At 42.1% G+C, this 144,179-nt stretch overlaps 1 protein-coding gene across 1 annotated transcript; it reads left to right on the top strand.

Annotated features, from left to right (window-relative positions):
• The first annotated feature begins 33,502 nt into the window (after positions 1 to 33,502).
• Positions 33,503 to 85,439, top strand: TMPRSS13 (transmembrane serine protease 13). The gene is made up of 16 exons (XM_036744059.1): positions 33,503 to 33,540; positions 36,382 to 36,503; positions 56,581 to 56,633; positions 58,362 to 58,438; positions 58,619 to 58,782; positions 59,864 to 59,968; positions 63,079 to 63,201; positions 64,604 to 64,733; positions 67,555 to 67,650; positions 70,132 to 70,175; positions 72,750 to 72,912; positions 74,542 to 74,714; positions 79,788 to 79,886; positions 81,172 to 81,314; positions 81,488 to 81,640; positions 85,413 to 85,439. Exons 1-16 carry the CDS (start codon positions 33,503 to 33,505, stop codon positions 85,437 to 85,439), a joined length of 1,710 nt encoding a protein of 569 aa, XP_036599954.1.
• The last annotated feature ends 58,740 nt before the right edge of the window (positions 85,440 to 144,179 follow it).

Consider the following 144,179-nt stretch of genomic DNA (forward strand, 5'->3'; position numbering starts at 1 on the left):
ATCATGTCTGCTCCCATGGATTATATCACCATCTCTCTCCAGGATGAATCTTTTAAAATTCAAATCCTATAGCCTGCTGGAGATCTCCACCTGGAAGTTTAGTTGGCATTTCAAACTCAACATGAACAAAATTGTACTCATTATCTTTTACCACGAGCCCATCCCCCTTCCAATCTTTTCTATTTCTCTTAAAATGACCATGATCCTTCCAGTTATCCAAGTTAGCAACGGTTGAGTCATCCTTGACTCCACCCTCTTCTACACAGCTGCCAAAGTGATTTACTAAAACACCAGTGTGATGTAACTCTCGTGCTCAAGAAGCTTCACTTTACCTTTCCAGCCTTATTCTCTAATACTTTTCTTCACACACGTTCCCTGAACTCAACATTCTATCACCTCACCTCTATGCATCTACATGAGTTGTGCCCTATGCCTAGAATGCGCTCCTTCCTCATCTCTCCTCATCCTCTCCAGAATCCATATAATCCTTAAAGTCTCTGCTCAGGTTCCGTTCTTCTGGTAAGCTTCCCCTGATCACCCCACGTGGTAGTGGTCTCTACCTCTCCAAAGGGTCATGGGCTTACTTATCTGCATGCAAATTGCATTTCTCCAGTAGAGTATAAACTCTTGGCTGGCAGAGACAGCCACAATACCTTATACATACTATAGTTAATACATTTATTTAACAAATAAATTTATTTAATAAATGTTTGTTGAATTAAATCAAATGGAGGGCATTGAGGGATTGTCTCAAGATACCTGAAAGAATGGGAGATATCAAACACTCAGAAAAAAATCAGAACTTATTGTTATCATTACCTTATTATTATGTTCAGCTATTCCCCAAATGATGGGTATTTTGTCTGCAATTCTTTGCTATCACAACCCCTCCCCCCAACCCAAAAAACCAAAACTTATGACTATGGACCAGGGAAATAAAGGAAAACTTTTTGTAGGATGTGGCAAATGAGCTGAGCTGTGGATTATCAGGGTTAATCCCTTCTAGTTGATGAGATTAGGACAGGCTTCCTAGGGAAAGCAGCATTGAACTAGGTTTGGATATCATCCCATCATGTTCAATTCACATCCATTCTCTCTGTCTGTGTATACTCCTAAATGCCCTAAAAATGAGTTGTTAGGAGTTACAAGTATTATCTTCCTGTATAGGAATATAAACAGTTTAACCTTATTGTATCCCTTATGAGTTCTCTTTCTTCTTTACCTTTTTTACGTTTCTCTTATCTTATATTTGAAAGTCAAATTTTCTATTCAGCTCTGGTCATTTCATTAGGAGTGCTTGAAAGTCCTCTATTTCATTTAATATCCATTTTTCCCCTGAAGGAATATACTCAGTTTTGATGGGTAGGAAATTCTGGGTTGCACTCTAGCTCCTTTGCCCTCTGCAACATCATATTCCAAGCCCTCTCATCTTTAATGTAGAATCTGCTAAATCTTGTGTTATCCTGAGTATATGGCTCCATAATATTTGAATTTTTTCTTTCTGGCTGCTTGTAATATTTTCTCCTTGACCTGGGAACTCTGGAATTTGGCTATAATATTCTTGGGAATTTTCATTTTGGGATCTCTTTCAGGAGGTGATTGGTGGATTCTTACAATTTCTATTTTACACTCTGGTTCTGGACTATTCTTGATAATTCTTTGAAAGATGATGTATATGATATTTCTTTTTGATCATGACTTTCATGTAATCCAAATAATTCTTAAATTCTCTCGTCTCAATCTCTTTTACAAATCCCTTTCTCCCTTGTGACTGGCCATAAGCACTCTTCTTCACCCTGGAACTGTGATCCAGAACTGTACATTGGCAATGTAGCTGCAACTTCTGATTCTGTTCCCAATGTAAGCTCTGAGTGCCTTGTAATCTTTTTCTGGACAATTTTTCTTTTTTTCTTTTGTTTTTCTCTTAACAATTATTTTATTATTTAATATTTTAGTTTTCAACACTGATTTCCACAAGATTTTGAGTTACAAATTTTCTCCCCATTTCTACCCTCCCCACACTCTAAGATGGTATATATTCTGATTCCCCCATTCCCCAGTCAGCCCTCTCTTCTGTCACCTCACTCACCCCCGCCATCCCGTTTCCTCTTACTTTCTTGTAGGGCAGGATAGATTTCTATGCCCTATGCCCTATATATCTTATTTCTCAGTTGCATGCAAAACCAACTTTTTTTTTGAGCATCTGCTTTTAAAACTTTGAGTTCCAAATTCTCTCCCCTCTTCCCTTCCCACCCACCCTCCATAAGAAGGCAAGTAATTCAACATAGGCCACACATGTATCATTATGTAAAGACTAACTATATTTCCCTCCATCCTATCCTGTCCCCCTTTATTAAATTTTCTCCCTTGACCCTGTTCCTTTTCAAAAGTGTTTGTTTTTCATTACCTCCTCCCCCTATCTGCCCTCTCTTCTATCATCCCCCCCTTTTTATCTCCTTCCCCCTACTTTCCTGTGGGGTAAGATGCCCAATTCAGTGTGTATGTTATTCCCTCCTCAGGTCAAATCTGATCAGAGAGCAAGATTCACTCATTCCCCCTCACCTGCCCCCTCTTCCGTTCCAATGGAACTACTTTTTCTTGCCACTTCTTTGTGAGACAATTTACCCCACTCTATCTCTCCCCCTCTACCTCTCTCAATATATTCCTCTCTCATCCCTTAATTTTATTTTATTCTTTTAGGTATTGCCCCTTCATATTCAACTCACCCTGGGCCCTCTGTCCACACATATGTATATTCCCTTTAACTACCCCAATACTGAGAAAGGTCTCATGAATTACACACATCATCTTTTCATGTAGAAATGTAAACAAAACAGTTCAACTTTAGTAAGTCCCCCATGATTTCTCTTTCTTGTTTACCTTTTCATGCTTCTCTTGATTCTTGTGTTTGGAAGTCAAACTTTCTATTCAGCTCTGGTCCCTTCACTGACAAAGCTTGAAAGTCCTCCACTTTATTGAAAGTCCATATTTTGCCTTGGAGCATTATACTCAGTTTTGCTGGGTAGGTGATTCTTGGTTTCAATCCTAGCTCCATCGATCTCCAGAATATCATATTCCAAGCCCTTTGATCCCTTAATGTAGAAGCCGCTAGATCTTGTGTTATCCTGACTGTGCTTCCACAATACCCAAATTGTTTCTTTATGGCTGCTTGCAGTATTTTCTCCTTGACCTGGGAACTCTGGAATTTAGTGACAATATTCCTAGGAGTTTTCTTTTTGGGATCCCTTTCAAGAGGTGATAGGTAGATTCTTTCAATTTCTATTTCACCCTCTGTCTCTAGAATATCAGGGCAGCTTTCCTTGACAACTTCTCAAAAGATGATGTCTAGGCTCTTTTCTTGATCATGGCTTTCAGGCAGTCCAATAATTTTTAAATTGTCTCTCCTGTTTCTCCAGGTCAGTGCATTTGCCAATGAGACATTTAGATTGTCTTCCATTTTTTCATTCCTTTGGTTCTGTTTTATAATATCTTGATTTCTTATAAAGTCACTAGCTTCCACTTGCTCCAGTCTAATTTTTAAGGTAGTATTTTCTTCAGTAATCTTTTGGACCTTCTTTTCCATTTGGCTAATTCTGCCTTTTAAAGCATTCTTCTCCTCATTGGCTTTTTGGAGCTCTTTTGCCATTTGGGTTTGTCTATTTTTTAAGGTGTCATTTTCTTCAGTATTTTTGGTTCTCCTTTAGCAAGTCATTGACTTGTTTTTCATGGTTTTCTTGCATCACTCTCATTTCTCTTCCCAATTTTTTCCTACTTCTCTTACTTGCTTTTCCAAATGCTTTTTGAGCTCTTCCATGGCCTGAGACCAGTTCATGTTTTTCTTGGAGGCTTTTGATGTAGGCTCTTTGATTTTGTTGACTTCTTCTGGCTGTATGTTTTGATCTCCTTTGTCACCAAAAAAAAGTTTTTAGAGTCTGAGTCTGCATCCTTTTTCACTGCCTGGCCATGTTTCTAGCCAACTACTTGACCTTTGAGCTTTTTGTCAGGGTATGACTGGTTGTGGAGTAGAGAGTGCTTTGTCCTAAGCTTTAGGGGCTGCGCTGCTGTTTTCAGAGCTACTTCTACTCCACTGTCACCACAAGCTCTGCCACAGCAGTGCTTCTCCTCTTCCAAGAACCACCAACCAGGATTGCAACCCAGATTCAAGTAGGGCAAAGCAAGCCGTGCACTCCCACTCTGGTCTGCTGCTTGATTCCTCCCACTGTGTGAGCCAGGGACTTTGGAAGCAGCTGATGCTGGAGCTCCACCACTGTACCACCCCTAGGGCTGGTGGCCAGACCACTCTCTAACCTGATCTAGCAATATACCCACTAACCTGCTCCCTGGTCTTTCGTGTTTGTGGGTTGAGAAGTCTGGTAACTACCACAGCTCAATGATTCATGGACCTAAGGCCTACTCTGGGCTGACTCCTGGTCTGGTCTGTCCTGGCATGACCAATGCTGGGCTGTGCTCTGCTCCCAGCACCATGCGATAGACTCTTCCCAGTGACCATCTGGGCCATCCTGGGCTGCAGACCTGCTTCCTTCTGCTATTTCGTGGGTTCTGCATTTGGGTTTATTTATTTGGATGGATTTGGGGGAGAACTTAAGCAAGTCCCTGCTTTCCAGCCTCCATCTTGGCTCCACCCCCCATGGACAATTTTTCAATCCCCTCATTGTCTCTGGGCTGAGAGCTTCTTAAGCTGCCACCATCCCTGTCATAGCTGCCTCTAAGGCCCTTCACTGATATTGCTGCCATGTGCTTTCTGGGTTAGCCCCCACTTATGTCACAGACCTCTCCTACCAATCTCCTAAATTGTCTTAGGCTGGAAAAAATATTGTTGAATCCCCCACCCTTATGTTACAGACTTCTCCTACCAATCTCCTAAATTGTCTTAGGCTGGAAAAAATATTGTTGCATTCCTCCCTGCCCCCCACTTTTCTTAGCTATTCCACTCCAGAATTAGATGTTATGTGTGTTTTTTAAAGTTGTTTGGAGGCGAATGTTGAGAGAGTTTGGCAGGGTAGCTGCCTCTACTCTGCCATCTTGGCTTCACCCTTTAAGATTTTTTGAATATGATACCTGGGTTTTTTTTTAAAGTCATGAAATTCAGATGGTCCAATGATTTTTAAATATCTTAAATATTTGCCTCCTCTGTCTATTATTGAGGCCAGTTGTTTTGCTGTGAGATACTTTATATTTTCTTCTATTCTTTCACTATTTTGACTTTGTTTTACTATTTCTTTTTTAAAAATTTTATTTTGAGGGGGGAAGGCAGGGCAATTGGGGTTAAGTGACTTGCCCAAGGTCACACAGCTAGTAACAGTGTCAAATGTCTGAGGCTGGATTTGAACTCAGGTCCTCCTGACTCCAGGGCCAGTGCTCTACTCACTGCGCCACCTAGCTGCCCCTGTTTACTATTTCTTGTTGTCTTACAGATTCATTGGCTTCTGTTTGGTTCATTCAAGTTTTCAGGGAGTATGTTATTTAGGCAATGTCTTGTAACTCTTGTTAATTCACTTTTTAATTCTTTTTTTCCATAGCTTTCATTTCTTTGCCTACTTTTTCCCTCTAACATTCTCATTTCATTGATAAAACCTTTTTTCTTTACTCTTTTTAAAAGTCTCTTTCTTCTTCTTTTCTAGGAATTCTAGTTGAGTTTGTGTCAAAGCTATGGTTTTCTCAGAGACTTGTAGATACTTTAAAGTCATTCTGACTTTCAGTATTGAACATCTCTGCCACTACAATACTTCATTAATTTTTTTGTTTGTTCATTCTTCTAGCCTACTTCCTGACTTCAGAATCGATGTTAAGTCCAGGTTCTGTGCATTTCTGCAGGGAAGGTCTGGACTTGTTTTATTGCTGCTTTTTGTTTTATTGTTTATTTATTGTATTTTTTTTTGTTTTGTTTTATTGCTATTGTCCCAGGACCTCAGGGACAGATCAGGCTGGGACCTTGCAAGCCTTCAGTGCTCCTAAAGTAGTCTGATCCAGGACAAAGTCTGAATGCTGCCTCCTTGGTCTGGATTCTGTAAGTTCTTGTCCTGGGTTTGGGTCTGAGCAACAGTAGATTGTTGCTGGAGTCTGCTTCTTTCAGCAAATTGGAAAGCTTTCCTTGTCCAGACTGACAGAATTGGAAGCTCCCTTTTCGTCTGGGTTTCCTGCCTTGGTTATTTCTCTGGAGGCTTCAGATTGGGCTTGGGATGCGAGTCATACTGCTGCTCCTTGCTTTTGAACTTTCTCTTCTCTCAATACATTGCCTATGGCCTACAACCTTCCTTTACCCCTCCTCAGTCCACTCTTCATCTGTGACCGATCACTAGCATTGAGGACAATGCCCAGCTGCTGGTTGGCACCTGTTTCCATATCTTACACAAGGTCTTAGTGCCCTAATATGAGTCTGGGACCTCCCCTTGCTCTGATGCACAGCCTTTGCCTGGGTGCTAGAGTCCTCTACCTGGCCATTCTTGGCCAGACTCTATTCCTAGCATTTCCAGATCTCTCTGTCTTCCTACGCCAACCCGGATTGGGAAAAATGATTTGCTATGACTTTTTCAGGGATTTTCCTATCAAGTTTTGGTCTGACACCTTTTCTAGGTTAGTTTTAGAAGGGTTTAGGGGTTATGGAGTTCACTGCCCAGCTTAGTGCTAATCTGCCATGTTGACTCTGCCTCAGCACATAGACTTAAGAAGATATGTCAACTGTTTAGATACGAGAGTGAAGAGTTGAGGGTGATTCCGAGGTTCTAAACCTGGGTGCCTGGAAGTTTACCCTTAACAGAAATAAGTTTGACCTCTGAAGGTGGTATACATTTTCAGTCCTGGATGATATATGTTAATTTATTTTACTTGACTGAATTTATTACAAAAGGAGTTCTCCTGGGTTGGGAGGGGGAGTCATTGAAGGTGATCATCAATAAAACATTATTATTATTATTAACAACAATAACAATTATAACCCGTTCTTGATGAATCTGTGTTGACTTTTAGGAATCACTACATTTCTCGTTTAATAATAAATTTTGGATTTATTTTTCCAGGCATTGGTGTCAATCTTTTTAGGTTGTGGTTTGAAAAATCTGCCTTCAGTCTGTCTGTCTCTCAAAATTAGCACCCTGGCGGTACACCATTAAAACACTATCTCTGTTCCTGTAGCATTTATTCTGTTTACTGAGGTTCCTAAAAGTTCACCCACAGTAGTTTTGAAATCTCACATGTCAATTCTTTCACAACTCTTGAATGTAAGTCGTCCCGGCCTGATGACCTTAACTTGTTGAGGGGACCTTGGTGCTTCCTAATTATCTCTTTTATTTCAGGTTTCAATTCCTTATTAGCCATTTTTCTTCTGTCCTTCCCTATCTGAAGACCATTTTACTTTGGTAGGAAAAGAAAGACCATAAGCAGAATGAACTTGCTAATTCCACTTTTTCTCTGTCATCCATTGTCATCATTTCAGCCATACTGAATAATGGTCTTAAGCCTTCTTTTGTTTTCCTCTTGCCTGAACTACAGTACAGGCCCCCAAATTCCATTCTGGATGTCTTGGGTAAGATGGTTCGGCTAATATATTTTTAAAAAACCCCAACAAGCACAAGTTCTGAGGGCTGGGGTATGGGGTGTGTGTTGGGAAAGGAGGATGACATTTGAGAAGGCTACTTAGGAATCCTCATGTCTACTGTTGGGCATCTGTCCTCCGGGAATCATTCCAGTCGTCACTATCAGCAATCATTGTTAAGTACTTTCTATGTGCTTAGGAACTGTGCAAAATGCTGGGGATACAAAGAAAGATAAAAACGTGGTCTCTGCCTTTAAGGAGCTCACATTCTAATGGGAAGACAACTTGCAAACAGTTATGAGTAAGTAAGATATATACAGTGAAAGTGGGAAGTAATCTCAGAGGGAAGGTACTAACCAGTGGGGCTGGGGAATGGGATTTGAGCTGAGTCTTACAGGACGCAGCAGTGAGTGAGGAGAGGATTTCAGGCATGTGAGATAGTCAGTGAGAAGATAGAGAATTGGGAAATGGAGTGTTGTGTGTGGTGGCAGGCCAGTATCTCTGGATCATAGAATGCATAGGGAGGAGTAAAATGTAAGATGACTGGAACGAAAGAATGGACTAGGTTATGAAAGTAAAATAGAGAGTTTTTTTGTTTTTTGTTTTCTTGCTTATCCTGGAGGTAACAGGAAGCCATTGAAATTTGTTGTGTTTGTGTGTGACATGGCCAGACTTAGGCCTTTGGAAGATTACTTTGGCAGCTGAGTGGAAGATGAAGTGGGGAGAGGCAAAGCAGGAAGAGCAACCAGTAGGCTATTGTGGCATGAGGTGATGAGGGCCTGTGCTAGGGTGGTAGCAGTTTCAGAGGAGAGAAGGAGATGTATGCGAGAGATGTTGTGTAATAGAAATAACGGGACTTAGCGACATCCTGGTTATGTGCAGTTGAGTGAGTCTGAGTAAGGAACTGAGGAGGACTCTGAGGTTGTGAGCTGGGGTAACTAGGAGAATTATGGTGCCCTTGACAGTAATAAGGAAGTTTAGGGTGTGGGGGCAAAAATAATGAGTTCTGCTTTGGACATACTGAGTTTGAGAGGTCCATTTTGAAATGCCTAATAGGTAGTTGGTGATATGAGACTGGAACTCAGGAAGGAGGTTAGGGCTGGAGATAGATCTGAGAATCTTCTCCTTAAAGATGATAATCAAATCAATTAGAGCTGATGAAATGATCATATGAGAAGCTATAGAGCAGGGGTGGGGAACCTGTGGCCTCGAGGTCACATGTGGCCCTCTAGATCCTCGAGGGTGGCCCTTTTGACTGAATCCAAACTTCACAGAACAAATCCTCTTTTCTGTTAAGTTTGGATTCAGTCAAAGGGGCTGCCCTTGAGGACCTAGAGGCCACTTATGACCTTGAGGCCACAGATTCCCCACCCCTGGTATAGAAGAATAAGAGAAGAGGATCAAGGACAGGCCCTCGGGGGACATCTACTTTTGTTGTGTATAACTAAGATGAGGACTCAGTGAAGGAAGCTGAGAAAGAGCAGTCAGACAAGTAGGAGAACAGAGAGGAGAGAAGTTCGTTGACCGGGAATGTGTTTAGTCTGTTTCCCGTGATGTCCAGTCTTGCGGCCAGTAAAGATGTATTGTGTGAGGCCCATGAAGCCTGACTTACAGGAGGCAGCAGCCAGGCAATGTGTGGCCTGGGAGGAGCTGGCAATTTGAATTTAGTCCCATCTTGGTATGGAGAAGTCAGTGGGACAGAGACAGAGGTTAGAGGCAGGTGGCCTGAAACAGGGCTAGGATAGGCGCTCTCTGGGAAGTCTCAGAGATAAATACAAAAGCTATAGGCATGAGGGGAGAATTAGAGTGTGCTTGGCTGGTACAATTCAGAGAGGCCTATATTGGCTGGATCTGAAGTACGACTGCATCCTTGTTTACTCCTCAATGTGTGACCTGTAGAGCGGAACATGGGGCTAGATGTGTACAATCATCTATGGACATCCTGCAATCACCACAAATGAAGATACAAGACTAGGAAGTTACCCAGGCCCTTAATTACAATGACTGATGTGGATATAGTGCTATACATACATCATGACAGTTCATCATACCCATTTTACACAGGTGGAAACTGAGGATCAGACTTGCCTGTAGCCACAGAGTTAGTGAGCGTCAGAGTTATTTTTAAACATAGGGCTCTCTGGTCTTTGAATCCAATATTCTAGACACCATGACAAGTTTCCTTCCCAAATCATGGAGAGTTTTCCTAACTTCAAATGTCCTTTAATACTTGTGCTGCCACTCCTTTTAACTACCTGAGTAGCCTGGGTATCTCTTCAAACACTCCACATTCCTCCTTGCCAGAAAGAACCCTGTCCACACAGAGACCACCACTGGAACACCAGAAGGTCCCATCTGAACTGGCTTAGGAGCCTCCCCCCAAGGAAGGCCTCCCTTCCTGAGCCCTGCCCACCCAAGTGATGCAGTGAATAGATTATAGGGCAGTGAGGAAGACCTGAGCTTGAATCCTGTCTCATACATTTACTAGCTCTGTGATCCTGAACCAATCACTTAACAGCTCTGTGCCTCAGTTTCCCAATCTATAGGAATGTGAATGACAGCAGCACCTACCTCATAGGGTCACTGTGAGAATCATATGAGTTAACGTGTGTTAAAGAGTTTTACAAACCTTAAAGGGTTATATAAACGCTGGTGATGATGATGGTGGTGGAGGTGGTAGTGATGATTTATCCTTCCCCACGGTGTACCCAAAGGACACCTTGACCTCGTCACCAGCTCTATCACTACACCCTGAAGACTACTGGGCTGTTTCGTTCTCCCTTTTTAACTCTCCTGTGTGTGTGGTCTCCCTCAATTCATGTGAATTCTCTGAGAGCAGGGACTGTCTGGCTTTCTATCTACATTTCTAGCACCTAGAAAAGTGCTTGGCAATTCTCTTCTACTCCACGTATTCTGCTCAACAACATATATAGGTTAGTCTGACTAAGGTTATGCTAGCTTCACTTCTATCATCTGGATTCCCTTAGCACTCTGGTGGAAGTCCTGGTTCAGGCAGCTGACTGTTTGAAGAAACAGATTAGGAGTTCAGGAAACACATTGTAAGTTTGGTTCAGAGGCATGATATCACAGTGATAGGTTACCCACTTTTCCAGATATCATCTGCTGGAGCGCTCCCTCCACCCCCTCCCTCTCTCTCTTTCTCTCTCCCTCTCCCTATCTCTTTCTCTATCTCTCTCTTCCCTCCCTCTCTCCCCTTCCCTCTCCTCCTTTCCCCTTCATTCCCCTTCCCTCTCTCTCCTCCCTCTCCTTTCCTCTCCCACTTTCTCTTCTGTCTCTCTCTTCCCTCTATGTCTTTCTCTCTTTTCTTCTCCCTCTCTCCCTTCCTCTCTCTTCTTTTCCCCCTCACCATCTCTTTTTGTCTATGTCTTCCCCTTCCCCTTCCAAAAGCAGAATAGCTAACAAACTTTTGATTTACCTTAAGGATAATTTCATCTTTCAGAAGGCGGAGGAACTAACAAGGGGGTAATTCTATGCTGAATCTGGTTACTGGGATGGAAATGATGAGAACCTCGGTAGAAAGTGATCACTATCTCCTAGAGTTTGTGACAGAAGAGAAAGAAAGCTGGTAATAGCATGATATTCATGCTGTATTTGGGGAAAGAATATTCAGAGGGTTTAAAGGAGTAATAGGAAGATACTATAGACTAAATTTCTAGATTATAAGTCAACCCAGGATAGAAATTCTCAAGAAGGAGATTCTGAAGACACTAAGAGAAACCATTCCAGGGAGGAGGAAAAAGATGAGCTGTTTAAAGTGACTGATATGGATGCACAGGGTACTCATCAACCAACTTATTAGATTTTAATATTAAAAACCCAGCAGATGGATGTGAAGGTCAGCAACAGAGGATGATTATGGGCCTGGGTCACAGTCCTATAAAAAGTTAGATGTGATAAAGCTTAAAATGATGGGAAGTTAGCAAGGACAGTTAAAGTTAACAAAGGTTTTAAAAACTCTATTGGGGGAAAAAAGATGATAAAAGTAGGGGTGGAACCCTTGGTTAAGGGGATGATGATAATTGAAAACAGAGTGAAGATAAAACCACCGCATTTTTCACCTGTTTTTTCCACCCGCCAAGGAAAATTACCTTTATACTGGAAATGATAGAACAAAGATCACTATCAGGGAATTCATAAGAAAGACAGGTAAAAAGATAGAAAGAGAGCATTTACTGCTCTTGGTGAATTCAAGTTATCTGACTCAGATGAATTTGAAAGAGGAAAGAAGGGTTGACAGCTGGCGGCGTTGCACAGTGGAAAGGGAACTTCCCGAGGAATCATAAAACCTGGGTTCAAGTCTCACCTTTGACTCTTACCAGTCTGACCATGGACAAATCACTTCATCTCTCTGGGCCTCACTTATAAATTGAGAAAGTCAGACTAGGTTGCTTGTATAGTCCCTTCCAGCTCTATCTGTATGATCCCAAGTGATTGCCATGCCCCTGACAGTGATGTACAGAAAATTGAAAAAGGATAAATGTTTTGCTTTTCAGGTAAGGGAACGGGAATGCTATCTGTAATCCATGAGCCAGTAATCTAGACTTCAGGTTCTGAGAAGTTCTAGAATGATTGTTAAGGGAGTGATCGAATGAACTGAATAAAGGAAGTGATGGTTTCGAAGAGCCAGTTGGCTTCATCAAGGCCTGGTCATGCAAGGCTAATGTTTTTTTCTTTTGTTTCTTTTCCTTTTTTTTGACAAGGTTACTAAATTGGTAGCCCAGGGGAATGCTATAGACAGAATTTTCCCAGATTTCAGCAAAGTATAAGGCATCTCGTCTTTGACTTGCGGAAAAGATGAAGAGATGTGAATTTGATGCCATTACACTTAGATGAACTCAGAGAAAGTAATCATCAATGTTTCAACATGACCTTGGCCAAAGATCTCCACCAGAGCAGGCCAGGGATCTATGCTTAGCCCTGCAAGATTAAACATTTTTAGCAATGACTTAGAAAAGACATATATGGCATGCTCAACAAATTTGTTGATGACATAAAGCTGGGAAATATACCTGGGAGGGAGTCAGAATCCAAAAAAGATCTTGACAGGCTGGAACATTGGAACGAATCTAGTAATAATAATAGCTAACATGTATATAGCCCTTACTATGTGCCAGGAACTGTGCTAAATGTTTTAAAATTGTTACATCACTGATGCTGACAACAACCCTGGGAAGTAGGTGCTATTTTTATCCCCATTTTACAGATGGAGAAACTGAAGCAAATAGAGAGTGAGTGACTTGTCCAGGGTCACACAGCTAGTAAGTGTCTGAGGCTAGATTTAATAGCTAACATTTATATAGTGTTTATTATGTGCAAGGCACTGTACTAAATATTTTACAAATATTCTCTCATTTGATCCTCACAACAATCCTGGGAGGTAGGTATTATTATTATTATTAATTATCCCTACTGGTTAGTTCACATAGATATTAAGTGTCTGAGACCATGTTGGAACTCAGGTCTTCCTGACTCCAAGTCTGACACTCTATCCACTGCACTGCCTTGCTGTCCAATTATTTTAAAAATAAGACGATACTCAGTAGAGATAAGTTCAGTGTCTTACACTTATTAGAAAACATTTTTCCTGAAAAAGATCTGGGGGCTTTAGTGGGCTGCAAGTTCATTAGGAGCCGGTAGTGTGATGTGGCAGCCAAAGAATCTAACGTGACCTTGGACTGAATTAAGAGAATTTGAATTGGTTTCCGGGAATGAGGAAGTGAGAGTCCCTCTGAACTTGGCTCTGGTTAGGCCCCACTGGGGACATTGGATTCAGTTTTGGGTGCCACAGTTTAAGAAGGGCTTAAGATGCTGGGGAGTATCCAGAGGAGGAAAATTAGGATAGTGAAAGCCCTTGAGTCCATTTCATATGAGGTTAATGGAGAAAGGCATGTTTAGCCCAGAGAATGGAAGACTTTGGTGGAAGTGGGGTGGGGGGAATGAGGGACATGATAGCTATCTCCAAGTAGTCGAAGAGTTATCCTTCAGAAGAGAGATTAGAATTGTTCTATCTGACCCTAGTGGGCAGAAGTAGGAAGTTTGGGGGTAGAAATTGCAAAGAGGCACACTTAAGTTTGATGTCAGGAAAAGAAATTTGTAACAATGAGAGTTGCCCAAGAGTGGAATGGGCATCCTTGGGGACATGGTGGGTTTCCCATCACTGCAGATCTTCAAGCTAAGTTAATAGACTCAGAAACTTTTTTTTTTTTTTGCTATGAGTTAGACTAGATGGCTGCTCAGGTCCCTTTCAATGTTCAAATTTAATGCTTTTGAGATTCTATTCATCTGTTCTTTGTGGATCTGTGTAGCTAGAAGCATCTCTCATGCTGCTTCCAGTGAAGCAGCTAAGTGGCACAGTGGCTAGAGCTCTGAGCCTGGAGTCAGGAAGATGTGAACTGAAATCCATCTTCAGATACTTACTAACTATGTGATTCTGGGCAGATCACTGTCTCTGTCTGCCTCAGTTTCCCTATCTATAAAACAAGGATAATAATAGCACCTACCTCCTAGGGTTGTTGTGAGGATCAAATAAAATATTTGTAAAGTACCTGGCACATGTTGTTCAGTCATTTCAGACTCTTTGTGACCCCCTTTGGGGTTTTCTTGACAAAGGTACTAGGGTGGTTTGCCATTTTCTTCTCCAGCTCATTTCACAGATGAGGAAACTGAGACAATCAGGGTTAAGTGATTTGGCCAGGGTCACACAGCTAGGAAGTGTCTGAGGCTGGCTTCGAACTCAGGAAGATGAGTCTTCCTGCCTTTTTGCCTCTATCCACTATGCCACCTAGCTGCTCATACCTGGCACATCATACATGCTTACTACATGCTTGTTCCCTTCCCCTGTCAAGGGAACTCCCATATCACATCCTCTTTTCTTTGTGCATCCCATTGTCTCTATGCCTCCCCCACCTCGTCCCCCCCAGCCTATAACATGCTAATATTTCTCCAGGCTGCTTCTCTGGATGGAAACCTTAGAATTTTTTTTAAGTTTTAGAGGAGTAATTTCTCAAAGTTTCGCTAGATGGCAGTCCAAGCTGCACTTAGAGCACTCCCAGGTCCCTAAGATGGGAGTTTCTGGGCTCCTTCCCAGGAAATGACTCATGATCAGCATGATGTTTTTTTTCATTGTTGTTTAGTTCGATTGTCTGAGCCCTAGGTGGCCTGTGCCATTTTGTCGTTCCCTAGGTCTTCTTGGGGGTGCCTGGGCCCCATTGGAAGGTGCTGTAACTTCATTCACTCAACAAATATTCCCCAATTCATTCAGTAACTATTAAGTGTGCACTGCATACAAGGCAATCTTCCAGGTTTTCTGGGCACACACATCTCAGTCTTTCTCCCAAAGATTTTAGGCTTCTGAAACCTTGAATGACAAGGCACTTCAGAGTAAATACAGGAGGGCTCAGGAGACTAGAAGGATCACTGGCCAGATTTGGGATCTAATGACAATCACTGTGTGACTGTGAGTTTGAGCAAAGGGATTCCTCTCTAGTGGCCTCTGTCAGTAAAAAGAGGAGCTTAGACTGGGTCACTTGTGAAGTCTGTTCGAGTTCTAAGATTCTTAGACTGATCCGGTGGCTATCAGGGCTGTTCTTTTGACTTAGTTATTCACATCACTCGCCTTAGTGCCACATGTGTTCTAATCAAACTGGCTTATATACTGTCCCCAAACTAGCCATTCCATCTTCCAGATTCTGCACAGCCTAGAATGCCCTCCTTTTCCCCCTCAACCTCTTAGAATCCTTAGCTTCCTTCAAGATTCAGCTCATTCTAGCCCTCCTCTAGGAAACCTTTCCTGACACTCCCTTCCCCCTCCAGCTCTTTCCCTCCTGTGAAAATTATCATTTGTTATTAAACACCTGCTATGTTCCAGACCTATGAAAAGCAGCATGGTGTAGTGACCAGAAAGACCTGGGTTCAAGTTTCACCTCTGATACCTACTGATTGGCCCTGGGTGAATCACTTAAGCCCTCAGTGTTCTGGGCACTTCTTTAAGAGAGGAGTTCTTAACCATTTTTTTTTTTTTAATGTCATGAACTCCTTGGGAAGTCTGGTGAAACTTAATAGTACTGTTGTCCACATTAATCACCGAAGGAAATGTTAAATTTAAATAAGAAGTTAGTGAAATGGAGGACATCATTTTTTCCCACCCAAGTTCTCGTATCCCCTGAAATCTATTCACAGACTCGTTGGAGGTCCTTGGACCCCCACCTTAAGACTCTGCTCTAAGACCATAAGTTGCAGAGAAGATTCTGCTTTGCATGTTTTCCTCTCCTGGTAGTTCCCTATACTAATGCAATCACATTTCCAGTCCCTACAGAGACAGTCGGTGGAGCAGTAGACCCTGGAATCAGGAAGGCCTGAGTTCAAATTCAACCTCAGATGCTTAATAGCTGTGTGATCCTGGGCAAGTCACTTAACCTCTGCCTGCTTGTTTCCTCACTGTAAAATGGAGATAATAATAGCACCTACCTCTCAGGGTTGTTGTGAGAATCAAATGAGGTAGTATTTATAAAAAGCTCTTAGTACAGGGCCTGGCACATAGTAGGTGCTATATAAATGCTTATTCCTTTATTCCCTTCCCTCCCTCCTTACACCCCTCCCCCACTCCTACTCACCAGGCATGATGTGGTTTATACTTGTTTGTCCTTCATTTTTGAAGAGGACCAATGATGTCATGAGGTGATATCTTGTGCATCAATTGGATTTAAGTGAGGTAGAATTGCACAAAGTCATCAGCCAGAGTCATCAAAGTCCAGTTGCAGGACAAAAGTCAAGACGGCCGGCAGTGACTCAGGACACAGGGGATGACCTTGCTGTCTTCAGTGTCTGACCAAGCTCTAAGAGCTCCCCAGCACCTGCTTCAGCTGCCTTCGTGGCCATTGGAACAAACTGTTCTCATTCACCCATTCCACTGGGGAAAGTCTTCCCATGCTTGGGGTGATCATCCCCCTAACTCTCTGATGGGCTTGAGGCCTCTTGCTTACCCTCAGCCTAGTTTATCCCATCTGCTGAGATGGTTTTACTGGAGTGTGGCCGCTGTGCATGCAATAGCTTCTTGGAACCACAGGTGAGAGTTGGGGGAAGGTGGACACCAAAGGTAGAGATGGTCAGGCCTGGAAAGACTGCTCCCTGAATACCCTATAAACTCTGGTCTATACTATGTATATATCAAATACATATCATATTTATGCATATGCATGCATAGGTTGTTTCCTCTCTTTCTCCTTCCTCAGTATATATAATGATGTAAATAGAGATTATTTCCTTTTATCTTTGTAACCCCAGTACATGACACATTGCCTCGCATATAGTACAACGTACTTTACATTGGGAGGGATTAAAGTAGGTAGAGGTGAGGAGGGAGAATATTTCAGGCACAGGATAGCTTGTGCAGAGGTACAAGAAGCACAATGATATAGTGAAAAGAGGAAAGGGTGTGGTGTCAGAGGATCTACTTAAAATCCCACCTCTGATGATTGCTACTCATGTGACCTTGGGTGAGTCTGCCTTCCTGCACTTCAGTTTCTTCATCAGTAAAATGAAAGACATTCCTAGGATGGTGATGATAACTATACCCACAGCTCTGGTCCCTTTTCCCCAGGGCATGAAGTATGTGGCTAAGGCTTATTCTAGCAGTGTTGTGGGGAGGCCAGAGCGTGGGGCACTGGACATAACCTTCTCTGCCTCCACGAGATAGTTCTAGTGATAATAAATAACAGTCCCACTTACAGAGGCACTTTAAGATTTACAAAGCAGTTTTCTCATGTGTCAGGTAGACAGCATATTGTGTATTTTCATCTTCATTTTATAAATGATCTAATTTTATAAATTGAGTCTCAGAGAAGTAAAACGATTTGCTTGTGGTCTCACAGTAGTATTGTTTATATTTACTTTAGAAATATTTCTCATTTACTGATCTGTGTACATGCTGTTTCCCCAGTAGAATGTCAGCTTCTTAAGGGTAGAGCCAATCGCATTTTTTGTCTTCGGGTCTCTAGTATCTGCCAAGATGTCTGTCCTGCAGCTGAGCTCTGCTGACCAGCGAATGAGTGTGAACTCACCTAACCCACTCCAGATTCTGCTTCAAATTCCAGCAGTCATTCATGGGGAATCTAAGGGCCTGCCCAGCATGGGTATTTTACCACACATTTGTATCTCCTTACCCCCACTTTCTTTTTTATTATGAAGTTTAAAAACTTTAACAAATATAGATGTTTAAACATACAAAGAAAAACAAAGAAGGGGATTATATATGAAACAGTTGTTGTTCAGTTGTGTCCAACTCTCCCTGGCCCCGTTTAGGGTTTTCTTGGCAAAAATACTGGAGTGGTTTGCCATTTCCTTCTCCAGTTCATTTTACAGATGAGGAAATAGAAGCAAACAGGGTTAAGTGGTTTGCCCAGGGTCACATAGCTATGTAAGTGTGTGAGGCCAGATTTGAACTCAGGAAGATGAATCTTCCTGATTCCAGGCCCAGCACTCTAACCATTGTGCCAAAAAGCTACCACATGTGAAACAGTATATTTCTATTATGTCCCAATTTTTTCTATGCCTACAGAATTTGTTTTTTATAATTTGAATTTAACATGGTAGTTTCACCACTGTCCTGCCTGTCTGTGTCTCCTGATTTTCCTTTCATTTTCTTGTTTTTTCAAATGACTAATTGATACTTTTGTCTCTCTTTTCTGTTCTTTTTTTTTTTTTAGTGTCACTGTCACTAGCCTCCTGTTAAAGAAAGCCTCCCATAAAAAAAAGAAAAATAAAATCCAGCCTTTGTAACATATAAGTACAGTCACGTAAAACCAGATTGGCTGTGTTTGAAAATGTGTGTCTCATTCTGCACCTCTAGTCCATGACCTATAGGACTAACTTTTCCAACAGGTAGGAAACATGATTCATTATCAACCTTCTAGAGTCATAAATGATTATTGCTTTGATCAGGGTCATTAAGTCTTTCTTTCACAGTTGTTTTCTGTAGTCATTCTGTATAAATTGTTTTCCTGGTACTGCTTAATTCATTCTCCTCCCAGGTATTTCTGAACCTGTGCCTGTTATCCTTTCTTATGGTGCAACAGTATTCTGCTACATTAACATAGAATAATTTGTCCAGCCATTCCCCTGTTGATGTGCAGCTACTTTGTTTCAGTTTTTTGCTGAACTTATGGGTCTTTTTCCTCTTTCCTTGATCTGTTTGGGGGTATAAGTCCAGTATTTCTGAGCCAAAAGGTATGCACAGTTTAGTGACTTTTGTGACATAGTTCCAAATTACAGTAAATTTCACTGGTAGTGCATTAAGGTGTCTGTCCTTACACATCCCCTCCAGAAATCATTTTCCATTTTTTGGTCATCTTTGCCAATTTGAGTATGAGGTAGAACATAAGAGTAGTTTTAAATTACATTTCCCTTACTCTGAGTGATGTGGAGTATTTTCTCCATATGGTTGTTGAAAGCTTGCTTTTCCTCTTTTGAAAAATGTATTTAGAGCCTTTGATCACTGTCCCCCAAGGCTCTGTCCTGGGCCATTTTTTTTCTCCCTATACTTTGTCCCTTGGTGAACTCATCATATTCCATGGCTTCAGTTATCAATTCTGTGTAAATGATTCCTAGATCAATTTATCCAGTCCAAGTGTTTCTCCCGAGCACTACGTCTTCATTACCTATTGTGCATTTCAAACTGGATGTCCTGTATGCACCTCAAACTCAACATGTGCAGAATAGTACCCATTATCTTCCCCTTTGCCCCAAATCCTCCTCTGTTACTGTTAAGGGCATCACCATCCTCTCAAATCACTTTGACATCGTTCTCAGTTCTTTACCCTCACCCCTGTTTAGACACACTGACCTACATTCCTTTGCACTGACTGTTTCCCATGCTTGGAATGCTTTCCCTCCCATCCTCTGACTCTCAGCATCTGTTTTCCTTTAAGACTCAGTTCAAGGATCATTCTTCCAGGAGGCCTTTCTTGGTTGGCCTAGATGCTAGTGCCTTTCTCTCTAAGGCTGCTTTTCCATCTACTTACATTTATCTCTTGCATTCTGATTTATAAATGCTGTCTCCCCCATTAAAATGTGAGCTCCTTGAGGGTATGGAAGATTTTTTTCTTTGTATTCTCAGAGATAAGCAGAGTGCCTGACACAAAGCAAATGCTTTGTTGATTGATTTATGATTCTTGATGAATAGCTCATGTTCTCACATGTATAAGTTCTATCTTGGATAGTGGACTTTTATCAGAGAAATTTGATACAAAGATTTTCCCCAGTCAATTGTTTGTTTCTCTTTGAATTCTAACTCTATTGATTTCATTTGTGCAGAAACATTTCAATTTTATATAACTAAAATTGTCCACTTTATCTCTTATGGGTTTCTCTGTCCCTTTCAAGACCTTTCCCCCATACAGAGTTGTGAAAGGTATCTCCTTCACTGCTCCTCTAATTTGATTATGATATGACCTTTCATATTTGGGTCTTGGATTCATATGGAGCTTATTGTGGTATATAGTGTGAGGTGTTAGTCTAAATCTAATTTCTGCTTTCCTAGTAGGTTTTGTCAAATAGTGAATTGTTACCTTAGTTGTTGGCACCCTTGGCTATATCAAATATTATACTACTATGTTCAGCTGTTCCTGGGTCTTTTGCACCTCATTGGTTTCACTGATCAGCTTTTCTATTTTTTTAAACAAATACTACATAGTTTTGGTTACTGCTTTGTAGAATAGTTTGATATGTGGTACTGCTGGGCTCCTTTCCTTCCCACTTTTAAAATTATTTCTCTTGAGACTCTTGGCCTATTGTTCCTCCAAATGAATTTTAAAATTATTTCATCTAGTTTTATAAAGTAACCCTTTGGTAGCTTCATCAGTATACCATGGACTCTGTAGATTATCTAGGTAGTATTGTAATTTTTGTCATGCTGTCACAGTCCAACCAAGAGTAATTAATAGCTTTCTGATTATGTTTCTGTTAAGTATTTTTAGTTGTGGTCATATAATTCTTATGTGTCTTGATAGCTGGACTCCCAGCGTATTAAATGTCTTCTAGTTACTTTGAAAGGAATTTATTTTTCTTTCTTTTCTAGCAGACTTCTGTTCCTGAAAGTGAATAGGCATAATAGGTGCTTAATAAAAGCTAGTTTCATGATTAGTATTAATTTTTTATAGCACAGATAAATGTGGCTTTAACTGATTATTAATACCAAATTATAACAATATAGGCTTCACTGGCCTAGCCCATAACAATGAGAATTGTAACTGAACTCTGGCCAATAGAAGTCTTACTATAGAGGTCTTCCTTCTGCACCAGTGACAAAAGCCAGCAAGTCTGCTAGGTTGTATGAGGTGCAGGGAAGGGGGAGGGGTCAGCGTGTGGGAAGCCACCCTTGTCACTGAGTCCAGAACTGCTTTGGGTGGGGGCAGTCCTTTCTTTCCCCATTGACTTTTCTTCTGACATAATTCTCTTTCCCCCACTCCTGCATGAGTTCCTGTGATATTAAACAATAAATGAGGTGGCTGTGTCTATCAGCTATACTGTATTACAAATTTTAAGAATACTAGAGGATAGAGCCTTGAATAATTGTTCTGCTGCCACCTCTAACCTGTGTGCTCTAAATCATACTTAATCACTTAATCTCTCAGAGTCTCTACTTCTTCATCTGTCGAATGACCAACAGTCATATGATCATAGAGTGAAGAACTGGAAGGGACCTTGGAGTTCATCTAGACCAACCCCCTCATTTTATAGAGGAGGAAGATGAAGCACAGAGAAAATTAAGTCACTTGCTCAAAGTCACATTAGTAGTAAATGGCAGAGGGTGGGAGTTTCAATCTCAGTCCTTTGACTCTAAAGCTATGCTTTTGGAGTTGGGAAGAATTGAGGTCAAATCTAGCATCCGATACTAGCTGTGTGATTTTGGGCAAGTCACTTACTTGCTATCTTCCTCAGTTTCCTCATCTGTAAAATGGGAATGATAATAGTACCTACCTCTCAGGGTTGTTAGGGTGATAAAATGAGATAATATTTGCAAAGATCTTTGCAAACCTTAAAGCATTATATAAATGCTAGTTCTTCTTCTTCTTCTTCTTCTTCTTCTTCTTCTTCTTCTTCTTCTTCTTCTTCTTCTTCTTCTTCTTCTTCTTCTTCTTCTTCTTCTTCTTCTTCTTCTTCTTCTTCTTCTTCTTCTTCTTCTTCTTCTTCTCCACCTCCTCCTCCTCCTTCTCCTCCTTCTTTTCCTTCTTTCTTCTACTTCTCCTCCTCCTCCTCTTTCTTCTTCTTCTTCTCCTCCTTCTCCTACTTCTGTAATCCCCTTAATAAAAGGATTTGTCCTGTAAAACCTGGACTCAGTCAAAAGGCTGCACCCAAGGACCTAGAAGGCCACAGGTAGCCCTGAGGCTGCAGGTTCCTCAACCCTGCTCTAATGAAATCCGTGTCCTTGCCTGCACGCCTGATCAATGTTCTCTTAGCTATAAATCTACCTGGCCACCTTTGTAGGGCACAGATAAGACAATAGTTCCTGCCCCACTCTTTCTTTTCCCACCCCCTTTTCTCTACTTTACCCAGCTCCTCTTGCATGACTTCTCATTTTTATCCCCCCAGCCCTTGGAGGGCTCATGGGCACATACACATTTCACCAGAGACCCCTCTGGGGTTATGTTGCTTCTCTGCCCACCTATTATTTTTGAAGGGAACTTTCTGGGAAGAACACCTAGGTGGTGGGCCTCAGGAATTCCTTCCCTCTGCCTTTTTCTCAATGAGAGCATTTATTGGGGGTTTCTGTGGTCATGGCAGGGGTTGGGCCTGGCTCTGACATACCTCAGGACTGTGAGGATGATCAAAAATCCTGGTTACATTCTTGGCACTGGGGTAAGAGGTGGATGTGTCATACTGCCTCTTCTGCCAACATTGGGGGCTGGGGCGGCCCACACAATATCCCCACCCCACCTCATCAAGTGTGATATGGCTTTCTAATCATTCTTGTGCTGATAGCTAATGATCCAGGCATGTGGATACAACCTTTCTCAATGCCCTCATCTTGGGCATACCTCAAGCATCTAAGAACGTAGAGCAACCATTTTGTGCCTCCACTGAAGCCAAAGGGCCACACTATTCCCAGCTATATTGAACCACCTTTATATACCTACTGTCCCCTTGTGGAATGTCTCTTTGCTAACTAGGAATATAAGCAATTTAATGGCAGAGACTTTCATTTTTAGTCGATTGCTCAGTATAATACCTGGCACATAGTAGGCATTTACTAAATGCTCATTGATTTATTTTTTAGTTGATAGAAAGAAAGGGAAGCTGAATCACTAGACAATGATCATAGGCCTCTGCTCTCCCATAGAAAAGTACCAAATACAGATTCCCTTATAGGCCATTGGGCATACAAGTCTTAGGGAATCCAGCACTGAGAGAGTAGGTGTGTGTGTGTGTGTGTGTCTTTTGGGTGAGGTTGGAGTGTTTTAGAAGTTGTGACTCTGTTCCTTGGAATTTTAGGCAGACACTTGAGTCTTTGGAAAAGTCATGATGTATAGCTCAAAGAGGGGGACAAAATCCTCAACTGAAAGTGATGGACAATAGGCAATTTTACTTTCTAGCCTTCCTTCCTTCCTCCCTCCCTTCCTTCCTTCCTCCCTCCCTCCCTCTCTCTCTCTCTTTCCTTCCTTCCTTCCTTCTTTCCTTCCTTCTTTCTTTCTTTCTTTCTTTCTTCCTTCCTTCCTTCCTCCCTCCCTTTCCTCCTTCCTTCCTTCCTCCCTTCCTTCCTCCCTCCCTCCCTTCCTTCCTTCTTTCTTTCTTTCCTTCCTTCTTTCCATCTTTTCTCTCCTCCAGCAAGCAAAGCATCTAGTTAGTCAGCCCAGTGTGTATTGCCCCACCCTGAATAATTACTCCCTCCTTAGCCCCTCTGTATCATTTCTACATTGAGATAATTAAACTGAACATAAGGCTGATGAGGAGGCAGTGTTGCACTACCCCCTTGCATGTCAGTAAGTCCCAAACTAGAAGAACTAGCTTGGACAGGGTTGAAGGGTGAGAAGAGAGATCTGGAGAACCCCAGAGTTGGTTGGGATACAGGAGATGGCAGCAGCAGTTCTCAAGATAGAATGTTCTCTGCACAGCCTTTAATCACCACCCACCCCCAACAACAACAGCACCACACACACACACACACACACACACACACACACACACACATACACACACACTCTCCATATGCTTTAGAGCTCTGGTGTAGTTAAGATGAAGTGTGTGTAGAGTTAGTAAAGTGTGCATAGAATCCACAGAATCTTACATGTTCTCAGACATATGATTCAAGGGAAGGCAGTCTGGAGATGCCCCTAGTCATTGGCAAAGCTATAAGTAGAGTGGCACAGCTAAGATTTTGTCCCAGTGCATCAACCTCTAGGGAATGTGCTTTCTTGCTGCAGCTGCGGTCTGGCCAGTCACCCTTGTTTCATATTGGCCATCCCTGAGCGTCCCGCCTCACTTGATGGTCCTACCTGTATCCTTTACCTTCCCCAGCTTCCTCCTGGGACTTAGAAATTTGGGCTTTGTTAGCCATGCCACAGGGGCTAGCAAAGAAAAGGGCTGCTCTGTCTCAGATCATCTGTCCTGGGCCAGGTAGATTGCTTTCTGTTCCTCCCTATCTCTGATCAATTGACTTTAACCCCAGGTATCATAATTTTGAATTGTGTCTCTGGCCACTGAGATGTTAGAATCCGGTCTATAAGGAGAGGAATTCAGGAACCTGAGCTTACCAAAGGGTCTGAAACCAAAAGGTAAGGGCCTTTTCTAAAGTCAGGTGATTTAAATGAATAGGTAGATGCAGAAAGCCTCTTTCTGGCTACTTTGAAGAATTTAAGAAATGTCACATTGACTCAGATCTGTGCTCCATTCATTTGAGAGATATTTTGAAGTAATTATCCTCCATTAGAGTGGGTGCAATTTAGTCAATTAATTAAGTAATTATTGCACATATCATACTGGTGCCTGCCACTGTGCCAGATGATAAACATTGTAGGGGAACCACAAGAAGCATGCTTGAGCACCTGCTATAGACAAGACTTTATTTTCATTTATTCTACTTATACAAAGCATTGTGCTAAAAAGACAAAGAAGAAACCGTTCCCTCATGGAGCTTATAGCCTAGAGTTGTTATTGTTGAGTAGTTTCAGACATGTCCGACTCTTCATGACCTCATTGGGTTTTCTTAGCAAAGGTACTAGAGTGATTTGCCCTTTTCTTCTCCAGCTCATTTTACAGATGAGGAAACTGGGCAAGCAGGGTTAAGTGACTTGCCCAGGGTCACATAGCTAGAAAGCATCTGAGGCCAGATTTGAAGTCACAAAGAAGAGTCTTCCTGGCTTCGAACTCGGCACTCTGTGCTACTTAGCTGCCTTCTACAGCCTTGTAGGGGAAGACAAAACATGTTTACTGATGGATCCTGATTTTATCCATGTGGGTTCTCCCTCAGATTATAGTCCCTCCATTTCTTTCCATCCTGTGCAATTCTTCTCTGGTTCCTACTACCTACCCTTTACCCCTCCATAATTCCATCAAGGGGATCTACTAGGTACATTGGAAGCATATATAAAGATAAATACAATATAAATTATAATATGAAAATAATTATATAATATAATTATAAATATTATATTATAATATATTGTAGTATATATTATAATAGTACATGTTATTAAATAATAAAATATAATTATAATATAATATACAATATAATATAAAATTTTCCCTAAGAGATTATCAAGTGCTATGTGTCCATAGGAGGAAAGGCTTTATGAAGGAGGTAGCAAGCTGGGCCTTGAAGGATGGATCAGAAGTCAACAGACAGAGAAGGGGTTAGTACCAAGGCCAGATCTGGTGAAGATGCTGGACGTTTCTTCTTTTCTTCTACCACCTGGCTGCTACAGTGCATGGATTTCTCCAGTTCTCTTGGTCTAGGAATAGACAAATATCTTTCTTCTCTTTAATTCAAATAAAATACGAGGAGCTTAAATTGCTTTGGTTGAGAATCAAAGGGAAAAGGCAACACAAACCAAAGGAAGGCACAAAAGCTTATAGTGGCCACGTTTGCACCAGGTTAGGGGGACTCTATTGTTAAAGCCGTCAGTGGGCCATTTGATGTGAGGGCCTCATCTTAGAGAATCCTATGTGGGAATCTGTTGTCACAAAGTCAAGCCTTCCAGCAACTCTGCTGTGTCTGTTTTGGCCTCCAGTTAACCCCTTTCTGACCTGTTGGTTCTGCAGTGGACTCTGTTATGGGCTGCCCCCTAGTGAAAACTAGGCTTCAGAACATTCTCAGACAATGTTCTAGGTCATAATCCAACATTTTGTTGGTGGCCTCTTGTCTCAGTGTAGGTTACTTCTCTCCCTTTGGGTGGTGTCTGTATACCACAAATAACTTCCCAGTCATATAGCTGGGGAGATACTGTATCACCTCTGACTCTGGTATCTTCCTGATGTCTGCTACTCCCTTGAAGGGCCCCCAAAGTTCCCCAGGATCATTCACAGCTGCATATGTAGAGGGAGATCTTATATAGGAAATCTTTTTTTTTTTATGGTGACTCTGCCATATGGTTTCTCTCATCTCTTAAACTGTTTTCTTGTTCAAATTTCTTTACCCTCTTTGTGACTTGTTTCTCTTAGTCAAAGGAAATAGGGACTTACTGTATGCATAAGGCAGAAAGAATGCTGCGCTTGCAGTCCAAGGACCAGATTTCAAATTAAGTTCTGCTACTTAACAGAAATTAAGTTTGCCTTGAGTGTGAGCTACTTTACTCAATCTTGGCCTAATTTGTAAAATGAGTTGGTTGAATTAGATGGTCTCTAAAATTGCCTTCAGGACAACTAGGTGGCATAGTGGATAGAGCACCAGCCTTGAAGTCAGGAGGACCTGAGTTCAAATCCAACCTCAGACACTTGCTAGCTGTGTGACCCTGGGTAAGTCACTTAACCCTGTTTGCCTCGGTTTCCTTATCTGTGAAATAAACAGGAGAAGGAAACGGCAAACCACTCCTGTATCTTTGCCAAGGAAACCCCAAATGGAGTCACAAAAAATCAGACACAACTAAAACTACTCAATAATAACAACAAAAATCCCCTTCTACTCTAAAGTATATGATCTATCTTCTAGAAGAGCCCATCCCGCCATCCTCACTTGGATGGCTTTCAGGGTGTGGTCTAGCCTGTTTGCCAGGTGATCTCCCAGGGTACCTGTGGGTCCTGTTCTACTGCTCCATGCCACCCTCTCCTGGTTAGTGACTCAGTCAAGGTTTCACTTGGTTTTGTAGTCATTATATTGGCTTATTCTCTAAAAAGCAGCCACGTGGCTAAAGTGTGTTGGGTCTTCCCAGCTCTGCTGACTATAGCCAGACTATCTAGTCTGAGTTAGACTCCTGGCTCTCCCTCAGTTCATTCTGCTCCTTTTGTACCTGGTCTATCTGCTGGGCCTTTGCACTTATTGTGTTGCACTGAGTGTGAATGGTTTTGTTTTCTCATCTCAGAATCAGTTACACCTGGAACATCCCTGCGATATTTTGGGGTTCCACAGTTGCCTCTATAAGCTTTTCTCACTTCTTCATGGAATTAAAAAGTTCAATAACCCAATATAAACTTAACTTCCTGAAATTTTTTTGCTTATTTTGCCTTATGTTGCTTTTTACTTCGATTCCTCAGGAAAACTTAAAAAAAACCTTTCAGTTTCTTATCTGAATAAATTTGAAAAAGCAAAGTTTTAACTGGGGGGAACAATTGAGGCTTTGTTGGGGGTGCCCAAATTCTCAGGCTCCTTAGAGTGCTTGTACTTTTTCGGTAGGTAGAGATAATTGAAGTGACTAGTCAGTAAGAATAATTATCTAATATTTCTCTTCTTTGGGGTCATGCTTATTCACCGTGATTCTGCCACGTTCACTTCGGATTTTTGTGGCTGTTCTTTCCATGTACACTGTCATTTTGTATGTTTTAGTTTTTTTGGTTTTGCTCTGCTTCCTTTACTGTATATCAGATTATATGAATATTTCCATGCTTCTCTAAATTTATCATATTCACTGTTTCTTACAGTGCAGTTATATTCCATCACAGTCATGTGTCGCAATTTGTTCAGCCATTCCCCAAATCAATGGGCATCTGTTTTGTTTCTAGCTTTTTTATTTCTGTTTATATGGGGCTTGCTTCTTATTGCTGTGTTTATGCCTAGGAAGGGAATGCTGTATCAGTCAGTATGGGCACACTCTCATCCCATTTCCTTCCAGAGCTGGGAGGTTCACAAATTGAAAATATTTTCAGATTTTGGGGGTATATCGATTTGTTTTGCTGATCCCCCCTCTTCTTCCTCTTTTTTTCTTTAAAAATGTTTGTTTTATGGGATGACTATCTGGGAAAAGGAAAGGAGAAGGTATACTAAAAGAAGTTGTGGTGATATAAAAATTAAAAAATACGAATAACATTAAAAAAACCTCCTTCTCTGACTCTGTTTCTTCTCTTGGAAGTGGTCTCCCCAGCAATGGCTTCTTGAAGTCTTGTGATTTCTGCCTTTCCCCATGGATATATGTCCAGGGGTCTCTCCTCAAACAGGACCTTATATTCTGAAACCTACCGTGGAAATATTGCCCTCGCCACCAGTACCTTGCGTGCTACTTGCCCTGGGAGACAGAATTGTCAATTACAGCTGATATTTGTTCCCAACTAGGCCAGCAGAGTTGGGATGGGATAAGGTGAGATCCAGGTACCTCAGTTCCAGGCTGATACTTGTGGCAGGGAAGATGGAAGAGGTAGGAAGGATAGAAGATTTGAAGTATGGTTCTGTTAGAAAGTAAGGAAACCTGTGGAGCAGGGGTAGGGAACCTGTGGCCTTAAGGTGACATGTAGGCCCTGCCTCACTTGAGGACCTAGAGGGCCACATGTGGCCTCAAGGCTACAGGTTCCCCACACCTGCTTTAGAGAAAAAGGGATCAGGAATTTAGCTGAGAATTCTTTCCTGCCTAGAGTGTTTCTTCAGAGAGTGAACATAAACTTTAAGAAATAAAATAAAATAAAATTCTGCCATAATAGAACAAGAGGTGACTCTGTGAAACCTGAAAAGGGTATGATTTGAAAAAAAAATAATTAAAATGCTGCTAAGCACCATTCATTGTATATTTGTACAATTGATATAGTGGGATCTGACACAAGCAAGGAAGTGTGTGACTCACTTTGGGGCGAAGTAAATGTAACTGGCAGTTGAGAGTAGTTAGAGATGTTTGGGATATACTCCTAAGGTCTTGAGGTGGGTCAGCGCTGAACTGGGCTATGTCAAGAGACCAGGGCTCTAGTCCAGACACCAGCTATTAACTAGCTGTGGGAACTTTTGACAAGTCACTTGACCTAGCTGGGCCTCAGTTTACTCTTCCTAGAAAATGGGGAATAACAATACCTTCTAGGCCGAACTTCACAGGACTTCGTGAGGATCAAATACGTTAATGGATGTGAAAGTGTTTTGGAAAAAAAAGTGTTTTGCAAGTATAAGGTATAATTGCCATGGAGAATAACCATGCTTCACCAACTTTCTTGTGTGACTTTGGACAAATCACTTAACCTCATCAGACCTGTTTCCTTATTTGTAAAATGAGATGCTCTTCAAGATTCCTCCCAGCTCTAAGATTCCATGAGCCTATAATTCTGTGCTGTGCTAGCATAGAGTTGGCATAAAGTTTGCATAGGTTTGCATAAAGTCTCTCTACTATATCCCCAAAAGATCCCCATATTCTTATTCTTAATTCAAATCTTATCTCCTAGTTTGTCTCCTCTAGTCTTTTCCTTCCACCCTTGAATGTAGGTGCAACTGCCCACAACCCTAACTCCCACTTCTGAGCTTTTTCTAAAGCGTCACCTTCAACCTACAGTGTGGCTGCTCTGTCAATCTCAGTTGCCTAGGTTGTCTCATTCTCATCATTCATGCAACAAAATAGCTTCAAAGCTTTTGGAAAGATTGGAGACTATTAACTGAAAACTCTCTTTTTTCACCTCCTCCTTATTTCACGTCACTCCTTCACTCCTGTCTCACAAGAAGAATACTTGCCAAGACAGTCCTTTCTGCATGCAGGCTTGATCTCATCCCTTCTAATCTTCTCCAGCATGTACCTGAGTATAATCTTCAATCTCTTCCCATGTACCAGCCTCTTCCTTGTTGACTATAAATATACCTCTGTCTCCTCCATCCTTAGGAAAAAAATCCTTACTTGACCTGACCATTCCCAAAGGCTATCATCTTCTATCTCTCTTCCTCCTCTTGGCTAAACTTGAGAAAACAGTTTACAATAGATGCCCCTGTCTTCTGCCCTCATCCTTGAACTGAAACTGTTTTCTCCAAAATTACCAATGATATCTTCTTTGCTAAATCTAATGGTCTTTTTCCTTTGCCCTCTTCTCTTTTTCCTCTATATACTATCTTGCTCTGTGATCTCATTAGCTCCCATGGATCCAACTATTATGCCCATTTAGATGATTCTTAGATGTATATATCCAGTCCTCATCTCCCTCCTGAGCTCCAGATCTTCATCACCAACTGCCTATTAGACATCTCAAACTGTCCACATGTCTGAAATGGAGCTCACTATTCCCACCCCCAACTCTCCCCTATCTCTAACTTTCTTATTATTCTAGAGAACACCACCATGCTTCCAGTAGTTACCCAGACTCACAGCCTAAGTGTGATCCTTGGTTCCTCACTCTCTCTCACCCCACCAATCCAAACAGTTGTCCAATCTTCTCTCTTTTTTTTAACCATTATAACAGCTCTCCTATATGTCCTCCTCTCTCAAACAGCCACTGCTTTCATTAGGGGCCCTTAATATTTGTCATCTAGTCAGCACTTCTTTTGTTTTTGTTTTGTTTTTGAAGGGGAAAGGCAGGGCAATTGGGGTTAAGTGACTGGCTCAAGGTCACACCGCTAGTACGTGTGTCAAATGTCTGAGGCTGGATTTGAACTCAGGTTCTCCTGATTCCAGGGCTGGTGCTCTAGCTGGCCCTAGTCAGTACTTCTTAAACTGTGGGTTGAGACCCCACATAGGGTCTCAAAAAATTTGGCAACAGTAAAAGGTTTCTGAACACCCAATGACCAAAAATTAATTAAAAATCAAACGCGTAATGAATCTGAGGTGTTTCTGGCAGTGCTTGCCTAAGTTGTGTCGTGAAAATTCATTGAAGCCTTGGTTCTGAACACAGAGCATGTGCACTTTGCACCGACTATGCCCTCAGGCCATGCAATGCCAACTCAAGAGTGGAAAAAATTTAAGAAGCCCTGGTCTATTACAGTAGCTTTCTGATGGATCTCTTGGTCTTTCCTCTTTCATTCTCTCCTCCACTCAGCTGCCAAAGTGATTTCCCTAAAGCACAGGTCTGACCACATTATCTGAACCATAAAACTCCAGCAGCTGCACATTGCCCTCAGCATCAAAGACAAAATCTTCTATTTGCTATTAAATGCCTTTGCAACTTGATCCCTCCCTACATTTCTAGTCTTCTTACAATCAACTCCCCTCCATGTACTTTGAGATCCACCTGGCCTCCTAGCCTTTTTTTCACCCCTAGTGCTCCATCTGACTCCAGGAATTTTCACTGGTACTTCCCCAGACCTAGAATGCTCTCTCTCCTGACCTCCACTTCCTAGCTTACTCCAAGACTTGGTTCAAATCTCATCTTCTCCAGGAAGCCTTTCCCATTCCTTTCCTGCCCCTGCTCCTCTTGAGGTCATTCTCTGTCTCCTTCCTTATTTAACCTTAATCACTGAGTGGGTTTTGCCTGAATGAAACTGAGACCTTTTAAAGACCTTAGCCTAAAAAGGCCAAAGTCTCCCACTGCATCCTGGGCCACCTCCAGTTGTCCTGCTCTTTATCTTGCCACTGGACCCAGATGGCTCTGGAGGAGAAAGTGAGGCTGGTAACTTTGCACAGACTTCTCTCATTTAAATCCAACTCCCTGATGTCATGGTCCTCTCCGAGAACGAAGGACAAACAGCAATAACAACCTCTTGAGATGATCTTACATTTACTATATGTGTGCTCATGTATATGTAGAAAGTATGAATATAGCTATTTGCATATTGTCTCCCCCATTAGAATGTGAGTTCTGTGAGAGCAGGAATGATGTTTTTGCATTTCTTTGCATCTCCAGAGTTTGGCAAACAGTAAGCATTTAATAAATGCTTGTTGACTGACTGGCTGACCAATGGCCACTAAGAAGGGTTAAGGGAAGGTGGGTCAGCTACATGAAGCAGTTGTGGTATCTCAGTAGAAAGTATAGAAGACATAGGTTTGAATCCTAACCCTTCTACTCAATAGCTAGGTGATGTTAGAACCCTCTTTGAACCTCAGGACCTCATCTATAAAATGGGGGAGGGGAGGGGAGGATCAGATGGTCGTAAATTTAGAGCTGGAAGAGACCTCATGGTCCAACTTCCGTATTTAACTAATGGGAAAACTCTGGCCAAGGGAGATCAAGTGATTTGCCCAAGGTCACAGAAGTAGTAAGTGGTAGAGACAATGTTTGAACACAGATTTAGGGCTTTTCCCACAGCTCATCACTCCCCTTGCATGACCAAATGAGATAATGTATGAGAAATGTTTTAGAAACTATGAAGTACTGTCTCAGTCCACCGTGACAGTTTCACAAAAGAATCACATTGGCCAGTAAATGATGCAAGCATTGGGCCCTGATGGTGCCCTTTAATTCAGTAAGGTAAGGCTTTAGGTCAAACACAATACATTTGGAGGTGAGGATATGGGCCATCAGGGGAACTAGAGAAAGATACAAGCAGAGAGGCCCTGGGGTGATGGCCTTCAGGCTGCAGCAGATAGAAGAAGGGCTTGAATGAAGGATTCTCAGGTGGAGCATCTTGGGTTTGGTCCACCTGGTTTGGCTGCTTCTCTGGGCATTGAGGTATCACAATGGATGGAGTGCTGGGCTTGGAGTCAGTATGATCTGAGTTTATATAATGCCTCAGACACTGCTTGACTGTGTGATCCGAGGGCAGGTCACTTAACTTTTCTCAGACTCACTTTCCTCAACACCTACTTCCTAGGGTTTGCTGTGAGGATCAAACGGAATAAGATGTATAGTGCTTTGCAAATTTTAAAGTGCTATATAAATGCCAGCTAATTAATTGTATTATTTTCTATCCCTTCTCCTGGTTAATATATGAGACAGCTGGGGATTGGCCCTTCCATACCAAGGAGGCCCATTGACATCTCCAAACTAGATAATTGGCAACTTCTCACACTAGGGTAGTGAGCAAGCAGACACTCCATTGGGGCAGCCCTAAGGGAGATGAGAGCTCCTACCAGTTTCATAGGGGGCCTTAATCAGGTGTGTCTGATTGTTTTCCTATCTCTTATGTCTTTGAAAGGAGCCTCTAGATTAGGGGTGGGGAACCTGCAGCTTCGAGGCAAGACTGCAGGTTCCCCACCCCTGCTTTAGAGAATGGCTAAGGAAAATCCCTGTTGTAAAAGCATGAGGCATGGAAGTTTCCAAAAAAAATAAAAGGGAAGGCTAGAGAGGGTGTTATGTGGGAAACAGGGGGAATGTGAAGAGCAGAGACAGCCTGACATAAGAGAGGGTAGGTCCACAAAAGCAGAAAGGTTTTATATACTCACTGTATGGATGTCAACAATTGTGATGACAATCCTGAGGCTGTAGCCCCCAGGAAGGTAACTTTCTCCAAGACCTTGGGGAGTGGTAGCAGAAGTGCCTGAGAAGGCAGAATCTGCCATCTTGTCATTGGCCTACTGCCTGATTTCTTTTAAGCCTAATGCCTAGTTTATCTTAAGTAGAAGTTTATTTTCACAGTTCCTATGTTATAATTATAATAATTATTATTATTTAATGTGAAACTTTCCTGGACTCAACATGGAAAAATCCCAAAGTAGGAATGACCAGAGAGAACAAATGGGCATGGTTTTCAGGGTGGGGGCCTGTGTCTCTGCTGCCAGGTAAGGGCAGTCCTAAGCAGTTAGGGAATAAAAGGTGAGTGTTATTTTTAACCTGGGCCTTCCTGACGGAGTTCCCTCCTCCAGTAGGGCACAGGGTGTTGATTATGATTTATTTTTAATGGCCCAGTGTGGGGGAAGCTGGGGCCACAATGCTTGTTGCCCAACCAGGCTGATAGGTTCAGTTCTCTGGAGAAGGCCAGGGACCTTTCATGGGAGGCAGGTTGGGATGGGAGAGCAGAGAACCAATGAGTAAAGACTCTTGGTTCCACTCTCAGGAGGTGAGAAGGGAGGGAGACCAAGGGAGAGGTCAGAGGTGAGATGGGGCAGGATTGCAGGTGATGAAATCAGGCAGCGTGAAACCTACTGGAGAGAGTTAGGTGCAGAAAGAGGGAAGGTAGGGGGCTGAGGACAAAAACTCAAGGTACCAGGTCAGTAGAGTGGAATAATTGTATCTAGGCAAGTGGTACCATTGGCCAATAATGGTGGCTCCCTGTACAGTATGTCCATGGGCTCAGGCCATAGTGGATCTCCCTCCCCTACAGTCAAGAAGTAGGCAAAGTTAGGTTCTTTCAGAAGTCATTGGGCATGAGCCTTTGTCTTTTATCTCCCAAGGAGAGCCGCTGAAGCTTATTTAGAAATAGTCTTAAAACATAGAGATGGGTTTATTTTCATCATAGGCCCATTGATTCAGAGCTGGAAGGGACCTCAGAGGTCCCAACTTCTCCTTTTTAATAGAAGAGGAAACTCAGGCCTTTCTCTTTCAGAGGAGTTAAATGATTTGCCCAAGGTCAGAGGCAAAATTTGAACCCTGACTACAAATTCAGTGCTCTTTTCCCTCTCCCATGCTGCTATGATCAACCAAGAAGGCTGGGAACAGGGCTGCACAGGAGCTACAAGGGTAGGGCTTTGGGGAGTGTGTGTGTGTGTGTGTGTGTGTGTGCACGAGTACGTATGCACAGATGGGTGTGTATGATTCCTGTGTATGGGACATATATCCATTGGCCTTTGGGGTAACCTGTCCTTCTCCCACTCCCCTTTCCCCAGGGTGAATAGAGTTATTGGGTAGCCATGATCCCAGCCTCTCCTGGGATCAAAGAGATTTGCTTAATCTGTTTCAAGGAAGTTGTGTCGGTCTGCTCCTCCCTCCTCCTCCAATTCCCACATTGAGTGGTGTGTAGAAGAGAAGTCTCCAAGACAGCCAGAGTGGCTGTTCCTTTGTGTGAGGGTTAGCTTTCCCAGGTCCCACAGAGAGTGAGGAAGAGTGGGGAGAGGAAGAGGGGGAAGGGACTGACAAGGTGCTTCCATCTTGTCTCTGCCTGTTCAGTACTTAGGTCACATCTATAAATAGCTTGGTGAGATGAATAGGCCGTAAGTAGGGGGTATAAATTCCATTCTCTTAACAGTGATCATTCCTGATGGAAACAGGATATGGCACTTGGAAATAATCCCAAATTCTAAATTCCTATATTTAGCTGGACCCCCTACATGCCACCTTCTCTACTTCCCCACCCAGATTTCATAGAATGTGAACACTGAAAGAAGCCTTAGGGTTCATATAGTCTAATCCCCCGACCCTCCACAATTCTACAGATAAGGAAATAAACATATAGGGAGCAAGGACAGCTGCAACTAGAAGCCAGGTGTCTCCTAGTTTTCAGTATAGTGATTCTTCCATACCATACTGTCTCTCAAACTACCCTATACAGATGAGAATTGCTGAATTTCCAGGCTGTAATTTTGTTGTTGTTCAGTTGTTTTCAGTCACATCTGACTCTTGGGTGACCCCATTTGAGGTTTGTTTGGTAAAGGTACTGGAATGGTTTGCCATTTCTTTCTCCAGCTCATTTTACAGATGAGGAAACTGAGGCAAACAGGCTTAAATGACTTGTCCAGGGTCACCCAGCTAGTAAGTGTCTGAAGCCACATTTGAACTTAGAAGATGAGTCTTCCTAATTCCAGGCTTGGCACTCTATCCACTGTGGCACTTAGCTGCCCTGTACTACCTAGTTGTAATTAGCATGGGGTAAAAAGAATTTTGCCCCTGGCTGCTGACATTGAGGTGATGGTTATATTTCCTCTTTGCTGTCGTTCTTTCTCCCTGCTATGACCACTGTCCATGCACATTGCTTCCCCAAAACTCTGATAGCCCATACCAAAAACCATCCATGGGCTGGTACTGCCTCTATGGCCCTGTTGTTTGGGTCGCTTTTCCCAGAGCCTGCCTTTTCCCCAAATCCTAGCAGGCACAAGGGCCAGATTTTCTGAGGAATAGCACTGCCCTTTTCCCTGAATGACTGCACCCAGTTGGATGGTCCTGTGTACTATTAACACCCTCTGTCCTAAATGATAAAATAAAACAGACTAAGGTTCTGCTGAATTTCTTCAGGAGTATAAATTTTATTCCAGAGTCGTTCAACCCTCTGATCAATAGGAAAGTTCTTGGAAACTCAACTCTACCTTTCTTATTGCAGTTTTGGATAACTCTCTCTTTGATCTGTTGTAGTAGGAGGGCAGAGTTTATAATCTCAAAGAGGATCGTAAACATGTCTGAAAGGTTCGGAACCGCCGGATATAAGAAACTCTCAAAGTAGAAGGCAGAAGAATCAAAACATATATTTAGGCTCCACAGTAACCAACCCATGAACCAGCATCCCCATTTTGACATATTAATGAAAAGTTTCCAGGCCCAATAAGTACGCCTTACAAGAGTAACCAGGAGGCTACAGAGAAGCATGATTGCGTAAAGCAAAATCATGCTTCCCCCTCTATGGTAAAAAGATTACCCACTGGCCTGAAGTCTTTGTTCAGCTTCCTCCCGTAGGTCAGCTCTGCTACTGGCAGCTCCTGCTTCAGCTGTGGCTGCGGCTATGGCTATGGCTATGGCTATGGCTATGGCTATGGCTATGGCTATGGCTATGGCTATGGCTATGGCTATGGCTATGGCTATGGCTATGGCTATGGCTGTAGCTGTGGCTGTAGCAGCCTCTGGCTCCAACGGGAGCTGCTTTTAACCATCCAGCTTCTGCGGGGGTGTAAGGTACGCCGGGGAAAGCACAGGTTCTTTCAATCTGCTTAAGCAAGGTGAAGGGGTTGACCGGGAAAGCACAGGTTCTTTCCATCAGCTTAAGCAAGGGAAGCAAGGTGAAGGGGCCGACAAGCTTACTCCAGTCCAACATACAAACAGCATTCAGTTCAGGGGAAAAAGCCAAACTAGTCAAGGGCACTTGTTGACTAAGTGCTAAGGAGCCCATTTTTGGTTGCCAATACATCTGTCCTGAGGTGGAGAGCCATTCACTGGCCCCAGCATATTAATAATAATTCATCATTTTATAGTGCTTCGTAAAAGGCTTACAAAGCACTTTCCTCACAACTACTCTGAAAGGCAAATACTGTAAACTTATTCACAACCACCCTCTTCACCCAGGGCCTCCTTCATTTTATGGATGAAGAAATTGTGGCTGAGAGCTGGTATGAACCAAAGTAGGTTTTGAACTCTGATCTTCCTAAGTTCTCCCCTTGTTCTAGGGCTCTCTCTCTCATACCCCATGGCTTCTTTGTCCATTTCTTTGGATTCTGAGACTTGACATGGAACATGGGCAGTAATATAGGTTTCACCCTCTCCTGGCCTGGATCTCTTCTGATGCTCCCTCTGTGGATTAGGTTATATTAGAGAGGCTTTGGTGGGGGATCTTTTTTAAGTGCTGAGGGGGATACCACTATCTACATTCTTCTAAGGGTCCCTGCTCTTTCTCCTTAAGTACCAGGCCAACACCCCCACACAAAGCTTCACCCAAGGGTGCCACTAGGGTGATAGTTTCAGGCAAAGTCCCTAGTATTCGCTGAGTAACTGGGGATCCAGCTGGAGGAGGGGTGGAGGGACAGGTCCAGCTAGTTCTGCCGTGTTGTTTATATATCACATTACCTCACGCATCCCAACCACCTTGCTCCCCCGCCCCATTTCTGACGGTGGCCAGCCCTATAGGCCTTTGAGCCGGCCTCTTTTTTTCACCTCTTGTCCCTGGGACACCAGAGTCCAGTACAACATGGATCTGCCCATCAGCTGAGTTGGGGAAGTTTCATCCCATCAGAAATCATGGAGGGGGACAACCACCCGGTAAGCTAGCTCTGGGAAACCCTGTTCAGCTAGTCCCTCCCAGGAGGTGGTTAGGCTCCAGGGAGAATTTGGAAGGAAGGCTCAGAAGAGGGTGAATCATGTAGTTTCATCATTTGTCTTAGATTTCCTTTCCTCTCTCTCTCTTTCTTTTCCTTCCTTCTTTCCTTCCTTCCTTCCTTCCTTCCTTCCTTCCTTCCTTCCTTCCTTCCTTCTTTCCTTCCTTCCTTCCTTCCTTCTTTCCTCTCTCCCTCTCTCTCTCTATTCCTTCCTTCCTTCCTTTCTTCCTCCATCCATCATTCTTTCCTTCCTTCTTTCCTCCCTCCCTCCTTCTCTCCCTCTCTCTTTCTCTTTCTTTCTCTTTTCGTTTCTCTCCCCCCATTAAATGTAGCTTTTTACCTTTAATGGCTACTTTGGATCAGAGATCTCCATCTCCTTTTGTTCAGGAAATAGTTGATGGGGGAGAGAAGCCAATGGAGGTTTGGGGTCTGGAGTAGCCAGGCTGGGGTGAGGAGAGGGTCAAGACTCCTGAATTTTCTGTAAGTGCCACATACTGTACTTTGTACCCTGTGAGTGCTCGGTCATTTCCAATTACTTGTCAATATGTCTTGATCATAACCTTTCTGAGGTTTAGAGACTCATGGAAGGAAAACGGACCTTTAGTGATTATGTTAGTCATCTCTGCTTCCAGACGTTTAACGCATTTCAGATAGAGGTGAATCTTTCATAGCTTTTATAATTTTAAAAGAGGTTTTGCAGTCTTCTTTGGGCACCCATTCTCTCACTTGCTAATCTCTGCTATCATAATGTTGTGAAGTTTTTCTTATTTTGTTGTTGTTTAGTAGTTTTCAGTCATATCTGATTCTGTGATCCTTTTTGTGATTTTCTTGACAAAGATTCTGGAGTGTTTTGCCGTTTCCTTCTCCAGCTCATTTTACAGATGAGGAAACTGAGGCAAACTGGGTTAATTGACTTGTCAAAGGTCACACAGGTAGTAAATATCTGAGGCTGGATTTGAACTCAGAAAGTTGAGTTTTCCTGATTCTAATCCCTGTGTTCTATCCACTGTGCCACTTAGCTGCCCTGTTCTTTCTTATACCTAACCCTAATCCCCGCTGCTGTACTGTAAGCTTCTTTCCTCTGTTCTGCCCTTGGTCATTCTCTCCTCTATGTAAGAACTTCTCATAGACTTCAGAGGATCTTAGATCTTGAGCTGCAAGGAACCTCAGAAGTCATCTAGTACAAACCCTCATTTTACGGATTGAAGAAACTGAGGTCCAGGGAGGTTCAATGATTTGCCCAAGGTCTCACAGTTGGTAATCAGGATTTGAACCCAGGTCCTCTGCCTTCAGTACTTCTTTTACCAAACCACTCTGCCCTAGGTAGTTGAGGTAGTTTTTCAGACTTCAAAATATCTGTGATATCCTTGTGCTTACTCTCTATAAAACCCTCTTTGAGCTTTAGGAGATGATCTTTGAGAATTGTTGTAGGAAAAAAAAAACTACTTTACCACCTGGTGAGCTACAAACCAGTGACAAAGCTTGCTGGATTTAGGTAGGTAGTAAGCATTTGTTAAGCACCTACTATGTACCAGGTACTTTACAAATGATCTCATTTGATCTTTATAACAACCTTGTGAAGTATCATCTCTATTTTGTAGCTGAGGAAACCGAAGGGCAGACAGAAGTTAAGTGACATGACCAGGGTCACACAGCTTTAAGTGTCTGAGGCTAGATTTGAACTCAGGTCTTTCTCACTCCAGGCCCAGCACTTAGTCTTAGTACCACCTAGGCCAACAAGCAACCCATTGGGCCTGGTCTTTTAGGATTGATGGGACCTGCCAGAACCTTTGAAAGCACTGGATCACCTCCATTCTATAATGATGCAGTTGAGAAGGTAGAGGTGAACTTAGAGGCCTTTGGTAAATTCTACCTCAGCCTTCTCTTCTTCAGGTGAAATCATTCCAATTCCTTGGAACTTCTCTGAGGTATACTTCCCAACTTGTTTTCCCATCCCCATAGCCCTCCTTTGGGGGCTTCTCACATTTCTCTCATACCTCTTCACCTATATAGCAGGGCCTGGGACTCTAAGCAAGCCCAGCCGATGCTGATTTTAAAGGGAAGGTCTATTCTATGCTTTACTCCTCCTTATGCGTGTGGGATGTGCTAGTGCTAGCTCAGACCAGCCTGAGAAAGTCCATTGCTGAATTTTCAGTGTGAACATTTACACCTCAGAAATGGTCAATCTCTATAAATCGAGACCTGATTTATTGTTTTGTTGATTGTCTAGATTTAAGAAAGTGTTAATAATAAAGGTTAAACTTAAAAGGCTGTGTTCATATATTCCCTTCCTTCTCCAAGCCTGGGTCTTAAACATTTACCAGAACAGAGCACCGCTGTATTGTTCCATAAGCCTTGCTTGAGCACAACAGGAGTTCAGTAGAAGGCTCAGAGAATGAAGTCATCAACAGACTAGAGGACTGGTGACCATAGGCTAATAATAATAATAATGATAATGATAAGCATTTATGTACCACTTTAAGTTTTGTAAAGTGCTTTACATCCATTATCTCATTTGAGCCTCACAACACCCCGATTCCAGAGGTACAAAGCTGATTTGGAATTGCCTTGCTATCAACTCTGACTCCTAGATCATTTTCTACCATCCTTGTCACTCTTCTGTCTTTCCCTTTAGTTTTCCTGGCTACATTCCTCCTCCCTTCCCCTACAAACCCCACCCCCCACTCTGGGTAGGTATCTCCTGGTCCATAAGGAATCGTGTTTTGTTTACTTTTGTCCACTCCTCCAATTTGCTAAGTTCACCTTGGAGTCCCATGCCTTCAGTGCTTGTTCAGTTGGATGGGTGGAACTTGCCAATCACTTGCCAATAGATGCCTAAAGGGTGAGAAATGGGCAGGTCTGGGATGTAGGAGAGCTGGATGTGGAGGCTTCATGACACATGGTTGCTTGGTGAGGGCGATCTTGGGTAACATTTGCTAAGGACATTCATTTCCAACATGGAAGACCTGAGAGTGGGATTGTTCTTGTTGGTAGAAGAATGGTGACTAATGAACTAATGCCTAGGTGTCTTATGGGGTGGCAGGGGCCATATAGGCCCCTGAGTGGCAAACTTTCACTCTTGAGGTGAGCAATTTTAAACCATCATTTCCTCCTCTGTGGTCTCTGAGTCCTTTGTTTGGTGTGGCACCTGGATAGTATTCCAGGGCATTCAGAGGCAAGGCTCTTTAAATTCTTTGAAAGGCACAGTCCGGAGGCTCATGCTGCTGAGGTAGGGGTTGGGGCAGAACAGAGATGAATAGTCATCTCTAAGCTTTACATGCTCCATTGTGTCCTACTAGAAACACAAGGACAGTCTTAGGCACTGACTCTGGTAGTATGGGAGCTGGTGGCTTAAAAAGATTGTTGGCTTAATGATGGCCATTCATTATATTTCTTCTGGAGCCTCCAGCTATAATATGGAAGAGGACATGGGATACTACCTTCCCTTCTGTATCCAAAGAAGGAAAATGGGATCTTTTAAATGTCAAAGAATTGGATTGGCCAGTGGGGTTAAGTCACTTGCTCAAGGCCGCACAGATAGTGAGTGACAGAACCAGGCTATGAATGCATCTCTTCTGACTCCAAACCCTTTCCACTATACAGTAGACACTTTCACTCACAGGGTAGATTTTCTTTTAATGCCGTCCAGTCTAACTCTTTCATTTTACTGATGACAAAACTGAGGCCTAGCGAGACCTTAAGGGGTCTGTCAAAGGTCAGGCAGGTAGTAAGGGAAAACTAAAAATAGCCTGTAGATTGAATTTTTGCGAGTAAAATATAATTTAATACATGCAGGGAACTTGATATTCAAACAAACTGCTGCAAACCATTTTATTGAGCAAAGAATTCCTTTGTAAAGTGAGCATTTGGACTCCTTGATGTACTCGTAGTCAATAGATGTGTATTAAGCACCTACTCTGGACCAGGCCCTGTTCTAAATGTTGACAGTACAAATATGAAAAAAAAAAAAGACAGTCCCAGCCTTCAAGGAGTTTGCAATCTAATGAGTAAAGATTATACACAAAAGGAATCTGAAAAGGTGGAGGAGAAGGTACCTTCTGAGGGGGCATGGTGGGGAAATCCGAGAAGTCCTCATGTGGTGCAGTCAGGTAAGAAATAAGTTGTTTGTCCTGAGCCCCCTACTTAAATAGAGGTTTTGGTGTTCATGGCTCCACCCTCCAATCAGAGGGCAGGCAGAAGGTAGTGATGAATTAGGAGGACCAAGGCTGATCTGATCTTGCAGGATGATTAGGTTTCCCAATGTTGACATCCCCGGGGCATGGCAGAGAAGTGGGTCAGAAGAGTCACAAAGTAATACGGCTAGGTGGGTAGGAAATGGTCCATGAATTGGGTTTTGGCTCCATCACTTCAGGTTACAACCTACCTACATTTCTCATCCTGTATAGTCCTTGATTCTTATTCACATCCTTCCCTAAGTCTACTTTGTGAGGTATACCCAAGGTGTTGGTGCTCTTCCTCTGGTTCTTCCAATATTGAGGAGGGCAGTGCAAGACCGGGGATGTCTGCCTGCTCTTTCTCACTCATCTTCATGGCTGGCTAGCCGCCATTTCCCAATATATGTGACCTTGGTGATAAATTTGATGTCTCTTCTCATGCCCTGCTACACAGCATCCTTAGTTTTGCCATTCATCTTTATACTGCTTTTGGGGCCATCTTCAGGTTTCATTTCTCTTTAAAGAATAAGCACTCCTGAATTCATCTGTTTTTGAAAATTAGTTTTTCTCATATCAAACATTCTTAAAACAAGACATTCCTAAAATATCACCTTAAAGCACTGCTCTAATAACACTATATATATATATATATATATATATATATATATATATATAGCCACTATATATATACTGGCTAGAGACACCCTCCCAAGAGCAGGTCTGCCACACTACCAAGATGTCAGACCATCAAATAGATAACGCTTGGTGTAAGCCTGTTGCTATGGCTCCCTCCCTATTCTCCACTTCCCCTAGAGTAATACTTAATGTTTATAGAGTGCTTCAAGGTTTACAAAGAGCTTTACATACATAATCTCTGTTGATCCTCAAGTCAAGCCTATGAAGTGGAAGTCTAGACTTGATGTCAGGGAAAAACCTTCCTATCAATGACAGCTTTTGGAGCTATCCAAAATGGCTTTTCTTGGGAGGTAGTGGCTTCTTTGTCTCATGGGGGATGTCTTCTTGGGGGTGTAGGTTATATTAGATAACTTTTGAGGATCCTTCCAACTCTGAAATTCTGTGATTCTAAGTGGATGTTATTACTTTTATTCCCATTTTGTAAATGAGAGACTAGATGATCTGACCAGCATCGCATAGTGAGTACATATCTCAGACGGGATTCAAACCCAGAACTGCTTGACTACCAGTCCAGTGGTCTATTAGATATTCCATGCTGCCTCTCTCCCAAAGTATACAAAATATAAATTCTTCCCAGGCTGTTGGTCACATATTTGGGAGAACTGGACCTGGGGTTAGCTTGATGGAAGATCCCTGGGTTTGATGCTGTCAATCATATGCAGGTATCTACCTTAGGTTGCAGGCTCCCCTTTTCCCCAATGGATTCATCCTTTTGTACTGAAGAGCCAACATAGGGTGTGTGTGTGTATGTGTATGTGTGTGTGTGTGTGTGTGTGTGTGTTTGTGTGTGTGTGTGTGTGTGTGTGTGTGTGTAGGTATATGGCTCCTAGGGTGACGTCTGGCAATTCCGATTTGTGTAACAATTAAATGCCTTGTTGTCTTGAAATGTAGCTTCCTCTTTGTGCAGCAATATTGGGGGTGGAGGTGACAATCCAAGACATGCAGGAAGCTGTTGGGGTGGGTGGGGGGAGGATGAGTACCAGGGCCAGAGAATAGGGGCGGTCTGATTCCCTGGGGCTTGGAGGGCTTAATCCCATTCTATTTAGCTTTATGGGTGATAGTGACAGCACTGGGGGCATCCTTGACTCCACTCTGGGAGTGGGGGATGGGAGGAGATGGAAACAATAGCAAAGGACTGACATTTGAATCCCCATTTGCATCTATACCAGTCCTGGGTCTGTGGGGGAGCAGGCACTATGCTCTTTCTGAAGGGTAGGAGAAGAGAGGGCACTCTGTCCAGCACTGTGAAAGCATGGGGATGTTCCTGGCCTGGGCTAGAAAGACTCAGCTGGCTGTGAGTCAGGTGTCTTGGGGGTTTTGTATGTTTCTGGTAGTGAGCACCAACAAGAGAGAAACTGTAATTCAATCCAGCCTGGTCCAGTCCAATCCAGTCCCACCCAGCCCAATCCAACCCAAGCCTGATCTAATTTTGCTTGTCTTTCCATAGACAAAGGGCTCCATCCCCTCACTATGAATGTCAGGTCTTTCTGAAGCCCTTAGGGCTTCCAGGAGAGTAGAAAGTTCTCTTCACCACCCCCACCCCCCACACCCCACCCCTGCAGAAACTATCCATGGTTTTAGAGAGGTCAAGGAAGGTCCTGATGTCCCTTATGTCCTTTTATCTCTTTAGGGAGTCAGTAGGAGACAACAGGACCTTCAGCAAAGCCCTAGTGGCTGGTCCTGGAACCTGGCCTCTGGGCGTTATGTTTCTGTGTGTGAGTGCTGGGGGGAAAGGGACAATACAGCCTGCTTTGTGGCCGTGTCTCTCTTGAAGCACAGATACCAAGTCCCAGGAGGTACACTGGCAGGTCCTCTCCAGCCCTGGCATCTGTCCTGAGGCTTCTTGACCCTCAGACCACTCATCCCAGAGAGGAGTCTTACTATGAGAACGATCTGGCTGGCTGATTATCAGAATATGCACTCCGAGTTATTCTAGGCAACGTGTTGTAACACGTACCCCCAGAGGAATTCACCTCTGTGCAGTTGTTTCTCCCCTCAACCAGCCTCCATGATAGCAAGCAGGAGTTTCACCAGAGGAAGGGCAACGGCCATACTCAGTAGTCTCAGAACCCTAGGAGTGACAATTGTGGGTGTTACTAACACTGTAGTTCAGGAACTCCTCCTTTCTACCCCTACCAGAGTATTTCCCACTAGTGTATCAGCCCCTAAGACTCCATTAACTTTAACCAAAACATTTCCTAAATGTCTAAAACAAACACATAATAGTTACATAACATCCCACTCATCAATCTGAATCACACTCTCCCACCAAGGCACTTAGTGCCCATTGGGAAGAGTGGGCACGCATTTAAGGCACCAGGGTAGTGAGGCACACATCTAGGGAATTCCTATAGCCATGGTGGTACAGAATTCTAGAACTAAAGATTTTGATAGCACCATGCTCTCTTAGGGACTGTCCATCCAAGTTACCTGATGAGTGTAGTTTCTGGGCTGATCCTTGCTGGGCTAACAAACACCTGTCTAGGCACAGTCTCTGCTGGATGACTCCAGCTGTCAGGATGCTTCTCTGATGATATGTCCCACTGTTTAGCTAGGACTAATCCTTGGCAAGGTATCTGTTGCCGGCAGCTGAAGTAGTGTTACATTCCTTTTGGAAAAAGCGGTGACATTTATCTTAATATCGACAAAAGCCTCTCCACAATTCTGTTGGCAGGGTTCTTCTTCTCCACTTTGCAACAATAATTCTCACGCAATGCAGAGAAATCTCTTCTGTCTTCTCTTCTTATTTTTGTCAGCTGCTGTAGTTAGTAGGAAGCAGGGTATCCTTTTTACTCCTTCTTTTCCTCAGCATCAAGTGGCAAATGAGAGAGTAAAGTGTATCCTTTCAAACCTGACAGATGCAGTTCAGCACCTACTACCTCAGAACAGAGGCAGCTAGGTGGTGCAGTGGATAAAGTGCTGGGCCTGGAGTCAGGATGACCTGAGTTCAGATCCAGCCTCAGACACTTACTACCTATGTGACCCTGGGCAAGTCACTTAACCTCTGCTTGCCTTAATCCACTGGAAAAGGAAATGGCAAACCACTCCAGTATCCTTGCCAAGAAAACCCTATAGCCAGTAATGGCGTGCTATGGTTCCCAGGGTCACGAAGAGTTAGAGATGACCGAACAACAAAAGCAACAACATCTCAGAACATGCAGATATAGAATAGTACAGTGAAATAAATATTAGATAGGGAGTCAGAGGACCTGGGTTCAAATTCTACCTTGAATGCTTACTTCAGTAGCTGCTTTTCTTCCAGACAAGGAGGAAGAAGACTGATGTCCCAGATAAGTAAAGAAGAGTCACCCCCTCCCCATTCCTTACATTTAATCATTCACGTTCTCTCACCCCACTCCTGTGAAGTGACTCAGGAGCAAAGTATTTCTCTATTCGAAGCTAACAAGTCTGCAGGGAACTGAGCCTACAACCTCAACTTCATTAGCCACATGGTCTAACCAATTATCTAATAAGACACAAATGCAGACACAGAGAACCTTGGCTTAAATTTCACCTTGCCCTACCTTTGTGATTTTGTAATTATATGAAGTGTAGTTATCAATTTTTTTACAGTTCAGATACCCCAGGTTAAGACCTCTTACACTAGATGACGGCTAAAGTTCCTCTCTGTGCTAACACTGTTATTCAATAGATGTTTGAGCTTCCTTCTTCCATCCCTACATGGGGACCGTCCAAGTGGCCAGGGCTGGGGATGGAGGGTGTCCCCATAAGAGAGGAGGTATGTTCTACTTTCACCCATCTAGCACTGCCCCCACTGTCAGGAAAGGATTAGAGAATTTAGAGGCAGAAGGAAACTTTGGGATAGTATAATATGGTCCCCTCAATTTTATAGAAAAGGAAACTGAGATGCCAAAAGACAAAGCAATACCCATGTTTACACAAGTAGGAAATAGTAGAGTCAGCATCCAAACCCCGCTCCAAATCTGCTACATGGGTGGTGTCAAACTCAAATAGAAACGGATCCCTGCGGACCACATATTGACTTAGAAAATCACAAACTAACATTATCTATGTTGTATTTTTATTTATATTGTATTTCCCAGTTACATCCTTATCTGGTCCAGGCTACACTAGGGAGTGTTGTGGGTCATATCTGACACCATTGCAGGCCTCTCCCATGCCATAGCCTCTTCTTCTTCTTCCTTATGAGCAGAAAGTATGAGGCAACTCCCTGTACACAGTGCAAAAAGTGTTACACAAAGTCCTTGCCTCTTTTGTTTAGAGACAATCTGGAGAAAGAAATGATATCAAGTTAGAAGACCTGGGTTGGAATCCTGGCTATGTGACTTTATTATTTGTGTGACTTTGAGCAAAGTCACTTAACCTCCCCAGGTCTCAGTTTCCTCACCTGTGAAATAATAATAAAAGCATTTATGTAGCGCTTTAAGATTTACAAAGCACTTCACAAGTATCTCATTTTATCCTCACAGCAATCATGGAAGGTACGTGCTATTATTATCCCAATTGTAGAGATGAGGAAACTGAGGCAAACAGGGGTTAAGTGACCTGCCCAGATTCACACAGCTAGTAAGTACGAGGTGAGGAGGTTGAACTAGATGGCCTCTGAGGTTCCTTCTAGTTCCAAAGTCACAGAACAAATTTATTGCACATTTATTAAGTGCCTACTGCATACAAAACGACGTGTCTATAACAATTGAGAGAAGTTATCCAAGCATTGTTTTTGTTGTTCAGTCATTTTAGTTGTGCCTGACTCTTTGTGACCCCATTTGGGGTTTTCTCAGCAAAGACACTGGAGAAATTTGCCATTGCCTTCTCCAGCTCATTTGACTGATTAGGAAACTGAGGCAAACAGGGTTAAGTGACTTGCCCAGGGTCACACAGCTAGGAAGTATGTGAGGCCTGATTTGAACTGAGGAAGATCAGTCTTCCTGACTCCATCCACTGCACAACCTAGCTGCCCACAGTCCAAGCATTGGTATCTCCATCTGGGGCCTTGCCCTTAGTTGTGCAGCTACTAAGTCTCATGGCTAGGACTGAATCCTGGTTCCTATGACTCCAAGACCAGAGATCTTTCAACTTTAGCGCAGTTGCCTACTTGGGTAAGATAGGGGGCCTTGTTGGGCTTATAGTCTAATAAGGAGTTAGGACACATGCACAGATAAGTATATTCACAATGTAACATAATTGGTCAGTTATCAAGGCCCCAAATAAGTGTTTGGGAAGGTTCCAGGGGGAAAAGGTAATTAGGAATTTTGGAAGTTTCTGGGAAATTCTGTTGGTGGTCTGGCCCCAGGACTAAGAGAATGAAGTCTTCACCTCTTTCCTCAGAAGGCACAAGAGCAGGTGACTATGGGGGGACTTCAAGTCCCCAGGAAGTACAGAGAGACCAGGGATCCATTTGCTCCTTTTTCCCTTGTAAAAGCAGAAAAGCTCCAGGTTACCAGGATAATGGACAAAAGGCAAATTACCTCTTAAAGGAAAATCTTCCCTCAAGGATGCGCTGGGTTGAAAATGAAGAATTTTAATCCTGGTTGGGCTACTAAATAATGGCTTTGGCAAATCTCTCTATGCCTTCATTTCTTTATGGGTAAAATGAGTATGATATTCTCTATTTATCTTACAGGGTTGTGAAGGATAAAATGCAATCATTTTATTGTGAGCGCTAGTGCTTTGAAAAGTGCCAAGCCCTATGGGCATGGAAGAGATTTCTCTGTTTTCTTTTAGAGCTTCATCTCTCTTTCCTCTTCTCTGGGTGGGAGTGGGGGGCCTAATGGGAAGGCAGGAATCAGGCAAGTCTGTGGCCATTGTCTGTTTCATTAAGATATTAAGTCTCTGGTCTCCTCGGGTCTAGAAGGGATTGGATACCAGCAAGAGGAAGGCAGAAAGTTGAAGGGGTCACTGCCTCAGGGGGGAGGAGGGGAGAGAGTAATTCCTCAGATAGGAGCTCTGTTTTAGGGAATAGTAGTAGTGGAAATGGGGATGGTGGGTGGGTGGGTGGGTAGGCCCATACAGGCTAGGGAAGGGAGGTCCTCTATATCCCCGAGGCTTGTAAGGATCCAGACCACACATGCCAATTCTCCCCCTTCATTCTTTCTAGTTCATATTCCTTCTGCTGTCATGGTTCTGAGGGAGCTCAGTGGAATCAAATCCCAGGCCTGAGATTTACTAGTAGTGTGTTCATTTAGTCTCTCTGAACTTCAGTTGCTTCATTTGTAAAATGGGAATAATAAACCTTGCGTTATGTACCCACAAAGGTTTGCTGTGAGGAAGCACTATGGAAAAGTGAATGGATGTCATTATTGTGAGTAATGCTAATCATTAATCATATTATCATTAATAATATTATCATATTATCAGACATGCTAATTAGTATTAGTAATAATAAAAAACAACAGTTAAATTATTAATAATAATAATCAAATGTTCTCATCTTTTTCCATGGGATTCAAATAGAAATGGTTTTAGGGCAAGTCATTATCTTGTTATTATTTTCTATTTAACATTCTGAGGATGACTGCACAAGTGGCTAAAATAACTGCTTTTTTTGTAATTTTAATAAAAAGTTATTTTTATCTTTCGTAGGCTCACTAAAAATATCTAGAACTATATAATAATAATTAGGAGTAGTGGTGGTGGTGATGGTGGTAGTAGCAAGGTGGCAATGTTGGAAAATGGTAATGGTGGCAGTGGTGGTGGTGGTGGAAATGGAAATGGTGGATGGTGGTAGTGGCCATAGTGGTGGTAGTTCAGGTGCTGTTCATGGAAGTAGTGGTAGTCCAGATTTGGAGGTTGAGTAGGAAGAACCCTGGCCTGAAATATGAATTATAGCTTGAGGACATTCTCACCTTAGAGATATTTTTTAGCCTTCACGTCAACAAACTGAGGCACAGAGAAGGCATAGATGCGACAAAGCTGGGAAGGATAGCAAACACATTGGATGACAGAATCAATAGCCAAAAGCATCCCAACAGGCTGGAATAATACCCTTAATTCTGTCTTTTGGCTGAGACCTCCTATATATGTTGTCTCCTCCATTAGAATGTGAACTCCTTGAGAGCAGAGACTATCTTGCTTTTTTATTTATGTATTCAACTCTTTGCACAGTGCTTTTCACTTAATAAGTTCTCAGTAAATACTTTTTTCATTCACTCGTTTTTTAAAAATGAGCTCTAGTGGGGATAAATGTAAAGTTCTAAAAAGGTTCAAAAAATCAACCTCAGAAATACAGGATGTGGCCAGTAAGGCTAGCCTGGAATAGATCTGGGGGTTTTAGTAGACTGCCACCCCAATATGAAACAGTGGTATCATATGGCAGCCAAGAAGTAAGTGCAATCTTAGGCTGAACTAAGAGCATCCCAGGGCTTAGAAAGAGGCCAGTGATGGTCTCCTGGTCCTCTACACTGCTCAGACCACATCTGGGATATGGTTTTCCGAGGAAAGGTCACAGACAAATTTAAGGCATTACAGAGAGGATGACCAGAATAATTAGGGATCTTGAGATCCTGCCAAACAAGAATTGGAGTGGTTTTAGGAATGAAAGATAGTTAACTTTTAGAAAAGACCACTAAGAAGGGACATGATAACTATCTAAGTAATATCATGGAGAATAGGGATTAGATTCATTGACGTAAGAGGGTAGAACCAGGAACAATGGGGAGAAGTTTCAGAGAAGTCAATTAGTAGACTTCGGCTTGACTTAAATAAAACATTCTAATAATTAGCACTGCCCAAAGTAGTGGGAAGTAATGGGTTTCCTTAGCACTAGAGGTCTTTAAGTAGATGTTGAATGGCTGGTCAGGGGTGCTCTAGAGGGCATTAGGCTAAATGACCTCTGAGGTCCCTTCCAACCTGGAAATCCGCTGTGTTTGTGAACTCTGATTATTTACATGCGGTAGAGCTGGGACTTCAACCCAGGCCTTCAGACTCCAAACCCACCACTCCACAGATATCTTGTTTGCTGTGTGACTTTGGGCAATCTGTTTACTCTCTTGAAGCCTGAAAAAAAAGAAAAAGAATCAACAGGCCTTCCTTTTGACTCCTAATTCTATCTCCCTACTATTGACCATCATGACATCTGTTTGGACTGTGTCAACAGCCTCTCTGCCTCCAGTCTTTTTGTTTTTGTTTCTGGTTTTTTGTTTTGTTTTGTTTTTTGGTTGTTAAATGAATGGATGACTCATTGTAGCTCATATTTATAGAACATTCTAAGAGCAACAAAGCTCTTTCTGAGTGTAGGGGATACAATACCGGATTTGAATATAGGAGATTTGGGCCTTAAATCCTAGTTCTAACACTAGAACTAAGGTCACTGTGTGATCATAGGCAAATCACTTGATTGCTCTGGGTCTTAGTTTCCTTGTTCACAAAAGGGGAATACTACTACTCCTACTCCTACTCCTACTACTTTGACATGACCTGCCTCACAAGGTTGTTGTAAAAAACAATTTTGTAAATTGTAAAATGCTGTGAAAGGGTGAATGTGTTATAGTAGAAAGAGCCATGGATTTGAAGTCAGAAACCTAGTTGCTATTTAGTGGCTGTGTGATCCTGGGCAAGGCACTTGAAGACTTTGTGCCTTAGTTTCCTTTTCTGTAAAATAAAGGGGGGGATGGTGTTGGTTGGATTAGACAACCTCTAAGGTATCTTCCAGCTTTAAATGCTATGAGTGTCATCAGCCTGGATCTCCAGGGTGGCGTTCTCTTGATCCTTGTGGTTTTCATCTGGAAAGAGTCATTTTAACAGTCCCATCAGGCTCAACTTAGGACCCATTAGAAGTGTCTTCCCTTGGAAGACACCAGCCTCACCCTCAAGTCTGCTTTCCAGGCAAATTGTCCGACTTGTTGTTCCTCACACATAGCGTTCTGTCTCCATGCCTTTGCTCGGGCTGTCACCGCTCCCTGGAAGGCTCTCCCTTCCCACCTCCACCTCTTAGGACACCCCCAAGGCCCAGCTCAAGGGGCCCCTTCTGCGTGACACCTCTCCTCTGCTCTCCTTCCTTCAAATTCCTTTGGGTTTTCTTTGAGGGGTGGGGGATGGGAAGGATGAGTCTGAACTTGGCATTTCATAAATGGAGGGAATTACCAGTAAGGAAACTTCCTCTACCAATGCAGATTGGCAACTTCTCTGCAACTCCAAGTCTGAGAGTTGCCTGGGACACACTGGGGATTTAATGATTTGCTCAACATCATATAGCCAATATTTGTCAGAAGCAGGATTTGAACCCAGGACTTCCTGATTCTTTTTACATTTACTTTGTACATGTTTTGCATGCATACAAAGAGAGGTGACATGGAATAGTGGTTGAAAAGTTGGCCAATCCCAGGTAAGTCAACCTCTCCGAGTCCTAGGGAACTCTCCAAGACCAGGAAATTTTGTCATCTGGCATGTAGAGCCTAATTTGTCTACATGTTGGTTCATCTTGTAACAGGGGTTCTTAACCAGGTGTGTGTGGGGGGGTCGGTACCTTAAATTTTTTGATAATGATTTTAATATAATTGTAATCTTATATGTTTTAATTTTATCCATTTAAAAACATTATTCTGAGGAGGGATCAATAGGCTTCACCGGACTGTCAAAGGTGCCTTTGACACAGGGAAAATTAATAATCCCTGTTTTAGAAGGTAAGCTCCTTGAGGCCAGGAACTGTTTTGGTTTTTATCTTTGTATTCCTAGAATCTAACAAAGTACCTAGCACAATTTCGTTGTTGTTCACTCATTTTAGTCATGTCCAAATTTTTTTTTGGAGGGGGGAAGGCAGGGCAAGTTAAATGACTTGCCCAAAGTCACACAAGTGTCTGAGGCCAGATTTGAACTCAAGTCCTCCTGATTCCAGGGCCAGTGCTCTATTCACTGCACCACCTAGCTGCCCATGTCCAATTTTTTGTGACACCGTTTGGGTTTTCTTGGCAGACACTGGGGTGGTTTGCCATTTTCTTCTCCAGTTCATTTTACAGATGAGGAAACTGAGGCAAACAGGGTTAAGTGACTTGCCCAGGACCACCCAGCTAGTAAATGTCTGAGGCCAGATTTGAACCTGCCAGGATAAGTCTTCCTGACTCTAGGCTCCTGCTCTGCCCCTACCTAGCACAAAATAGGTACTTAATAAGTGGTTTTGAGTGAATAAATAGATGAATGAAAACACCTAGGGTCTCCAGAGGTGAGCTGGCCCTGGGGGCAGGGGCGGGGAAGATGTCAGGACCCTGGCCAAGATACTGGAATCTCACCACCCCCTACAAGGTTCTAGTGGAATGCCAACTCCTGGAGGACAGGGGCTATTTTGTTTGCTTTGCTTTCTTTCCTTTCCTTACACCTCCTGTTCCTAGGGCAGTCCTCTGCATATCATAAAAATAAATGTTTGGAATTGAATTTTCCGTCTTTATTGAGGAAAGAAGAAGAGACTTGGTTTAGTTAATGCTGCTTTAGTTTAGAGCTCAAAAAAGACTTCCTTATTGGGCGGAATGCCAAGTACTAGAAGTGAAGAGGAGGGTGGTGGAATCTCATTAAACAAACATTCATTATCAGCTGTCCCCTGTGTGCAAAATATCAGGCTTCCTACGTGGGTCCTACGAACTAGATCACTCCAGGTACTTTCTGAAACAGTTTGGGTGTGGTTCCACCGCAAGTGCCACGTCTGTACTGGAAAACCTTGATACCACCCTTCCTAACTGAGGATTTCATCAAACGTTAGAGCTGGAAGGGCCCTGGGAGATCATTGGGTTCAATCCACTCATTTTACTTATGAGGAAACTGAGGCCCAGGGAGGTTGAGACTTGCCCAGAGTCATGCAGTTGGTCAGGGGCAGAGCAGGGATTCGAACCCAGGTGTTCCGAATCCAAATCCACTCCAGTACACCCAAGCTGCCTCCTCCCTCTGTGATTCTATCCTCCTTGCCACTATGTCCCTGTGAGGGTGAGACAGATCTCTCAAAGGGGATTCTATCACTCAGCTCTTGGCAGTCTGGGGGAGCTTTGTTTGAGTGCTTTACCAAAGCGGGATTCTGCAAAAGGAGGTGGCTGATGTCTGTGCCTTCTTCCAATAGTGCTCCCCTCACCCCGCCACGTTCCAACAGCTTTGCACACCAGGCTACCTGCTCTTCTGTGGCCAGGTGTCCCTGAGCATGGATACCTTTGCCCAAAGCTGGGTCCTGGAAATTCCAGACTTGGGGTAGAGTAGGGCCCTTGTCCCTTGTCCTGAATTCTTCTCTCCCATACTTATTCTCTTCCTCTCTTCCCCTCCCTGCCCCCCTTTATATACATACTCCACTCCCAGGACAGGACCTCATTACTGGCATATGGCCTCCACCCTCCAGGCCTGTGAACATTTCACAATGAGCAACAAAAAACTAAGACTTTATTTTTTAACCTCCTAGTTCTGGGGATAACGTTGTCCTTACTCTGGCTAGCTAAAGCCAGGACTATAGCTATATGGGGCCCACCTTCAGCATGGCTTTTCCTACCATCTTCCCTTTTAGTGAAAATGGGACTGTCTTGGTAACTCCTCCCCTTACTTACCTCCCTCACCTCTGGGCCTGTCACCTCCACTTCTTGCCTAGGCCAAGGCAGTGGGTGGGGAGATATTTTAAACCTGCTTATTTGCTAGAGGAAAATGACCCTGGAGGGGAAGATGATGAAGTTCTTTTGAGGCCCTTCTCACTCCCCCGCCCCTTCCTGTAGTTTCTCCAGGCTGGAATTCTTGGGATGAAAGGAGACCCAGGGTGACAGGAGAATTAAAGGGGAGACCATCCTAGAATATCCAGCCCCAGCCCAAAGGATCAGAGATACTGTTACTCCACAACCCCCAGCACGATAGCAGATGCCTGGCTTATAGTTTGGGGGACACTTCAGAGAAGAACCGTGTTCCCTTTTCTCCCCAAGACCAGGGGAAGGTTCACATCTTGAATGCAGAAAGGAAGGGGGCCAGAGCAGGCCTCTGGCGTTTGGTCACTATGCAGAGGCTTCAGGGACTCTGGCAAAAGTATTTCAAGGATTAGTCACTATCCCATGGCTAATGATTTAGGTGATTGTGAAAATAGGAAAGTGAAAATGTATGGGGGAGGCACAATCCTTCCTCTGTGTAAATCTTCAGAGGGCTTCACTGTGAAGATTTCTGCAAATCCAGTCTCTAGTTTATGAAAGCAGAACTCAAACCAGGATGGGACAGCCAAGACTATGTCCTAAGCATGAACATCCAGGAGAGTTTGCTTCTTCTTTGATGTGGCCCAGAGATGGGTTTGCACCTGCCTCATACCCTGCAGATCCTCCACAACCCATGCCCTGATAGGGAAGGTGGAATTTCAGAGAATTTGAGGGAGAAAGGTCCTTCTTACAGTGTGAGAGTTAAGGATGAAGGCAAGTCAAGGAGAGGTTTCTAGAGCTGGATTGGGGGTCCCAGACTATCCTTCATGCTGCACCACTCTTCATCTCTCCCCACTCCCCCAGGTAAAAAAATCCTTGCTAAGCCAACCATCCTGTCCTTGATGGGTCAGTAACCATCAGCGGCAGCTAGACAAACATATCTCCGAGCACTGTAAGCTAGATGCTCACAGGCTAGAACAATGGAATGGAACAAGCATTTATTAAATGCCTACTATGTTCCAGGCACTGAGCTAAGCACTTTACACATATCTCATTTGAGAAAATCATTTGGGAAATCAACACCACGAGCAAACATTCAGTAATTAACTCCAGCAACATGCTAGCCAAGTCACTGAGCCTCCAAATCTCTTCTTCAGCCAGTGGAATATGGCATAGGATCTCAGCGTTCTCCACTCTTTGGCCCATCCTTCCTCAGAACTCCACTATGAAGAAATGACTACATCATTTACCCTCAGAAATGGGAATAATAAGATTTATTTTTTTGGATGGGATGTCTGCTTCTACCCGTATATGGAACTTGCAAGGAGAAAACTTCTACCAATGAAGAATTTAGGGTCTAGGAGTGTTGCCTGGGAGCACCATCAGGTTAAGGACTTGCCCAGACCACACAGCCAGTATGCGTCAGAAGTGGAACTTGAACCCAGGTCTTAACCACTCTGTCATCTTATTATCTCAATAATAAGATAGCCACAACCATAATAATAACATTACCAATGCTGATGATGGATCCTGCCCCAAAGGGTTGCTAGAGTTGGATTGAGGCATAACAAACGGACCATTTTATTAATTGTTATTCCTAGTAATAAAGTTAAATAATTATAAGGGATGTTCTATTATGCCTTTAAAATAAAAGGAGACCTAGAAAGGTGACTTTTTTTTTCAAACTCACATAACTCGCAGAGTATTAGATCTCATAGCCAACTTTCTTTATCCTGCTCAAACCAGCTGCTTGGTGCAGTGGAAGGATGTCATGACTTGGAGTTAGTGCATCCGGGCCCTGCTGCTCCCTACCTGTAAGACCTTGGCTTTCTCTCCTTCAGCCTCCCTGGGCTTTGAATTCTCTAATGCTATAGAATGAGGAGCTAGGCTAGATGGCTTCCAGAGGTCCCTTCCAGCTCTCAATTTTGGGCTCTTACAAGCCTACTCCTCCCAGTTCTACCTCACCCACCTGCCAGCCTGAGTAGTTTGGTTCAGAAATTGGACGAGGGACACATGGACTGGCCTGCTGTTCCTGTCCCTATGGGGACTGCTTGGCAGGGAGGAAGAGGAGACACTCTCCAGCTGCAGCAGGTGCCAGGCACAGACAGAGAGAATCAGCAGAGAGCAGCATGCCTGGATACTGGAAAACTACCAGGCAGCTCAGGATGTGTCAGCACCACCAGGTCTGGCATGGGTCCAGGGTGGCAGCCAGAGCTTGGAAGGGGAAATTGGATACTCCATAGGCCAAGTATTCAGCAGTGGGTTAAGAGGGGGAGAAGTGTCTTCCAAAACACTAGCTGAGGACAGCTACAAGCCCCACGGTACAGTTAGCTTTTTCACTTATGGTACCTCAGATTTAGAAGTGCCGCACCCCCCACCCCAGGCTCTGAGTCTCCTGTCCTCCTCAGGGCAGATCTGGTCTTAGTGCTACTGCCTGCTGGTAGCTGTGATAGGCATGCAGCCCATTGTCTGTTTCCTGAGGCTGCTCTCAGGATTGGTGAGTCCCCAGCCCTGACCTGACCATCATTTCATGAGGGGCCTCAGTCATGCTCATTTCCCTTCTTGCTTTACTCCCTCCCTGTATCCTCCTGTATCTTCAATATCAGCAGCGATACCCGTCTCCTCCCCCATCTTGCCTCATCTCCCCTTATCAACTCTTTTTGCACTGTCTTCTCCCTTTAGAATGTGAGCTTTAGGCCAGAGATCGACTCATTTGCTTGTATTGGTGTCCTCAGTGTTTAGTATAGTGCTTGGCACATAGAAAATAATAAATGGAAGAAAGGAAGAAAAGGAGGGAGGAAGGGAGGGAGAGAGAGGAAAGGAAGGAGGAAATGAGAGGCAGAGTGAGGAAGGAAGGGAGGAAGGGAGAGAAGAAAGAAGGAAGAGAGTAAGGAAGAGTAGAGGGAAGGGAGAGAGGAGGGAAGGAAGGAGCAGGAAAGGCAGGATCAGAGGAAGGAAGGAAGGGAGGGAGAGAAGGAGGAAGAAAGGAAGGAAACAAGTATTTATTAAGTACTTACTATGTTCTAGGCATTGTGCTAAGCACTTTACGAATAACTCATTGGATCCTCACAACAACCCTGGGAAGTGGGTGCTATATATGTATATATGTGTGTAATCTATCTGAGGTATATGGGATGTTCAGGGAAGACTAGCACTTCTGGTATGAGGGCTTGCTGAGCCCTTTTCAGGGCTGCTCATCCACCTTGGTGTCCACCTGATTCACCCAACTCTCACGTGGCTCCAAGAAGCTGTAGCATGTGCAGCAGCAACACCCTGGGAAACTGTCTTGGTAGACAGGCTAAACCAGGTTGAGGGTAACTAAAAGGCCTCAAATCCATTGGGGAATTAGGGGCATGTCTATCCCAAGCACGTAAAGACTTCCCCTGTGGAATGGGTGGATGAGAACAGCTTGTTCTGATGGCCATAAGGGAGACTGAAGCAGGCACTGTGGAGCACTTGGAGCTTGGCCAGATATCAAAGATGCCAAGGTCATCAGCTACATCTTGGGCCATTGCAGTTGTCTTGACTGTTGTCCTGACACGGGACTTCAATGACTCTGAAAGTGAGAGTGAGGCTGATGACTTTGCATAACTCTGCTTCACGTAAAACCAATTCACATTCACGTGCAAGTCAAGACATTACCCATGATGCCATTGGTCATCTTCAAAAATGAAGAATGAACATCTATCTATCATCTATCTATCTATCTATCTATCTATCTATCTATCTATCTATCTATCTATCTATCTATCTATCTATCTATCTACCTATGCCTGCAAGCTTTCTTTAAATTACAATGGGATAGCCTCTCTTCAGTGGAGAGAGCCTATTCTCCTAATACCAAGACACTAGGTTATATCTAGCATCTGATAGCCTGGTCTAGGGTGCCTTAATTCCCACGCACAGAAAAGTCCCCCAAAGGCAAATTACTCCACAGCCCTGAGAGAAATGCCCCATTGCCCTTGGGACCCTATTTTGCTTTTAGCAGATCCCTAGAGATGATAGTTTGTGGGGAAGCTATGGTAATCCTGAGGTAATTTTGTTTCATGAGCTTTTGCTGGAATATATGCTCCTCTCAAGCTCTTGTTTATGAAGAAACTTAGTAGAAACTACAGACTCTCTTTGTGTAGCTTCTGTCTCTTGGTTTGGGAATATTGGGAGTTATGCACATTTGAAAGTTCAGGGGAATTGCACAAAATGCCCTACCCATCTCCTCTCCTTTCAGAATGTCTTACCTTCCGGGTCATCATCCACGAGGTCCACCATCCACCATCCACCATCCATCATATCATCCCCTCTAAGGTCATCACCTTCCAGGTCACCATCCAACGCATCATCCCCCCTAAGGTCATCACCCTCCAGGTCACCATCCAACGCATCATCCCCACTAAGGTCATCACCCTCCAGGTCACCATCCAACGCATCATCCCCACTAAGGTCATCACCCTCCAGGTCACCATCTGTCGCATCAGCCCCCCTAAGGTCATCACCGACCAGGTCACCATCCGTCGCATCATCGCCAGCAAGCTCATCCCCTGCCAGAGCATCCCCAGTCAGATTGATTAGATCATCCCCTGTGAGATCTGCTGCCAGATCAACCCCCACAAGGTCATCTCCAGCTGTACGGGCAGCCCCAGAAAGCAGAAGTAAGATGGGATATTGGGTTGAGGGGAACAAAATTTGGACTGGGGGCCATAGGGAAATAGTAGGCCTATTGAACCCACATAAGGTGGGGAGATCCTGCTATGGATTCTGTTTCTTGGATTTGGGTGTGTTTGTACATGTTAAGAGATTGAAAAGAGCTGGCAATGAAGATCTATCAATCAATCATTGAGTATTTATTGAGATATTGAAGAAGTAATTAAATAGGAGACCACAGTCACTATGTCAGTGCAGTGGGTGGGGAACACAGGGTACCAGTAAGTCAGATAAGAACTTTGGTTGCTATTGTTCTGTCTGGTGTTCTGATTTCCTGGGCATGGAGGAGTCCATTTCAAATGGGAAATGAATCTTTCCACTGGGTCATCCTATTCAACTAGCTAGGGTACCACATACTGCTAGCTGTGGGTGAAGGGATGGTGAACAAGATCCACCTGTGAAGAAGGACTAAGATAAAGAGCTTTCCTCTCTGCTCACCCAGACCATGGGGGTGGGTCATTCCTCTACAGCAAGGGGTTCTTTGTGGCGGGTAGGGAGAGGAGTCTGTGGGTACACTTCAGAGGGTCTGTGAATATAGAAGAGAAAGAAATTATATCTTTATTTTTGATAACCTCTAAATGAAATTTAGCATTTCCCTCAATTATTTAAATACATTAAAGGGATCCATAGCTTTCAACTGATGACACCAATAAGGTTAAAAACCACTGATCTACAGGGAAATTAGTCATTCTGAATGGATTACTTAGGATTGGTTCTGACAGTATTCAAGTCTTATTCATACTTGCTCTGCTAGCCCATCCCAACTGTGCCCTAATACCCTACACATGTTGTTTACCTATCCCACACCCAATTGGTCTCCCCACAGTAAGAATGAGCATCCAGGTACTTTGCATTAAATGGTTATCATTTGGGAAAGCTCCAATCAATCAATTAATTAATGGATTTTTTTTGTGAAGTCAAAGCCCTAACAGGGCCCAAATGGGCCAGCCTTGTTTCCTTCTCCCTCTTCCATGGTGCCTGTATCCCTCCCGAGAGCCTCACCCTCCTCTGCTGCCACCCCGCTCCTAGGTGTGTCCGTGCCCAAGATCACCTGGCAGGGGAGCCAGAAGAGACTGACCTTCGTTGGCTGTGTCCTGCTGCTCATTGCCCTGGTTGTTGCACTCATCCTGTTGTGTAAGTCCTGCTGCTGATGGGTGGGCTGGGCAGGCAGGGTCAAGCGTTTCCTCATTAGAGCTATTCCAAAGTAGAATGAATTGTCTTGGAAGGTAGTGGGTTCCCATTCGTTAGAGGCCTTCAGACAAAGGCTAGATGTCCACATGTCTGGTATGGTGTAGAGGGGATTCTGGATCATGATAGGCTGGCCTAGATGGCTTGAGATTCCTTCCAACTCAGAGATACTGAGCTTCTTTGACAGGCAGTGACAAGGGAACCACCCACTCAACTCTTACCCTAACAACAGTAATAGTAGCCAGCATGTGTGCAGTGCTTAATGGTTCGCAGAGCAGCTGACATACATTACCTTCTTTGATCCTCACAACAACCTGTGAGATATGTACTGTCACTCTCTCATCCTCATCAGTACACAGCAGGTGGCACAGTGGAATATTGGACTTGCGGTCAGGAAGAATTGAGTTCAAAGGCTGCCTCAGGCACTTATTAGCTGTGTAAACCTGTGCCCATCACTTACCCTCTGACTCTCCCAATTTCCTCATCTGTAAAATGGGGCTAATGATAGCACCTTCCTCACAGGATTTGGGGATCAAAGGAGGTAATATAAGTAAAGTGCTTTACAAACATTACAATGCTATGTAAATTCTATTATTATTCTATTGTTACTATTATTTTCTTACAAATGAGGAAACTGAGATGCAAAGGTGTTAAGATCTAGGGTCATATAGGAGGAGGTATCTAAGACGAGACTATTGGGTGAGGAGTTTGTAAGAGAAAACTTTGTGGAAGAAGGAAGACTTGAAGTAGACTTGCAAAGGCTCTACTTTGGATAGGCAACAAGAAAGAGAAAGGGCATTCCAGGTGGGGTGTATAGTGCCATCAATGGGGAAGGAGGTAAGAATAAGCGGAGGGACAGGTTCGGTAGTTGGTGAGGAGTCAGCTCTTCCTGATGGAACAGAGGGTACATAAGATGGAGTGGGAAGAGAGAGGTTCAGTTTAGGTAAAATGGAGCCAGATTATGGACTAGTACTTGAGTCTCAGTATGCTTAGTTTGGACTTGATCTGATAGACAGTGAAGAGGTTGTAGGTTCTTAAGAAAGGGAGTGATATGATTTAAGTGGCATTTAAAGATAATTGATTAAGTGGTATTCAGCATGGTTTGGTTTGGGGGTGGGGCAGGTAGAGAAAAGAGGGACTGGAGTCAGGAAGACTTATCGCTAGATTCTACCAGTTATCCAAGAGGTGAAGGTCTAGATTAGAGGGATGGTATTGATAACAAAGAAGAAAGGACTAATTCAAGAGATTTGCAAAGGATGAATTGACAAGTCTTGGCAACAGATTTGCTAGAGGGTATGAAATAAAGGAAAAGGCAAAGCTGATGCCAAGATTTCAGATGTAGTATTGGGAGAATGGCAGCACTGATATCAGCAATAGGGAATTTAGGAGAGGGAATTGGTTTGGAGGGTGGTGACATGACTTCAATTGTGGACATTGGGTGGGAGGAGGTACCGGATAGCATTGTGTAGCAGAAACTTATAGACTTGTAGTGAAAAAAGACTGGGTTAGAATCCAAACTCCAAAACCTATGAGTTACATTAACTTTGGGATAGTCATTCAACCTTCCAAAGGCTCAGTTTCCTTATCCGTAGAATTGAGTTAATAATATTTGCTATCCCTACCTCACAGGGCTGTGGTGAGGAAGGTGTAAATGTTAAAAGTACTACAGAAATGTGAATGATGATGAGGATGTGAAGATGCCCTGGAGTCAGTTGAAGTAACAGGGACTAGAATTTGGATGAGACTTCAGGTCCGGACATAGTTATTAGAAAAGGTATAACCAAAAAATTAATGGGATGGACTGTGGTATGTGGTTTGTGGCATTCATTTTACCACTCACAGATTTGCAAGTCATTAAAATGATCCCATGTACCGCAAAGAGATGATAATTACAATTGTGATCATAGGTGAGCTTTCCTTCACCAAAAGATTAATGGATAAGAATGTATCTGTGTTTTTGTTGGTGAACTCACAGGGAAGGAAATTCTCTCCACCAATGCAAGTCAGCAGCTTCTCTGAAACATATAGTCTTAGAGAGTTTCCTAGAACACTAAATGATTAAATGACTTATCTGGGATCATAGAGCCTGGTACCTACCTTTCAGAATTGGGACTTGAAACTAGATTCTTCAGGCTCCTAGGCTAGTTCTCTATTGACTGTGCCACATTGTCTATCACTTGTAGTCATCCATCATTAGAATTAAAAGGGACTTTAGAGATAATCTGATACAATTAATGAGAGAATGAATTTAAATAGGTCAGGATAAAATTTTGAGAGGCTCCTTCATTGAATGGATAGAAAGAAGAAAAGAAGCCAATAACTTTTGAGGTTCTGGGGCTTGGTGGGAGCCAGTTAGGGGGACAGAGTTAGTATGTGTTAATGTGTGGGAAGTATCCCAAGAGGATTTTTGGGCTGATGGATCTTGATAAACTAAAAGATGTGACTGGGACAAAAGTCACATGGCATCAACAGCTTCTCCTGCAATAAGTCTGGACTCATTGTCCCTTATAATAAAAATTAACATTTAGAGTTTTCACTTCACTTCTATCTTTTCTATTGTCATAAACACACTACTTAACCCTCATGACCACTCTATGAGGTGTGTAGTATAGATATCATCATCCTGATTTTACAGATGAGGAAACCTAGGTTCAGAGGGTTTAAGTATGTTGCCCAGTAGTCACAAAGCTAGTATTTCAGAGGCAGAATCTGGACCTAGGTTTTTCCAGGTCCAAGTTCATTGCTCTTTCTCCACTTTGCCACCCTGCCTCCTTGACCCTTTGCAGTTTAAAGGGACACTAGAAATCTACTAGTCTAAGTCTTTCATTTCACAAACTGAGGGAAAGGACTTGCATCAGTTCCCTTGTGGTCACTTTCCATGCTACAGCCTTTTGGGGAGCATTTCAGGACATCTAGTCTTTGAGAATGATAAAGGAGAACCCCAGAGTCCCAGAGGGAATTCAGCTCCACGTCTTTGCCAACCACTGGTTCTTTGACTGCTGAGCCTCCTGGGTCCTCGGTCCTGGCGGTGAAAGACATGTTTGTTCGTTTTCCAGTTTATTTCTGGAAGGGCCACACAGAGATCAAGTACAAGGAGCCTGTCGAGAGCTGCAACAGGAATGCTGTACGCTGTGATGGGGTGGTGGACTGCAAGTTTAAGAGTGATGAGCTGGGCTGTGGTAAGTGGGGTCAGGGTGGGTGGGCAGCACTCTGGCTGGAAGTGTGTGAATGATCCTGTCCGAGCCGGGTACACAAGGGGGTCTGTAAGTGCGAGGGTGAATGTGGGACAAAAGTTTTCTCTGCCCACTCCATCCTCCTTCAGGGTGCTGGATAATCACAGCTGTGAATGTCTCTGCATGCATGTGTTTATGGTCTAAACACATGTGTGCATGTGTGTGTGTGCACGCGCGGGGTGGGGGGGTGGGGAGATAGATTGACAAAGTCTACCTTGGTTTTCTCTTTGTAAAAAAGTAGGGGGTTGAATTCATTGGCCTCTAAGGTACCTTCCAGTTCCTTTGAGGACTATGAACTTGGCTCAGATGGCAGTCCCTGCTCTCTCTTCTGTGGGCCTTACACCTCTTCCCAGACCAGGAGTCCTTAGCAGTTTCTCCATCCCACCCACAGTGGCTGATTGTGGCCCTCCCAGTATGGATAGCCTGGCTGAGGTCCTGTAGCCTAGGGGATTAGGAGCTTAAGACATCAGTTTAGAGCTGGAAAGGACGTCAGAGACCATTTCCTCCAACCCCCTCATTTCACAGACAAGGAAACAAAGACCCAGAGACTCACTTTCTTTCGTTTTTTAAGAACAACAACAAAAAACTCCAAGTTTTAAAATAATTATTTCATTGATTTTATTACGTCCCTTCATTTCCTAATATATCTCTCCTCTATCCTTTCCCAGTCCTCCTTAATCTTAGTGCCTTCTTTCTGAGACCACCCCCGCCGTTTTTTTTTTGTTCATTGGTTTCAGTCATGTTTGACTCTTTGGGACCCCATTTGGTGTTTTCTTGGCAAAGATACTAGAGTGTTTTGCCATTTCCTTCTCCAGCTCATCTTACAGGTTGTATATATTTTGTGTGTATGTAGTTGTCTTCATGTCATTTTCCCCTTAAATTGTGAACCCCTTGGGAGGAGGGACTGGATTTGATGGTTTTTTTTTTCTTTGCTTCATTTTGGTTTTTGCCTTTTTCTGTATCCACAGCGCATGGCACACAGTAGGAGTTTAATAAATGCCTGTTTACTACCTGACTGAATCTCCCTTCCCCAGAAAGCTGTCCCCTGCCACAAAAACTTAAAAAGGAGAAAGGGAAAAAAAGCATTTCAGCAAAACTAACCAACACAGCAACTGAGGGATCCTCTCTCTTTCATATACTGTTTCAGGATGACTGGACCTCTGTTAATATAGAGCTTCTTGGATTGGCTCCTGTTTCAGAGATTTTGTCTTAGAACCTTATTCCCTCTCCAAGCAAAAGTGCAGGCCCTCAGTGTGTCCAGCTCTTCTTCCTCTCAGTTTGTGTTCTGTGAGGATGGCTTGTAACCCCATAGGTCCCAAGCCTCAGGGTCTTTCTCCTTTCTTTCTAGTGAGGTTTGACTGGGACAAGTCTCTCCTTAGACTCTATTCTGGAGTCCATCACCAGTGGTTGCCTGTCTGCAGTGAGGGCTGGAACGACTCCTACTCTGAAAAGATCTGCCGACAACTTGGCTTTCAGAGGTATGTCCTTTCATCCGTCCTCCACCTTTGCCCATACCCTCATGCCTGTACATGCCATTACCTTCCCCGCAACACCTCCCCTTCAGCCTCCATAGCTTTCTAAGCCTGATAATAGCTAAATATCAGCCTGAGAAGATTTCTGAAAGCCAGAGTCTTGGCCTAAAGCATTCTCTGAAGAGGCAGCTGCGCTATTTAATAGGATGGCTGGGAGCCAAAAGACTCAAGGGTGTGCTGGTAAATACTTAACAATTAGTTCTCTAGGGGGGAAAACAATGCATGACATTATAAAGTTTAATCGACATTACTAACATTTTCTTCATTACTTTCTTAAGTCTGGAAATCAACAAAACAATAAACCAAGCCCTGATTTGTAGTGTTTGCTCATTTCTGAGGTGTTAAATTTTCACACTGAAATCAATCAGCTTCCCATAAACTTTTTGAACCAGTTCTGGCACACTGATGACAGGATCCATCCTGAAATGATTTTCTAGGTCCCAAGAGGGCCCTAGTTTTTACTGTAAATTTTTTTTTATTTTGTTAAGTATTTCCCAATTACATGTAAAATTTTTTTTAACATTCATTTTTTAAAAATTTCAAGTTTCAAATTCTTTCCCTCATTCCCATCCTTTCCCCACCTCTTGAGATTGATTATATATGTAAGGTCATGCAAAACATATTTCCATATTAGCCATGTTGAAAAAGAAAACGCATACATATACAAAAAAACCCACAAGAAAAATAAAGTAAAAAAAGTATGCTTCCGTCTATACACAGAGTTCATCAGTTGTCTCTCTGGAAATGGATAGCATTTTTCGTTATAGGTCTTTTGGAATTGGATTGTTGTCTTGATCAGAGCATCTAAGCTTTTCACAGTTGATTATTGTTACAATACTGTTATTACTGTGTCCAGTGTTCTCCTGGTTCTGCTCACTTCACTTTGCATCCGTTCATATAAGTCTAAGGAAGAACATTTTTAAGAATTAGTTTTAAATTGTATTCTGATCTTAACAAACACCAAGTGGAATGAGTATTTGTAGATACATAGTAGAACAGGAAGAAGGTTGTTCATGAATTTGTAGGTCTCTAGTATCTATAACTTGCTTTTTAAAAAGGTATGTAATTAGATCAGCCTACAACTTTCAAAGCCATCCTGCTTGTCTGACCTTCTTCCTGGCCTAAGGAAGAGCTTCCGGCTGTCTAAGAATTTAACTGGCTACCTTGAAAGGCAGTGAACACCTTATCATTAGAGGTGACCGAAGTCAGGCCTCAATCACCACTTGTTGGAGATGTCATAGAGAAGTCTCTTGCATTGGCCAGTGAGGTGGACTAGATGAATTCTCATACCCTTTCACACCTGATATTCGGTGATTAAATGAGTCTCATGCCATAGAAAGACCTTAAATAAGGACTTGAAAAACTTACTTCACATCTCTGGGCCTCAGTTTCCTAACCTGCAAAATGACAGGGTTGGACTAAGTGACACTAAGGCTTCTTCTAGATCCAAATCTGATAATCTGGTTGTCTTAGAAGGGAAATGAGATGTGGAGAGAGATGACCAAGGATGCTGGGAACCTCTATAAGGCAGAGCAAAGCAGTTGCTTTACCAGGTTGAAGCAGGTATAGACAATGCCTGGGATTCATAGGTATGGCATGATTCACAGCCCAAATATCTGCTCTCCTTCTGCCCTTTGTATTTTTGAGTTTTTGGTGTTACCAATGTAGGACTATGCATGGGACTTGTCAAGTATGCAAATGTTTGAATATGTTTGAATGTGTTTATGGGCACAGGTGTCTATGTCTTGAAAGGGATCTTGGAAGATGAGAAAAAAAGAAGTGAATAAGCATTTATGTAGGGCCTATTATGTGTCACAGTGCTGAGTGATTTTACAAATTATCTTATTGATCCTCATAACAACCCTTCAAGGTAAGGTAATTATTATCTTCATTTTATAGTTAAGAAAACTGAGGCAAACAGCTTAGGTGATTTGCCCACAGTCACACAGCTAGTAAATATCTGAGGCCAGATTTGAACTCAGGCTTTTCTGAATCCAGGCACAACCAAGTAACAGAGCATTCATGTAAATCAAGGATTTTTAATCTGAAGTTTTAACCAGAACTTTTTAAAAAAATTAATAACTGTATTTTTAAAAACTTTAAAACATTCTTCTGAACAAAGGAGTCCATAGGTTTCATCGGACTACCAAAAAGATATATGACACTTAAAGGGTTAATAATTCCTGGTCCAAATCATTTCTCACAGAAACCCTTAATCAGAAGGACTATGTGTTCCTTGGAGATAAGCTACCATAAAAGACCAGTCCTGGGACTTTTGATCAGTCCTCTGATTCTCACCTTTGTGAGTCTAAGACTCCCTATCCAGACAAACACTTTCAAGTAATTCATTTAATCAGTGGGTTTCTTTGATGATGGATAATGTGGGTGACAGTTCCTCCAATCACAGACTGAGCAGACCTCCTCTGGAAGTCAGAAGGGCTTTTGCCCAGAAGCCAGCATTGAAACTTAAATTTTTCTTGGTAAGGAGTAGAGGAAATGGTTCCTTATCTTCTCTGGGTCTCAGTTTCTAATCTGTGAAATAGGAAGAATAATTCCTGCTTTATCTGCCTTTCAGTGATGCTACAAAGGCTGAAATAAGGCAGCGGACAAAAATGCTTTGAGCAGGGCATAAGAAAGGATTCCAACCACATTAAGGGGTTCTGATTTCAAATGCTTAGCTTTTGACTTCAGGACAGTGTCAGAGTTCAGTGTCCTGGAGGAGGGACCAGTGGCTCTAGGGTTCTCACTCTTATCTCCTTTGTCTCAGCAGTGCTCACCACACAGGTGAAGTTGCTCACCGAGGGTACACCAGCAGTTACTCTGTATCTGAGTACAACAACACCATCCAGGAGAGCATCAGCAGGTAAGGGTCAAGGAGGAGTGCTACCAGTTTGTCTAGAGGCCATCTGTCCCTCAATACTCCATTCTTTCTCACCTATCAGGTGGGACAGAGAGCAAGAGGGCCAGTGTCTGTGTTAGGGACCTTCTCCCTCTTGGATTAGGTGTGGAACTTGAGACTCCTAGGTTACAGCCATGGACACACAAGTCAACAATATGACATGGTGGCCAAGAAAACTGTCACCATCTTCCGCTGTGTTATTAGTAGTTATCAGAGTAGTCAATTTAATAGTCAGATCACATCTAGAGTACTATGGTCCATTGCGGGCCTCACATTTTAGCAAGGGCATTAACAAAACGGTGCTGGATCAGACAAGTATGACCAGGATGCTAAGAGGAGACCATGCTATGCAAGGTTCAGTTGAAGGAACGGAGAATGCTTAGCCCGGAGAAGAGAAGACTTGGTTGGGGAGTTGTTTGTCCTCCATTCTCGAAGAGGACCCTGATATCAGGGAGGTGATGCCACGACATGCTAGCGAATTGGATTTAATTGAGGGAGGGCTGTGCAAAGTCATCAGCCTCACTTTCTCTAGATCCAGCGGCAAGATATAGATTAGGAGGAGTGGAGATGGCCCTGGATACAATGGAAAACCTTGACCTTTTTAAGGTAAGGTGTTTAACAGGTCTCTGTTTGAGGCAACCTTCATTCAGTTATTAAGGCTAGGTAAGAAAGAAGGCAGAGTAGGGCCTCTTTTAACCTAGCCAAAAAAAAAAAAAGTCAAAATGGGAGGGGAAGACCCTCAGGGTTTCTGGACAAAACAAACTATTGCTTTTTACATTTACTCTGGGCCAATCAGGGCCCACACAATGACCAAGTGGGACTTTGCACGGGGGAAAAAAAGTAAGAGAGAACCTATGCTCCAACGTGTGGGTGAGTGCACCTGTGTTGCCCAACTGGCTAGTTCCAGCTGGATCCCCAGTGGCAGCTGGTTAGGGAGGAGTGGGTGGGGAAAAGGAAACATGATTTTAATCTTCTATACTAGAGTATAGGAAAGGTTTTATCTAGAAGAGGAATTAGATTGTTTTTTGGGGTTTTTTTTTTTTAGCCCTAGAGGGCAGAACTAGGAGTAAGGGCAACTGCGAAGAGGCAAATTTAAACTTGATGGTAGGAAAAACGTCCTAACAATTAGAGCTATTAAAAAATGGGATGGCCTGCTTTTGGAGGCAGAGAGTTCTCCTTTACTGGAGATTTTCAAGCAGAGAGTCGGTAATTGAGAAGGTCGTCAAGAGGATTCCTGTTCAAGTGTAGCTGGGAATACTCATAGAACCTCTTTGGCGAGCAAGTTCTTTTTCTATAAATGGCCTCTAAAGCTCCTTCCAGCCCTAACCCTAGGAATCCACGGTTCTGTGCCATACAAGGTCCCTACTACCTCTGACATTCTGTTAGTCTATGGGACATCTATGGAGGTCACAGGAAATTCAATCCTCCCCCTCCTTTATGGTCTGCAAGCACGAATGCAATGCCTGTTTAGGATGGTCATGACACATGTCCATAATTCCGAGCTTCTGGGCTCCTGGGAAGCTGGCATTTAGGAAAGAGTGGCTAATCTGACCTCTGGAGCACAATATAACATTTAATAAGGCTAATGCCAAGGTAAACATCATGTTTACACTATAAAATCTGCTAGGAGGAAGTAGATTTTGAATAGAAGAATGGGGAGGGTGAATATACTATTGGGGCAGAAGAATGGAGGGAATTCTAAGAACTGGCAAGGCCTGGGTGGCGAGTTCCCAGCTGTGCCTTGGATACAGTTTCGATCTGTGGGTTTATCTGATACACTTTGGTATCCCATGCCTGAAACTTGGATTTTGTTATTAGTCAATGGACAGCATTTTCTGAGCTCCTATTCGGAGCTAGACTGAGGAATACTAACAGCAGTCTGTGAATAGGGTGCTGAGCCATTAAAAGATAAGCTTGATTCACTGAGTGGTAGGCTTCAAAACTCAAAGGGAACTAAGACATCAATTAGTCCAATCCCCTCATTTTAGAGATAGGGAAACTGAGGTACAGAAAGGCAGAGCAACTGAAGTTGCTTAGGCAGAGCCTAAAGCCACACTGCCAGGAGGCGGAGGAACTGGGATTCTAACCTGGGATTCTTCTGAGTCCAACCTTAGCACCCCTTCAGCTACACCACCCTCGTAGATTCCACAAATCAGATTCACGCAGAGAGAAATTGTGGCATCCATCTATCCTGGCAAATGCACGTCTTCAGCCACAAAAGCAGCTAGGTGAGAAAGGGTAGACGAGTAGAAAAATGTTAACTAGCCAGCTCTACTCTGAGTGCCAGGTATAGTTGTATTAGATTTTTATGTGAAGTGAATTCTGACGGGACGGTCGTTGCATCAGTGACAACCCAGATTGACTGGTGGCAAGTCAAGGAAGGCTTCTGGGGGAGGTGGGGTTGTCCTTCTTGCTTCCCACCTCCTTGTGTATCTCCTTCTCTAGGTCTGACTGTCCTTCCCGTCAGTTCGTCTCTCTTCAGTGCACCCGTAAGAAGATTCCCTTTTTGTTGGATCAGAGTAGCCCCAGCTCCTGCTAGGAGCGGGGCTTGGGCTAAAAGCAGCAGCAGAAACCTCGAGGGGAGTGGGTGGCCAGGCTTCAGTGGCTCTGAGCCAGAGGCTATGTGAGAGATGTGGCTTTATCATGGAACATCGGGGTAGTAGCAAAAAGAATCAGAAGACACGAGTTCAAGCTGGAGTTCTGATACTTAGTAGTTATGTGACTGTGGGCAAAGACTTGAGTTCAAGCTGATACTTAGTAGTTATGAGTCTGTGGGTAAAGACTTAGGTTCAAGCTGATACCTAGTAGTTATGAGTCTGTGGGTGAGCCATTTATAGGGTCATACAATTAGAGAGGACCTTAGAAGCCATTAAGTCCAGTCCCTTCATTTTACAAGATGAGGAAACTGAGGCAAACAGAGGTGAAATTCAGGGTCATGCAGCCACTAAGTGTCTGAGGCAGGATTTAAACTCAGTTCTTCCTGGATCCAAAATCAGTGCCCTATCCTTTATATCATGCTGTCTCTCTGAGATTTAGTTTTCTCATCTGGGAAATGGAAATAATAATACATACACCACCTATTTCATAAGCCTATTGTGAGGAAAGTATTTTGTAAGCTACAAAGTGCTATAGAAACATGAAGCATTATTTCAGTTATTATTTGGACAGTTTACCTCCACTCTAACATCACTCTGATGCAAGAGAAAAAGTCCTGAAAAGTCAGACTCCCGAGTTTAAATCCTACCTCTGATGCCCATTTCCTGTGTGACCTTGGAGAAGTCACCTGACCTTGGTTTGCCTTTATTTCTTCATCTGTAAAGTGGGAATCTACCTGACAGGGTTGTGGTGATGATCAAATGAAATTGCATTCATAAAGCAGTTTGCAAATATTAAAGCACTTTGTAAATGTTAGCCTTTGTTATTTTTACTAATAATGTTGTCGATCATAAACCAGGGTAGAGTCGATCAACTGGCTTTTGGGTCAGAGCTGGAATCTCTCAATGTCACACTGTAATATGATGGCTTCACGTCAGAGCCAAGCTTAATGCCCTTGGCCTGGAAGGGAAATTTGAATCTGCTGTATTATAAGGCAGAAGTGTCAAATATGTAGCTTGCTCTCAAACATAGCCTGACCCAGATAAAAATGTAATTGGGAGACAGATAATAAAATAAATAAAAATACAATAAAATATAGATAGTATGACATTTTAAAACTAAGTCATTATGCCGCCTGCAGGGATCCTTATGTACCGATTAGTGGTCCCTTTTCTATTTGAGTCTGACAACACTGTTCAAAGGAGCAGGGCTAAGCAGGAATCCTAGCTAGGATGTCATCCAGGTCCTTAGTGTAGGGTCAGGCCACGGGCTCCTGGGGCACTGGACAGAGCAGCCAAAGGCTTACTCACAAATAGCCTACTATTTGCTTCCTCCCTCCTCATCATGAAAAGTGTAAACTTCTTCATTGGCTTCTGGGTCACTGAGCTCTACAGGACGTCTGCCCAGTCTATGATTTGAGGTTTGCTCTCCTCTTAGCAGGCGTGTGCTTGAGCCAGCTCTAACCATAGGCAATCACTACAAATCAGGGCTTCATTTATCATTTTCTTGATTGTCTAGACTTAAGAAACTGTTCATGTCGATTAAACTTTTAGAAAGTGTTTTTTTCTTGTTAAACATTTACCAACATACCCCAGCATATTGTTGTTGTTTGGTCGTGTTGAGTTATACCTGATTCTTGGGGTTTTCTTGGCAAAGATACAGGAGTGATTTGCCATTTCCTTCTCCAGCTCATTTTGCAGATGAGGAAACTGAGGCAAATAGGGTTAACTGACTTGCTCAGGTAACAGAGCTAATAAGTGTCTGAGATTAGATTTGAACTCATGAAGATGAGTTTTCCTGACTCCAGACCTGGCACTCTATCCACCGTACCCCTGCATATGACCTACCACCAAAGAAATTCACTGATAAAATGGATTGTTTGGACATGCTAAATCAGGATAAGGAATCCTAGTTAACCCTCAGTTATTTATCCTAAAGGAAGGGAGCTATGGAGTACATAATAAAAAATATAATGTAATTCAAAGTTTATTTAATCTGGGCTTTGAAGTATGTCACATAATTATTTTTAAAAACAGATTTATTCCTCTAATTATATCTTACTTAAGAGTGATATTCAAATTTGATTGAAAAGGGGAGGAAGAGCCATAGCCTTCTGAGGTCAGAGAAAATAGTAAAAATAAAAACAGTTATTTATATAGCACTTTGAGGTTTGCAAAGTGCTTTACATATGCTATCTCATTTGAATCTCCAAATATTAGCTAACCCTCAAAGTGACTGATGCCCAAGGCAGGTCCCTGAAGTTTTACAGTGTGGGACTAGGAAACGATAAAGCCAGGTCATATTTGGGACATGATGCAGCAGATGTGGGTGGCATGTTTTATAGGGGTGGAGCCTTCTCAGCCCTTCCTGGGCCCAAAAGGGAACAACATGGAGCCCAGGTTGAGGAATGAGGGTACCGGGGAAGATTCAGAGTTTCTAGGTCTCTCCCATTCTTCTTTCCTTCACAGGCTGTGGTATGAGGGTCATGACTGGGCGGATTGTGGGTGGGGCCCTTGCCCCTGAGAACAAGTGGCCCTGGCAAGTTAGTCTCCAGTTTGGCATAACCCACATCTGTGGGGGCACCCTCATCGATGCCCAGTGGGTGCTCACAGCTGCCCATTGCTTCTTTGTGTAAGTGATAATCTGGGGTGGAGTGGGGCAGAGTGGGTTAGACTGGGCAGGGGAGGAAACAGAGGGCCTCCAAACTACAGTGGTATGGTTGGTAAGGGCTGGGACATACTCCCAAATGAAGAATCTTCTCCTCCCTCTCACCCCCCCCACCCCCCGCCATGCATCTGGACCATCTCAGATACAGTCATGCTCACAGTCAGGAATTAGGTTAGATGACCTCTGCAAAGTTAGAAGATGCCACTCCTGCTCTCTCAGGAGCCTCATCTAATTTATAGTATGAGAATGAAATTACATGATTCATAGGACCATAGATCTAGAAGCGTAGGTTCCCAAAGTGAGCGATACTGCCCCCCGGTGGGTACTGGAACGATCCGGGCATAGGAGCCTCTGGTGCCACTGGGGGCCACTGAATAAAAATAAGAGGGTAGTGGAAGCATAAGGAAAGAAGAGAACAAAATTTTGAAAAACCATTTGTACATGTTTCATCTGTTGTGTAACAGAATTAGTGATTACATTATTTTCCAAATAAACACACAAAATGCAAGTTATAACCAATCAGTGGTCAAGTCTGCCAACAGGTCTAAACAAGCAAGTGTTGCAGGTGAGCTTGTGCTCATTGTCAGGAAGTCTAGCAGGCATCAGCAGGAATATGCGTGTGTAGTGACTTGTTTGCAGTATGATACTATATAGTTACGTGACACAATATTGCATCATCAAAATTTCAATGCAGGAAAAAACCCACAAATTTACAATAAATTAGTAAATTTAAGATGTGTCATTTTTTAAAAATGTATTTTATATATTTTTGAAATGACAAATTTAAAAAAAAACCATTAAAGGGTTAAAGAAAGTAGCTTTCCAGGAGGTGCTGAGTATTTTTTTTTAAAGGGAGTGGTAGGCCAGATAAGTTTGGGAACCTCTGACCTAGAGCTCGAAGGCATCTTAGAGCTCTAGTCCAATGTACTCATTTTGCAGATTAGAAGACTGAGGCCTGTAAAGGTTAAATGAATGCCTGAGATTCTGAACATAGCAAGTATAAAGCTGGAGTTTGAATTCAGGTCCTGTAATCCAAATGCAACATTCTTTCCCCTAAACGACTCCTGATCTCTCAAGACATTTCAGGAGGAGATGGTGGGAGGGGCAAGAGTATCCTCAAAAACTAAGAAGTTGGAGGGTGCATTTGTGAAATGGAACTAAAGAAGAAGGCTTGTTTGTAGCAGCAACCACTGAATCAGAGGTCATAGGGAAAATCTCCTACTTGCATCCTTGCATAGGTGATACAAGGAAAGGAGGTGGCAGGGACTGACAACTGTCCCAGTGTCTGGCTTTTTTTTTTTAGTGGGGGAGGGGAGGGCAAGAGGTGCTGCAGAAATAGCAGGTACTCTGCATATGCAGGGGCATGGGGTGGGGGACTGTGTGTATAGATAGGACAGGAGCTCAGGGTTAACTGAACCTCTGAAAACTCTGTCCCTAGAAGGCACCTCCCAAAGGCCATACCATTTGCCACTGATCTTCTAATCAGGCTGCCAGAGGCCCCAGCTGATATTATCTGCTTGAAGCGGATGCTGCCCATTAGCCAGGGCAGGTGGGTGGCTACTGACAGCACCACTCTCTTTCTTGTTCTGGCAGGACCCGAGAGAAGATCCTAGAGGGCTGGAAAGTGTATGCTGGGACTACTAACCTGCTCCACTTGCCCGAAGCAGCCTCTGTCTCCCAGATCATCATCAATTCCAACTACTCTGATGAGCAGGATGATTATGACATTGCTCTCATGAAGCTTGACAAGCCCCTGACCCTTTCTGGTGAGTGAGCTCGAGACTGTCCTTCCCACATCTCCCTGGGGATAGCACCGGAGAAGGGTGATGTTCAGGGTTGCAGCCTCCATGAAGCCACTCGATCATTCATTAACCATTGATTAAGTGCCTACTATGTGCAAAGAACTGGGGTATGTGGGGCGGGGGAGAATGTGATGAGAACTGAGACACGGTCTCTGCTCCCATGGGACAGTGAATAGAGAGCTAGGCTTGGAGACAGGAATAACTGGGCTTCAGTCTCACTTCTGACACTACTTACATGGCTCTGGGCAACCACTATCTTCTCCAGGCCTCAGTATTCTCATTTGTAAAATGGGATAATAATAATACCTGTAGCACTTGCTTTGTGGGTTTGTTGTGAAGACCAAAGGAGACAATATATGCAGGTGCTTTGCAAACCTTAGAGTACTATATCATCTCATTTATGATGATGTCATATTTACTGTTGTTGTTCAGTCCTATTTCACTCAGGTCCAACTCTTCATGACCCCATTTGAGGTTTTCTTGGCAAAGATGCTGGAGCGGTTTGCCATTTCCTTCTCCAGCTCATTTACAGATGAGGAAACTGAGGCACACAGGGTTAAGTGATTTGGCCAGGGTCACCCAGCTAGTCAGTGTCTAAGGTCAGAGTTGAACTCAGGAAGACAAGTTTTCCTGATTCAAGGCCCAGCGCTCTATCCGCTGTGCCACTTAATTGACCACGATATCATGTGGCAAAGGCCATATGACACATACCAATGAATCAATCAACAAACATTTATTTAGCACTTATTTTGTGCCAACACTGGGTTAAGCACTGGGAACACAAAGACAATAGTGAAACAGTCCCTGCCCTTGAGCTTACATTTTAATGGTGTAGGTGGTGTGAACACATGCATGCAATTGTAGAATTTATAAGAAATGAATACAGGGTATCTTCTATGCAAACATGTAATAACTATGTAATAAATGTCATGCAGAAATGAAGAGAGTAAAAACTAAAAGAGGTTCAAAGTGCCCTGAAAACTTTGGAAAGATAATTTTGGACTGGTTATAACACAGAAGACTTTATGGAGGAGGTAGCATTAGAACAGAATCCTGGAAAATGGGTAGGGTTTCTGCAAGCAGAGATGAGCTTGGCTGGTACTTGTATACTAATTTCCTCTACAATACCCAAAAGAAGCATCATCTAGCCCCTACTTGAAGGTCTCAGATGACGGGGAACTTACATTTGAGACCTTCAAGTAGGGGCTAGATGATGCTTGAGAAACTCCATTTCATTCTCAAGTAGGTTTTTTTTTTAGGGACATTGTAATTACATCTAGCTGAAATCTAAAATTTCCAGTCATTGATCCTATTTCTGTCCTTGGGGCGCACACAGAGCAAATCTAATCCCTCTTCCAGGTGACTTCCTTTCAGGTATTTGAAGACAACTGTCATATTTCCTCTAAGTCACCTCTTCTCCAGGTTAAATAAAATCCTCAGTTCCTCCAACATCTTGTATGGCTTAGTTTCCAGTTCTCTTGTCATCATTAGTCAGCCTCTTCTGCTTATGTTCCATTTTGTTAAAGTCCTTCAAATGTGGTACTCGGAGCTGAACATCATATTCCAAGCAGAGTCCAATGAGGGCAGAATTTGGTGGGACTCTCACCTCACTTGTTTTATGCTTATACTGATATAACCCATGATTGCACTTAGGCCACCTCCACCTGAAGCCGTTCGTTGAGGTCACATCGTAGCGTGGAGGTGACCCTGGCCAAAGGACTACACATTATGGCAGCTCCTAGGTAGCTGGAAAGGCTTTGACTATGGAGGATTTTTTAACTAACTTTTGACTGTGGAACTGGAACTGGATGCTGAGCCAGGTGCTGAATTTTGGGCCACAGGAGTTCATGAAGATTAAATCCTATGGCAGAGAGGGGCTGTAAACTCCATGGGTAGAGAGTGTCCTCACCAATGAAACAGGAGATCCCTGAAGTACTCAAGGGACTATCAAGTTTGGGAGTGCTATGTTGTACTGTTCATACTGAGCACGCATTCCACTAAACATTCTAGACCTTTTCACAGAAGCTGTTATCTCTTACTATCTCTCTGTGGCCTCTAGACTCCAGGAGTTTTCAGTTTAGCATTATTATTTATTTTCTTTCTGTTTTTTTCCCAACTTTTCTTTTGTTTTTCAATTAACAAGCGTTTGTTTTCTCTCACTACCACCTTTCTTTACCCCCACCCCTCATTGAAAAAATAAGAGAAAAACCTATCCCTTGAAATAAATGGGCATAGTCAAGCAAAACAAAATTCCTGCATTGGTCATGTCCAAAAACTCATTGTGCTTCTTGATGAGTCCATCATGTCTCTATCAGGAGGTGGGCAACATGCTTCCTCATCAGCCCTCTGGAATTATAGTTGGTCCTTCAAATTTGTCTTTACGATGTTCTTGTCTTTGTATAAATGGTTCTCCTGGTTCTTCTTACTTCACTCTGCATCAGCTCATACAGGTCTTCCCAGGTTTCTCTGAACCTAGACCTTTCATCATTTCTAATATATTCCATTATGTTCATATGCCATAATTTGTTCCAATCCTTTGACATTCTACAAAAAGAGCTGCTGTAAATATTTTTGCACATATGGCTCCTTTTTGTCTGTCTTTGATCTCTTTGGGACGTAGTTCTAGTAGTGTTATCACTGGGTCAAAAGGTATGAACAATTTTGTGACAGTGATTTTTGGGGGGCATAGTTCCACTTTTGCTTTCAAAAATTTCTGGAAGGATATATGCATTACCTAATACCAGAAGACCCATGATGAAGCATGTTGCCCCTCTCTAGCTAGAAAGTGATAGTGCAGATTGAGACATTTTTTGGTTTGGACATGGTCAATGCAGAAATTTGTTTTGCTTGACTAAATGTTTGTAACTGGTTTTATTTTTCCTCTTCTTTCAGTGGTGGGTATGGCAGGGGAGAGGGGTGTGTGAGTAGAAGGGAGAAAATGAAGACCTGAAAATAAAGGAGAATCGAATTTTTTACAAAGATGCCCATATTAAAGCAATATAAGGCCATTTTTTGATAAGCACCAAAAGAGTGATTCAGGCAATAAATATTTCAGAAGTTCAAAGGAGGGGTAGCAATCCCTGTAGTTTGTGCTACTCAGGAGAAACTTTATGGAGGAGGAGACACTTGAATTGACTTTTGACGGATGGGAAGGAATTGGGTAAGAGGGGAGGAAGAAAGAAGGCCTTCCATAGTCAGTCCTGGTGTTGTGAGAAGAACACTTTGGAATCAGAAGATCTGGGTTCTAGGTCTGGCTCTAGCTAGCCATGTGACCTTGGGGAAATCACTTCACTAAAGTAGCCCTCAGATTTTTTTACCTTAAAATGAGAGTATAAAATACAAGGGACATGGAGCCCTGGAGGTGGAGAACCTGGGTTCAAATTTTATCTCTGACATTTACTGCCTGTCTGATTATAAGCAAATTACCTACTTCCCTTGAATCTTAGTTTCCTCATGTGCAAATTAAAAGGGTTGGGGCTCCCTCATATCCATAGATTTGTGATCTTGTGATCTTACAAAGGTGTGCAGATGGAGAAATGGAAGAAATGGTGGGAGTATGCCTGCTACTCGTCTAATACTATACTAGCAAGAGGTCCTGGGGTGGAGCCAGAGTCCCAGGAATCTTAACCTTGTTAATCCTGCCACTGTCATGCTCTTTGGCCTGGAGTACTTGCTGGTATCTGGCTCCTTAATTATGAAAATGATGGTGTGAGTCATTGCAATCAGCCCATTGGAATGAGGAGGAAACTGAGACATGGTGAGCAGGGAGAGAGTTGAAGTGGGGCGTAGAGTGACCTGGGGGGCCCCACCCTGAATCTGTGACCATCACAAACCCTGGCCTTGGTGGTTCCCATTTTTAAGGGTCCCCTCTGAGGGATTGCAAGCTCACTCAGGCCTCATGTTTAGGCATGGGGAGGGGGAGAGTCTCAAGAGAATGTGATGGCTTGGCATCTCTGAAATGTGTTCAGACTTCCATTAGGGCAACATTCATCCCTGTACAGGGAAAGTCTGTAATGGAAAGGTTTAAACAAACATTTGAAGGGAAGAGAAGGAGGCTGGAGGGAAAAGAAACTCTGCCTATGGGGACCATAAAGGCTTAAAGAGGGCAGTGGAATGGACCCATACGTGAGAGGTTTGTTAGGATTGGAATTCAATTTAATTTAATAAACATTAATTAATTAATAAATATTAATAAACACTTTCAGTGCCTACTAACACGTTCAATATTTTAGAAAGAACTAGAAAGCAAATAGTAATTTTGCAAATATTCAGCTGAAAAACAGGCCTAGGGAGGGTAAATGACTTCCCTAAGGTCATATATAATTAGTAAATGTCAGAGCATAGCCTTGAACCCAGATCTTCCGACTCTCAGTTCAATGCCTTTTCCTGAGTTGCAGTCATGGTAAATAGAATCAGAAGACCTTTTACTATGGTCACATACAGGTCATGGACTAATTCCAGGGAGAAGGGGGGAAACCATCACCTGAGTGGAATGGACACAGCCGTGGGAGACCAGACCATTGGCCTGGATGTCCAGGAGTTCAGACTACTGCTTTCTTCTCTCCAACAAAAAGAGTGGAAAAAGTGCCCAGTGACTACAAAACACACTTCCCATGTACTTTCTGTCAAGTAAATGTTCCTCCATTGCAAGTATGGTACAAGAGAGCCCTAGGGTGCAGGGAGTGAGTCACCTTCAGGCTGCTCTGTGTCCACAGCCCACACACTTGATCCTGTTGTGGTTTTGGTGGCCTGAGGACTGACCTTTGGGGTGAAACCAAAGTATGGATGACCATGGGCTTGGCTAGAGGGCCATTGAAATCCTTTCCTGTTCTCAAATTCGGTGTCATTCTGTATGTGTGAAAAGGGCAGAGGAGGTCCTATGAGTATTTTGGCCATGGCTCTGTGGGGAGTGGGGTGGCAGAAGAACAAGGATTTTTAGGGCATTTGGTGGATTCCATACCTATGAGAAAAAAATTAAGACAAACAACCAAACTCCAGGGCTGGTCTTGGGCTGATGCCATGGGGTCTTTATTGCAGCTCACGTCCATCCTGCCTGCCTTCCCATGCATGGACAGACCTTCAGTCTCAATGAGACCTGCTGGATCACAGGTTTTGGCAAGACAAAGGAGACAGATGGTAAGGAGCCAGAGGTGATACTGAGGCAGTGGCTGGTTGTGGGGGTAGTGAGGTGGGCAGCCTTCCTAAGTACCCTGCCCTGAACCAGAGGGGAGCTCTGTACAGAGCTGACCCTAACCTGTAGGAAATAAGGTTTGGTGGGGTTAGTCCCCAGAATCTAATTAGGGATCTTGTGGTGAGCTTAGAAAAGCAAGGGAAATAACTAGAGCTGTGGGTTTGAGCATGCCAGAGGGAAGTTTATCTGCCTCAGGAGGAGGGTGGAGGACCCCAGCAATAGTCACCTCTATAGGTCACTGGCCATAGGGAGCCAGGAGTCTTGGCAGGCAGCTCAGTTTTAACTCCTTGGTATTAAATGCAGTAAATAGAACGTTGGATTTGAAATCAGAAAGACCTTAGTTCAAATTATGCCGCAAACACTTACTAGCTGTATGACCCTGGGCAAGTCACTTAACCTCTGTTTGCCTCAGTTTCCTCATTTGTAAAGTATATAGCAGCACCTAATTCACAAGGTTGTTATTCAGATGAGATGATATAAGAGAAAATGCTTTGCATAACATGCTTAGGACACAATATAAATAAATAATAATTATTATCACGATGATGATAATGATTGTGCCCTACTGCTTCTTAGGCTGGAAATCTTGGGGGTAAGTGAAACAGAAGGACAGGAACCGGATGGAGGGTAATGGCTATCTGGGCTCCGTAAAAGAAGCCTGTGTTTATATGTCTGTGTAAACTTGGTGTTTCTTTTTGTGTGTTTGTATGTGTAACTGCAGAGCACATTTTGGGGTTTATATGTACGTGAAAGTGGCATGTGGAAAGAGAAGGTTATATAGTGGATTGGGAGTCAAAAGGTCTGGGTTAAGCTCCCAGGTTACTAGTCAGGTGACCTAAGGCAACCTCATTCAACTTTAATTTCCTCATTAGTAAAATGGGGATGGAAATAGTTGCCCTTCCTTCTTCATGGAACTCTTTTGAGGATCAGTGCAGGTATGTGAAGGTGCTTTGTGGATGAGTATATATGAAATCAAAACTGTGTGTGTGCGTGTGTGTATGTGTATACATTTATGAGTGTCAGTCAGAATGTATCTGGGGAGTGGATATATTTGGAGGGGTTTACTTGGGCTTAGGGTCAGGTACAAGGAGCAATGGTACTTGGAAGCCCATAGTGAAAGGAGGCCTCTCTGGTCATGGGCACTGTGGAGGTTGGGCTGGGCTGGATATCAAACTCGGGGTTTCATTCCCCATCTCCTTGCTTCCCCTCTCTCATGCTTTTTCCATGAAGAGAAGACGTCCCCCTACCTGCGGGAGGTTCAAGTCAATCTCATCGACTTTCAAAAGTGCAATAACTATTTGGTCTATGACAATTACCTGACTCCTCGGATGATGTGTGCTGGGGACCTGCGAGGTGGGAGAGACTCTTGCCAGGTAAGGCAATGACTCTTGATTGGGTGAGTGGGAGGGGAGAGTGGATCCTAATGTTCCAGGGGATAGATTAGAGTGGGGAGGATGGGGGATGGGGAAATGGAGACTCAGGCTTCCCTGCCTGGGGAACAATCTGGTCTCCCTCCTTGTCTGTGACCACTATCTTCTCCTTGTAGGGGGACAGCGGAGGGCCACTGGTGTGTGAGAGGAACAACCGATGGTACCTTGCAGGGGTGACCAGCTGGGGCACAGGCTGTGGCCAGAGGAACAAACCTGGTGTATACACCAAAGTGACAGAAGTCCTTCATTGGATTTACAGCAAAATGGAGGTGAGAGAGCTAGGGCACGCACTCCAGAGAGAGGGTGGGGTGTTCATGGCCAAACCCTAGGCCTTGCTTTCCAATAGTCCCACACCCCAGCTTTGCTTGGTACCAATCTTTGTTGTAGTTTTTTTTTTGACATTTGAAAACTGTTAAATATTTAATGAGGTACATTTCGTTATAAAACAGATAATAACTTTATTATAATAATGAATTTTCTTTTAAAAATTAATTATTTTAATGTATGGCATAAAACAAGCATTTTCATAACACAATACAATAAAAAAGGTGATTGCACATGAAACCACAAATCCACTATGTAAACTTGCCATTCCTTTTAAATATACGACAAAATTATCATGTAAATTTCCTCCCCTCACCTTTTCTTCTCTCACACATCAACCCCCCACCCCCACCCCAGAGATGGCTACTACTAGACACAAATAGGTAGATATGTAAAATTATTTTGTACATACTCCTATTTATCAGTTCTTTCTCTGAATGCATATAGCATCTTTCTTCACATGTCCTTTATAGTTAATTTGGATATTTATAATAGTCAAAATGACTTTTTCCCTCAAAGTCATTCTTAAAACAATATTGCTGTTACTGTATACAATGTTCTCTTAGTTCTGCTCATTTCACTCTTCATTATTCTGGCTAAGAAATAAAAAGATAGATCAATGGAACAGAGTATACATACAATTTACAGCAGAAAACAAACACAGTAACGTGTATTTGGAAAATGTAAAGACTTAAGGTTTGGGGATAAGAATTCATTATTTGGTAAAAATTATTGGGAAAAACTGGAAAGGAGTAGGGAAAAATTGGGCATAGATCAATATCTTACACCATTTACCAAAATGGATATATGACCTAGATATAAAGAGAGATATTACAAGAAAATTTGAAGAATATGTAATGTATTACTTGTCAGAATTATGGATAGATAATTTATAAATTAAAAAAGACATAGAGAGCAAAGTTAGGTATAAAATAGATAATTTTGATCACATTAAATGAAAAGTTTTTTGTACAAATAAAACAAATGTAGCCAAGATCAGAAGAAAAGCAGAAAACTGGGAAAAAATTTTTATAGACAGTTCCTCAAATAAAGATCTCATATCTTAAATATATAAAGAACTCTGTCAAATCTATAAGAAGTTAAGTCATTCCCCAACTGATAAATGGTCAAAGAATATAAACAAGCAGTTTTCCAATGAAGAAATCAAAACAGTTTATAGTCAGATGAAAAAATGCTCTAAATCATTATTGATTAGAGAAATGTAAATTAAAGCAACCTTGAGATATCCTTTTACACCTATCAGAGTGGCTAAAATGACTGAAGGGGAAAGTGAAGAATATTGGAGGGATGTGAAAAAATTGGGACACTAATTCATTGCTGGTGGAATTGTGAACTGACCCAATCATTTTAGAGAACAATATGGAATTATGCCCAGAGAATTATTAAACTGCCTATACCCTTTGATCCAGCAATACCGCTACTAGATCTATTTCCAAAGATGATTATGAAAAGAGGTAAAGAACCTATATGCCGACTTTTCCATAAGCCACTTTAGTACCAGTCTGGCTACATAGAGTCACATATACAGACAGACAGATAGAAAGATGGACAGGTGTTTATAGCAGCTCTCTTTGTGGTGGCACAGAACTGGAAATCAAGGGGATGCCCATCAACTGGGGAATGGCTGAACAAATTGTCGTATATGATTGTGATGGAATACTACTGCGCTATAAGAAATGATGAGCTCAATGATCTTAGGAAAACATGGAAAGACTTGCATGAAATAATGAAGAGTGAAATGAACAGATCCAAGAGAACATGAGTACTGGTCTTTAATCCTGTCAGTTATGGACCTCTAGCTACTCTCCCAGAAGTTCTGGTCTAGGTGAGGTCAGAAAACTCTGTCCCCCTTAATCTGACTAGTATTTGTTTTTATTACTATAATTATTATTTATTATTATGTAGCACTTTAAAGTTTACAAAGCACTTTCAAACGTTATCTCCTTTGATCCTCAAAACAACCCTGGGAAGTAGGTACTTTGAATTTCCCCATTTTGCAGATGAGGAGCCTGAGGCAGACAGAGGTTAAATGACTTGGCCAGACTCATATAGCTAGGGTGTGAAGCCACATTTGAATTTGTCTTCCTGACTCCCAAGTCTCGTGCTCTGTCCACTGCCAAATACCTCATGCTACCATAATACTATGACTAAGAAATGATGGGGTTAAAATAAGTCAATTTAACAGAAATTTATGAGATACCACTGTGTGTAGAGCTGAGCACTAGAGTGGATACAAAGTTGGGAAAAGACCCAGTTTCTGCATTCATGAAATTTAAAAGAAGATAAGACAAAACTTCCCAATTATCATGTGCTATATTACATGATGGTGGCTTAGTGAGTTACAAAACACAAGAGTTGGTGATAATTTAAGGCCTCATCACACTCAAAGACCTTTCCCTTTTCATTCCTTCCCTACTAGGAAAATACGGTGGGCCCCTGCTTTTGCACTAACTTGAAATGTCACCCTTGTTCTTCCCCTACCCATGGGCCCAACACATACACTGTTAGTTAGAGTGGCCCAGGGGTGGTGAACCTGTAGTCTCAAGGCCACATGTGGCCCTTTAGGTCCTCATTTTTGTTCTGTTAAGTTTGGATTCAGGCAAAGGGCCATGTTTGAGGACCAAGAGGGCCACATGTGACCTCGAGGCCACAAGGTCCCCATGCCTGGATGAAGTTTGCTATGGAGTTTGACTTTCTGTGGTGGAAATGCAGTATTGTCCAGGAGGGAGGCTAAGAATCATGAGACCTGGATTCTGCCCCAATTTGCTGTATAATCAGGCAAAATAACTGATGTCTCTGAGCCTCGCTGTCTCTATTGCTCAAAAGGTAAAAATCATCCCCAGCCAGGTGTACTGGAGCCAGCTCATACCAGTCGATTGTTAAATTTTCAGTGTGAACATTTATACCTCAAAATAGGCAAACTGTACAGATCAGAGCTTGCTTTATTGTTTTGTTGATTGTCCAGACTTAAGAAAGTGATGAAGAAAATGTTGATAATGTAGATGAGGTTTGAAAGTGTGTTATATCTGCTTTTTATTGTTGGATTTCTTTTTGGAAGGGGGATCCAGTTGTTAAACATATACCAGCACACCCCTGTGTCCAGCCCTTCCAATGTCTCAGAGGTAGCAGAATGACAAGTGAAAGAACTGGGTGGGGGGCATAGGAGAGGCCCCTCAGATATCTAAGGAGCACCTTTCCTCAGCATGGATCTTAACCAAATCGACATTTATACTTTAGTGTGGTCACTTTTATAATTTCCTAAAATAATGGAACATCCTCTCACTTTTGCCTTTACCACTCTCTAAGCCTAGAAAGCACATCCATCCTCCTGATTTCAACTTAGAATCCCTATGAGCTTCTTTCAAGGCTCTGCTATGGGCCACCTTCATGAAACCTTTCCTAATTTCTCCCAAATTCTTTCCTTTCCTCAAATTATCTTGGATTTACCTATGTATGTACAGTTGAATGTAGGCTCCTTTGGGCAGGGCCTGTTTTGTTGTTGCTATTTACCTTGCCTAACATGATGCTGGCACATAGTAGGTGGTTAAGAAGAAGTATTTCTAGAGTTGAATTGAAATGGGGCCCACTATCTTCTCTCCTGAGAGGCATGGACTGAATCCATGCTAAGGAGGGCAAGGAGAATTCTAGGACTTGTTGTGCCCTTCTAACCTGCTCTATACTTTCTTCTATTCTCAGGGTGAGGTGCGGCGCCAGAAGTCCTAGATAGCTGGCATGGGAAGCCAGACCATCTCACGGCATTGACCATGAAGATTCTACCTGTGACTGAAGCTACAGGGATTTCTCCAGTATCACCTGGAAATGTGGGCCCCAAAGATACTCTTCAGTAACTTTATTATCTCATTCAATGGGTGCATGTATGCGTATGTGTGTGTGTGTGTGTGTGTGTGCATGCATGTACACATGTGTATGTTTGTGTGCATATGTGTCCAGGCTTTCCCAAGCCTGGGCAGCATTGTTGTAAAATGGAAAAGGATCTAATTTTCTAACCAAACTGGAAAATATTGGGAGAGTTGATCTCGATTTCCATGGACCTTTAAAACGGGGATGCCCACACCAGTTTAGGAAGGTAAATGGGTTGACACGGACGCTAAGTGAACAGGGTCATGGAGGAGATCTGGAGATACCTTCAATGACCTGTCCCATCCTCCTGCTCTGGTCTTGCTGACTTCTAGATTGTGGCACAAAAACAAGCTGGTGAAGGTACAGCACCTGTGAAACCTAGATTCTCTAGGCTGCAGCCACACTGGGGGTGAAGGGTCATTGGGATGTGTGTGGGAGGCCCTTGAAACAAATTCTCCCCTAGTACTTAGATAATGTTTTTCCAGAAGGAAATTTATGCTGGCTCTGCAATGTACACCTAGGAAAGGTGCTCCAGACCTCTCCCCATTGTCCTCCCAATGCTTCCATCTACCGCATGGGCTATCCAGCCTCTTGACTGTCAGTGGAAGTGCTATAAAGTAACCCATGTCTGCTGCTCAGCCATCTCAGGGCTGTTTTCACTTTTTTTTCCTTAAAGAGTTGGAAAGGAGTTAAATAGTTTTTGAGATCAAGGCCTTCACAGAAGGAGGTGGCAAAGATGTGGACCCTTGCCCAAGGTTCTGAGAATCCATGGCAAAATCCTAGTGGGCAGACATATCTCTCCTATCAAGGGCCTGAACCAAGCCCTCAGTGCCTTAAGATTCCATATATACTTTCCTCGTCTTCTCTTTGGGTTTGACAATGTGGCACCTATGTGTGCTCCAATGCCAAGGAGGGAAAGCCTAGACATACCTCCCCCGCTCTCACCTTCCCACACTGCTCTTTCTGAGGATCCAAGCTGGCTTTGCTCCCAGAAGACACCAGTGTGGTCTCCCTTTCATCTCTCTCCAGAGGCTGGATGTTTGAACAATGTCTTTTCCTCTTCTCCCATACTTCTCATTCTCCTGGGAGCTACCTCATGCTCCCAAACTGGCCTTTGAGGCCAGAAGATGGGGGCAGCATGTGCAGGAGAAGAGCACGATCTACCTCTGAGGATCAGGGGCCTCCCTGCTTAAGCTGAGGTCATCTCTTGGCCAATAGAAGAATCAGAGCAGGGAAACCAAGTCCTGTTTGAGTGCTGGCACTTCTTTGCCAAAATAGGGGCCATTGCTATGAGTTGTGCTGGCTAATGTCACTGTAGGGGATGACAGTCCTTTTCCTGGACAGGTCTATCACTCAAGCTGCTTCAACAATAAAACTTGTCCAACCTCAAGGAGTCATCGTGGGTTGCTGACCCCAAGATGAGGCCTCCTTCCTAGCCTGGGGCAGCTTTGTAGTTGCCCCCTTTCATAGTAATGAGGCTGCCCAGCCACCTTTCTGCAACATGGCACCAGGACTTGGCAGGACAGTCCCAGATTCTGACTTCTTATCCCCCTCAACCTATCCCTTCTCCTAATTTCCCTATTTCTGTCAAAAGTGCCAGCATCCTTCCAGATACACACCTTAGAGGGATTCACATCCTCAGAGTCATTGGTCTTCTTCTTCCCATTCACACCACAATTATTGCTTGCTGCCTCTCTGCTTCTTCTGGTCTCTCTCCTCTCCCTGATATATCCTCCACACAGCTGCCAAACAGAGACTCTTCAAGCATAGCTCTGACCACATAACTCTCCTTGCTCAAACCTTTCAGTGGTCCCATATTGCCACAACTGAAAGTTAATATACAACCTTCTTTGGCATTTAAGCCCTTTCACAGTCTGGTTCCAGTGTATTGTTCCAGACTGATTTCCCACTCCTCCCCTTTACATTCTCAACATTTCATGCCTCTGCTTTGGCCTGGCATGCTCTCTCTCTCCACCCGCCTCTTGGAATCTGTAGCCACCTTCAAGGCTCAACTCACACATTGCTCCCTACAATAGGCCTTCCCTGGCTTTTCCAGTGATAGGGTCCCCCTGAAATTACTTTATATTTATTTTGTATATAAATTTTTATTTACTTGCTGGTGCACTTGTTGCCCCTCGCCCGCCATGTTCCATAGAATGTAAGCTCCTTCAGGGCAGGGATTGTTTTATTTTGTCTTTGTATCTTGAGTTCCTAGCACAGTGCCTGGTACAAAGTAGGTGGTTAATAAATATTTCTTGAATTGAATTGACAAAATGAAGCCCCAAACATCCCTCATTTTGTTCCTAACCCAGTCCTGCTTCTTTTTAACTTGTTCCTCCCCTCTCTCCCTCTTTCCTTGATCATCAAAAGCTAAACCTATGACCCTTTACATCTCTGTTATTTCCATCTTACAAGGAAATTTTATGGATCTTTGGGTCGGAAAGCTGTTAGGGACCTTACAAATCATGGAGTATAACTTTATTCATATAGTTTATTTTATAGAGGAAAAAACTGAGGCCTGGAAGGGCTAGGATTCATACCAAGTAATCAGCAGAACTGATCTTAAGAATACCATAGACCAAGAGTGTCAAAATCAGATAGAAATGGGGCTCCTGGCCTATATTGGCATAGAAAATCACATATTAATGTTGTATATGTTCTATTGTATTTTTATTTATTTTGTTAAATATTTCCCCATTATATTTTAATCTGGTTTGAGTCCACTGGGGAGTGTTGTAAGCAGCAAGGGCTACAGCCCATGTTTGACCCTTGTATTTATAGACCACCTGGACAGGATGCCCAACTACATGAAACATTTGAAGCCTGGCATTAAGGCCTTAGATAGTACTGATGGAGGACTTCAATTATCTGGCCATCTGTGGGAGCTCTCTCCCTTTGCCAAAAAGAGAGCTGTTATTATATTCTTGGCTGGCCTCAATCATAATTCAATCATTCAAAAGATGGAGGAAGCAACCAGCAATGGGAAGTATGGACCATGGACCAGGTCCTCCTCAATAAGACTTGGGAACTGGTTGCTGGGACAAAAATGGTGAGGCTTAGCAGGAAGTGGCCAGTCCATCTTAGAAATGTGACAGAGAAGGAAAGGAAATCTAGGCATAGTCTGACATGAGCCTTGAATTTTGCTTCAGAGGGTTCAGAAAAAGGATACATCCAAACCCATTCCCTAAAATTGGGGAGAAGCTGTCAAGAATGAAATTCTGAAGACACAAAGAAAAATAATTCCATTGAGGAGGAAAAGGAGGGAGTTGTCTCAATAGACCAACGTAGATGTGTAGATGTGTAACTGCTAACCCAAAATTTTCAGAAGACATGTATAAAATATGGAGATGAGGGTTATAAGTGAGAAAAAAGATGAAAGGGCAGCCAGTTCCTATAAAAATGATGTGGGACTGAGCTGCTCAAGTTAAGAATTTCAAAAAATGCTTAGGACAACAAAGATTTTTGGTTTTGTTTTAAAGATACATAATGGTGAAATGAAGAGGGTCAAAGAAGTGTACTTAGGGTGGATCAGAAAATGTAAACATATAATAGAACACAGCCCTTTTTCAGTCAACTCTTTTTTTGACTATGTTTTCCAAATAGGATGATCTTTAGGCTACAAAAGGCAGAAAAAGGTGGATAATAGGTCAGTCAATTAATGAACATTTATTAAATGTCTACTTTGTGCAAGGTTGTCACTACAAATGTGGCAGTTAATAAGAGAGAACTTACCTGCCCTTGATAAGTTCAAGTCATCAGACCTAGCCAGTCTACATCCCAGGCAACTACTGAAAGAATTAGTGGATGTGACTGCTGAAAGATTGTGTAGAACAGGAGAGGTACTATAGGACTGGATGTTAACATCTCAGTATTTTTTTTAAAGAAAAGAGACTAAAATGTGTACACTCTAGGTTTTACTTTAATTCCTGTAAAAAAAATTCTAGAATGAATTATGAAACAGATGGTTAGTAACAGCTAGAAAAGGAAGTAGAGATCAGAAAAAAACCAGGATGGTTTCATCAGAAAAATGTCACATCAAATTAATCTCACTTAACTTTTGGTCAACTTACAAAACTGGTAGATCAAGAAAGCACTATAGATAGTCTACATACATTTTAGCTATCTATTTAGTTTGGCATAATAATTTAGTTTACCTAAATTTAGCAACCAGCTCTAATTGCAACTAATTTTACTATTGTCTAACCTCATCTCTCCATCTTGACCACAAGAATAACAGAGACTTTCTTACGGTATTTTTGTGGATAAGATGGGGAAACGTGGGTTGGGCAAAAAGTACAGTTAGACACGTTCGAAACTGATTAAGTGTCCAGACCCAAAGAGTAGTCATTAATGAGAACATCTTGGAAGGTCTTCTGTGGGGCAGCCCAGAGATCTTTGCTTGGAAGGCATTTTTAAACTTGTTTTGTCAGTTGCTGGGATAAAGTCATAAATGATACACGTCAAATTTGCAGAGGACACAAAGTTGAGAGGAATGACTTGAGCACGTTGGATAACAGAGCCAAGATGCAGAAAGATCTTGACAGACTAGTCCAGGAGTGGGGAACCTGTGGCCTTGATGCGAAGGATTCACTCAAAAGGCCCCCCTTAAGGATCGAGAAGGCCACATGTGGCCTCAAGGCCACAGGCTCCTCACCCCTGGGCTAGAGTGCTAGGGTGAATCTGATAAGATGGAACTCAAAAGAGATAAATGTCAAGTCATGATTGGATATAGAAAATCAACTACCCAAATAACAAATGGAGAGATGGCAGTTTATCTGAAAAAGATATTTTTGTTTGCTTTTGGTTTTTTTTTTTTTTTGGTAAATCTTAACCTTCAAATGAATCAACACTGATATTGCTGCTAAAAAATCTAAAGAGATCTTGGGTTGCCTTGAGAGAACTATTTTGTCTAGGACCATGGAGGCGACAGTCCTGCTGTACAAGATTATAGGCTACATCTGAAATACTGTGTTCAATTCTGGTTGCGTGTTTTAGGAAAGATGGTGATAAGCAGAAGAAAGTCCAGAGTAGGGCAACTAATGTGGTGAAGCGCCTCAAGATCATGTTGTATGCAGGGGCAGAGCCAAGGTAGTGGAGTAGAGAAAGCACAAGAGAGCACTCCCAACATTCCCCTCCAAACAACTTTAAAATTATGCCTCAAATCAAATTCTGGCATGACAAAGACCAGAAAATATCCAGGAGAGACATTCTCCCAGCCCAAGGCAACTTAGGAGGTTGGAAGGAGAGATTTACGACAATGGGATGGGTAGCTAGCCAGGTGCACATGTGTCTGTAACATGGCTATGTTATAGCCATGGGTCTTGTAGGCAATGACAGCAGCAACAGAAGCTTCAGGAGTTCTGAAGCCAGAAATGATTAGAAGATTGGGCAACTGGTCAGAAAGATATTACGGGGGACCCTTAAGTTAGCACCGGGCACTGGACTGGCTACTGTTTGGCAATTACATTGCTTATCCCCAGTTCCAGGGAGAAGTTCCAGGATAGGAGGAGCATTTTTGGTCACAAAGGATCAGGGGCCCTGAGGAGTAGCAGCACTTGTGGCTGCAAGGAATCAGGGGCTCATTCTGATAAAGACCAGAGAGCAGACCAGGAGATCAGAGACCACACCTGTCCCCAGATCACACCACCTTGGGAGCATTGAAAACTTCCAAACCCCCAGAACCAGCTCTTAAAATAGCAGTGCAAATGCCTTGAAGCTTGGAACAGTACCTCTCCTTCACCCAGGAACAGAGTACAACTTTAACATAAAGTTCAAAGTTAAGAAATAGGGTGAAAAATGAGCAAACAATGGCAACAAAAGGAACCTGGCCATAAAAACTGTTACAGTGACAGGGAAGATCAATACACAAACTCAGGTGGAGACAATGTCAAAACAGCTACAAGCAAAGCCTCTAAGAAAAATCTGAACTGGACAGAAGCCTAACAAATTCCAGGAAGAGCTATTTTTTAAAAATCAAATAAGTGATAGAAGAAAAATTGAGAAAAGAAATGAGGGTGGTGCAAGAAAATTATGAAAAGGTAATTAACATCTTGGTAAAAGGCTAAAAAAAACTGGGAAAACTCCTTAAAAAGCAGAATTGGCATCTAGGAGAGATAATTTAAAAATTATTGGACTACCTGAATGCCATGTTCAAAAAAAGAACCTAGATATCATCTTTCAAGAAATTATCAAGGAAAACTGCTCTGATATTCTAGAACATGAGGGTAAAATAGAAATTGAAAGAATCCACTAATCACCTCCCGAAAGAGATCCCAAAACAAAAACTCCCAGGAATATTATAGCCAAATTCCAGAATTCCAAGGTCAAGGAGAAAATATTGCAAGCAGCCGGAAAGAAACAATTCAAATGTTATGGAGCCATACTCAGGATAACACAAGATTCAGCAGCTACTACATTAAGAGATCAGAGGGCTCGCAATATGATATTCCGGAGGTCAAAGGAGCTAGGATTAAAACCAAGAATCACTTACCCAGAAAAACTGAGTATAATCAATGAAGGGAAAAAACTGATATTCAATGACATAGAGGAATTTAATGCATTCTTTAGAAAAAAAACAGTTAAATAGAAAATTTGACTCAAATACAAGACTCAAGGGAAGCAAGAAAAGGTGCATTTTAAAAGGGTCAAGTCACTTTCCTCATCACTGTCTCTTGGAATGATTGGACCTTGAACAAAAGCACTACAGTGGACCAATGTATCATGCCAGGATTCAAGATGTCCTTAATTATTTATTAATTTACAAGAAGTTTTTGCTTTGGAATTTTAAGCATCCAAGATACCTGAGGGAGAGACAAGATGTAACATGTACCAGGCAAATGAAATCACTACCACGGCACTGAGCACAGACTCTAAAGGAGACAGCAGAGAAGCCTGAACACAAGAGCTTTGGGAACAACAGTCCTTCATGAACCACCACACCTACTTCCAGCCAAGACCCCACAGCAATCCTTAAGGGGAGAGATCATTTTGGAGAAATGATCCACCTTCCTTAGCACCAGCAACAGCTACTTACCAACTACCATGAAAAGACAGACAATCACAAGAGACCTAGGAGTAGCAGTATCCCCCACACCAGGGTTCCTGTTTCTAGCTCATTCATTACAGCTATCATCCATAGGAGTAACTCTTGTGGAGGAAGGTTAGCCATTCTCAGCAACTGTCAACCAACTGCTACCCACAGCTCAGATGAGCTGACCTGGTAGAAGCTACTAACCAGGGGAAAGATAGGAGGTAGCATGTGTCAAGCAGGTCAAACCATTATTACCACCTTGACCACCCTCCCTCTAGGATCATGAGGACAATGGTCCAGAATTTTGAACTCCAAAGCTAAAGGAATAGCAATGCTTCCAGTTCAGGGTCCATAGTCATAAAGCTAAGATACAACTTTGTAGAGGTGCAGCCTGGCAACTGCTCCTGCAGGTACTATAGTCACAACTTAGCAAGACCAGAAAAGAAGGCTCTTATCCCCAAAGGCTTCAACTTTGTGTAATGGTTCCTACCACAAAGTGATATAGTTTTTTCAGTACAAGTGGAATCAAAGAAGAGGTATGACTATCTACTTTGCTGCTAAACCTAAGGCCCATGGATCCTTTCCATCTGACCTGCAGCTAAAACCCTCTAGGAGAAGGTGAACTCCTTGAAAACAGGGGCTGTCTTCATTTTCCATTTGGATTGCCAGTCCTTACCATGGTGCTACCACAGTAAGCACTTAATAAACACTTTTTGTCCATTCTTTCCTTGTGGCTATTACTAGATTCCTATGGCAGAGGTAGGAAAGGTAAAGACTTCTTTATCAGTCTGTCCAACTGGATACTCCTTGTTTGCACATATATCCCAAGTGTCCTTGAAGATGCCCATCTCCTTTAAAAACTGATAGAAGAGTTACTTGGAGACTTGACTTCTATGTGTGTGTTGACAACATCATACACTTTGGGAAAACTCTGAAAGAACATGAAGGAAGATGCTGAAAGTGTTGCATCAGACAGAAGAAAATGCCTAGTTTCAATGGATGATCCCTAGAGCTATATAGACACTTGATTATGGATTTTGGTCACATTATATCACAGTGAGGTATGAACACATGCCAACTGTAAATAGAAGTGCCCCAGACCTAACTACATCCAAAGACCCTTTAAGATCTTAGGACTTAGTTTCAATTTCTTCATCATTCAATCACGTATGTGATGTGATTGAAGAGTAATGAAGCAGGAGAATAAGCAAACCTTTGTCTGAAAATGAAAAAAAAAGCAGAATTGGCCAAATGGAAAAAGAGCTACAAAAGTTCACTGAAAATAATTCCTTAAAAATTAGAATTGGGCAAGTGGAAGCTAATGACTCTATAAGATATTAAGAAATAATAAAACAAAATCAAAAGAATAAAAAAATAGAAAAAATGAGAAATATCTCATTGATAAAACAACTAACCTAGAAAATAGATTGAGGAGAGAGAATTTAAGAATTATTAGACCACATGAAAGCCATGATAAAAAAAGAGCCTACACAACATATTTCAGGAGATTATCAAGGAAAAAACTGCCCCAATATCCTAGAACCAGAGGGTAAAAATAGAAATTGAAAGAATCCACCAATCATTTCCTAAAATAGATCCCCAAATGAAAACTCCAAGGAATATTATAGTCAAATTCCAGAGCTTCTGGGTCAGAGAAAATACTTCAGGCAGCCAGAAAGAAACCATTTAAATACTGTGGAGCCATACAGGATCACACAAGATTCAGCAGCTTACACCTTAAAGAAACAGAAGGCTTAGAATATGATATTCTGGGCAAAGAAGCTAGGATTACAACCAAGAATAACCTACTCAGCAAAACTGAGTATAATCCTTCAGGAAGGAAATGGATATTTAGTGAAGTAGAACTTTCAAGCTTTCCTGATGAAAGGCTAGAGATGAATAGAAAATTTGATTTTCAAATACAAGACTCAAGAAAATCATAAAAAGGTAAACATGCAAGCAAATTCATAAGGGACAATATAAGATTAAATTGTTGACATTGCTATATGGAAAGATGACTCATATAATGCCTAAGAACTTTATCATTATTGGGGCAGTTAGAAAGACTCTATGTAGACAGAAAACAAAGGAGCGAGTTGATTGCGTTGAGATGATCTGAAAAATAAATGGACACATGAGAAAGAGGGGTGCCCTGGGAGAAGGGGGAAGGGAGAGGAAGGATGGAGAAAATTATCTAACATAAAAGAGATTTTCAAGGAAGAACTTTTGCAGTGGAGGAGAATAGGGTGGGGCAGATAACACTTGAACCTCACTCTCATCTCAATTGGTTCAAAGAGGGAAGAAAATATATACCCACTCTTTTGGCTATAGAACTCTAACTTTCCCAATAGGGAATTAGCAGGGAAAAAAGAGAAAGGAAGGCATGATTAAAGGGAGGGCAGATTAAGGGAAGCAGTAGCCAGAAGAAAAACAGACTTTCGAGGAGGGACAAGATAAAAAGAGAGAGAGAAGGATAAACAGAAGAAAATACGATGAAGGGAAATGCACAGTTAGTAATCATAACCGTGAGTGAAATGAACTCACCTATAAAATGGAAACAGCAGAATGGATTAGAAACCAGAATCCAACAATGTGTTGGGTGCAAGAGATACACTTAAGAAAGAGAAACACACACAGACTTAAAATGAGAGACTGGAACAGAATCCATTATGCCTTAGCTAAAGTTAAAAAAAAAAAGGCAAGGCGAGCAATCATAATCCCAGACAAAGCAAAAGCAAAAATAGATTTAATTAAAAGAAATAATCATGGAAATGACATCTTGCTCAAGGGAGCCAAGGACAATGAAATACTATCAATACTAAACATATATGCACCAAATGGCAAAAATATCCAGATTCTTAAAGGAAAAGTTAAATGAGTTACAGGAGGAAATAGAAAAACTATACTAGTGGGGGACCTCAAAATTCCCCTTTCAGAGCTAGATAATTTTTTTTTTTTTTTTTTGCAGAGGAAGGCATTTATTACTCTCCTCGAGAGAGCGGGTGTAGGGCTTGCTGGAACACTCACACTGATACAGCTGCAGGAGCAGGGGTAACCATTCCCTCCACTCCTGCTAGAGTTATAGTTTTCCTAGTTTATACAGTTTATATAGGTAGGATAATAAGGATACAGAAGCAAAAGTGAAGTTAATTAAATTTTCTTTGTCTTAGTTTAGGATTAATCTACATTCTTTTACTTCCCCTACCTTGCCTCTTTAACATATGCAAATTTTGCAAATCAGTAGGCCTGGCCTCTTGACCCAGACCAGACCCTAGATAAGCTTAAACTGGTTCAACTGGTTTGGCCTCTCTAGTTCCCCTGACTGCCTTCTCAAAAAGCATGCACATACGTACAAGCCTCTGACCTCTCACCTGACCAACCTTGAGGCCTGGTTTGTGCTAAAGCTGGGGTGGGGGGGTGGGGGAAGTACACCTTTAGTTCTGTGGAAACAAAACTCCTCCTCCCATTTCTTACAATTTCCCCCTCTTCTTTTATTCAAATTTTTGTTTCCACATTTCTAATACTCCCTTGCTCTCTTTCTCATCTGAATTTTTCTCCTTAATCATCACCCCTTTAAGTATGGGAAGGATTGATCGACGAATTGACAAATCGAAGGGGGCAGTCCCCTTTGTAAATACAGATACAGAGATCCAAAAGAAAACGATAATGCAATTGTCCCTTTAAGATTCAAAAGTCTCTTCCCATAAGGCTGTCTGGCAGGGGACAACATCAGTGAAGTCTTCTGGTCCTTGGTATTTGTTCCAGCTGTCTCCAGCATCTTCTTGTTGCCTTCTTGTAGGAACCAGTTTTCTTTCCATTCTCCTACAAAAGTTACCTTGGCACAATTTTAAGTTACCATTTCTAATCCTTATACTCTGATCATTTTTACAAATTCAAAATTGGAACTTTGGCCAATTGCCATGTTTAAGAAATTTACATCAGAACCCAGTTCCTCATACTTTACATTAACTCTTTACATACTTTAATTAACATACTTTACATTAACATTTCCTCACCAGGAGGATGATACTTCACTAAGGAATTAACAGGAGACTCCAGCACATACACAAATACATTAGATAACCAATTCTCAACACAGTACATATAACATCATAACTTTTAGTCATGCCATGTTTCTTTGATGGCATTTACAAAATAAACCACAAGCCATTCTTCTTTTAACATTACTAATTGTAACAAAGCTTTAGACAAGCATGGTATTAACCAAATAACAAAATAATATTCTCACAAGCCCTTGACCTAATTGTCTCCACACCATTGCCAAGAAAAAAACCTAACTTGACACTAGTCCCAGTCCTATAGTAATCTAAGATGTTCCATAATCAATTATTTTAATAGATTTGTTACTGTACTTATAAAACCTTCTGATTATAGAAATTTGCCACCAAGAGAGTAGGGACTTAGAGTAAGGGGACCATATTTTCCCCAGCTTCCTATCAACTCCAGGCAGAAGTTGTGTCAAACTGCAAGCTGCATTGAGCCAGGCCTAGTTTGCCAGGTTTCAGTTAAGGCATCAGGTCAAGAGGGAACCACCTCAGCACATGCTGAACAGTTGCCCCCTCAACTTTGCCAAGAAATCATACCTGCAGCTCATGCCTGCCTTCCCACAGGGCTGCTGGCATCTTGGGTCAGCCTTCCTTGATACTCACACCTGGAGTTAGACTCAGAAAAACAGTCAGTTAACAGTCCCATTAAATCTTTGAATGGCAAGTTACAACGATCAGTGACTATTGCCTAAGGAACATCCTTAAAGCTAGCTCTAAATAGCTTGCATGCATTTCCTCCCTTGTTCGTAAAATCTTCCCATTAAGATCATAAGTTATTGCTCTAACACATTTGCATCAGGTTCTCCTCTATTTTGCTATTCTTCTCTAATTATACCTGATCTGAAAGAATTGAACCATATAACTTTTATCTTTATGTTTTAGATGATGGAATGAATTCAAATCCACATTTAACTTTTTCCATCAATACAGAAATATTCTACAACTTCTCTCCTAAAGAGACTTACATTGAAATTCCTTTCCCTAAACTGAAGTTGTCTCTGATTTAGTTCCAGTGATTACACTATTTGTATTAATACCTAATTGCTCTTATCACTTTAAATCATCTAAGGACCCTATCCCACATAGATACAATATAACTTTAAATCCCAGCCTTAGTCTATGGGATAATGATTCAACCTTACATTTGTAAACAATATTATCTCATAAAACTTCTTTTCCCTTTTTCCCAAATTATTCCCATTAATACTTTAGAAGTCATAATATCTTTCATTTGGCTATACAAGGGTACCAATGTAACCAGTCCTTTGATTAAAAACAACAAGATTTCACATATTTTCATTTATCCAATTTTCCATTTTTCCCCCATAAAACCAACATCTTTCACAATGGTAACAGATTCTGGCAGATACCTTCCCTTTCGTCACTACTGGCTTATTTCTGATTACAAAGATCTGCCATAAAAAAAGCATCATATCATCTCACCCCGAGAGTGGGTTCTTTTACATCAGATGGCAAGTTTCACTAATGAAAACTATCAAAACAAACCCTGTCTCAAATCTAATCTTATCAGTTCTGCTGACTTTGAGAAGCCAGGTTTGGAGGCTTCTGACCCCTACTGTTCTCTTTCTTTCAGTAAAAACTCAAATCCCAGTAACTTCTGCTCCTCCCCCTTCCTTCCCCTCTGACAGGTGGGCACTAAGGGTGGGGAGGAGTAAGGAATGCAGACTTCAGTTTGAGTAAATTTCCTTCCTCAAAAATCTAGAATAAGACATTGAATGGGCCTTTAACCACCCTCCCCCAAGGCTTCTATAGATAAGCATTAATTCCCCAAGTATAAGGTTCTCACCCAGAAACTCCAAAAACTCATAGTAGGTTTGAACTGCAACCAATTATCTTACAGGTGGAAATTCAGCAGGCCTTCTAAAAATTATACAAAAAGATTTTACAGAACATTTTTCAAAAGTATTTTCCCTTTCTTAAAACAGTTTAAAATTGATCTTGATATAAACTGGGATTGTCACTAAACTTTCATGAAGAAAAATTATTTGGACAGCTCTAAAATGAGATGTGTCTCTCTCCTTCTTAAAGCAAAATAACCTTTAAACATTGGGATTCATTTACAAATTCCCAAAGTGCCAGCTTCCCTTATCCCTTCTATTACCAATTGTCTAAGATCCTGCATATTCCTACAATGTTCTTAGATATTGTTATCCCAGTTTGGATCTTCATTTGGGAATTTTCTATCTGCAGCTACCTCTCCTGGTCCTGGAGGGTGTCTCCTTTCCCATCCCTCCATGGCTGCCTTTCTAATCATACCCTTTTCTTCTCCCATAAACAGGAGGTTGAGTATGGACATTAATTGTGCCCAGGTATTAGGAATATTTGCCTGGCCAAACTTATAAAAAAAAGAAAACTTTATTTTATATCATTATTTGCTTTAAGAACCATCCAGATTTGAATTTGGCACCCCGCTTTCTCCAAGCTTCATCTTATGCATACTGGCAATTAACAAAATGACTAAGGATTCTAAGGATTTTTGAGGGGGGGAAGGGGTGCAGGCACTTCTCTTCCAAAAAAAACCTTTTGGACTCTTAAGAGCACATGGGTTTGCAACTCCCCCACTCATTCTTTATACCAAGCTAAAATATTTCTCAGTTTCCCGTTCATCCTGCTGCCTCAGATAACATGAAGGGGAAAAATCCCTTTCAGTTGCTAAAGGCTCCTCCCTAGGTGTATCCTTGAGAATAAACGAACCTGCCTTTCTAAGCACTAACTAATCAGCCCTATTTTCCAATTAGGTTACAAGTTTCTTTAGCTTTGGCTCCTGATTGACACACCCAGTCTTTTAAAGTGGAGTGGGGTGCCAAGAGCACATGGCAGCTAAGAGCAGCACATGGACTGAATTCCAGGTGGTCACAAGCCGCCATTCTACAACCCCCACCTAAATCCCTTTATTTCTAGCTTCTATCTCCCTTTCTTTCCCAGTCTTTACTGAAACATTTTACTCTCTGTATTTCCAATTTCAATCTTTCTTTCCCTGATCTTGATCCAAATTACCTCAAATATTTCAAATAAATAAATTACATACTCACCCAGCTTTCCCTTTTCCTAGCTGCTTTCTTTTTACCTTAAAACTTAAAAATGACCAACAATTTTTAGTTACATTCTAAGCAGGCCACCGAACCTCTTTAAAGTGGTCATCCAATTTTTTTCCATACAGACCCCTTTTACTTCTACAGTTTTTAAAACACTTTGCTTGATGTTAGATAAACTGACTCAATAAAAAATACAGATTTTTTTTTCCCTTTAGAATCTAACCAACCCTTAATTCAGAGCCCCCAGCCCTCCTGGCTGGCCGCTTCAGCTCTGATTCCTTATCTAACTATTTTCATACCAAAGGAGCCCATTTCAGTCTCCTAGAGTTAAACATTTTTACCTGAACATAGAACAAAAAAAAAAACACAAACATAACATTAGTTAGACAGACATTTCACATGAACAATTTAGAATTTGAATTCAGACTCACTTCCAACACTAAACTAAATCACTTTCCCTGGGTCAACCCACCAGTGCTTTTCTTCCAAGCACTAGGAGAAATCCATTCTCCCCACCTAGGTGAAATATTTTAAGAGCTCTTTTCCCCATTTCAAGCAAATCTTATTTCTCAACTTGGAGCAAATCCAGACATGACAAAGCAGGACTCCCCCACCTTGCCCAGGTTCCTGACTTGTGCTGTCTATGGCCATTTTCCTTTCCTTTTCCCCCCCTTTTTTTCTTGCCCTCCCTCAGCCCCACAAACTCAACAGAGCCAATCCTCACAAGGACATGCTATTTCTTGTTCGAGATTTCTTGAGAGCTTGCTCCAGGGCGTAGAGCAGCACTTTCGCTGGGTTAACTTACTGTCTTCCCAGCTAGCCAACATTCTTCCTAAGGGGTGGAGGAATGTTTGGAGGATCCCTTCCATCCTCCTCAGGTACCTTTTTTCTTACAGCTCTTATTTCCCATTCTAGGCAAACCTTACTTCTCAACCTAGAACCCCCAGACTTGACAAGGCAGTACTACCCCCATTTGTTCCTACCTTGCTCGGGTGACTTGCGCAGTCTCTGGCTGTTCCCTTTTGTGTCTGCACACTCTTCTTGTTCAAACAAAGTCTCAGGTCCTTCAGAGTGTCCAGGGGGTTTTCAACTTGGACAGTGGGACTGCTCTAACAGTGAGCGGGAGTGTTCTTCCCTCTGTCCTATCTTACTCACCCTTCCTGGGGTCTTCAGAATCCCGGGATGAACCCCCAAGTCGTGAGAAACATGGTTTTGGGGATCACTGGACTTCTCCAAATTGTGAGAAACGTGGTTTTGAGGATCATTGGACTTCCTAGGCAGGGCCAAAGTCCTGAGGAAGAACCCTGTGATAATCCCTAGGGAAGGCTGTGCAGACCACAGAACTTCCAGAGGAAGACCAAGTGGTAGCCCCCCCTTAATCTGTGGGGATCACAGGGCCTCCTAGGGGTCAGACCTTAAGGAGGACCCAAGTGATGGCCCCTTAGGATGGCAGTAAGATCACAAGGCTCCCGAGACAGGGCCAGAAGACCCAAGCGACATCCCATTAAGAAGGCTGTGCAGACCACAGCATTCCCCAGGGGAATCCTGAGTGGTAGCCCTTTTAACACTGCAGTGGGGATCACAGGACTCCCCAAGGCAGGATCAGGAAGTAAGCCTGAGATGAGCTTCTGCTGCTCATTGCTTTCCTTTCCTTAACCTTAGGAAAATCCATGTGATTGACCATTCTTACCCAAAGAACTCAGGATCAGAGTGGGCAGAGGAAGGCATTTATTACGTTCCTCGAGAGAGTGGGTCTAGTGCTCACTGGAACACTTACCCAGAGACAGATTAATCTAACCATAAAATAAATAAGAAAGAAGTTAAGGAGATGAATTGAGTTTTAGGAAAGTTAGATATGATAAACCTCTGGAGGAAAATTGAGTGGGAATTGAGCTGTACATGGCACCTTCACAAAAATTGACCATGTATTAGGGCACAAAAACCTTACAAACAAATTCAGAAAAGCAGAAATATTAAATGCATCCCTTTCAGACCATAATGCAATAAAATTACAGTCAATAAAGGATTGTGGAAACATATTAAAATTAATTGGAAAATAAACACTCTAATCCTAAAGGACAAATCATAGAAACCACAATAATTTCATTAAAGATAATGATAATAATGAGACATCATACCAAAATTTGTGGAATGTAGCCAAAGCAGTATTTAGGGGAAAATTTATTTCTCTAAATATGTACATTAATAAAAGAGAGAAAGAGCAGATCAATGAATTGGGCATGTAACTAAAAAAAAACACAATAGAAAAAGAAAAAAATTAAAAATCCCCAATTAAACACCAAAATGGAAATACTGAAAATCAAAGGAGAGATTAATAAAATTGAAAGCAAAAAAATTGAATAAATAAACATACATATACCATTGGTTAATCTGTCTTGCAAAAAGAAAGAAGAAAACCAAATTATTGGTATCACGACCATACCATGTGAAGGTCTGTTGAAGGAACTGACATTTTTAGTCAAGAGAAGAGTCAAGGGCACATAACTACTGTATTCAAGAATTCTAAGAATTCTGTGGAAGAGAGATGAACTTTTTCTGCTTGGCCCCAGTGTCAGAACTATTAATTTGGCATAGTAGCTATGTGGCAAATGTTAGTTCAGTGAGGAGAAAAACTATACAACAATTTGCACTATTCAACAGTGGAATGAATGGGCTATCTCTTTAGGTTGTAGGTTCCCCCTCACCAAAGGTCTTCAAGAAGTCTGGATGACTTTTCATCAAGAACATTGTTGAGGAATTCTTACTCAGGTGTATGTTAGCCTGAATGGCCTGTAAAGTCTATTCTAATCCCAGCATTAGGTTATTCCATGGTTATGATTACAAATTTGTTGCTCTCTTCATTGCCTTCCCACTTGTCTTTTCTAACTTATTCTTGTTCCCTTCATTTATGCCAGACTAATCCTTCAATCCTATCCCTCCCAACACTAACGATGGAATGCTCATGAACACAATGTCATTACATTTGCAAGATTCCCCAAGTTTGCTCCCATATGTCCTATTGGTCCTATTCCATATGTCCACATATCCTTCCATATGAAGCCTGGTAAGGTTAGCCTGTTAATACCATGGAAAGAATAACTTTTCTTAGGAACAGAGATAGGTTCAGAGTTGGAGGACCTGGATTTGAATCCTGGCTCTGCCACTTATTACCCATGTGACTTTGGGTAAGTAACTTAATCTCTTGGGGCCTCAGTTTCCTTATTTGAAAGTAGATGAACTCTAAGATTCTTTCTGTCGGGGGCGGAGCCAAGATGGCGGCTGGTAAGCACGGACTAGAGTGAGCTCCGTACCCGAGTCCCTCCAAAAACCTATAAAAAAGGGCTCTGAACCAATTCTAGAACGGCAGAACCCACAGAACAGCAGAGGGAAGCAGGGCTCCAGCCCAGGACAGCCCGGATGGTCTCTGGGTGAGCTCTATTCCACACGGAGCTGGGAGCTGGGAGCTGGGAGCTGGGAACGGAGTGGAGCAGAGCCCAGCCTGAGCGGCGTGGATGATCCAGGCCAGAAGCCGGGCGGAGGGGGCCCTAGCGCCCTGAATATGTGAGCTGCGGCAGTTACCAGACCCCTCGACCCACAAACACCAAAGACTGCGGAGAAGGTTAGTGGGAAAAGCTGCGGGAGTGGAAGGAGTTCGCGGTTCGGCTTCCAGCCCCGGGGGCAGCGGAGGTGGGGCAGCTACAGCTGTTGTTACTTCCGGCTCCAGGCCCACCTGGTGGGGGGAATTAAGTGGCGGATCACAGCAGGGGTGCACAGCCTGCCGAAGATCTGAGCCCAGTCTGGACTGGGGGTCCTTGGGGAAGGAGGAGTGCGGCTCTGACAGAGCTGGCACCTCCCCCCCAAACGTAGAACATAGAACTCTGTAATCTACAAGCAGTCATACCCCACTGAAAAACTCAAGGGTCAAGTTAGTTGGTTGGGAATATGGCCAGGACGCGAAAACGCGCCCAGATTCAGTCTCAGACTTTGGATTCTTTCTTTGGTGACAAAGAAGACCAAAACATACAGCCTAAAGAAGACAGCAAAGTCATAGAGCCTACAACCAAAGCCTCCAAGAAAAACATGAACTGGCCCCAGACCATAGAAGAACTCAAAAAGGATTTGGAAAAGCAAGTTAGAGAAGTAGAGGAAAAATTGGGAAGAGAAATAAGAAGGATGCGAGAAAACCATGAAAAACAAGTCAAGGACTTGCTAAAGGAGACCCAAAAAAATACTGAAAAATACACTGAAGAAAACAACACCTTACAAAATAGACTAACTCAAATGGCAAAAGAGCTCCAAAAAGCCAATGAGGAGAAGAATGCCTTGAAAGGCAGAATTAGCCAAATGGAAAAGGAGGTCCAAAAGACCACTGAAGAAAATACTACTTTAAAAATTAGATTGGAGCAAGTGGAAGCTAGTGACTTTATGAGAAATCAGGATATTATAAAACAGAACCAGAGGAATGAAAAAATGGAAGACGATGTGAAATATCTCCTTGGAAAAACCACTGACCTGGAAAATAGATCCAGGAGAGATAATTTAAAAATTATTGGACTACCTGAAAGCCATGATCAAAAAAAGAGCCTAGATACCATCTTTCAAGAAATTATCAAGGAGAACTGCCCTGATATTCTAGAGCCACAGGGCAAAATAGAAATTGAAAGAATCCATCGATCGCCTCCGCAAATAGATCCCAAAAAGAAATCTCCTAGGAATATTGTTGCCAAATTCCAGAGCTCCCAGATCAAGGAGAAAATACTGCAAGCAGCCAGAAAGAAACAATTTGAATATTGTGGAAACCCAATCAGAATAACCCAAGACCTGGCAGCTTCTACATTAAGAGATCGAAGGGCTTGGAATGCGATATTCCGGAGGTCAATGGAGCTAGGATTAAAACCTAGAATCACCTACCCAGCAAAACTGAGTATCATGTTCCAAGGCAAAATATGGACTTTCAATAAAATGGAGGACTTTCAAGCTTTCTCAGTGAAAAGACCAGAACTGAATAGAAAATTTGACTTTCAAACACAAGAATCAAGAGAAGCATGAAAAGGTAATCAAGAAACGGAAATTGCAAGGGACTTACTAAAGTTGAACTGTTTTGTTTACATTCCTACATGGAAAGATGATGAGTATGATTCATGAGACCTCAGTATTAGGGTAGCTGAAGGGAATATGCATATATATATGCATATATATATGTTTATGTATATATATAAGTGAATGTGTATGTATGCATGTATCTATGTGTATATGTATGTATGTGTATGTATGTGTATATATATATATATGTAAAAGAAAGAGAGCAGACACAGGGTGAGTTGAGGATGAAGGGAAGATAGCTAAAAGAAATAAAATGAAATTAAGGGATGAGAGAGTAACTTACTGAGAGAGGGAGTTAGGGAGAGATAGAATGGGGTGGATTATCTCCCATAAAGATGGCAAGAGGAAGCAGTTCTAGGAGAGGAGGGGAGTGGGCAGCTGACTGGGGAATGAGCGAACCTTGCTCTCATCAGATTTGGCCTGAGGGGGAATACCATACATACTCAGTTGGGTATCTTACCCCACAGGAAAGAAGAGGGAGGAAGATAAAAAAAAAAAAATAAAAGGCAGGGGGATGATGGAGTGGAGGGCAGATGGGGGTGGAGGTAATCAAAACAAACACTTTGGAAAGGGGACAGGGTCAAGGGAGAAAATTCAATAAAGCGGGATGGGTTGGGAGGGAGCAAAATGTAGTTAACCTTTCACAACATGAATATTGTGGAAGGGTTATACATAATAATACATGCGTGGCCTAGGTTGAATTGCTCAACTTCTTAGGGAGGGTGGGTGGGAAGGGAAGAGGGAAGGGAATTTGGAACTCAAAGTTTTAAAATCAGATGTTCAAAAACAAAAAAAAACTTTTGTATGCAACTAAAAAATAAGATACACAGGCAATGGGGCGTAGAAATTTATCTTGCCCTACAAGAAAGGAAGGGAAAAGGGGATGAGAGGGGAGGGGGATGATAGAGGGGAGGGCTGACTGGGGAACAGGGTAACCAGAATATACGCCATCTTGGAGTGGGGGGGGAGGGCAGAAATGGGGAGAAAATTTGTAATTCAAACTGTTGTGAAAATCAATGCTGAAAACCAAATCTGTTAAATAAATAAATTGCATTAATAAAAAAAAAAAAAAAAAAGATTCTTTCTGCCATTTTTCCATCACCTCAGGGAAATGTGGGGTGGGGCAAGGTAGGGAGTGAGTTGGGACACGTGACATCTTCATCAAATGCAAGGGTCTGATTCTCTTTCTCAGGCAGACAGTCAAATCCCCAGAAGACCAAATCATGGGACCTAGTATCCAAGGGCTCTGAACAAGCAGAGGCCTTTAGTAGGAACTGGTACATTATGTAAAACCACTAGATGTCGCTAGCACAGTGCCTGACGTATAAACACTTATAAATACTGGTTGGTTGATTGATTGTATATGGCGAGGATCTTGGGTCAAGGTGGAGAATGAAACCAAAGCTAAGAGCCACTCACTATTACTCTCTCCACCTTTGGGTAAAGGATTGGAGTTTTGGCTTCAGGAATCAGATTTCAGTTCCACATGATATAACGTAAGCTTATTCTTCTAAAGGAAAACAAAGTGAATGTCCAAGTTTAGATTTATCTTTTTTGAGACATTTATAGGATCAGTCATAAAACAAAATAATAGCATATTCAGCCTCTAGGGGACATACACACACACACACACACACACACACACACACACACACACACACACACAAACCCCAAGCTACAAATGGGAACTTCCAGCTTGTGTACACTGTGATTTATTCAACCAAATTTTCTCCTGAAATAAAAATGAGTAAAACCTGAGTAAACTAATTGATAAAAACTGAGACTATTGACTGACTGTCAGTGGGGACTACTGCCTTTGACACTTAAAACCTACGGCAGGACAAACACAGTCTCTGAGAGATATCTCTAGAACCCTGAGAGTAGTAGTATCTGTGTTCTAGGGACCCAATCTGCCAATTTGAACAGAAGTTGGGAATGCTCCTCTCCCTCCTCCTCCTTCTTTCTTCTTCCCTTACCACATGTGGTCCCTTGATCCACTTGGAGCTCCATATCCTTACATGTAGGTACTCTGCCCGTAGGAATATAATTTTTGATGGTTTATATTTTGTAACATTTTGGGATTTGGTGGCTAGTTTTTTATATCAATTTTAATTAATTCATTTCTATTTTTTCCAAAGAGCTAGGATAATGTACTGTTTATCCTGTGCAGTTTCATTTATGAATTTCTTGAAATATAGCTCTAAAAAACTGGCTTTTAAAAAAGCCCATTGTGTTTCAAATGGAGCTATTTGACTATGCCTTTAAACACAAATCACTCTGGCTTTCATTGAATGACCAACAATAACTCCCAGCTCAAGCCTCTATGACTCATTGTTTAGGTTTTGATGGCTTAGAATGAGTGTAGATAGCAATTGTTTTCTGTTTTGACCAGAAACTTTGAAGGTCTTCCTTCCCCTTTCAGAATGATATTTTTGTGATGGTAAATGAGGCCATCTTTTGTCTTAATTCTTACCTAGCCCTTAGTCATTGAATGGGCATTGCCTCAGACAAACTGAGACCCGGGAAAGACCTTAATTTAGAAAGGCTGAGTCACCTACAGCAACTGGGGCCATCTCTAGTTGTCTTGACTTTTGTCTTGCCACTGGACTTCTGTGACTCTGGAGGAGAGAATGAGACTGATGACTTTGCTCAGCTCTGTCTCAATTAAATCCAATTCCTCTTTCAGAATGAAAAACTGAAACAGTAATAAACACAATATCAACGATAATTGTGCATATGCCTATGTAGTTCTGTATCGCAAAGTATGAGAGACCATAAAGAAGGTAAAAGAAGTATAACATTTATTCAGACACCAGAAAGTCATATCCCATAACCAAATGTTCAGCTCCCACAGCCAGTCAGCCCACTTTATAATAACAGAAAGGAACTTAAAACACCATATAACAGCCTGAAAACTTGCTATCCCAAAACCTCTCCAACCCCCTGCTGGGGTCTTCCCCAAAACAAACTCACAGTACAGCTAAGTCATCCTGTTCAGTTCTAACAATCACAAGGGCGGCCATTAGCAGCTATCAGCAGCCATAACATCTTTCTCTCCCTCTCATCACCTTCTGTGACATAACTTCCTTTTCCTGTCAGGAAGCTCCTCCCACCATGTAACTTAGGCTTCCTGTGACTAAGCAGGTCATATGGCCCATTAATGGGTGGGAAACATCTTCAAATCAAAATTGCTACTACAAGGACAAACAACAACATCTTGGTTGGTCAAATATTTACAGAAAAAGCAAAAGTCAGTACAGAGCAAAAAGCTTATAGCGTGTAACAAGAAATCAAATCATAAATCAATGCCTGCTAATGAACAAGCAAGTGGAGGGGAGTGGGGAATCATTTCTCCAGTCTTCAAAAGACTTCTACAACTTGACTGGAGTTTCAGCCCCATGGAAGGGTTTCCTTGATGGAGAACCATACCTATACCACTCTAGTAATGATTCTTGTCTTCCTTTCTCCTCTTGGGGTAGGAAAGGGAAACTACTGGGCTGTCCCACTGCTTCCAAGGCCATGTTGCTCACAAAAGATTTGCCATTATTTCTCTGGGGCTGCTGTTGCTCCCATACTCCCCCCCATTCTCTTGGACTTGGAGGGTTTGCAAAGTCTCAGTCCTCAAATGTTGCTGTGGTATTTCCACTAAGATGCTGAATAGCAGACACCTTTCAGGGCCTAGGCCCTATAGTCTCTAGAGGCTTGGTATGATCCCTAGGAGCTGCATAGGGAAAGATCAGGGGCTTGGGACTTAGGGAAGGGAGAACACTTTTATTTGTTTCAGAGTGCTGAGTCAAGACTTCAAAAGATCAAAGAAAGAAGTATTTATGACAGAGCCTCCCAGGTGTTGTCCCAGCAGAGTGAGGAAGGAGAATGGTAGGATCCAGGTGAGGTGAGAGTGAGTGATACCACAATGGAGCATCTGAATTTCAGGGCTGCTGAGGTGATCAGATAGTTACTTGCAATAGAAGACAACTTCTCTATTGACTCTGATGAATTTCCTTGGAGGGGCAGTAGAGGTGGCACTTTGGAGTAAGAGCCAGTTACAATTATAATCCAGTCATTTGTTCTTGAGTGTCTGGTCTCTTTCCTTACTGCTCACCCCTATCCACACCCACCCACATACAACAGGCCATTGTTTTCCATAATTACTTTGGAAAAGATTCCTTATGCAATTGGAAGGAAATTGGAGGAGAGAGATTTTTGTGAACTCCAGTGTCTTACATGCTATGTCTTTCCACCTTTTTTCTCCTCAATATCCTACTGGTATAGGGGACCTGATTAAGTATTACGGATAGGCAAACTCCCTAAAGCTGAGTGATAGAATCTCCCTGATTCCAGACGTTGAGCTAAGGGCCAGGGACTTCCAGAAAAATGTAGAAAGTGGAAAATTCCCTGCAGGCTGTGTGTCAGATGCCTGGTTGCCCTCAGAGGCAGGATCTTGCCATTCCTGTGGCAAAGGTATTTTCAAGAGGCCTCTCATGCCACTTAAGACTGTCACCTTGAGGTCGCCACCCCAATCACCACGTGGTATGGGTGTGTGACATGAAGAGGAAGATATCTCCTACTCTTTTCTCCTCCCTACATCATAACCCAGGCCTTTCATCTCTGAAATACCAGTTATGAGTAAAAGCCCAGCTCACTGAGCCTGTTCTAAGTGGGTCCCAAAGTTGTTCTGAAAGGGGGAGAGAAGACAAAATGTTTATTTATTTGTTTAAGTAACAAGATTTTTTTGTTTTATAAATTTGCTTCTTTCATTCTCCATGCCTTCTGTCCAACTACCACAGAGCAAATTAAAAAAGAAAGAAAGAAAAACAAATCTTTCAGTATATATCCACATAGTCTGGCAAGACAAATTTCCACATTAGCCATATTCTAAAATGGATATCTCTTTCTGCATTTTAAGTTCAGCTCCTCTCTTGCCAAAAGGTGAAGGACAGGTTTTGTCTTCATTCTTTTAGATTTGTGATTTACTATTGCATTGATTGGAGTTCTAAAGTCTTTCTAAGTTGTTTTTCTTCCTAACATTGTTATCATTTTATAAATTGTCTTCCTAGTTCTGCTTACTTCACTCTATCAGTTCATGAAGATCTTCCCAGTTTCATTTGAAATTGTACAGTCCATCATTTCTTATGGCACAATATTTTGTGTTACACTTGTATACTACAATTTGTTTAGCCATTTTCCTTACATGAGGATAGCTCCTTAGTTTCCCATCTTTGGCTACCGCGAAAAGAGATGCTATAAATAGTTTCATACACAGAGATCGTTTTCTTCCTTCTTTGATTTCTTTACCAATATAGGCCTAGTAGTGGTACAGCTGAGTCAAAGACTATGCAGTTTGATAATGAAATTTCTGGGCATGATTGCAAACTGCTTTTCAGAATGGCTGGACCGATTCACAGCTCTACTGATGGGGCTCTACTGCATACCTGTTTTCCGTGAAGTGATTTGGGGCCATCCAATTAGGAACTCTTGCATTGGAGCTTCTGTCAAAGAAGGAGGGGGGGGGGTGAGGATTTAGGATTGGTCCCCTACATCTCATTTCCCGAGTAAAGTCAGAAGGAGTGGCTTGTGTCAGGGGTAGCCTGTTTCCTCCTTTTCGAGGAGTCAAGTTCTTCATTCACAGACTGAGTTCACAGGAATTGGGGAATCAAAGGACCATAGATTTAGAGCTGGATGAAATCTTAGAGGTGATCTAATCCAACCCCTCCATTTCACAAATGAGGAGACTGAGAACCAGAGAGGAAAAGTGACAATCAAGGTCACATAGTCAGGGAGGATTTGGGGATTAGTCCTGTGATTTGACTGGTATAGCAATGTTCCTGTGAGGAAACTCCCTCTAACATGTTGTATAGGTCATCACTTGGCTCTGAAAATTACAGATTAGGTAGTTCTGTTGGAAAATTTGTCTAACGAAACTAGAGGCATAATGACTAAATTTCCCTTCCTATTCCCCCCACCCTGCCTCCTCCATAGGTGGTGGAGTATCAGAAGAGGGGAACTGCATGAAACTTAAGCTCTCAGAAAGATGAATTTGACATCTTTCTTTGATCTTTCTGATAAAATGTCAATAAATAATAAGTAATGAGCTGGGTTTTTTAACATTTAATTTTAATTTTATTTTTTCTCAGTTACTTGTAAATGAATTTTTTAACATTAGTTTAAAAGTTTTTTTTCTGAGCTCCATATTCTTTCCTCTCTCCCTCTCCCCTATTTGAGAAGGAAGCAATTGACATAGACTATACATGTGTAGTCATGCAAACACTTTCCAATACTGGCCATATTACAAAAGAAAATGCAGATAACACTCCGCCCAGAATAATAAAGAAAGTATAAAGGTATGCTTCAATCTGCGTTCAGACTTGATCATTTCTCTCTCTGGAGATGGATAGCATTTTTCATCATAAGTCTTTCAAAAGTGTTTTGGATCATTGTATTGCTGAGAATAGCTAAGTCATTCAGAGTTGACTCTCATACAATACTGCTGTTAATGTGCACAGTGTTCTCCCAGTTCTGCTCCTTTCACATTGCATGAGTTCATATAAATCTTCCCAGGTTTTTCTGAGAGCATTTAGTTCATCATTTTTTTTATAGCACAATAGTATTCCATCACAACTGCATACTACAACTTGTTCAGCTATTCCCTAATTGATGGGCATCTCCTCAGTTTCCAATTCTTTGTCACCACAAAAAGAGCTACTATAAATATTTTTGTTCATATAGGTCCTTTTCCTGTTTCTTTGATCTCTTTGGGGTAGAGACCTGGTAGTGGTCTTGCTGGGTCAAAGGGTATGCACAGTTTTATACCCTTGGAGCATAGTTCCAAATTGCTTTCCAGAATGGTTGGATCAGTTCACAACTCCATCAATAATGCATTAGTGTCCCTATTTTTCCACATCCTCTCCAGTATTTGTCATTTTCTTTTTCTGTCATATTAGGCAACCTGATTGGCACGTTGTGATACTTCACAGTTGTTTTAATTTGCTTTTCTCTAATCAATAGTGATTTAGAGCATTTTTTCTCAGCTTTGTTTTCTTTGTCTGAAAACTGCTTGTTCATATCCTTTGATCAGTTGGGAGAATGACTTGTATTCTTATAGATTTGACATGATTCTGTATATATTTGAAAAATGAGGCCTTTAGCAGAGAAACTTACTGCAGACTCCCCTTACCCCCATTTCCTGTTTTCCTTCAAATCTTGGCTACATTGGTTTTGTTTGTGCAAACCCTTTTTAATTTGATGTAACCAAAATTATCTACTTTATATCCCATAATGCTCTTTATCTCTTTTTTGGTCATAACATTTTCCATTATCCATATATCTGACAGGTAAAATATACAATACTTCCCTATTTTGCTCATGTTACTCTTTACGTCTAGATCATGTACCTGTTTTGAACTTAAGTATATTGTATGAAATGTTGTTCTATACTTAGTTTCTGCCAAGCTGCTGTCCAGTTTTCCCAGCAATTTTTGTCAAATAGTGATTTCTTGTCCCAATATTGTGGATCTTTGCATTTGTCAAACACTAGATTTCTATGGTTATTTACTACTATGTATTGTATACCTAGTCTATTCTAGTGATATACCACTCTATTTTTAGCCAGTAGCAGATTGTTTTGATGATTATCATTCTATGACATAGTTTGAGATCTGGTACTGCTAAGCCACCTTCCTTCAAATTTTTTTCATTAATTTCCTTGATATTCTTGACTTTTTTGTTCTTTTAGATGAATTTTATTATTACTTTTTCTAGCTCTATAAAACAATTTTTTTTGGTAAGTTGGTATGACACTGAATAAGTGAACTAATTTAGGTATAATGGTCATTTTTATTATATTGGTTCAACCTACCCATGAAAAATTAACAATTCTCCAATTGTTTAGATCTTACTTTATTTGTGTGGAAAGCATTTTGTAATTGTGTTCATATAGTTCACAGGTTTGTTTTGGTAGGTAGACTCTTCAGTATTTTATATTGTCTGCAGTTACTTTAAATGGAATTCTTTTTCTATCTCTTCCTGCTGGACTTTGTTGGTTACGATCATCTTTAATGATACTATTGACCTCAAGTCAAGGATAAGAACTTTTGTTTCCATTGGTAAGAATAGGATGTACTGAGCTGTCTTCGCTCTCTTCCCTGTTCCTCCTTGTGACCATTGCTATTCACATTTGCATGAGAACTGCTTGGGCCTATGGTAGGCAGGCTGTGTCCCTTAAGCCATTTTCCTTTGCATGCAGCTCCTCAGCTATTAATCCTATGATCTTGGTTTCATGGTAGTAGGCTCTCACCATCTTAACTAATTGAGCCCAAGGACTGGGAATAAGCAGAGCTTAGTCACTTTCTCTGTGATAATACCACCACTTTCCCTCTAATACAATAGCAAGAAAAATCATTTATCTGAGGAAAACAATTAACAGAAGTAGGAGGTGTTATACAGATTAGAATAGACCAAAGAATAAGAATAAAGAAACTCTTCATCTGGGAGTAGGGAAAAAAAACCCACCTCAGTTCAATCAAAAAGAAAGGGAAAAATTTCACCAAGGGGAGTCCATTCTCATCATTCCCTAGGGTTGCAAGCACTGGGAGTCAAGGGACATGTTGGGGCCTGGCTTCCCCACATGTCTACAATGTTGACAGCTCCTGTTGGCCATTCAAAAATTTTCTCCTTGCTTCTCTTAATTGGTCCCCTCCTAAACCATCCCAAATACCTCCAAAAATCAACCTTGGGCAGATATGCGTTCTCACACTCTACATTCATTCAGCCAATTAGGAGTATTGCCTCCTTCCATTTATATTCTCACAGGTCTTCCTCTTGGAAAAAATGACCCACTTTGGGTGGAAATAAGTAGTAAAAGGAATAAATAGAAAAACATTTAAAAATCAATATAATTTTTCAATTAACAAGCTTTTATTTTCTCTCCCTACCTTACTGCCTAATTGAAAGAAAAAATGAAAAGCAAAACGCCGGTGAAAAATATACATGTGTAACAGTGACTACCCTAGCCCACACTGCCTGAAGGCCAGGTGTGGTACATTTTACTCCTCTTGGATTTTGGTGCCCAGGACATTCATCTCATCATTTCCCACTCAGTCGCTCTCCGGACTTCATGATCTCCAGGAATTCTACATCCTGCAAGATAAAATCAACCTTGTTGATTTCACCTCCTCAGATCATGTCCCATCCCAGATATATGCCTTCATAATGACCCCTCAAGCTTCATACTCCAGCCCTTTCCAACTTCTTTTTATGTGTTGCCTCCCTTGGCTCTTCAGGGTAGGGATTGTCTTATGTCTTTCTTTTTACAGTGTCTGGCATATAGCAGGCACTTAATAAATATTTATTGACTTTGACTCTCACTTTAATAGGGTAGCTAGGTGGTATAGTGGACAGAATTCAAGATCTGGAGTCAGGAAGACTCATCTTCCTGGGTTCAAATCTGGCCTCACATACTTGCTAGCTGTGTAACTCTGGGCAAGTCACTTAATCCTTTTTGCCTCAGTTTCCTTGTCTGTAAAATGAGCTGGAAAAGGAAATGGCAAGCTACCCCAGTATCTGTGACCCAAATGGAGTCATGAAAAGTTGCATTTGACTAGGAAAAAAAAGACAGCTATGGGAGACACAAAAGGAGGCAAGCTTCCTGTTCTTGGAGAGCTCTTTGCCCCCCAAAAGGAGACAATACACAAAAACAACACATACACACACAAAGACAGAAAAAAATTGCTTTCAAAGAGGGAGAAGCAACAGCCAATTAGTGAATCACCCACTCTGCAAAAAAAGAGCTGAAGGGATACACAATCTGAGGAGGCTTCCTGGAGGGGGTGGTGCTGAAGTTTGAGCAGGTTTGTAAAGAAGGGAAGGATGTGATCAGTAGTCACCTATTCTGAACAAAGAAAATGGGGTACACAGTGGGAGGCTGATTAGTGTGGCTGGAATGAAGCATTTGTGGGGGGGAATAAGAGATGAATCCTAAGTGAAGCCACTTCAGTGGAGGAACTTAAAAACTGGGGAGTAAGAGCTTTTCTCTTCTCCCTAAGTCAAATAACTCTCTTGACTTTCAGCATTAGTAAATATCTGATCTCTACCTTCATTAGGAAAAGACTCTGTAATAGGGCAGGGTCTCTGAAAAGGTCATCTGTTCCCTCTCACTGTCTTTAAATAAGGCTGCCCTAGATAAACTAGATACATACAGAGGAACCACTATTTAGGTCTTTCAAAAAAAAAAAAGAATGTTATTTTGCTAAAATGTGTCTAAGGTATTTAAAAGGCATCATCAAAATGGTATCTCCTCCACCATGAATTTCTTTTATGTATATAGGGCCTAATTGCTCTTTTACCTGTATATCTCCAACCCCAAACCCCAAAGTCCATTGGTATGGGATTTTCTCCTCACTGGAGAAGGGGTAAGGCTGTTGTTTGTCCTTCTGCACGAGGCATAAAGGCTGTTATTTGTCCTTCATTCTTGAAGAAAACCATGACATCAGGAAGATGATTCCATGACTTGCAAGTGAATTGGATTTAAGTGAGGGAGTTCCAAAATCATATCCAGTTCCAAAATCACATCTCTCCCTAGCCTAAAACACTGTCTCAGGCAGTTTCTCTCAAGCTCAAGGGCAGCATGCTCTAGTAAAATGTTTATTTCTCTTCCTGATATAGTAGCCAGCTGCAACTGTAGAATTTATTAGTTTAAACTAGCTGTGTACTGGCTGAACTGGATGTGTACTGGGTCATGGAGATATTTACTACTCACTGACCTATCATATGCACCTTAGACTTAGATACATTTATATACTTCCTTGCATTTATCTTGTCTAACAAGTCATTGATGGAAGCAGCCTGGGTATTTCCCGGTTGGCCCTGACCGTTAGTTGACTTAGTGATGTTTCAGGCCTAAAACCACACCTCCATGTAGCCCTCCTTTGGGCTATTTCCCAGTGAATTCTGGGTAAAATACCTGCACAGTAGATACAAAAAGTGTATGTTCCTTTAAGAACTGACCACTTATTAATCACTCCCTAATCCCTCCCTGAATCACCTAATTAGCATATTTGTCACATGTTTTACTATAGAATAAACAATATAAACTATACCTGCACCCCTCCAAGGTTGCAGGTTCCCTAAGAACTCTTACCCACTGAAAAGCGTAATGAATCTTTGCCACCTTGACTTGAAGAATGCTTGAGTCTGAATTCATTCCAAATGGCCCTGACCAGGACCCTCTGGTCCTTGAGGGGCACCCCCCCATGACCCTTAATTTGGGAACTTTAGTCTCAGGATTCCCATCCCTGAATTTGTCCTCAACAAGAGGAGCTGGCCTAGAGGCCAGAGGAGCTCCATCATGTCCCTCTCCTTGGCTTACTGCATTGAGACTTCAGGGAATTTTCCCCGTGGATAAGATCTGAAACTCTCTTTTTTGGTTGAGCTGAGATATCTCACTCCCAATGGGAGACCTCCTTCACTATTGTCTGGTATATATTCTCATACGTATACTTTGCCTGACTTCTGTTATGCTATTGATTTGGATAAATGGGTTTCTTTGTTATTTGCTACATATGTGTTCATTGTGAAACTGGTATTTAGTGGAAAGAAGTTAAGCCTTGGATATAGAGTTTGGAGTCCTCCTTTTTCCATTAATGAATAGCTAACAGGAATTTGGTTTGAACCTGAAAGCTACCCCACTAGACTAACAACATGTAAGGGAGCAGATAGATAGAATTCTAGCCCAGTACCTCCTTCTCTCTGAGGAGAGCAGAGAAGCTTTTGGTCTCAACCTTTAGCTTCTCTTCCTAGCAGGAACCAAAGCCTCCCATGGAGAAGGGGCTTGGGGAGGAGACTCTAGAGTTGTATCTATTCTGGTCTTCCTAAGAGTCAAATTGAGACAGCCTTGCTATATATTCTTTTACCATGTCTTTTTGTTTTTTTGGAGGGGGGAAGGCAAGGCAATTGGGGTTAAGTGACTTGCCCAAGGTCACACAGCTAGTAAATGTGTAAAGTGTCTGAGGCCTGATTTGAACTCAGGTCCTCCTGACTCCAGGGCCAGTGCTCTACTCACTGTGCCACCTAGCTGCCCCACTATATATTCTTTAATGCTAATTATCTTCATGTACATAGGCAGGCAATTTGGAAATTACTCCATATCAGAAATTTTCCTGGTTAGAACATAATCAATTTCATTTTTTTGTGATGTTATTTGATATTCAACACATCCAATTCCTCCCAATGTTACTCTTGAAGAATATGTTGATTATTTAGAGGTGTGAAGTGTCTGCATGGTCTACCAGCCTTTGGCTTCTCGTTCTTAAACCATATTTTCCGATGCTTTTTTTTCCAGTTTCCTACTTGAATTGAAAAAAAAAAAACAAATATTAAAGTATACCAAATTCTTCCAATCCTGTCCTCTGCAACAGATACTGGCTCCTGCCTTCATGGCAATCTCTTTGTAAAAAGCTTTATTATGAACATTGAGACACTAGATAATTAAATGTCCCATGAAATGATCACAAAATCACAGAATGACAGAATTTCAGAGTTGAAAGGAACCTTTGTGGTCATCTAGTTTAATTCATAACTGGAAAAAAAATCCTCTATAAATACTGGACAGGTGGTTATTCAGGTTTTCCTTGAAGGTCTCCAATGGGAGGAAATCCATCACCTCCCAAAGGGCCACATTCACCTTTTGAATTGCTCTAATCATGATAGACAAATTTTCTTAACTCTCAAATATTCAAAATCTGAGGCCTAATGATACAGATCAAACCTGTCAATGCTTGCTCATTCTGTGTAAGCTTCCTGTAAATTTGTTACAGGAAGATCCACCCAACGTCCTGAGAGCTTTTTTATCTTTTAATTAACATAGTGAAGAGGACAGTAGAGTTCTTGGGCTTTCCAACAGTTATCCTTCCCTCTTAAAAGTGAAGATCAGCTCATCTTATTTATTGTGCATATATTTCTTTGATGGCATCCTTTATGTGACTTCTCTTTTGTAATCCCTTCCTTGTGTTAATGCTGTGGGTCATGATCAAGGAACCCTTGGGGGATGGGTTGTATCTGTCATGCATCACAAGAATATTTATACCCACCATAGCTCTCTCCACCATCTTTTAGGTAAAATTCCATTTCAATTCTTCAGAGGCAATAGTGTTCCATAACTCCTAGGTCAAACTGAATCTAAATTTTGTCACTAAAATAGGAGGAAGAGGGAACCAATGGAGAAATCAGCACATTGCAGGTCAGGTTACATTATGTAGTAGCACAAAATGATTTATAAAGATGAGAAAGTAGGCACATGGCTTGTAGTTTCTAATGCTTTCTGGGCCACTTAAAAAAATAAAACCACCATCTGTGATCTTTTTCTTTTTGTTTTTCATGTAGGTATGGGTCTCATTCCCTCTTTCTTTGAAATACCTTAAAAATCAGCACCTGAGTGCCTTCAAAATTGTGTTACCTCCAGCATGTGTCTTTGGCCAAGTTGTACCCTTCTTGCTGATTTCATATTCTTTACTGCCATTTCAACTTCTTCATGTTACATATTGGGAACTGAGGTGTTAGAATCTAAGTGTTGTAGTTCCACTGTCAGGAGTGATGAAATAGATAACTATAGAAATGCTGGCAGAATTCTTCCATTTGTAGGGGCAGAGCTATTTGGGATCCTTCCAGTTTCATTTATAAATACTCTTCGGAGTTAGGTCTCACGTCAAGGCTTGTTCAGGCTTATTTTCCTTCCCACTGCTTTTTGCTAGATGCTATTTTGTAGCTTTCTGTCACCATTTTCTTTGGTGTTTCACAAATACCCTTGGCAACCATGGCTCTCTGTTTGACAAGAAGATTAAGCATTTACTGGCTGAAGTGGCCTTAAAGTGCTGTTAGCCTCCTTGCAGCAGCTGCTTCATATAAGTTAAACTCCTCTAAGAAGTGATGACGATCAGTCAGTATCTTTTCATTTTTATCCCTATTCCATTTTTCAGAGTCAATAGCTTACTTTGAAGCAGCTAGGTGGTGCAGTAGATAGAGCACTTGACTTGGAGTCAGGAAGATCTGAATTTAAATCTTGCTTCAGACACTTAATAGTACAAAATGAGATAATTATAAAATGCTTTCAAACTTTAATAAATGCTAGGTATTATTAAATGCTAACTATTAATAGGTTGGGTTGGAGCTATTATGATTATATATAGCATCTTTCTCTGTCTGTAGCCTTTCTCCTAATTTGGTTTTTATCTTGGCTTTTGCTTAACTATTCCATGGTATGACTATATTCAGCTGCTTTGGAAATGATTCCCACATCAACAATTATTTGTTTCTTGACAAAATATGGTCAGTTTCATTTTTTGGTGATCACTATGTCCAAGGTCTTCCAATTCTCTTTTTGAAGTATTCTTAAGGTCATGTATAATAGGTGCCTCCACTTCCTCTCTGCCCACTCTTTTCTTAATTCTTTACAATCCAGCTTCCAACCTCATCATTCAACTGAAACTACTCTCTCCAAAGTTACCAGTGATTTCTTAATTGCCAAATCCAACAGATTTTTCTCAGTGTTCATCCTTCTGGACCTCTCTTCAGCCTTCAACACTGTTAATTACCTTCCTGTACTTGATACTCCCTTCTCCCTAGATCTTTGGAAGACTATTCTCTCTTGGTTCTTTTTCTGCCTATCTGACTTTTCCTTCTTAGCCTCTTTTGTTGAATCTCCATCCAGGTCAAGCCTGATAACCATGGGTGCCCCATAGGGCTCTATTCTGAGATCCTTTTATACTATTTCACTTGGTGATTTCATCAGTTTCCATGGTTCAATTATGTCTCTAGGCTGATGATTCTTAAAACTACTTATCCACCTAACCTCTCTGCTAACTTCCAGTCTTGCATCTCCAGCTGCCTATCAGACGTGTCCAACTGGATGTCCAACAGACATCTTAAACTCAATATGCCCCAAACTAAATTCATTATCTTTTCCCCTAAACCCTCTTCTAGTCCAAGCTCCCCTATCACCTTCCTCCTAGGCTCACAACCCGCATCTCATCTTCAGCTCCTCACTATCTTCCCCTTCCCTACCTCAAAACACTCACATATCTAATCTGTTGCCAAGATCAGTTGATTTTATCTTTGCAGCATCTCTTCAATCTCCCTCTCTAACCTGATACTCCCACAACCCTGGCTCAGGCTCTATTATTTCATACCTAGAATATTGTAATAATCTTCTGGTTGGTCTCCCTGCCACACATCTCTCCTTACCCTAGTCTATTTTCCATTCCACCATTAAAGAAATTTCCTAAAGCACTGGTCCAATCATATCACCCTGCTGGTTCTCCACCCCCCAACCTACCTCAATAAATTCCAATGGCTCCCTATCACTTCCAGGATCAAATACAAAATCCTCAGTTTGGCATTAAAAACCCTTTATAACCTAGAACCTTTACCCCATTTTCCCAGTTTTCCTATATCTTACTCTCTGGCATGTACTGTCTGATCCCGTGACACTGGTCTCCTGGCTGTTCCCTGAGCAAGACACTCCATCTCTCAGCTCTGGGCATTTTCACTGATTTTCTTCCATGCCAGGAATTCCCTCCCTCCTCATCTCTGCCTCCTGCATATCCTGGCTTCCTTCAAGTTCCAGCTAAAATCCCACCTTTTACAGGAAGCTTTTCACAATCCCTCTTATTTCTGGTGCTTTCCCTCTGTTGATTATTTTCTCTTTATTCCGATTACAGCTTGTGTGTACATAGCTGTTTACATGTTGTATCTACGGTTAGACTGTGAGATACTTGAAAGCAGGGACTGTTTTACCTTTTTTTTTTGTATCTTGAATGCTTAGCACAATGCCTGGCACATAGTAAGCACTTAGTAAATGCTTATTGACTGACTGACTGAAATGTATTTTGATTTGTTAGCTACAATTTTCTTCATGGTGGTTCTTTTATTTATGCTTATTATGAGATCTCAGGGCAAGATGATCAAATGTCTTATGAAATGATGTTTCTCATCCTCCTTGGATACATGATGAAACTAACTCTTTCAACTTCTTATCTCCCTGAGGGGAATATGTGAACTAGCCTTCCAGTTAGCTGAAACTTTTTTTCTTATGTCAACATTGCTATCTACCTACCATGTGACCTTTTAAGATTCTAATCCTAGTCTCTCTTTTTCTCTCTGTCTCTCTGTCTCTCTTTTTCTCTCTCTGTTTTTCTCTCTGTCTCTCTCTGTCTGTCTGTCTGTCTCTCTCTCTGTCTCTCTGTCTCTGTCTGTCTCTCTGTCTCTGTCTCTGTCACTCTCTCTCTGTCTCTGTCTCTCTTTCTGCCTCTCTCTCTGTCTCTGTCTCTCTTTCTGCCTCTCTTTCTCTCTCTCTCTCTCTCTCCAGAATACCCAAGGGGCAGGGACTTCTCACTTCACTTTGACTCTTGGGAATTGTTGTTGTTCATCCTTTATTCTCAAAGGGGACCACTGACATCATGAGAGTAACGTCATGACTTGCGGGTGAATTGGATTTAAGTGAGGCAGAGCTGCACAAAGTTGTCAGCCTCATCAAAGTCCAGTGTCAGGACAAAAGTCAAGACAACTGTCAATGGCCCAAGATGATATCAGACAGGAGGAGTGACTATGTTACCAATTAACTGCTCAATTTTGGGCAGGTCAATCTGTTTCTCAAATTCCCCATCTGAAAAAGGATCAGATTGGGCCAGATGACCCTGGATGATCTCTAAGGTCACTCTCAGATCTCATATTCTTATGTTTCTATGACTGTCTCTCAGTGTAATTCTAAGTGCCAGACACTGTGCCAAGTGTTTTACAAAGATTATCTCATTTAATCTTCACAATAGCCAAGTATATCGATGCCCAAAACAGTCCCCATTTTACAGTTAAGGTAACCAAGGCAGACAGATATGAAATGACTTACCCAAGGCCATACAGTTAGTAAGTGTCTGAAGACAGATTTGAATTCAGGTCTTCCTGACTCCAGGCCCAGCTCTCTATCCATTTCACCACCTAGCTACTGATGGGAAGGAAATAATAGTAACATTGGGAGGCAGTGATGATACCTTCTTAGAGAGACTGGGATAAATTAAAAGGGAAGGCCAAGCACAGGCTAATGTACATTTTAGGATGTTAGTCCTTGGTCTTGTGTTCTAGTCCTAGTGTTCCCCTTTAATCTCCTATAGAGAGGGCCAGAGGTGCAGGATCACATAGAGACTGAGACTTTTATCTCGCATGTGCATCTCAAGAAGACTCATTGTGCACATCAGCTCAGCAAAGCCAAGGAAAGCAGGATGCAACCATTCCTTGCTACTTACTTCTATGACCAGAAGTTTGAAAAGAGCTTTTATAATTCCCTCTACCCTTCCCACCATGACACAGTGCTTCCGAATCCTCCCCTGAAATCCCTTTTCCTACCCTGCTCAGGACCATCGGTACATGACTGTTGCTTCGAATTTTTGTTTTCCGTCCTCTTTTTGTAAAGACTAGCTCTCCCTATCTTCCCCAGGGCTACTCATGGGCCCAGTTCTACCAATAATTATCATGGGAGGTTTGACCCAGTCTGTTTCCAAACTGGGCCTGTTTGGCCCTCTTTAGGCAACCTAGTGGTCCCCCAACCCTCAAGCTTCACCACAGTGCCAGACTTAGAGCAGACACTTAATTGACTTAGCCCACGGAAGCTCATAATTTCTAAACTCAAGAAATCTCCCAGCCTCAGCCTGCCAGTAACAGGCATTAGAGGTGTACCCACCACACCCAGCAATTTGTGTTCTTTTTCCTACCTAAGTGAACTATTCTGTAATTTTTTTCAGGATTGTGTTACTTGAAACATAGCTGGAATAAATGTGTATTGTACTGGTCCCCAAGACCCTTGAATGTAATTCTGCTATTTTACTGAGGATTATTTTATTCTCTCCCATCCTTTCTATTAATAAATGCTCATTGGGGATGGTATGGTATTCAAGACCAAGGAGGAGACTCCTGCTATTCTCAGCCCTGGCCAGAGCACATCTGAAGTATTGTGCTCCGATTGGGGTGCCACAATTTAGAAAGGGTATTGTTAGGCTAGAGGAGGGCAAACATGATAATAAAGGGTCTTGACATCTTGCCATATGAGATGGGCATAAGGCTCTGTGGCTATTTGGTTTAAAGAAAAGTCTTGATAATAGCATCCACCTCTGAGAGCTGTTGTGAGATAATATTTGTGAAGCACTTAGGACAGAGCCTAGAAAAAAATAGGTGCTATATAAATGTTCTCTATTATTATTTGATAAGGTAGAGATCATCCATAAAAGTGCAACTAGGGTGATAGAAGGATCTAAGATCATAATACACTTAGAACAGGAAACCTCAGAGTTTATTTTATTTAAACTCTATCCACACTTTACAGTTGAGGAAACTGAAGTACAGAGAAAGATTACTGACTTTTCTCAAGGCATGCAGGTAGTAAGCAGCTACAATTCACCTTTTTATAGTTTTTAAAGGTTTATAAACTACTTTCATTGAACTGATGGAGTCTGAATACAGATCGGAGCATACTGTTTTCACTTTATTTTTTTCATTTTTTTCCTTTTGTTCTGTTTCTTCTTTCACAACATGACTAATATGGATATATGTTTTACATGATTGCACATATCTAACCTATGTCAAATGGCTTACCATCTGTGGGGAGGGAGGGAGGAAATTTGGCACTCAAAATTTTATACAAAGATCAATGCTAAAATTGTCTTTACATATAATTGGAAAAAATCAAATACTGTCTACTGGTAAGAAAGAAAAGATTTGAGGAGGGAGGGAGGAGCTTATGATGCCCACAGTCAAGCATTTGAAAGGCTGTCATGCGAAAAAGGGATTAGACTGCTCAGACCCAGAGGGATTAGGTAGCCATTGGGGTCCTTTCCAACTCTAAATTTCTGTAGTTTTATGATTCTGTGGGTGGAAGTTACAAGGAGGTAGTTTTAGTTTGGATGTAAGGAGAAACTTCCTAAGAATTAAACTTAGATAAGAGTGGGCTGGGCTGGGCTGAGGGAAGCGGTGAGTTTGGTAAACGATGCATGCCAATTGCATAAGAAATCAGGTCCAGTGCCAAGCTGAGGAGGCCTGGTCCCAGTTTGTTACGCAATTGGCATACACTCCCTCACAAATCAAGATGCTCAGAAACGCGAACTTTTGTTTCCTCGGTTATTTCAGATTTTACCCATCACACTCCCAAGGGTATTCTGCAAATAAAGACTGGCATAACTTTTGAAGGAGGCTTCAAGCCACTCAACACTTGTTGGGCACCTAACAGCAACAACAATAATTGTTATTCAAGGTAACATTTATATAGTGCCTACTGTGTGCCTGGCACTGCGCTAAATGCTGGGCCATCGCCAATCTTGCCACTGGACTTCCATGACTCTGTAGGAGAGAATGAGGCTGATGACTTTGCAGGGCTCTGTCTCACTCAAATCCAGTTCACTTGTGAGTCAAGACATCACCCTCCTGAAGTCATTGGTCCTCTTTGAGAACGAAGGACGAACAATTGTGCCAAGCACTTCACAACTATTGTCTCATTTGATCCTCTCAACAACCTTGGGAGGCAGGTACTATGATTACCCCCATTTTACAGATGAGGAAACTGAGGCAGACAGAAGTTAAGTGACTTCTCAGGGTCACACAGCTAGTAAATGTCTCAGGTCAGATTCAAACTCAGATCTTCCCGACCTCAGGCTCTGTACTCTATCCACCTGTATTAGTGAGGGCCTTTAACCTGTGGTTAATAGATTTCAGAGGGGTTTGTGAAATTGGATGGGGAAAAAAACACACGCATTTTCATTTCAGTATAAATACACAGGCTGTAATCTCACATATTATTTTATGTGTTTTAGAACATTATTCTGAGAAGGGGAGAAGATAGACTTTACCCAGCTGCCAAAGGGATCCATGACACAGTAAAGGTTAAGAAACCCTGGTCTAGAGAGAATTCTTGTTCAAGTACGGGTTTGCCTAGTTGGCCTCATGTTTTTAGGATATTTGGTTCTGGTGTGTGTGTGTGTGTGTGTGTGTGTGTGTGTGTGTGTGTGTGTGTGTGTGTGTGTGTGTCCCAAATCAGCCCACCAGGCTGCACTCCTGACTTCTTTACTATGCCCCATAAACCTCTTCATCCTGAAGCCTTACTCCAGCCTGAGAATTTATGCCTTGGAAATCTGTTTCTCTGAGTGGATGGCTCTTCCTATAACCTTTATTTGAGGACACTCAGGCTAGCTGTGTCTCATTTCTCACCAAGCTGTACTTAGGATTTCTTTACCTTGCCTCTGATTTTCAGCTTTCTTTGATATGTTGTCTTTGCTCATTTAAATATAAGCTCTATGAGGGCAGGAACTTTCTTTTTACTTGTATTTCTATTCCTAGGACTTGGGACAGTTTCTGAAACATAGTAAGTGCCCCTGAACAGCAATCTAAATTATCAGCCCCTTCTCCTTATGGACTCCATATCCTCGTATCCTTCATGCAGATGGGGGCCTATGACAGGCCACATCATTTACTGGCATTCTCCTGGCTTTCATTGTCATTGCTTCAGAGGAGTTGTTATGCATGAAATATGGTACAAAGAACTGGTTATCAGTGTGCTCCCACCTGTGAATTATGCCCTAAGCAGTTGCTTATGTTGCCTATCCCTAGGAATTGCTCTGTCCCCAGAATGCTTTATTGCACTTTCTTACAATAATTTGAATACATGTCCTAGATCTCCTTCCAGACTAAGTGTCTCAAGGCTATCAAGAGTAGGGACAAGTTTTGTTCTCCTAGGTGCTAGGATGAGGACAATGGATAGAGTGCGGGAATGGGAGTTAGGAACATGAGTTCAAACCTGGCACCAGAGACTTCTTAACTGAGTAATCCTGGACAAGTGACTTACTCTCTATCTCCCTCAGTTTCTTTATCTGTAAAATAGAGATAATAATAGTACCTGTCTCTCAGGATTGTTGTGAAGCTCAAACTATACTTATAAAGTGCTTTGCAAGCCTTACACTATATAAATATTATTACTATTCATCTTAATTCTTCTGAAGCACTCAGCCTGGTGTTTTGATACTGAATAAATGCTGATTATAGTAGGCACTCAAATGATGATTGAGTAAATGAATGAATACTTTGCCTTGCTAATTGACTTTTCCTGAGTATTGGTCCTGCCCTCCCACTAGATTGTAAACTCTCTGATATGTCTCTGTGAGGGCAGGAACCATATCTTATATGTCTTTATGTCTCTTCATCTGTCCACCCATATTAAACAGTTATAAAATTGAGTTGAACTGAAGAGGAAAAAAGTTATATTGCAGGAAGATGAAACAAGGCAGTACCAGGGAGGTCATGAGAAGTTAGAAAAAGCTGTAGTGGAGATTGAGTATGGCTAGGCAAAAGCCAATCAACAGTTTTCTCAGGTTGGACCAGGCCTGCGCAAACCAGTTCAGATGCTCCCCAAACAGGAGATTGGGGAGATCTGAGTGGAAGAGAAATGGTTTATGGGCTGTGGAACTCTAATGGATGGAAAGAACTTAGAGATTAGGGGTAAGGGGCAGTGCCTGGAGATAGATAGTAGATAGATAGATAGATAGATAGATAGATAGATAGATAGATAGATAGATGGATATATAGATGGATAGATAGATAGGTAGGTAGATGGATGGATAGGTGTATGGATGGGTAGACAGATAGACAGACAGACAGATGTATGTATGTATGTATGGATAGGTGGATGGGCAGACAGAGATAGGTAGAGAGATGGATGGATGGATGGATGGATAGAAGGGCAGACAGACAGAACATTTATTCAATTTTTTTATTATGGAACTTTTATTATTATGGAACATTTATTGTGTTCCAGGCACTGTGTTTAATATGAGGGTTACAAATGCAAGTAAACAAAAAAATCCCTCCCTTCCTAATGGAGGAAGATAACACACAAGGGGAAGTGGAGCTTCCTGTAGCAGTATGGTATAGAAGGGATTGAGAAGCAATGGGGAGTCTCGGTTCCAGGCAGGACAAGGTGAAAACTCACCTATCCGAGTTGGAGGCCCAGAGGGAGAATCCAAGTTTCCAGCAGGAGGGGGGATAAGGATGATGGCTAGAGTATAAACAGTATAGCACAAAGATGGGTGGGAAATGAGGGAAAGAAGAATGGACAGGTTAAGGGACCCTGGAGGAAGGAGAACCACAAATAGGAGCAAATACTAGTAAGACTTCTATGTATTCTAATATTAAGTGAATACTTATATGCCATGGAAATACTTCAGCAGTGTGTGTGTGTGTGTGTGTGTAGGTGTTTGAATGGGGTTGGATGAGGTCATATAATTTGGTCTATAGACTCTGATTTTCATTTAGTCGATCCGAGAGCCTAGACACCTCTCCTAGGGCTCATCCTATCCACTGCCTGCTATTGATGGTTCACATTTATTTGTCACTTTGAGGCTTACAAAGTGCTTTCCTAAACAATGTCAGCATTGCTATGGACCTCCCCCAAGTCAGCATCCTGTATGTTCATCAAACATACAGTCTGGGGGCTCCATTCCTAAAATATCAATGACAAATCCTTAACAAAATATATTTCTAAAATACAGTAAAACATAGATAGTGTCACATTTTAAAATGAAATCAATATGTAGGCATTAGTGGCTCCCATTTCTATGTGAGTTTGACTCACTGATTTAGTTGATAGAGATGGACCCGCATTCAAGTTCTATCTGTCCTGTAGAATGACCTTGGGTAATGCTCTCAGCTTCCCAGTCTTCCAGGCAACTCTTAAAGATTGAGTTGCAGAGCAGTGGCTAATCTGTAGTGGTAGAATGTGTCTCCTCACCAGTTCTTTGCTCCATTGATGAAATCACAGTGCTGGACTTTCCTTCTACCCACCTCATGAGGTTAGCAAGGAAAGTATCCACTGTCTTCCTTGTACAGATGAGAAAGCTGAGGCCCAGAGAGATGAAGTGATTTGTTCAGGTCTCACTTAAGCATTAGAACCCTGATGGGAACTCAGGGTTCCTGACTCCAAGTCCAGCACCCAGTCTGCCATGATGCCTAAATGCCGCAGCTCTGCTCTGTTGGTACAGCATGGTGTATGAGCTGGGTGGCTTGTGGGCACTTGGCAAAAAGTAAATGTTGATGAAGCTTGGGGTAATGGTGAAGACGGTGATGATGGTGTCCAGATGTTCCCACAGTTGAGGCTACTCTCCTCCCCACAACTGGATCTTTCTGACTTGTTTCTCTCTGACACCACTGTCACAAGGCTCCGTCTTTTTTTTTTTTTTATCAAAACAGAAATCTAATCTCAACTGTGCACAAAACAGGAGGCCTGCTCAAGGAGAGCAAGAAATAGCCTATTCAGAGTGGAAAAACACCCCCTTCCTCCTCCTCCCCCTTCCTCCCCCCCCCAGATTGCAGGGACAAAGAAAGCAATTTCCTGCCCAACTCTGGCTAATGGCTTCCAACTGCTGTTAGAAGAGAAGTGAGGGCCATGCCTGCAGACAGGAACTATGCATCCAGGCCCTGACAGCAATTCTGTACTAATGAGTTTTAGAAATGGTTATGGGGCACACACAAATGTGGGGTGGAGTAGAGAGAAGAGATTTCATTGAGGGCCTGCACATCTTCAGGTGGGGCCTGTCTCCAGTGCCCCAGTGTGTCTCAGTTGCTCTACTTTGGACTTGGGGTGGGGCAGGGGAGGATGGGGATGTATGAGGGGCTTATTAAATATGATGCTCAGACACCTAGGAAATGTCCCCATGCGGAGCCAACACTAAGGATTTGGGCATCTGATCCAGTTATTTATGGCTACCAAGAGGCTATATTCCTGTGGTTTGGAGTCACTATTTGCTGAGGAGGAACCCGTTTTCTCCTTTATCCAGTTCTTGCTGCCTTGTCCACTTTCATCACAGTCTTGCCTCCTCTCCAGTCCCTATCCTCCTTCTTCACTTTCTGGTATGCTTTCCTGAAATCCCAGGTAAGATAAGAGGAGTAAGCTTCCCTTTATCTTAGACCTCTATATCTTGTGATATGTCCAGCTTCTTGCACTCATGAAAACCTGGATCTCCTTGGAAGGCATCACATCCCTGGCTACCCAGTACTTCTACCTTATGTCCTCCCTTTATCCCTATGGTGACCAAGGGGTTGGACCAGTTGATAGATGAATAAGAAGATCCCTTCTAGCTCCAAGGTCTTGTGATTGCTGTGATTCTATGACACAAGGGAACGCTGCTTTGCTATACCCAGTTCACTACCAGATGGAACACAGCAAAAGCCAGGGCCATCTTGAATAAGAAGTTTGAATTCCTGACATAAGCAAAGGACCCAAAGTCTGGTTTAGGAGGAGATCTGATCACCTCTTCACTGCTGCTCCCAGTTCTTCACTCTTCCATGACCACTTAGTGACTTCTCCTTCTTCCAGGTTCCCTCCATCCATAGACATTATTTTGTACAGATTCTTGATGCAGTCATCTCTTGGACTCTAGGTTACTTTCTCTTCTCTCTGAATGGGTTCAGTACCTGGATCCACATCTTCCTCCATATCCTAACTCTTGCCTTTTATACTAGGGGAATCCTATAATGATAATTATGTCTTAAGTGTTTATCCATCAAGGACCCCTGGCCTCCCAGTTTCTCAACCTTGTCGATTTCCATGACCTACATCTTCACTCTACCTCAGCCATCCACAGTAAAGGTCATAGCTTAGATCTTGACACCACCCATTACTCTGCTATTTCCAAGATACTGAATCCTGAAATCTCCCTCTCTGATCGTAACTGCCTTACTTCTGTTCTCCCCCTCTGCCTCACTCCTTCTAGACCTATTCTTTTTTAAATTAAGTTTTATTTTTTAATTTTAAGAAACTACTTTGCTTCCCTCTTACCTTCATCACATTGGAAAAATAAATAAATCCCTTGTAATAAATATACATGGTCAAGCAAGACAAATCTCCTCTTTGGCTGTGCTAAAAATATGTTTTATTCTGTATCCTGCATCCAACAATTTTCTGTCATAAGATGGATAGAATACTTCATCACCGGTCTTCTGTAATCATTCTTCATCCTGACCTTTAGAATTTCATTTTCACCCAATTACATATAAAAACAACTTTTAACATTTGTTTTTTTTTTAAATTTTGAGCTCCAAATTCCCTCCCTCCCTGCCCCTCATTGAGAAGGCAAGCAATTTGATATAGGTTATACATGTATAATCTTGCAAAACACATTTCCATATTAGTCATGTTGTTAAAAATAAACCAAAAAACCCACAAGAAAAATAAAGAAAGTTAAAAAAAATATGCTTCAATCTGTATTCAGATTCCACCAGTGCTTTCTCTGGGGATGGACAGTGTTTTTATCATAAGTCAAAACTTTGCTTTCTCTTTTTACATTAGTGTTATCACAATGTAGATTGTTTTCCTGGTTCTGATTTACTTTGCTTCAGGTCATATAAATCTTCCTGAGTTTCTCTGAAGTCTTCATATTTGATATTTCTAACAGTGCAATAATTAATTACATTCATATACCACAATTCATTTTGTCACTCCTCAATCAGTGGACATCTACTTATCTTCCAGTTTATTAAAATTTCTTAAATAAAGAAATATAATGGACTATTATTACATCATAAGAAATGATGAAAGGGATAGATTCAGAGAAACCTTGGAGGAATTGAATGAATTAAATTGAATATGGCAAGCAGCAGTGGAAAACAATGTATACAATGGCTATACATTGTAAAGAAAAACAACTGTGAAAGATACAACTATCAATATAGCATAGTTCCTAGCACATAGTAAGAGCTTTATAAATGTTTTTTGACTGACTGACAATGACCAATCAGGGCTCCAGAAGAATAATGATGACTCATACTCCACATCTCTTGACAACAGCTGATGGAATAGAGGTGCAGAATGAGACATATGTTTTTTTCAGATACAGTCAATGTGATTTTCTATGGCTATGCTTTTTAAAAATGAGTGATGTTTTATATTTCCTTTTTTGTGGTGTAGAAGAGTTGGGGAAAGAAGTGGGGCAGGGGGAGTAATGTTAGTGATACTTTAAAAAGAGAGAAAAGAACATGAACTCAATTCTCATCTTTTTTTTGCCCTCTCTACAGCCTTTGACTATCCCTCTCTTTTTCTTGATAATCTCATCATGTCAGATTTTCAGGGCACTACTCTCTCCTGATTCTTCTCATACCTATCTGACTTCTCCTTCTCAGCCTATTTTGCTGGATGGGTCATTCCTAGATGGTTGTCCCCAAAGACTCTGTCTTGGGCACTCCTTTTTTCTTCCTCTATACTATTTCACTTGTCGATCTTATCAGATGCCAAGGATTCAATTATCATCTCTCTGTGGGTGATTTCAAAATATACTTATTCAACTTTGACCCCTCCACTGATCTCGAGTTTCTCATCTCTAATTGCCTATCAGACATCTTGAATTGAACAAACTACATTTTAAATTCAACATATCCCAAACTGACCTTACTATCTTTTCCCCCAAACCTTCCCATCTTTCTGACTTCCCTATTATTCTCAAAGGTATCACCATCCTTCCCATCACCTAGACTTGTAACCTCAGTGGCATCCTCAACTCATCAGCCTCTCTCATTCTCACATTCAATTTGTTGCCAAGTCATCCTCTACTATGCTGCCAAAGTGATCTGCTAAAATTTCAGGTCTGACTATGTCACCACCTACTCAATAAACTCCAGTGACTCTCTATCACCTCCAGGATCAAAAATATACTCCTCTGTCTGGCATTCAAAGCCCTTCATAATTTGTCTCCCTCTTGCCACACACATATTTTCAACCCTTCTTACACCTCACTTCCCTTTTCTCTCACATACTCTACAATCCAATAATACTGACCTTCTTCCTATTCCTTGAACAAGACAGTCTTATTTTCTGATTTGGGGCATTTTCCCTGACTGTCTCCCATGCCTAAAATCCTCTTCTTCATCTTTTCCTTTGGATTTCCTGGCTTCCTTTAAATCCTGGCCAGAATTCCATGTTCTATAGGAAACCTTTCCTAAAGGCCCTTAATACTAGTGCCTTCTCTATTCTTTTTTTTCTTTTATTTATTCATCTACCTATCTATCTATTTATTTATTTAATGTTTTTAGTTTTCAACATTGATTTACACAAGATTTTGAATTACAAATTTTCTCCGCATTTCTACCCTCCCCCCCCACTCCAAGATGGCATATATTCTGATTGCCCCGTTCCCCAGTCAGCCCTCCCTTCTGTCACCCCACTCCCCCCCATTCCCTTTTCCATTACTTTCTCGTAGGGCAAGATAGACTTCTATGCCCCATTAGCTGTATATCTTATTTCCCAGTTGCATGTATAAACAACTTTTTTTTTGAACATCTGCTTTTAAAACTTTGAATTCCAAATTCTCTCCCCTCTTCCCTCCCCACCCACCCTCCCTAAGAAAGCAAGCAATTCAACATAGGCCACACATGTATCATTATGTAAAACCCTTCCACAATACTCATGTTGTGAAAGACTAACTATATTTCCCTCCATCCTATCCTGTCCCCCTTTATTCAATTTTCTCCCTTGACCCCATCCCTTTTTGAAAGTGTTTGCTTTTGATTACCTCCTCCCCCTATCTGCCCTCCATTATATCATCCCCCCCCTTTTTATCCCCTTCCTCCTTCTTTCCTAGAGGGTAAGATACCCAATTGGGTGCGTATGTTATTCCCTCCTCAAGTCAAATCCAATGAGAGCAAGATTCACTCATTCCCCCTCACCTGCCCCCTCTTCCCTTCCAATGAACTACCTTTTTTGCCACTTTTATGTGAGATAATTTACCCCATTCTATCTCTCCCTTACTCCCTCTCTCAATATATTCCTCTCTCATCCCTTAATTTGATTTTATTTTTTTAGATATCATCCCTTCATATTTAACTCATCCTGTGCCCTATTCCCTTCAGCTACCCTAATACTGAGGTCTCTTGAATTACACACATCATCTTTCCATGTAGGAATGTAAACATAACAGTTCAACTTTAGTAATTCCTGTATGAATTCTCTTTCTTGTTTACCTTTTCGTGCTTCTCTTGATTCTTGTGTTTGAAAGTCAAATTTTCTGTTCAGCTCTGGTCTTTTCATTGAGAAAGCTTGAAAGTCCTCTATTTTATTGAAAATCCTGGGGCAGCTAGGTGGTGCAGTGAGTAGAGCACTGGCCCTGGAGTCAGGAGGATCTGAGTTCAAATCCGGCCTCAGACACTTGACACATGTACTAGCTGTGTGACCTTGGGCAAGTCATTTAACCCCAACTGCCCTGCCAAAAAGCAAAAAAAAAAAAAAATCCATATTTTGCCTTGGAGCATGATACTCAGTTTTGCTGGGTAGATGATTCTTGTTTTTAATCCTAGCTCCATTGACCTCTGGAATATCATATTCCAAGCCCTTCGATCCCTTAATGTAGAAGCTGCTAGATCTTGTGTTATTCTGATTATGTTTCCACAATACTTGAATTGTTTCTTTCTGGCTGCTTGCAGGATTTTCTCCTTGATCTGGGAGCTCTGGAATTTGGCGACAATATTCCTAGGAGTTTTTTTTGGGGGGGGGGGGATGTTCTTCAGGAGGTGATTGGTGGATTCTTTCAATTTCTATTTTACCCTCTGGCTCTAGAATATCAGGGTAGTTCTCCTTGATAATTTCTTGAAAGATAATGTCTAGGTTCTTTTTTTGATCATGGCTTCCCAGGGACCATCCAGGCTGTCCTGGGCTGGAGCCCTGCTTCCATTTGCTATTTCATGGGTTCTGCAGCTCTAGAATTTGTTCAGAGCCATTTTTATAGGTGTTTGGAGGGACCTGGGGCGGGGACCTTAAGCAAATCCTTGCTTTCCAGCCGCCATCTTGGCTCTGCCCCCCAACTCCTCTATTCTTTATCCCTAACTCATCTAAGACATATACCATCTTGTTTATACATAGCTATTTGTATGTTGTCTCCCCCATTGGACTATGAGCTCCATGTGAGTAAAGACTGTCTTTTACCTTTCTTTGTGTCCCTAGCATTTAGCATAATTCATGAAACATAGTAGGCACTTAATAAATGTTTATTGATTTACTACCTAATTAGAAAATAAACAGTAGACAGCAAGAGGAAGTTCAGAAATGGACAGAGACAAGTAGAGCAATGTTTTGGGTTAGATATGCAATCTCTTTTTTGTCCTTTGTATATTTTGTAAATTTTTGTTGATATTTAGTTCATAATCAAAAAGAATAATTAAATGTAATACTTGCCCTTCCCATAGAGACTATCATTACTGTTACTGTATCTTTAAGAATCAAGTGGAATGTTGTAGAAATGGTTTTAGTTGTCAATTTTCCTGTTTAGTGTAATGGCTTGAGAGAACCTAAAGTGACTATTTTCCTGTAGTGGATAGAAAGAAGATATAGAAGACAGAGAACAGAGGCCTTATTTCTTGATAGGACTATTTCAATCTTTGTCTTTTGAAGAAAATAAAGAAAATTCTTGAGAAGAGACTTTGCTTATATAGTAGTGGGTGTTGTATAGTTCACAGGTAGGCAAAAATAGACATTTTCTAGTGTCTTCTCCCCTTACCCTTCTCCAAGGGTGACTTTGGTTTCTACCAGGAAAAGCAGCAAGAGGTTGGGTGCCAGGGGCTGAACCAAGGGTGGAGAACCTTGGGTGCCACCTTTTGATTGAGTCCAAGTTTTACAGAACAAAACCTTTTATTAAGGTTGGATTCAGTCAAAGGGCCACACTTGAGGACCTAGAGGGCCACATGTGGCCTCGAGGCCACAAATTCCCCACCCCCTGGCACTGGTCCCTCTGCTCTTCTCAGAGAGGATGGGTATTGTCATAAAATCATTTATATATACATACACATATGTACACACACACACACACACACACATACACACATATATATATATATTCCCTTAAGTATTGTTAGTCTAGGGGATATAACTTTTAGGTTCAAGATAAATTCTTGGCCACTATTTCTTGAGGAGGAAAAAGAACCCCAAGCTCTATATACAATGCTTGACTTCCTTCCTACCAAAGACCATTTCAACAATGAAAGCACATGTAACAAAAAGCAAAGAAACTCACTTATTCAAATCAATAGCAAAATAGGAATCAGGGAAAGTATGCATATGAGAATATATACCAGACAATACAGAGTGAAGGAGCTCTCCTTGTGGAATTGAGGTAACTCGGTTTAACAGAAAGAGAGAGGGGGGGGGAGAGACAGAGAGAGAGAGAGACAGAGAGAGAGAGACAGAGAGACAGAGAGAGACAGAGAGATCTCACTGAAAAAGATGTTCCCCAAAGCTGCTCTTGTAACAAGATAGAGAAAGGGACATGATAGAGATAGCCAGTCTCTCTCATTCTTTCCAGTCTTTCTGCCTTCATTGCCCTAAGGAGAAAGTGGTATCCCATGCATCTTCTCTTTCAATACTGGAATCTAGAAGCCCCATCCCTCCTTACTCCAAAGACCTAAGAGACCAGATCTCTCCTCTCCCACTCTTACCAACTCAGCTCTGCCCCTCAGGAAGGTGTGAGGCATTGAGTATAGAGTCCCTCACAATTGGCCCTTTGAGCCTGGCTAATATTTGGTACCCTTAAGTGAACTGAGTGATGAAAAGTTAAGGACTAAGGAGAAGTCATCTGTAGTTATTGGGGAGGTGAGCGGTGACTCTGACTTTGGTCTTTGACACATCTAACATACTGAAAATAGTTATTTAGGTCTTGAGATATTATTGATTAATTTGCTAATAAATTGTATAATCACTCATTTCAATATTGAATTAATCCTAGTAGATGTTGGTTTTTGATGTACAAAGAAGTATGAGAAGCTGCTTATGGCAAAAGAGAGTTCTTCTCTAGTATTAAATAATATCTAATAAACAAGGTTGGGGAAGAGTCCAAGCTGAGTGTTTAATTAATGAGAAAGTGATTACAATTTTATTAATTAAGAGAAAATATCCAAATATACCTCTGGATTACCCTAGAACTCATGATGATAAGAATAAACATGGTAATGAGTCAAGAGCAATCTGAACAGTAATCAGTAAGTGAAATGGCTGATTCCAAATAGCTTCCTATATTTACAAAATAAGAAGAAGAAGAAGAAGAAGAAGAAGAAGAAGAAGAAGAAGAAGAAGAAGAAGAAGAAGAAGCAGCTGCTAAGTACCATCTTCTGTCCTCTTTCCCCAGCCACAACTGCCTTCATCTCTAAGGTTACCTTGTATTTTATTTATATATTCATCTATACCAAGCTACACTCCAGACTTTTCCATTATGGTGACTTGGTTTGGTTGCACCCCACCTCCCCCAGCTTTTCGGTTTCCTTTTATGTGTTATCTTTCCCCATTAGAATATTAAATCCTTAAGAGCAGTGACTAGCTTTCTTTTGGCTTGTATTTGTATTCCCAGGTTAGCACCGTACCTAGCACACATAGTAAGTGCTTTATAAATGCTTGTTGGCTGCCTAAATATACCTCCTGTGATTTCTGGTGCATGAGTGGATTTTTAACTTATCTGTAATTTATAGACGTAGAGTTTTTCAGAGAACTGATAGGTTCAATGCCTTGTCCATGGTTACATAGACATTGTGGGTCAGATACAGGACTTGAACCCAGATTTTTTTGACTCCAAAGCTGACCCACTCCACTCCACCATGCTGCCTCTCCCACATATGCAAATCACACTCTATAATAGCCTGAAATAGCCTGAAGCTCAGATAAATTTAATGATATGCTCTTAGTCACACAGCTAACAGGAGTCAGGATTTGAATACAGATTTTCTGACTCCAGGTTCAACATTCTACCTACTACACCACATTGCCCCTCTTACACAAAATTACTACTTAACAAAAATGAATTACTGTGAAAATTCACATTTCTTTTCAAGTAAATATGCTTTAAAAAACCCCATTACTGTTCTAGTCTTCATTTTTTGTTGTTGCATGATTACAGGTTGTAAATTTGGGGAAAAGTGCAGTCCATCTTGACTAGCACAGTGGTCCATGTGAGTTCTCATTATTATTGTAATATTAGGTGCTCATTGAATGTTTCCCAGAATTATCCTCAGAAGCCTTGGAAGAGAGGGGCACTGAGCTGTTTGAGCAGATGTTCCATGAAGTCCCTGGAATTGGCACTTGGGAGCAAAATCTTTATCTTCTGGGAAGGCAGGCTTTCCTACTTCATAATGTCATCATTTCTAACTGAAGAGGAAAATGTGTCCCTCTAATTGCCCCCCACCCCCCTACCCCACCTCACCCCAATGATGGAAGCCCCTTCCCTCTTGTTTGGCCTCTGGCAGATAACAGCTGGGAGCATTTAAGCAGTTTGCCAAGCGGGCTTAGAAAAAAAAAGTGGGGAGGGGACTAAAAATAAACCCAGTTTGAATGGAGCTTCTAAGACCTCCTCTGAATCCTAATATTAAGGGACACTCAGCCTCTAGGGAGAGAGAAAAAGAGCCAAAGCAAGCGAGAAAATGCTTTAGCTGTAGGTCCCCTAGGCTTTAGTGACTGACACCCTCCACTTCTACTTCTCCTCTCATTATCTTGCACAGACCCTCAATAGTTATCAAATTTATCAGACCAATGCCATCTTAGAAGTTGGTGACATCCTCCTACCAGCTTTGGCTTAGGCACCAGTGGTTCTTTGACTGATTAGGAGAATCAGATAAGAAAAGCAGAAACCAGATGGAAATTTTTCTGTCTCCTGAAGGAAATGAAAACCATGCCCCAGAAAGATTAGGCAGGAGCAGGTGTGTTCTCTAGAAAGCTGATTATTAAATTTTCAGTGTATGCATTTACACTTGAGGAAAAAAAAAACAAATGCTACAAATCAGAGCTCAATGTATTGTTTTGTTAGTTGTCTAGACAAGAAAGTGATGGAGAAAATACTAATGATGTAGATTAAATTTAACGGTACATAGTGCTTACTTTTTAGGGGAGAGCCTGTTGTTAAACATTCACCAAAGCAGCCCTTCTGCTGATCATCCCCTTCTTTCCACTCATACAGCCACCAGCGACATACATTATCTCTCATTTGGCTTTTTGAAATAGGCTTCTAATTGGCCTCTCTGTTTTGAGGCTCTCGTCTCTTCAATCTATCCACACTTAGCCACCATAGTGATACTCCTAAAGCACAGGCCTAACCATGTCACTCCCCTTCATGCTATGTCAGGGATCAAATATAAACTCCTCTGTCTGGCATTTAAAACCCTTCATAACCTGGCTTCACCCTCCCTCTCCAGTCTTATTATACATCCTTTCATTCACTCTAGAGTGCATGCCAGGTAGTAGGGTCAGCCTGTGAAGGCAGAGACAGAAGATCATTTAAATGTCAGACCAGTCTTCTTGCTGTTCCTTATGTGTGACATTCTATCGTTTGTCTCTGTCCCTTTGCACAAACTGGCTCCCATACCCGGAATGTACCCCGTCTTCCCCTCTACCTCTTAGGATCCTTGGATTCTTTTAAAGCTGGGCTCAAGTACCAGCCCCTCTACACAGCCTTTCCTGATTCCCCCTCTCCCCACTGCTTGAGCCTCCCCGCATTGAAATGACCATGTATAGCTACTTCTTGCTTTATGCAAGTGGACTATTCAACAGATTTCTGTGTAAAGCAATTTTTCTGTGTAAAGCAAATGTGCACCTCCCCCCCCCAATTTGTGGAAAGGGTGGAAGGAGGCAGAAGGGGGCCTGCACATGGTTCAAAAACACATGGGGACCAGGAACACAGAAGTGAGAGCAGGGGGCTTGGACCAACCAAAGGAAGAATATGGTGGGCAGATACATGGGAGCCTAACATGGATAGAAACAGGAGAGGACTAGCACAAGGAGATGGAAGACAGACATGCAGGGTTGGATGCAGGAGTGGGTGGGCAGAGGGGGGCAAAGGCCTCCCCCCACAGATCTTCTGCTTTCACTTGACCAGATTTTTTTTAGGGCTTTTTTTTTGTTGTTGGGGGGATGGGAGGCCATGGAGCACCAAGCTGAGGGGCAAGAGTGGAGAGGGAGCACAGTACTGTGCAGTAAAGTTAACATAAGTGGTTGTTTTTGGAATGTGGGTTTCTTTCAGAATTTTTTACATAAAGCAAAATTTGTGTAATACAAATTTACATAGAGAGCTGTCTGTATTTACTCTCGTATGGACTTATATGCACACATGTTGTTTTTCTCCACATAATGTAAACTTCTTGAAGGCATTGACTATGTCATTTTTAATTTTTGTATTCCCAACACGTAGCACAGTACCAGCAGGCACTTGATAAATGCTTGTTGATTTATGATAACAATGAGCATGTATATAACACTTTAAACTTTACAACGCCTTTACATATATTATCTCATCTTCTCTAGAGCTATTATCCCCATTTTACAGATGAGGAAGTTGAGGCAGATAGAAGTTAAGAGACTTGCCCAAGGTCATATTGCTAGAAGGAATCTATTGCTGGATTTGAACTCAGGTCTTCCTGATCGGTCCCAGGTCCAGCACCCTATCTGCTGCATCACCTCTGGATTGGACTATTTTAAGAATTTATGAATTGGTTTCTCTGCTTGCATTCTCTTTTCTCTTGAATACAGCCTTCGGAGAGCAGTTGAATAGATATTCTTAAAATACAGATCTGACCATGTCACCATCATACTCAAAAATGTTAAGAGACCTGCTCCCCCCACCCTATCGCCTCTAGTTAAAATATAAACAAACTCCATAGTGTGGCCTTTTCAAGTCTGTTTCCTGTCTACCTTTCCAGTTTTATGTCTCCTTATTCCTTTTCAATTGCTTCCTCCTCCAGGTGAACTGGCCTGCTAGCTACTCCCAATAGAAGTGACCTTAGTACAAGTGGTCCTCCAGGTCTGGGACATGAGAATTCTGTTCTTTCCTACTTCTGCCTCTTAGAGTTTCTAGTTTCCTTGAAAACCTAGCTCAGGAGCCACTCCACACTATTGCTCTGCCTTCTTATTAGGACTTTCTACATCTTGAAATTACTTTATACATCTTTGTATGTGTAAGAAGGTGATGAGCCCTCCCCTTCTGTCAGAGCAATTTGATGAATCCTCCCTTCCCTAATCAAATTAATATTACCTTTGATGGAAAGGGCACCCCCCCCCCCCCCACGAAGACAGACTTGTGGAGAGGGAACACTTCTGATCGGTTCCCAGTGATTTCTTTCAAGAAAATTGGTGACTGGAGACAAACTGGTGAGGGAAGCAGCCCTTTTCCCATACCTGTAAGAGTGTGCTGTGATGTGGTTTATTATCTTTGATATCCTTCCCCCTCCCAAACTTTCTTTCCCTTGGACTTCCAGATTAAGATTCAAGTAGAGGAAGGGAGGGAAAGGAAGAAAGGGATTTCTTGGACCTCACCTTCCTCTGCCTTTCTGTTCCAACAACAATATCTGAGAATGATCCCTCCAATAAGTTCCAAGGTTTTCAAGGAATTGAGAAGTTTTGAATTGAGAGATGGGCCTTGGCCTCCTAGAAGTATAAGATACATGTAGTAGCACATTTCCTTACCCATATTCCACAGAGATATTATCTATTCGGTTATTGCTGTGAGTTCCTCTAATGAAACTGGACTGAGGGAAATGGGGCATATTTATTCAGGTTCCCAAAGTGCCAAAGTATCTTTACCTTCCAGAAGACTAATGGGCTGAGTGATACATGTTTCTACATTGTATTTGTTTGCGAGCTCCTGTGAATCCCTTGTATCTCATGACTTTTCTGCGGTGGGTAAAATAAAGCCTGTCTCATACCTTGCACACTTAGCAGAACCTTTGAGGGAATGGGGACTATAATGCCCATATCTGGAGAATCTATGCTTATATAAATCCATAGTCCATATCTAAACTTTATTCAGATTTTCCTAGAGTTTTGCTCCTGGGTGGGGGGAATGGGCCAAAGGGACAGTAATTGACCCTTTGGGTGGCTGGTCCCCAGGATCAGAATTGGGTCTCTTTGATACCAGAATTCCTTTGGGAAGGGGTCCTAAGCCATGTGTCACATATATATTTTCTATTTACTTATTTATGGATATGTTCTATTCACTTCAGGCTACAGGGACTGTTTCCAGTGCTTGTGCAATCACTGTCTCATACTGGGAAAACACTTTCCCTACTGTGGTGTCTCCCTGTTAAGTAAGCATCCTGTTTCCATCTTTGTATTCCTGGTGCGTGGAATGGTTGGTGCCTTACTTACAGTAGTGGATGCTTACTAGATGTTTTTTCAGTTGCAGTGAATTGGATTTATTGTCACTGTTTTTTCTATTCCCTCTTTTTATCAAATACAGGTAAGAGCTTTGGTTTGTTTCCCATCATTCCTGATGCCTGAATGTCAATTATATGACTTAGCTCCTTGAATCAAGTCTTTGAGTCCATCCCCTTGCCTGATACAGAGTGTACTGAACTCGACTCAGGCAAGTGGATATTCATTTTGCTCTTTAAAAACCCACAGGGAAGGATATTTTTTCCAAGGGCTACGTAAATATCTGATGACGTAGTGTGAGGCCATGGCAATGAGTGGCTTCTGTCAAACCCTCAGATAGCTGCTCTGCAGGTCCACTTTCTAGACCCTGTAAACTGATGACAGATAACACAGGATGTTGGTCATTAGCCATGACCTTCAGACTGAGAGACAGTAACAACAGGACACCATTGAGATAATTGTAGGAGTGAAGGGAAGGGCAGGACAGAAGAGGCTTCTAATCTGGTCCCGTGCTGTATTATCTACCAAACAAAGGATCAGAACCACATGAGCAAGGACATTCTAGACCATTTGTTACTGACAAGGTGGGGCACCTTTCCAAGAGCAGGCTGACTACTGGCCCAGGGTACCAGGCCTCCAGCCAAAACTGTCAATGTTCTGGCTACTGCTGCTCCTACCCCATTCTCTCCTCTGCTTTCCACCAGCCAAGAAAAAACTTCCCTAAAGTGTGCATAGTCCACTATGCACGGGTACTTTATTATGCTCTGGAGGAACACCACCTTGACTCTCCACTTCAATGTGGTCTGCCTGGAAGCTTTCCAATGTACTTTGAGACCAGAGTAGCCTTGCAAATAAGTTCCAACTATTTACCAGCCCATAACTATTTTTGCCAGCTTGCCCATCCTCCCTGAGGGCTGGAAGGTGGGACACAAAGAGAGAAAATGGAATAAAATTAGTCTCCAATAGTAACTTGTCTTGTGGGGTCTCTTATTTATTCTTTTCAACTCAGAAGCATGACTATGGCTCTGAGGCTGAGCTTTGGCACTTCTATCACATCTCTATCTGTTGAGATCTTCTTCCTAAAAAACAATTAGAAAAAGAAATCTCCCTTCTCTGATGCCTCTCCCTGCTTTCCTCCACTGAGTGTCTGTATCCCTCTTTCACCCTTACCATAAAGTACCTTGTATGATGTTATTTGCACAGTTGCCACCTCCCTATTACTTTGTAAGTACCTTTGAGGAGAGAGAATAGGTTGGGTTTTTTCCATCTTCGCCTCCTGAGCACTGAGCTCACTGCCTGGCCCATGGCAGGCATTCTATAAATGCTTATGGAATTGAATTCAAAGTATGAGATGACAAGCGCTTGTATTTCTCCTTGAAAGCCAGGCCCCTGGCTCCTCATGGCGAGAGCGCAGGTCAAGTGCCTGCTTATGCTAACAGGCTGTCATCTTCCTCATCCCTGAGAAAAGCAGAAATGGAGAGCTGTTCTGATCTTGTCTGGGGACCCATTATGGCTCCAGTTTCCAAAGTCATTATCTGCAAAGGCTGGTGTGGCTCCTTATCCTTCCCATTTGTGCTCATTGTTCCAAATGTTCCTTCGAAATGTGTCTATGGGCTGGTAGGGGAGGAGGATGGAGAATTGATAAGCAAATGACTTAATAGGCCTAAGGGAGTGCCCTGAGAGATGCATATCGGTAATTAAGGGACAGCCCCAGGAGGTGATGTTTCACACTGTTAGAAGACAAATTGAAGCTAAGAAGGCAATTACTGTGTCTTCTGACAAAGGGACTGGAGGTTGGGGGTTGCGGGGGAGGGTTAGACTTAGGGTTTATACTTGGGAATGAATCTCCCTCCTGTTTGTGTAGGTAATCATTAAATAATGCTGTTCATTTAAATGACCATTTTCTGGAGGTGGGGGGGTGGGGAGGAGAGTTAGAGATTTGATTTAATTCCTGACTTCATGGTGTCATAGGACGTAGAATTGGAAGGGACCTTAGAGACTGTCTAGTCCAATTCTCCTCATTTTACAGATGAGTAAAGTAAGGGCCAGAGAAGTTGACTTCACTCAATATATGCCTTGTCCTTCCAATCATGAAAACTTGGAGGGAGAGGCTCAAGAAAATAAGTGGTCAGTGCCGACATTGAGACACATATGGGATATTTGCCCATCTATTTGTATTGATATGAATGTGAAAGTTTGTGGATTATACTTTCCTGCCTCTCTCTGTGTGTGTGTGTGTGTGTGTGTGTGTGTGTGTGTGTGTCTAGATGGCAAGTAGAGGATTAGGGCTATAATGTAGGAAGAAGAAGAAGAAGAAGAAGAAGAAAAGAGATACCCAGAAAGCCATAAGAGATGATATTCAAGACTGGAGCCGGCATGAAAACCCATAGCCACAGACGTTTGTACACAAATGCACCAAGTCTGGGTAACAAGTACAGTCAACTAGAGACACCAATGCAAGAGGCAAATTTGGCATCATGTGTATCACTGAAGCAGTGGGATAAGACCTCTCCTGAATTGTAGTTCTCAAAGGATACACAATATCCAAAAGGACTAGGATAAGTGAAGAGGGATCAGATTAATACTGCAATATATTAATACTGCAAACATAGAATGTTTGTCATTAACCATGAAAACATATAGTAATCAAATTTACTGTTTTTATTATCCAGTCTGATTCTTTCATGATACCTTCTATAAGTCCCAAATTTCCACAGTAAATATGGACGGTCCACTTTTTGTAGCTTCCACTTATCCTCTGGGGTCAAACAGAAAAAGTCCTATCCTTCTTCCACTGGCAGACAGATATTGTCTCCTTACTACCCCCACTTCTCCAGAGTAAACATCCCCCTTTCTTCCAACTGGTCCTTGTATGACATGATCTTGAGACCTTTCATCATACTCATCGCCCCTCTCTGGACACTTCCTAGTTCAGCACTGTCGTTGCATCATTTCAGTCATGTAAGGAAAGGTTTCAGGAGACACCCACAGTGGTTGCCATGGGCAGAGGGAAGGTTGAAGGTTACCAGGGTGGCTAACATTAGGGCAGGTCACATTCCCATATCAGAGCCAAGGAAAGGATATAGCCCATTAGGGTATCCAATGACAATTGAGGGCTGTAGATTTCATAGGGAAGGATCAGGGGTCTCGCTTCAATGCTTCTGATTGGGGTAC

Source organism: Trichosurus vulpecula, chromosome 2 (genome assembly GCF_011100635.1).
Source record: "Trichosurus vulpecula isolate mTriVul1 chromosome 2, mTriVul1.pri, whole genome shotgun sequence".
In the NCBI taxonomy this organism is placed as follows: Eukaryota; Metazoa; Chordata; class Mammalia; order Diprotodontia; family Phalangeridae; genus Trichosurus; species Trichosurus vulpecula.

Bases quoted from the DNA above. Each gene is read 5' to 3' on its own strand.
- TMPRSS13 (XM_036744059.1), top strand. From the start codon at position 33,503: ATGGTTTTCAGGGTGGGGGCCTGTGTCTCTGCTGCCAG. The intron at 70,176-72,749 runs GTAAGAAGATTC...TTTCCTTCACAG, and splicing joins CGTCTCTCTTCAGTGCACCC to GCTGTGGTATGAGGGTCATG. The intron at 81,315-81,487 runs GTAAGGCAATGA...TTCTCCTTGTAG, and splicing joins GTGGGAGAGACTCTTGCCAG to GGGGACAGCGGAGGGCCACT.